Below are 138,861 nucleotides of genomic sequence, written 5' to 3'. Positions count from 1 at the left end.
AAGAACCGAACCGATTTGGGGTTGTGACCTAAACACTTATTCATCAAGGAGAAACTGATTTAATTTGAAGAGATCGATCATAGAGAGAAAAAGTATTATTCATTTCGATTAAACTTCTTTTCTTTTAATTTACGCTGTATGATGAAGTTAAATTTGACAATCTCCCTCTTTAATGTTCGTCAAAATTAGATACAAGTTAAATAATTTTAAAAAAGTAAATACAAATACTATTCAAATAAAGTATCTCTCATAATAACCTTTGTCTCATCTGATATTTGGATACGTGTTGCCACTTGCCACTTGCCACGTGTTCATGTTAACGATTTTTAAAGAATCGTTAATCATCAGGATTATGTTAATAATCAGCTTACTACTGATTGACCAAGTAATTGATTTGGTAGTTGAGAATAAAATATCAACACACCAAGTAGAAGTAGTGCTCAACTATTCTAGCCTTGCATTTCTTTATGTTTAAAATTGCACTTTGTCTCAAGTAGTTTTCAACAAGCATATCCCATCGTTTTCTTTTGGCAAAATAATGTCAATTGACAATTACTATATTTTTTTAGGACCGATTATGACAGAGCAATAAATAAGAAAGTAAACTGAAAACAAGAAAAAAGACGTGGGCCTTGGCTCTGTAAGATTATGATAATTGTCAATATGAAAATAGTTTTAGAGCCCGTTTGGATGGCTTATAAGTTGATTTGTATTTGACTATCAACTTAACATGTTAAATTTAAGTCATAAAATTTTTAAAATCACCCAAAAAATAAAAAGTTGAAAATCCTAACTTTTTTTTTGGAAGGCTTAAAGCCATTTTCTTTGACTATGGAAATTATTTTTATATCCCTTATATTTTATTTTAATTCCTAAAGTACCCTCTTTAGCCCTAAAATTCACATTTGCCAAATACATCAACAACTTATTTTCAGCATAAGCACTTTTATCCAAACACTCAACTGCTTATTTATAAAAATAACTTTCGGCACTTAAAAGTTCTAAAAACATTTCATACATAAAAATTATTTTTTTAAGCCCACCCAAACGGGCTCTTAAATACGTTATGCTAGGGCTTATTTGACTTTAAAGTGGAATTTTTTAATGTGAATTAAATCAATTAGATTCTAAAATGAATATCAGCGAGCGGTCATATGAAAAGAAAAACCTTATATAATTGTCCAGATCTATAACTAACAGTAGAAACACACGCTTTATAGGCACAATAATATCTCTTAATTTAATTTAATCTACTCATTGATTTAGATCTCAGGTCGAACCCTTACCAACCAACACATGCACCATTACAATTTATAAGAAAATTTTATGTTATATATAATGATATTGTAAAGAATTTTCCTTGGTAGGAGTAAGGTCTGTGTACACTTTACCTTTTCAGACTCACGTTGTGGGATTTTATTGGATCGTTGTTGTACATAATTTATTTTATTAGTACAACAAATTACTTATCATTTCTTTTAGGTTCAGTCCATTCTTATTAGATTGAGTTATTTATAATTATATTTTAAGTGATGATAATTAATATATAAAATAAATGGTTCAATAGGGTGATAGAATCCTCCTGAAGTATGAGTGTGTAGTTGAGCATTCGATAATAGGTTGACAATTCTTACGAAACATACTTTTGAGTGGAGATACTTTATTTGTTTGATTTTAATTTGATAAGAAATCAAATCATACAGCTAATTTGAATTTATTTTTTTGATGATCAAATTTAATAGGACTAGTTTGATTGGATTTCGATCAAAACTCGGCTTGGTAGGGCTTGAATATTGATCAGTGGAAAATATCAGTGCACATTATATGCTATCTTCAAAAAATCTTCACTAGGTTCCACCTTCCATGGTCCTCTAAACAGGAAAAGATATAAAAGGTCACCGAACATAAAGATGTGTAATCAACTAATAATTGATTCAATTGAAAAAGACATACAATATTTATCTCCATCTGCTTTGGTGTGAAATGATATTTTGTTCTTTCTCACTGTGCTGTTGTCTCTAAACTTGTTTTATAATTGCTCAAGATCTATCCATAGCTAGCAGCTGAACCACGTGCTTTTCTTTTTAAATTTTTTTAGGAACTCATGCTTTACATGGACAGTATCTCTTAATTTAATCTACTCATTGATTCCTTACCTACCAACACATGCACCATTACAATTTACAAGTAGATTTAAGTTATAGTACGATAGCAGTGTAAAGAATTTTCATACTATTGCAGTAATTTAATTTAAAGAGTTAACTTATAATTACTTTTTAAGTGATGTAATTGTGTAAATATCTTATTGCGTCGTTAGTGCATAGAACCTCTTAAGCCTCATTAGAATGGAGAGAGTTCTGTCAAACAATTGACTGAATCATTGAGCATCACATCAATGAGATAGAGTCGTTACAATAGAAAAAGTTACCAGCCAAGCTTCCAAATGCTCAAGATTATTTTAGTCACCAGCTGTATATGGGGACAAGCAATATATATTTGAATTAACTGTGAGTAGCTCAGTTCATTGAAATATAATAACCAGAAAATGCTTTTAATTTAAAATATCCCACCTACCGGCTACCGGACTCTTCTTTCTTAAATAATTCTATTAATCTCATTCTGAAGTCTGAACAACAGCTAACTGTTCCCACAATTGTTTCATATCATGTCATGACATTGACTGATTGGGAGCCTCAAAAGGCATCTTCTCCAAAAGAGTACTGCTAGTAAATAAATAAATTGAAGTGCCTCAATATCAGTTCATGGTTGATGTTGCTGAAAAATGAGAAATGTACAAGAAAACTATCTTCTCTTTTTTCTTTTTCTGATCTTAGCTGCTTTATCATCTCAAGTTTATAGTATTTCCAGTGATTTTTCAATATTAGACAGATCAAATGAGTTCATATCAGATGAAAGAGTTTTCCAACTTTTCCAAGAATGGAAACAGAAGCATGGGAAAGTTTACAAGGATGAGAAAGAGGAAGAAATGAGGTTAGAGAAGTTTAGATGGAATGTGAAGTATATAGTGGAAAAGAACTCAGAAAGGAAGTCAGCTTCAGATCATTTTGTTGGTCTGACTAATTTTGCTGATATGAGCAATGAAGAGTTCAGGGAAGTTTATGGTTCAAAGATAAAGATACCCTTTAACAAGAGAAAGATTATTCAGATGAAGAATGTGGAAGAAAAAATAACTTCAATTTCTTGCGATGCTCCTCGTTCGAGGGATTGGAGGAAACTTGGGGCTGTCACTAAGGTCAAGAACCAAGGCCTATGTGGTAAGCTCACTTATGTTCTTTTATCCTTTTCAATTGATCATGTTACCAATAGGTAGATGCTTTCCTTTCTGTTCTATCTGCCAGTCAGTTGTTCTGATTTCTGAACACTTGAATAGTAAGGGTTGCGCGTAGAAATTACCTTGTTGTGAAGTTTACAGCATAGAACTGAGAAACAAATGGTGCTTCTATTTAGTAGATCTCTGGATAGAAAAAAAGGAAGTAGAATGATTTGAAAATTCAATTGACAGGAATTAAAAGGGTAATTCAGTTGATAATTCTGTTTCTTTCTCAGATTATAGCGCATAATGGTGCAGTTGTTTCTTTAATTTGATTTGCTAATGATAGAATTTAAATTCTAACAGTGATGACTAGATTCCACCCGAAAGATGTGCTATTGGATCTCCCTTCTCTTTATTTGTGTAACACAAAAAGGGAAAATGAAGATATGAATACCTTCTTTTAAACGTCAAGCTTGACTACAATCTTGCTCAGGATCCAACCAAAACAAACTATTTCTGCTTTGTTTTAAAGAAATATATCTTCATGTATATGTCCTGGTGCATTTAGCGCTACGTATACCTGTGCTTTGTGGTGGTTTATAAATAGCGTTGGAGGCCACATCGAAGTTGGATTGACTTACATCAGGTACATGTTTTACATCTGGGTAGCTTCTAAGCATTATGTTCCCTGACACAAGCAGAATCAAAGGCAGAATAGGCAATCTGCAAAAATAGTTATTTTTAGTCTAAATGAACCCTCCTTTGGCTTAAGTTGCTGGTCAATAATACTGCTACTATGGGTGTTTCCTTCTTTGCAATTTCACGGCAATTAAGGAGCAATCCAGATGATCCATGGTCTTTAAATCTATATTAGTGGAGTAATGATTTTTACTAAACACTTGCAGGAGCTTGCTGGGCATTTTCAGCATGTGGAGCCATAGAGGGAATAAATGCAATAGTTACTGGTGAACTTATTAGCCTTTCTGTCCAAGAACTTGTTAATTGTGACAATTCAACCAATAATGCTTGTTATGGTGGATATATGGATCCTGCTTTTGAGTGGGTGATCAATAATGGCGGCATTGCTTCAGAACCTGATTACCCATACACGGCCTCTCAAGGCGCATGCAATATCACCAAGGCATATGACAGATCAATTTCATGTCAAATCTTCTATTCATTTTCAAAATACTATCCTTCTTTGAAAGAAAATCTTGATCAACGTTCCTCAACAGGTGAACCATAAGGTTGTAACAATTGATGGATACCAAGATGTTCCAGTAGAGAAAACTGCCCTTCTTTGTGCTGTCGCTCAACAACCTGTCAGTGTTGGCATCGATGGAACAAGTGCTGATTTTCAGCTATATAAAGGGGTACTCTTAATTGTTACTCCTTTTTTCACACAATTATTTGCACTTTCTTCTCTCCAGAATCCCAAAATGACGTGTACTTTGTTCTTTTGTATTATGGAAACATTCAGGGAATCTATGATGGAAGTTGCTCTAGTAGTCCAGATGACTTGAGCCATGGAGTACTAATAGTAGGATATGGTTCCAAAGGAGACGATGACTACTGGATAATCAAGAACTCATGGGGTACATCATGGGGATTGGAGGGGTATGGATATATAAGAAGAAACAGTGATTTGCCATATGGTGTTTGTGCTATTAATTCATTGGCTTCTTATCCAACAAAGGAAATATCTTTTGTACAATCTCCTTATCCGTCTCCTGCCGCTCAACTACCTCCTCCACCATTTCCTCTGCCCTCTCCACCATCTTCAATCGTCCCACCACCTCCTCCATCCCCTTCTCCCCCTCCACCTTCTGCACCATCTCCTTATCTGTATCTGCCCCCTCCACCACCTTTCGAGCCATCTCCTTATCCGTATTTGCCCCCTCCACCACCTTTCGAGCCATCTCCTTATCCGTCTCCAGCTGCTCCACCACCTACTCCACCATCCCCTCTGCCCCCTCCTCCACCTTCTGCACCATTTCCTTATCCGTCTCCGATTGTTCCTCCACCTCCTCCACCATCTCCTTATCCGTCTCCAGCCATTCCATTATTCCCTCCACCACCTCCACTCCCATCCCCTCAGCCACCTTTTGCACCATATCCTTATCCATCTCCAACCGTTTCACCACCTTCTCCTTATCCGTCTCCAGTTGTTCCACCACCTCTTTCACCATACCCTCCATCACCTCCATTACCTTCCCCTCCGCCCCCTACACTACCTCCTCCACCGTCCCCTTTGCTCCCTCCATCACCTCCTCCGCCATCCCGTTCTCCTCCTCCAAACTTCCCACCATCTCCTGCGCCCCCTCCTCCCCCTCCACCATCTCCTCCACCAACCCCTTCGCCCCCTCCACTCCCTCCACCCTCTCCATCACCTCCTCCACCCTCCCTCCCGCCTCCACCACCTCCTTCGCCATCCCCTCCGCCCCCTCCACCACCTTCTCTTCTCCTTTCACCCCCTCCACCATCCCCTCCGCCCCCACCACCTCCTTCACCTCCTCCACCATCCCATCCGCCCCCTCCTCCACCTACTCTGCCATCCCCTTCGCCTTTTTCTCCACCATCCCCTTCGCCCTCACCACCACCTCCTCCACCATCCCCTCCACCACCTCCTCCGCCATCCCCACCACCTCCTCCGCCGTCCCCTCCACCCCCTCCTCCATATTCACCACCGCCTCCTCCTCCATCCCCTCCGCCATCCCCACCACCTCCTCCGTCGTCCCCTCCACCCCCTCCTCCATCCCCTCCGCCATCCCCACCACCTCCTCCTTCGTCCCCTCCGCCCCCTCCTCCATCCCCTCCGCCACCACCACCTCCTCCTCCTCCTCCTTCACCCCCTCCGCCCTCCCCACCACCTCCTCCACCATCCCCTCCGCCACCCCCTCCGCCCTCCCCACCACCTCCTCCACCGTCCCCTCCGCCACCCCCCTCCTCCACCTCCTCCGCCATCCCCTCCGCCCCCTTCACCCCCTCCGCCCTCCCCACCACCTCCTCCACCATCCCCTCCGCCACCCCCTCCGCCCTCCCCACCACCTCCTCCACCGTCCCCTCCGCCACCCCCTCCTCCACCTCCTCCGCCATCCCCTCCGCCCCCTTCACCCCCTCCGCCCTCCCCACCACCTCCTTCACCATCCCCTCCGCCACCTCCGCCCCCTTCACCCCCTCCGCCCTCCCCACCACCTCCTTCACCATCCCCTCCGCCACCTCCTCCGCCACCTCCGCCCTCCCCACCACCTCCTTCACCATCCCCTCCGCCACCTCCTCCGCCACCTCCACCACCTTCTCCAAAACCAAGTGAATGTGGAGGCTGGTATCATTGTCCTGAATATCAAACATGCTGCTGTAAGTTGTATTTCTTTGGCATATGCTTTCGTCATCAGTGTTGTCCTTATGAGAATGGTGTTTGCTGTCATGGATCAGATTATTGTTGCCCAACTGAATATCCCATTTGTGATGTTTATGAAGGCCTCTGCCTCAAGGTACGACTACTTATCTTACGTTTTGTAACATTCAAATTGTAATAAGCAAATTTATTCGTTTTGTTGGAGGAGTCAAAATCATTAGAAAGAAAATTTTAATAATCCTATTGGCTTTTGCTCACTTCACCTATTTCTTCTTATTTTTCTTCTCTTTCAAACCTTTTGTAAAAGTTAGTCATCTCTTATACCCTAGTATTCTGCAGCGACTTAATGCAAATCCTCATCAACATCTAGGACTCGAAATTGCAACATCTAAGCAAGAAAGTAATATTGGTACTTTGGAGAGTGAGAAAATATTGGGAGGAATATGATACTGGAATCTCAAAGGCCTAAATACCTGGAAATTGTTAAGTCCTACACATCATCTGTATACCAAATCTTGCTACAGCATCTGCTATTCCCCTCTCTGCCTGTTTATATCTTTTCATGACCAAAATCTCCTTACGAGAGCCCTTCAATCTTCAATATACCGAGAGGATGCAAATATCTTCTTCGATCTCGTAGTCTTCACTGGTTTTCCTATTTCCGAGTTTCCAAAGGGAGCACATACTAGAGAGAAAGGTACGATGCCACGGGAGTGAAATGCCAAAGAACTCATAGGGTAGATCACTCTTGATAGCTTGCTTGTATCAAAAAGTTGAGAGTTTAATCAACACACAAGGTTAAGTATAAAGTAAATTCTGTTGAATATCTATTATTATTTACTTTCATACTTCTTTTCCTTATTGCAGAGGTTTCATGATACCGTGGGAGTGGCGGCAAAGAAGAGAAGAATGGCCCAATATAAGTTACCATGGAGTACAAATACTAAAGAAACAGAGGAAATGGGCCAAACTCTGAAATGGAAGAGGAAGCATGTTGCTCCAATGTTCTGAGTTAAATAATTGTTATCATGCCTCTCAGCATTCTTAAGAATAAATTCAGTTTTGGTTCTAACACCAAGAATTTTGATGAATCAAACTTTTTAGCTGAAACCACAAACACAATTCCTTAATGAATCTTGCTTGTGCAAAAATATGAATTTCTGGAAATACAGAACTAGAAAGAGAGTTATGTAGCCCGGAAATTCAACCCACCACAAGCATTTCGTCAGCAGCTGCACTATAGCTTTTGGTGAAGGTGGTCTTGGATGTCTTTTAACCATTTTCTTTTTATATACTTGAAAGAAAATGGTGTATGTGGAGGAGGATACACGTGTATGGAGGTGAATCATAATTGTTTCTGGCTTCTGGTAAAGGAAACATAGAATGATTAGATTGCATGATGTATATACATGTTATTGTTTTCAGTATATTTGATGGCTGCCTAGTAGCATGATCTTCAAATCTTGAAAATATTGTTTTCAGTTTTATGTTGTGTACATTCTTGAAAATCCTTGTGAAGAAGAAACTTGCATGGTGATTGCCAAGTACAACTTTTTTCATTTTTTAGTGTGTCTAATTTTATTTTTAAAAGGACTTATCTTTGAAAGTATGGTATCTCATGTAATTGGCTTTACATAATATATAACAAATGAGATACAATCAAACCTCTTTATAATGTTATTTATTTCGATACTGTTTGACTACTATAACAAAATGTTGTTATAGAGACATATAATGTAATATAATATAAATGATGGTTCCACAAATAATATGATTATGATAACGCTTATAGAAACGTCTGATTGTATACTAAAATTAGTTTTAGTATGTGATACAATATTACCAAACTGATCAAATGTAACACTAAATTAAAGTTTGCTAGTTACCTCCAATTGCCTAGCAGAGAGCAATGTAAAATTGGATGATGTTAGCTTTTAAAAAATTATATATTATTAATATGTCAGCGATCAGTATGTTTACCCTTTTTTTCACAATGGATGGTCTAGATCTGATTATGGACTTGAAATAAGCATCATTGGATGCTACATTGGAATTGTAATTTTTTCTGTGCATGTATCTTTACTTATTCATAATTTGGTGTGTGTGATGTGCACAGACAAAGGATTTTTTTTTTCCTAATACACCAAACGGCACTACATTTACTATGTTTAAAGTAGTCATAATTGAAGTGAATTTAGGACTCGTTTGATTTGGGGATGAAGTTATTTTTGATATTATAATTTTAGGATTATAATGTTTATAATAATTTATTCCAATCAAGTTTGAAGTATAAATTGTCTTAAGTAGGATAACAAAGACAATAAAGGGGTGCTAGCAAGGAAGTGAAGAATGACAAAGTCATCTGAAAAAAATGAAAATACAAAAAAATCCACCTTTTACTTCTTCTTGGCTTCTCTCTTTTCTTTACCTTAAAATTGAATAATTCGTGTCAAATTTCTGATTTATCTTACGTAAATTGTCTCCTAAACATCAAAATTCACTAATTAGGCAAAACGAACACTTGTAATAATTAAACCAACAAAATAACCTTTCAATACGAGTGGTAATTTATATGAATATGTTTATTTATTAGTTGCTTACTAAATTTTCCCATTGTCTCAGTTCCTAGTAAAGTCAACAAACTCAAAGTTGGAATATCAAATTATATTTTATTTCCATCCTACAATATCTAAGTGACCTCGAATCACCAAGTCCAGTCAAGCCACTGAACATTATTGGTAGTATTAATTAAGTGCCTCGGAATATTGAATAATATTTTTTAAAAAAAATTGAAACTGCAAACTAATTAATGCATTTTATCCAATTTGATATTTACATCGGCTAGCATTTCAAACTTAGAGATTTCAGCATAAATGAGACCGATTAAATATTACTTTTTGTCAGAAACAAATGAAAATTATAAAATATTAATGATATAAAATGTAAGTGAAAACGAAAAAAAAGAGAGAAGAAAGAGATGCTCACTCTCTATTTCTTTTGTTTAGTAAAAGAGTAAGTATTCTTATCAATAAAAAACGACACTATTAAGTGATGAAGTCAGAAATTTCGTCAAGAATATTCAAGATTTAATATTTACATACGAAAAATAATTTTTGACTTCTATATTTTTATAATTGTTATCTATAATATAATTTTTTGACGATAGATGTTCAACTGATCACCTGTTACTACATAAAACTACACCACCACTATTACTATCTATTTACGGCACAAAAAAATTCAATGTAGTATTATGTACTGGATAACTAAAAGGCATCAAAAGATAATTGCACCAAGCTATTAAGTTATCTCAATTTGCGAAAGAGTGGATAACTAAAAGGCATCAAAAGATAATTGCACCAAGCTGTTAAGTTATCTCAATTTGTGAAAGAGTGGTCTAGAAAAATAAAATATATTATGGGAAATAGCAATAATAAAGAAGTTTAATCGGGCTTTCATAATGCTATTTTAAATACCATATAGAGTAATATTTTCCACAAATAAAAAGAGAAAAAGTATTTTATATTATAAAATAAACTAACTTAACAAAATAAAAAGAAGAGAGTAAGAGAAAAAGAGAGAATTCTTTCAATATCTGTATCTCTTAATATCACGACCTATAGGCTATTTATAGCCAGGAAAGGGGAGGGAGTTAAAATAACAAAACAAGTTGTTGGAAAAAGTAAGGGGACAACAAATGATGGGTAGGAAAGAAAAATGGACAGCCACCACTTGTGTCCACTTGTATAACACCCCCTTGGATGTTCATGTGTAATGTGTTTCATTAAAAATTTTTACAAAAAACAATATACATAGTTATTCTGAACACATATTGATGTTGTGTCTCATTAAAACCTTACTAGGAAAAACCCAGTGGAAAAAAACCTAGTGAAAGAAAAAGAGTATACACATTTGATAATACGCCTTGAGTGTTGCCTTATTAAAAACCTTGGTTAAGGGAAGAAGAGTGCAACGCGTATTTTACTCCCTCCCCCTGATGAAAACTTTATTTGATATCTCGAAGACGACGCATTCCAATTTTGTATCTCATTTTCTCAAAGATTGAAGTCAACAATGTCTTAGTAAACATATCTGCTAAATTGTCACTTGAACAAACTTGTTAGACATCTATTTCACCCTTCTTTTGAAGATCATGAGTAAAAATGAATTTTGGTGAAATATGTTTTGTTCTGTCTCATTTGATGTATCCTCCCTTCAATTGAGTTATACATGAAGCATTGTCTTCATACAATATTGTTGGAACGTTTCTTTTTAAAGAAAGGCCATATATTTTTGAATGTGTTGAGTTATTGATCTTAACCAAAGGCATTCTCGACTTGCTTCATGGATGACTATTATCTCTCCATGATTTGAGGAAATGACAACTATAATTTGCTTTGTTGAACGTCATGATATAGCTGTACCACCACATTTAAATAAATAGCTTGTCTGCAATCGACCTTTATGGGATCAGACAAATATCATGTATTTGCGTAACCAATCAATTGTGACGTGGATTCATTTGAGTAAAACAATCCTATATCAATGGTCCCTCGGAGGTATCTGAATATATGCTTAATTCCATTCCAGTGTCTTCGTATTGGAGAAGAACTAAATCTTGATAACAAGCTTACAAAGAAAGTTATATCTGGTCTAGAATAATTGGCAAGATACATTAATGTACCAATTGCACTAAGATATGATATTTCAGCACCAATAAGCTTTTCATCATTTTCATGAGGTTGAAATGGATCTGTATTAATATCAAGAGATCTCACAACCATTGGGGTACTCAATGGATGTGTTTTATCCATATAAAATCTTTTTAAAAAAATTTCAGTATATGTTGACTGATGTACAAATATCTCATTTGTAAAATGTTTAATTTGTAGACTAAGACAAAATTTTGTCTTTTCGATGTCTTTCATTTCAAACTCCTTTTTCAGATATTTTACTGCCTTTGAAAGTTCTTTCGGAGTTTCAATAATATTCAAATCATCAACATATACTGCTATTATGACAAATTCAGATCCATAGCTTTTCATAAAGACACAAAGGCAAATTGGATCATTTTTATATTAGTTTTTTAGCAAATATTCGCTAAGACGATTGTACCACATGCGCCCTGATTGTTTCAACCCGTATAAGGATTTTTGAAGCTTTATTGAGCAAGTTTCTCGAGAATCCTTGTATGGTTCAGGCACTTTGAATCCTTCAAAAATTTTCATAAAAATGTCGTGGTCCAATGAGCCATATAAATAGGCAATTACCACATCTATTAGGTGCATTTCAAGCTTTTCATGAACTGCCAAATTCATTAGATACCTGAAGGTAATTGCATCCACCATTGGGGAATAGATCTTCATATAGTCAATGCCAAGCCTTTGAGAAAAACCTTAGGCTATAAGTTGTGCTTTATATCTTACGACTTCACCTTTTTTATTTCGTTTACGCACAAAAACCATTTATACCCTACTAGCTTGACACCTTCAGGTGTTCGGATTATTGATTCGAAAACTTCACATTTTTCAAGTGAATTTAACTCTGCTTGAATTGCATCCTTCCATTTTGGCCAATCATTTCTCTGTCTACATTCATCGACAGATTTTGATTCAAGATCCTTATCTTGTTGCATTATTTCAATGGCAACATTATAAGCAAAAATATTATCGACCACAGTATCATTTTGGTTTCACCGTTTTCCTGTCGAGACATAACTTATTGAGATTTCTTCATTCTCATTATTTAAGGCCGCTCTTCTAGAGCTTTCAATCAATTTTGTACTGCCAGATATTGTATTGACATATGCCTTTTTCATAATCAAATGATAGAAATATTTCTTTTCTTTTAATATCGTATGAGTTGTGGCACTATCCAAAAAGCACATATCTCCATTACTCATCTTGGATCCAATTGAATACTAAAAAATTTATTTATCTTCATAAAATAAAAATACATTATAAGAGATAAAATAAGTAACAATATTGCTAGAAAAACATAAGTTCTTTTTTTTTTAAATAGATAAACGTAAAAACATAATAATCAAATGTACATAAAAACGATAATATATTGTAAATCATATAATAAAATTAAACATCAATTATAATCCCTAAAGAAATCTTCAACCTCCAAATGAGTAATATCAGTGAGGTCATTAAAATCGTTATCCTTCAAAGCCAGATTTGCTTCAATATTATCATTATGCGAAGGTCTTGCCTCAACATTATTTTCAAACGCCAAGTATGACTCTATCCGAGCATTAGAAGAAGAGGCACCACCTCTATTTGCCTTTCTTTTGAAGAAATTTTGATAAAGCCTTACAAAATGCTCAGGCGTCCGACATTCATTTTTTTAGTGGCCTTTCATGCCACAACGATGTCAGTTAGTCAGTTACTTCTTGAAGGGTCACTTTGAGAACTCATATTGTTCTCCCTTTTATGTTGACCACCACTATGACGATTATTATATCGTCTTCTGCCATTGCCACGTTCACGCACATTATTATGGTCTTGATTTTTATTGTCTTCTTTCAGACTGGCCATATGCTTCTACCACATTTGCTTTCGGTAACGGAGTAGTTCTAGTGAGACGGACTTCATGGTTTTTTATTAAAAGAGCATTATATTGCTCAGCCACCAGAAGGTATGAGATCAATTCAGAGTAACTCTGAAAATCTTTTTTACGATATTGTTGTTGTAATATCACATTGGAGACATGAAAAGTAGTTAGTATCTTTTCTAACATGTCCTCATCATTTATAGTTTTCCCACATAATTTTAATTGAAAAGTTATTCTAAATACAATAGAATTATACTCAAATACAGTTTTAAAATTTTGAAACCGTAAGTGCATCCACTCATAACGAGCCCTTGGCAATACCGTTGCCCTGAGGTGGTCATACCTCCCTTTTAAATCTTTCCACAATTCAAGTGGATCTTTTACTGTCAAGTATTCAACCTTCAGGCTTTCATCTCGATGGTGACGAAGAAAACTCATAGCCTTCACTTTATCCTGACTTGATGCTTTATTTTCTTCGATTATAGCATCACCAATACCCTTAGCGGTAAGGTGGATTTCAGCATCAAATACCCATGACAAATAATTTTTGCCAGAAATATCAAGTGCCACAAACTCCAATTTTGACAAGTTTAACATGATGAATATTAATTTAAAAATAACAAAGACAACTAAAATTAAATTTCTTCAGTAGATATACCTGATATAGAAGTTAATTTTCTGGAAAAAAAATTAAAGTTTCGTGCTGATAACGTATTATAAAATAAACTAATTTAGCAAAATAGGAAGAAGAGAGTAAGAGAAAAGGACAGAATTCTTTCAATATCTGTATCTCTTAATATCACGACCTATAGGCTATTTATAGCTGGGGAAGGAGAGGGAGTTAAAATAATAAAATAAGTTATAGAAAAAAGTAAGTGAACAACAAATGATGGGTAGGAAAAAAAAATGGACAACCACAACTTGTGTACACTTGTATAACATCTTAATAAGCAAAACTATAGTATTTGAAAAAATAAAATAGTAGCCATTCAACAATCATCTAATTTTACCAAATTACCAAGTCGACTCAGTCAAATTAGCCCTAAAGCTAATGATAATAATATTTTAAAAAATTTAATTAGTTAATTATTCTTAGAATAAATAATTAAAGTAAAAAAAAAGGAATATCTCATTACTAGGGTTTTTGTCAAAAGCTCAAGCACTATCACTGGTCTTGCTCCTCCCACCATTGAAATTTATGTCTCTCTTCCCCTTTGCCCTATCAATTTGCCAAGAATTTTAGCTGATTTTGGTTGAGCCATAACTGAAACTCTGAAAGGTATTCACTTGCTATAAAAAATGTATCTTTTTATTTTATGCTGAAAATTTGTGTAGAAAGATTGAATTTTTATTTCAAGTCTTGATTTTTAGCATGCAAAACTGGTGTGCACGCCATTTTAGCTTAATTTTTTATGCTAAAGAAACATCTGGGTGTATTTTTTTTTTTTGAAAAAGAGCCAAAAACTGGGTTAAAGGCAACTCCTTTGTAGCAAAAAGTGTTCTTGAGTGGGGTATTTAATTTGAAGTTTTCTTGGGTTTTTGTGTTTTTTCTTTAGCTTATGTGTATTCTGTTAATTTGTGAGAAGTTGAGATTGTTTCTGAGCCCAAAAATGTATCTCGCTGATTGTTTCTTGTTTCCTTTTGATTGCTATTGTAGACTCTGGTATTTTGTTTATCTGAAAGATAATTTATCTCCTGCAGCAGGTTTCGGCAATGGCTACATCTGCTTGGGACATAACTGCAACAGAATTCTTACAAGTATAATCATTAGTGATTATTTTTTTAAGAATATGTTCTGTCAATGATGTTGAGAAAATTGTTAACTCTGATTTATTTTGGATTGTAGGGTTTTCATAGACAAAAGCTAGCATTGCCTAGACATTCTAGTAGGCAGACAAATCTTTTGCTTTGGGGTACACTTCCAAGACAGAGCTCTGTTAGGTGTTCACATAAAAAATTGAGACTCAGGTCCCATATTCCGGCGAAGATTAGAGCTGTGGTTTCAGGGAATGTCAGTAGCTTGGTGGATGAAGATTCAGGCAAAGTTCAGGAGGTTGCTGAAAAGGTGATACATTTATATCGTGTTCCGTTTCTACAAGACAGTGCCACAGTTGAGCTTCTCAAGTTGGTTCAGACAAAGATCTCTAATCAAATAATTGGCTTGAAAACTGAACAATGCTTCAACATTGGACTCAAATCAGATCTTTCAAGTGATAAATTTTCTGTGCTTAACTGGCTTTTAGGAGAAACTTATGAACCTGATAGCTTGGAAAGTGAGAGTTTCCTTGACAGGGAGCAGAGGAAACTTCCAGATGCATATATCATTGAAGTTGGTCCACGGTTATCTTTCACTACAGCATGGTCTGCTAATGCAGTGTCGATTTGCCAAGCATGCGGGCTAACAGAGATAAACAGAATGGAGCGCTCTAGGAGGTACTTATTATATGTCAATGGGTCACTTCTAGATAGTCAAATTAACGAGTTTGCTTCAATGGTTCATGATCGAATGACCGAGTGTATTTATGTTGAGAAGCTTACTTCTTTCAAGACAAGCATAGTTCTGGAGGAGGTTCGATATATACCCGTCATGGAAAGGGGTCGCAAGGCATTGGAGGAAATTAATGAGGAAATGGGTTTGGCCTTTGATGAGCAAGACTTACAGTACTACACCAAACTTTTCAAGGACGACATTAAGCGAAACCCGACGAATGTAGAACTGTTTGATATTGCTCAATCTAATAGTGAACATAGTAGGCACTGGTTCTTTACAGGAAAGCTTGTTATAGATGGTCAACCTGTGGATAAGACTCTTATGCAGATCGTCAAAAGCACTTTGCTTGCAAATCCAAACAATTCAGTTATTGGATTCAAAGATAATTCCAGTGCTATCAAGGGGTTTCCAGTGAAGCAATTGCGACCTATTCAGCCTGGTTCGACATGCCCTTTGGACACGGTTACCACTGACCTTGATGTCTTGTTTACAGCAGAAACCCATAATTTCCCTTGCGCCGTGGCACCTTATCCTGGTGCCGAGACAGGTGCAGGAGGCCGTATCCGGGATACCCATGCTACTGGAAGGGGTTCGTTTGTTGTTGCATCTACAGCTGGATATTGTGTTGGAAATCTTAACATTGAAGGGTCATATGCTCCCTGGGAAGATCCCTCTTTCACATACCCAGCAAACTTGGCATCACCATTACAGATTCTTATTGATGCTAGTAATGGAGCATCAGACTATGGGAATAAGTTTGGGGAGCCCTTGATCCAGGGTTATACTCGAACTTTTGGAATGAGACTACCAAGTGGTGAGAGGAGGGAATGGTTGAAGCCAATCATGTTTAGTGCTGGCATTGGGCAAATAGATCACCGTCACATATCAAAGGGAGAACCCGAAATTGGTATGTTGGTAGTTAAGATCGGAGGACCTGCATATCGTATTGGAATGGGAGGTGGTGCTGCATCCAGCATGGTCAGTGGACAGAATGATGCTGAGCTTGACTTCAATGCCGTGCAGCGTGGAGATGCTGAGATGGCACAAAAGTTATATCGGGTTGTCCGTGCTTGCATCGAAATGGGTGACAGCAACCCGATCATAAGCATCCATGATCAGGGTGCCGGTGGAAACTGTAATGTCGTGAAGGAGATAATACACCCACAGGGTGCCAAAATTGATATAAGGGCAATTGTAGTTGGTGATCACACAATGTCTGTTCTGGAAATTTGGGGTGCAGAATATCAGGAGCAAGATGCCATACTGGTGAAGCCTGAAAGCCGCGGTCTCTTGCAAGCTATCTGTTCAAGGGAAAGACTTTCAATGGCTGTTATTGGAACAATTAATGGTGAGGGCCGTATTGTTCTGGTTGATAGTGTGGCAACTGAAAAATGTAACTCTAGTGGACTGCCTCCTCCTCCACCTGCAGTGGATCTTGAGCTTGAGAAGGTGCTTGGTGATATGCCTAAAAAGACATTTGAATTCAATCGCATGAATAATCTGCGTGAACCACTTGATATTGCTCCTGCAACAACAGTTTTAGATTCATTGAAGAGGGTCCTGAGGCTTCCTTCTGTTTGTTCGAAAAGATTCTTGACCACTAAAGTTGACAGGTGTGTCACTGGTCTTGTGGCACAGCAGCAAACTGTGGGTCCCTTGCAGATTACACTTGCTGATGTGGCTGTTATAGCTCAAGCTTATACAGACTTGACTGGAGGTGCATGCTCAATTGGAGAACAACCAATTAAAGGTCTCTTGGATCCAAAAGCAATGGCAAGGCTGGCTGTCGGAGAAGCACTCACAAATCTTGTTTGGGCGAAAGTTACATCTCTTTCTGATGTTAAAGCAAGTGGGAATTGGATGTATGCTGCAAAACTAGATGGTGAAGGAGCTGCAATGTATGATGCTGCTGTTGCTCTTTCTGAAGCTATGATTGAACTTGGGATTGCAATCGATGGGGGGAAAGATAGTCTTTCCATGGCAGCCCACTCATCGGGGGAAGTTGTTAAAGCTCCGGGGAATCTAGTCATCAGTACCTATGTGACGTGTCCTGATATAACAAAGACAGTTACTCCAGACTTGAAGCTTGGAGATGATGGTGTGCTGCTTCATATTGACTTGGCCAGAGGAAAACGACGACTCGGTGGATCTGCTCTTGCCCAGGTGTTTGATCAAATTGGGGATGAAAGTCCTGATTTGGATGATGTCTCTTATCTTAAAACTGTTTTTAATGAGGTTCAGAATCTAATTTCTGATGAGCTGATCTCTGCGGGTCATGATATCAGTGATGGGGGACTCATAGTGAATGCCCTTGAAATGGCATTCGCAGGGAACTGTGGCCTTCGTTTGGATTTAACCTCTTCTGGGAGTACTATACCCCAAACACTTTTTGCAGAGGAACTTGGCCTTCTCATTGAAGTTAGCAGGGAAAATGCGGATTTAGTTCTGGAAAAGCTCCGCGGTGGTAATGTTTCTGCTGATATCATTGGTCAAGTCACTTCATCTCCAATAGTTGAATTGAAGGTTGATGGGGTTACACATTTGAATGAGGAAACTTCTGTGCTCAGGGATATGTGGGAAGAGACTAGCTTTCAACTTGAAAAGTTCCAAAGACTGGATTCATGTGTAGAATTAGAAAAAGAAGGATTAAAAAATCGTCATGAACCATCCTGGAAACTATCTTTCATGCCATCATTTACTGATGATAAGTATATGACTGCCATTTCAAAGCCAAAGGTTGCTGTTATCCGGGAGGAAGGCAGCAATGGAGATAGAGAAATGTCTGCAGCTTTTTATGCTGCTGGATTTGAACCATGGGATGTTGCAATGTCAGACCTTCTCAATGGATTCGTCACTCTGGATGAATTTAGAGGAATTGTGTTTGTTGGAGGTTTTAGTTATGCTGATGTACTTGATTCTGCGAAAGGCTGGGGCGCATCCATTCGCTTTAATCAGCCTCTTTTAAACCAATTTCAGGCATTTTATAACCGTCCAGACACTTTCAGCCTCGGAGTTTGCAATGGGTGCCAACTTATGGCTCTATTGGGTTGGGTGCCAGGGCCTCAAGTGGGAGGTGTTTTTGGTGCCGGAGGGGACCCATCACAGCCGAGGTTTATACATAATGAGTCTGGAAGGTTTGAATGCCGCTTCACGAATGTGACAATAGAAGAAACACCAGCCATAATGTTCAAAGGTATGGAAGGTAGTACATTGGGTGTTTGGGCTGCTCATGGTGAAGGAAGAGCTTATTTCCCTGATGATAGTATTTTCAATCATATTCTTGGCTCCAACTTGGCGCCAGTGAAGTATTGCGATGATGATGGCACACCAACAGATGTATATCCTTTCAATCCTAATGGTTCTCCCTTGGGTGTAGCTGCGATTTGTTCTCCAGATGGGAGACATCTCGCGATGATGCCTCATCCAGAACGCTGTTTCTTGATGTGGCAGTACCCATGGTATCCTAATAATTGGGATGTGGAAAAGAAAGGGCCGAGCCCCTGGTTGCGCATGTTTCAAAATGCCAGAGAATGGTGCTCATAAGGTATAACTCTTTAACTAACTTTATTATAATTTACCCTCTCTCATCTATCTATGCGTTGGAACATAAATTCACGCTCTTATCAAATGTGCAGATCTTCCAAAAATTCCGAAGGTGTGATATTTCTGTTTGACAAACAACATAAAAGTTAGAAGGCAAAGATTGGACCGAAGCGACACAGTTTAAATGTCAGCACTGAAGGTGCAGAGACTGAGATTTCTGCAATTTGGTTGTAGAGATACCATGGGATCGACATTCGTATCATGCCTTTCAGCATTCTTAACAATATATTTGGTTCTGGTTATAATGCCAAGTGTTTTGATGAATCAAATGCTTAACTGAAATGGCACGTCTTTTTAACTTGTTTGGTTAATCTATATAGCGATCAGAATCACATGGCTCCATTGTCACTATTATGGCTCAGCCATTAAAATTTGCCCATCTTTTTGATTCGCACAGACTCGCTCAATTTTAATCACTTGTTTTTATCCTTTGGTTTAAAATTCAGCGCACTTGTCCTTTCAGACTGTCGATTGATTGATTAAATTCAGTACCTACCAAGATATAGCTCAAAGTGAATTTTTTTTTTTCGAGTTTACCATACAAAACTCTACCCTCACAGCCTTTCTGGACAAACGTATTGAAGTAATTTTCGAAAGGAAAAAAAAATACAAAGCTAATGTGTAATAAGTCAATTTTCTGCTTTAATCAGTTGCAAATAGTACTAGTCAATTTTCCAGTCTTGATCTATAGCTGCAAACACTACTTGTTCCAATACACCAGAAGACTTTGTTTTGAGAAATTATTTCTTTACTGGTGATTTATTCCCAGCTTGATTGGCCCAATTGAGTTAAAAGGAAAAAAACAAGGGAAACTTACATAAAATCTCTGTTTTCCGGCCCATACATAATCCTTGATAATAACAAATGTTACATACCACAAAATGTGTCTTACACATCCACACTTACCACTCTACTCTTCCTCATTCATCATTTTAAACCATAGCTGAAAAATAAAACTTTCACAGTTTTTCATGTGTCATCTCACGTGTTGAGGTTTTAGGAATCTATAGGTAGGTCTCCTTAGAATGTGTAATGTGAAATCTTGACAATAAGATGTATTTATGTGTTACAACAAACAGAGCTGTATTCACGATTTTGAAAGAATGAATACACTACTACGAATCTAAAATATAAATTTGATCGATTTGATTTTTAGGTTCTTATCATTGAACACGTTAATTTTTTAAAATTATAGATCCAAAATTAATTTCTATCCATTCAAATAGTAATTTATATATAACTATATTTCGAGAGGTGCATCCAATCATCATCACATTATGTGATAATTCGAGTGTGAGTTTACACATTTGTATTTAAATATTTTTTAAAAAATATAACATTCAAAGAAAAACATGAACAACCCCTTAGATACGCCTCTGACAATAGAGAAATATGACCTGACAGTGAAAAAAATTATTTACAATATCCGTATGTGAAACTTAAAATCATTTGCTAAAGTCAGTAACTGGTTAATGTTACTGAAAAATTGAAAGCAAACAGAGTCCTCCTCTCTTCCTTTTCCTTTTCCCAATTTTCTTGATCTTTGCTGCATTATCATCTCAAGTTTCTTCTTTTACCACTGATTTTACAATATTAGACAGACCAACTGAGCCTCTTTCAGAAGAAAGAGTGTTCCAACTTTTCCAAGAATGGAAATAGAAGCATGGGAAAATTTACAAGAATGAGAAAGAGGAAGAAATGAGGTTGGAGAATTTTAAAAGGAATGTGAAGTATATAGTGGAAAAGAACTCAAAGAGGAAATCAGATTCAGACCATTCGGTTGGTTTGATCAAATTTGCCGATATGAGCAATGAGGAGTTCAGACAAGTTCATACCTCCAAGATAAAGATACCCTTTAACAAGAAAAAGACTATTCAGATGAAGAAGGTGGAAAAAAAACCTACCCCATTTTCTTGTGATGCTCCTCCTTCAAGAGATTGGAGGAAACATGGGGCTGTCACTGAGGTCAAGGACCAAGGACAATGTGGTAACTTTACTTGTCTTCTCTTACCATTGTCAGTTCATGTTGCAATAGCTTGAGCCCGTTTGGACGGGCTGAAAAAAAGTAACTTTTTCGTATGAAGTGTTTTTAGAACTTAGAAAAAAAAGTTAGGAATCTTAACTTTTTATTTTTGACTGACTTTAAAAATTTTATGACTTAAAGTTAGCATTAGGCAAACACGTCCAAAAGCTAAAAAGGGGATTTAAGTTGATTTTGACCAACTTAAAGCCCATCCAAACGGGCTCCTTGTTTATAATAGATTTTTTTTTTTGGAACGGAGGAAAAAGGAGAGGAAGATAAACAAATTGAAATGGATAGAGTGCTTATTTAATCTTTAAGCATGACTCTGTTCTGTGGATGAGTATCTTCACTTACATATTGCTAGATGTTGTATTTAGGCATATTTCATTGTGTTTTAAATATTTATAGTATTGGTTTACACTAAATACCTGTTTTACTTCTAGGTAGCTTATTGGCACTATGTTTCCTTGCATCAAGCAGTAAGAAATCCAAATAAAAGAAATGAAATGAGTTGAATCTGCAAATTGGTCTAACTTAAAGTCTTACTAGGACTTTTTGTTGGCTCAAATCACAAGTCAATAGTACTAAAAGGTCCAGAACTCTGAATATTTTCCTTCTTTGACCAAGGGAGCAATAAGATGTCATATGCACTTATGTACATCATTGGAGTAATATATTTGATCAATGAAAAACTTTTGCAGGAGCTTGCTGGGCATTCTCGGCATGTGGAGCCATGGAGGGAATAAATGCAATAGTCTGGTGAACTTATTAGCCTTTCTGAACAAGAACTTATCGATTGTGATAATTCACACAATAGTGGTTGTGAAGGTGGACTTATGGACCCTGCTTTTGAATGGGTGATAAACAACGGCGACATTGATTCAGCAGCTGATTATCCATACACTGCCCATTCTCAAGGCTATTGCAATTACAACAAGGCATGTGATGATCAATTTCACATCAAGTCTTTTATCCAGTTTCCAAATACTTTCCTTTTTCAAAACTTGATCATTCTTCAAATATTTTCCTCAACAGGTGAACCATAAGGTTGTAACAATTGATGGATACCAAGATGTTCCACAGGAGGAAAGTACCCTTCTTTGTGCTGCTGCTCAACAACCCGTTAGTGTGGCCATCGATGGAAGCGGCCCTGATTTTCAACTGTACAGAGGGGTAACTATTTTCTATTACTACATTTTACATGTAAGTAATCCCAAAATGATGTGATTTTTTATTTCTATTCTGTTTTGGGGTTAATACAGGGAATCTATGATGGAGAATGCTCTAATGATCCAGCTAACGTATCCCATGGAGTACTAAATCTTTAGAAATTTAAATATATTATGATTTGTTTAATAATTTCTTTCCCTTTTTTGCAGGATTATGGAGACAAAATTGGAGTGGAAGCAAGGAAAGAGAAGAATGGCCAAGTACAAGTTACCATATAGAACTAACACTGAAGCAACAGAGGAGATGAGCCAAACTCTGAAATGGAATAGAAATCATGTTGCTGCAATGCATTGAGCCAAACATTTCTTAATAAAAAAGCAGAGACTTTGCGAGACAAGGGAATCTTAGTATCAATTGATTGACTATATGAACAGAGTTCGTTTCCCCCACCTTATAAATCCCCTCCCCATTTTCCTTCCCCACATTTTTCTTACAAAAAATAATCCTATTATCCTTCTTTTTCCAAGTGGGAAAGATAGATCTTTGAGTGATAATTGACACAAAAAGCATGCTCACTCTTTTAGAGGCGTGCAAAAGACCAAGTTGAATAATACTCTTTATTTTATTTTATGTGTCGTAATTTGAATGGGTATAAATTTATGAATGTAATTTTTTTTTTGAAACTTGTGATCTTAAATTAGATGTGTGTATAAAATGCTAAGGTTATCCTATGAATCTTTCTGAGTTTTAAACATACCGTGTTTAAAGTATTTGAAAACATTTTTGCTCCATCTCCTAGTTCCAAAAATTCCATCCTTTCTATATGATCTGTGCGTGAATTATATATTTATATACTCATGCTCTATGCGTGTGGATTATAGTTAAAGAATTTAAGATATCAAAATTGGAATTTAGACAGAAGTTTTAGGATGGAGGGAGTACTTTTATCAGGCTCTAGTGTGAACCTTCTACAAATTATGAGGATTGCAGTTTATTTCCCTTTTTTTTCCTTCCAATTTACGTTCTCTTTTATGATAATAAAAAGAAATCCACTTATTGCTAATTAATTTCTCAAAAGTTTTGTTCAAAAAGAATGGAATCGTTGCATCATTTTATAAAATAACGGTGGCAATCGAAAGGACACCTGACCTGCCAAAGTAATGAGAAGGTTACAACTTACAACAATGACTATACCAATACTGTAGTCCCAAAAGTAAATTCTCCAAACTTGAATTTAAGCCTAGCACAAAGAATATACATATATCCAGCCCAAAAGAATTTATTTGAACTTAGGATTTGCAAACAATATCAGTGTATGATTTGAAAGTTAATTAAGAGTTCAATCTTTCAAGAAAAGAGAACAAGAAGCTTTCATAGAAGTGCAATTCTGAAGATAATAATATATTTGAATGGCAGGTTTAAATAGAGGAAGCACAATAATCCAGCAAAATCTGAAGATAACACAGTTAGGGAAAAGGGGACAAATAGATGAAGCCGTCAAACTGTTCAACAGAATCACACACCCTAATACTGTCACCTACAATTCTATGATTTCTGCTTATGCCAAGAATGGTAGAATCATCAATGCACGCAAACTGTTCGACAAAATGCACTTCAAAAATTTAATCTCTTGGAATACAATGATCAATGGGTATTTGTTTAATTGTCAAGTTGATAAAGCATGTGAACTGTTCGATAAAATGCCTCAAAGAGACCATTTTACTTATGCATTAATGATAACTTGTTATGCGCACAGTGGGGAGCTTGAAAAGGCTAGAGATGTGTTTGAGTCGCTTCCTGATAAAAGTAATATAGCTTGCTGGAATGCAATGATTACAGGGTATGCAAAAGCTGGAAGGTTAGATGATGCGAGGAAAATGTTTGATGGCATGCCAGCAAAGAATTTGGTTTCATGGAATTCAATGCTTTCGGGATATACCCAGAACGGGGAGATGCAATTTGGATTGAAATTTTTTGAGGATATGGAAGTGAAGGACGTCATTTCTTGGAATTTATTATTGGGTGGGTTTATTGAGGTTGGGGATTTGGATTCTGCTAAAGAGGTTTTTGCTAAGATTCCTAGTCCAAATGCTGTTTCATGGGTGACAATGCTGAGTGGATTGGCAAGATATGGGATGATATTGGAGGCTGAAATGATTTTTGACCAAATGCCAGAGAAAAATGAGGTTGCTTGGAATGCCATGTTAGCTGCATATGTCCAGAATGGCAAAATTGACATGGCTGCTTCATTATTTAATAGAATGTCTCAGAGAAGTGCCGTGGCTTATACAACCATGATTGATGGTTATTGTCGTGCTGGAAAGCTCAAAGAAGCAAGGGATTTGTTGGATCAAATGCCATACAAAAATGTTGGTGCACGAACAGCGATGATTTCAGGGTACATCCAAAACAATAGGGTGGATGAAGCTCGTCGGGTATTTGATCGAACTGCTACTCGTGATGTTGTTTGTTGGAATACAATGATTGCAGGCTATGCTCAATGTGGACGGATTGATGAAGCTTTTGATCTGTTTGAAAAGATGGAACCAAAGAGCATAGTTGTTTGGAATACAATGATAGCAGGTTATGCTCAAGTGGGACGAATGGAAAAAGCACTTGAGATCTTTGAGAATTTGGGAGAAAGAAATGTAATTTCTTGGAATTCTCTAATTTCAGGTTATACCCAAAATGGTTTTTATGTAGATGCACTTAAATATTTTAGCATGATGACACGTGATGGCAAGAAACCCGATCATTCTACGTTTGCTTCAGCATTAAGTTCCTGTTCCAATCTTGCAGCTGAGCATATCGGTAAGCAACTTCACCAAGCGACTATAAAAACCGGTTATGTGAAAAATTTAGCAGTTTGTAACGCTTTAATCATTACGTATGCAAAGTGTGGAAAGATCTTTGATGCAGAAAAGATGTTTGAGGATGTTGACAATGCTGATGTCATATCCTGGAATTCCTTGCTTGCCGGGTATGCTTTAAATGGATACGGGAAGGAGGCTGTCAAACTTTTTCAAGAGATGGAAGATAAAGAAATTGTTCCTGATGAAGTCACATTTGTTAGTGTTTTATCTGCGTGTAAGCATGCTGGCTTGAGTGATACTGGTGCAAATTTGTTTGAGCACATGACCAGAAGGTATTCTATCACTCCTTCGCCTGAGCATTATGCTTGCATGGTTGACTTACTTGGGAGAGCAGGGAGGTTAGAAGAAGCTATCCTTTTTATAAAGGAAATGAAAACAAATGTCACTGCAGAAATGTGGGGTGCCCTATTTGGGGCTTGTCACATGCATAACAATATAAAGATTGCTGGATGTGCTATTGAAAAGCTTCTTGATCTTGAACCTCATACATCTACTAATCTGGTTCTCTTATCAAACATGTATGCTGAACTAGGAAGATGGGGTGATGTGGAGAGAGTTAGGGAAACAATAAAAAAGAGTGGAGCAGGCAGATTACCAGGATGCAGCTGGGTTGAGGATAGGAATCAGTTGCTTGTTTTTCTTTGTGGTGATGATACTTCACAGAAGGCAGTGGAGAACTTTAACGTGTTATTCACTTTAACTGCACAGATGATGGATATGGGCCATCTGCCTTCCATGACATCATTTTGTCTTGACTAATTGAGCCATAAGCATGTATTTTTAAGTGCCAAACATGCATTCACAAATCACTTCTGGTTTAAGGCTGCAAGGTGGCCTTGCCTGACTCTATGGCAGATAGGAAAATCACCTCCAATGTCTGGAAAATCCTTTGCATCTGCAACAGAATGCATACAGAGCTGGAATGGAATTCTGTAAGATGTAACCAGGAGAGTGAAGCGAAAACTTGCTTATGAGGTAACTGCTATTGTCTGGATATACGGTTAGTGCAGATCTTTGCAGTGATTATATGTTAAAGCAGCTGATAACCATGAAAGGTACATTGGTATTGACAGGTAGGTGAATCCAAGTTGGTCCTTCATAATGTGCATATAATAATACTTGTAGTATCTATTGTCTTATCATCAATCTTTTTCTTCTATCCTTGTACTGTCTTCCATTTTTTTATTGTCTATTTTTTTTTTCTGATCTTAGAGAACATTGAAACTGCACATAATTTTTTTTCACCGTCTCTCTTTTTGCACTTCTATAACAGTTCATGCATTGTAGGGTTATGTCAGGGAAAGAAAACTCAGTCAGATAGGTCACCGTGTGTCAATTTCCAGTGACTTACTAGGGTTGTTTTGTGTCAACCCCATACCCGTCAGCGTTTATGTAACACCGTGCCATCTTTCTGGTGATTACTTTTCTTATATCTAATTTATGTAGCATCGTGCCATCTTTACGGTGACTACTTTTTCCATATTTAATTTGTGTAGCACCATGCCATCTTTCCGGTGACTATTTTTTCATATTTGATTTGTGTAGCATTGTGCCATCTTTACGGTGACTACTTTCTCATATCCAATTTGCGTAGCACCGTGCATCTATCAGGTGATACTTTCTCATATCTGATTTGCGTAACTCCGTGCATTTCTCGGACTATTTCTCATATTTAATTTGCGTAGTACCGTGGATTTGTCATAACTACTTTCTCATATATGAGTTGCATATCATCGTGTGCCTTTTTGGTGACTCCTCATAATTTGATTTGCATAGTTTCATGTGTCTTTACGGCGACTCCTCAAATCTAATTTGTGTAGGGTTATGTCATGCCATCATTCCCACCCTACCCATATAATTTCTCTTTTTCAGTAGAGTCGTGCCGTCAATCCGACCTTACCCATATAGTTCTCTTTTTCAGTAGGGTCCTGCCATCATTCCGACCCTACCTATATAATTTTATTGATTAAATTGTGATCACTTTCAGCTAGTTTTACTGTGACTTTCTTGTTTAAGATCTACTCGTCCCTTGATTTTGAGACAATCCATATATTTTATATCAGATGTCAAGCACTTCCTGTTTCTTATTTACTTTTGCCAAAACAAAAAAGAAGGTATAGTCAGATATTTGGACTAGATTGCAATGATATTTTCTCTCCCGTGGCTAAAATAGCATATGTCCGCCTTTTCCTATCTATGGTTGTCGTTCGTCATTGGCTTTTTAATCGGTTGGACATTAAGAATATTTTTCTCCACGTTGATCTCGAGGAAGAAGTCTATATGGAGCAACCACCTGTTTTTGTTGCTTAGGGGGAGTCCGGTAGCCTTGTATGTCAATTGTGTAAGTCACTCTATGGTCTGAAACAGTCTTCTCAAGCATGGTTTGGTAAGTTCAACACTGCAATTCAAGAATTTATCACTCTGTGTTTTATTAACATTATTCATCAAATCTAGTATTTCATCAGAAGACCAAGCACATTGAGATTGACTGGCATTATGCATCAAATCCAGTATTTCATGAGAAGACTGAGCACATTAAGATTGATTGTCAATTTTGTGAACTCGAGCGATCAACTTGCAGATATTTCACCAAGCCCCTCATCTGTCCTCGTATTAATTACATTTGTAACAATCTAGGTACCTATGACTTGTATGCACTAGCTTGAGGGAGAGTATTAGAATAAGAATAGGTATATACAATCCTACTTAGAATAGGAATAGGAATAATAAATAGTATCTTACTTGGTAAAGGATTATATTGTAGTGTCTATAAATAGGGTCTATGTGTAATAATGTAGAGACACAATTCAATAATATTTTTCTCCAATATTCCTCACACCATTGAAGGAATTTCTTATTTTGACTGGTTTTTCTGCTCCGTATCTATGTGGATAATCAACTGTGTAATAGTCACAAGGATGTGCACTGCTTGTAACTTCAATTTCTAGAGTTTGATATTTTTTCAATTAAAACAGATAGATAATAATATTAGTTTGATATTGAATTTGCTGCTTTCTTATTAGTTGTTATATATTCTTCACTGCCCTTTTTTTCCTTTCCATTACTATGATTTGCTTCGCTTGAGTCGAGAGTCTTTCGGAAAAAACCTCTCTACCTCCACAAGGTAGACGTAAGGTTTGCATACACTCTACCCTCCCCAGACCCCACTTTGTGTGATTTCAATCGATATGTTGTTATTGACATTGAATTTTGCAATCATCCTAGTTCCACGAAGCTAAGACAATCAAATGTGGTGTTTTAATTGATCCCTTTCTTCTTTAACCCTGTTTTGGTTTCTATTCTCTATTTCAATGTGTATTCAAAGCTACTGGTGTGTACTGTCCAAGCTGCAGATAATGCCCGGGTGAAGTTGCAAGGGAAGTTTCTTGAAATGTGTAAATGATGGAACATTGTTGAAATGTGTTTGATTTCTATTAAACATCTGAATGAGCTTGTTGGGCATTTTCAGCATGTGCAGCCATGGAGGGAACAAATGCAATAGTCATTGGTGAACTTAGTAGCCTTTCTGCACAAGAACTTATCGATTGTGATTTCATACAATAATGGCTGTGAAGGTGGACTCATGAACCCTGATTTTGAATGGGTGATCAACAATGGCGGCATTGATTCAGCTGCTGATTATCCATACACTGCCTCTCAAGGCACTTGCAATTACAACAAGGCATGTGATGATCAAGTCTGCTATCTATTTTTCAAATGGTTTCCTTTTACCACGTGATCATTGTTAAATTTTTTCCTCAACAGGTGAACCACAAGGTTGTAACCATTTATGGATACCAAGATGTTGCAGAAGAGGAAAGTGCTCTTCTTTGTGCTGTTGCTCAACCAGGGGCGGACCTAGAATTTTACACGAGTGGGTTCAATAAAACTAAAACTTTAACTTAACTACCTAATAGATGAATGAAAACATGCGCAAAAGTTTTTCTCTAAATTTAAATTAAAAGTGTCTAATTGAACATTTTATTAGGAATTGAGGCATTCAATTAAAACATTACTTAATTTGAATGTCTAAACTGAATGTTAATAGGCTGACTGTGTATTAATCTTTTAAACATAAAAGCTTATTCTTCATCTTTCTTGTCTCCATCGACCCCAGGTAGTAGAATTTTATTCTTGTAGTCTCAACAGGATAGTATGCTATTCATTTTCTAGTGGTAATGGCCCCCAAAAATCTGGCACCCACTACCTTCACCACCTTCCTCTTCTAAACTTGCAAATACTCCAAAATTCCAAATTGGGATCCAGTGAATTCATATATCAATATTGGAATTTAGACACAAGTTAGATGGTTTTATCAGGTTGGCTAATTATCCTAGCCAGTTGCTGATAATTGGAAAATAAGGGGTGGACGAGAAATGTTTTGGGGTACAGATAAAAATATCTATCAGTCTCTTAGAAACAAATATCCAACAAACTTTTTAGGAGCAAGTGCACTCAAAATATCCACACTAGCCTTTTCAAAAATTTCGTCCCATAATTGTTCAATAAAACAATTAATAGATAAAAGTTTGTACGCTTGTTTCTCTTGCTAACTGATTCATGACCATAAGGGTCATCTTTTGAAAAGCTATATATATAACAGAAGAATCTCAAAGTCATTTATTGGATTCTGTTACTAAAAATATGGGAAATACACAAAAATCTCACCTTTTTCTTCTTCTTAATTTCCCATTTTTCTTGATCTTAGCTGCATTATCATCTCAAGTTTCTTCTTTTACTACTGATTTTCCAATACAAGACAGACCAACTGAGCCTCTTTCAGAAGAAAGAGTGTTCCAGCTTTTCCAAGAATGGAAACAGAAGCATGGGAAAATTTACAATAATGAGAAAAAGGAAGAAAGGAAGTTGGAGAATTTTAAAAGGAATGTGAAGTATATAGTGGAGAAAAACTCAAAGAGGAAATCAGATTCAGATCATTTAGTTGGTTTGAACAATTTTGCCGATATGAGCAATGAAGAGTTCAGGCAAGTTCATACTTCAAAGATTAAGATGCCTTTCAACCAGAAGAATAAGATCATTTCTGCAAATTCTTGTGATGCTCCTCCTTCTAAGGATTGGAGGAAACATGGGTTTGTCACTGAGGTTAAGAACCAAGGAGCATGTGGTAAGCTGTGGTAATCTCTTCTGCATGTTAAATTCAGTCATTTCACAATTTTCCATTTTTACCGGATTACGGTTTAAGGCTTATCCCAGACCTTTACTTGTAATTACCTTATAAGTGCATGATTGTCTAAATATTTTTTACATCGTCACTTCATAGAGTTTAAACTTGACATTAAACATGGCAGTCTTGTTTTGAACAAAAGAGAGACATAACAGTAGCTTCATTAATGTTCATAGATCCTTAATCCCATTTTCTTGATGCCTATTTAATGGGAAAAAAGGAGTAAAAATCAGGAGTACAACCTTCAACATTTTACTACTGCACTTCCATTTTAAGCACTTTGTTGATCTAGTGATTCTCAAGTAGAAGGTTGATATAGTACCAAAGCTTCCACGAGTACTATCCCGAATTAGGCAGCTTAGCATCAATGATGTTTTAGGGATATCAGTGAGCCTGAAAATATGCACCATTTGTAAAATACAGGATGTTGCTGGGAATTTTCGGTGTGTGGAGACATAGAAGCAGTGGCGGAATCAGAATTTTTAATAAGGGGGTTCAAAATCTGAAAAAGTAGACACGAACTAGCCGAAGGGGGTTCGACATCTACTATTTATACATAAAAGAAAAAATTAACCATGCATAAATAGTATAATTTTTCGCCGAAGGGCATGCTGGGTCCGCCACTGCATAGAAGGAATAAATGCATTACATTGGTGAACTTATTAGCCTTTCAACTCAAAAACTTGTCAACTGTGACACCTCCAATAAAGGGTGTGAAGGTAGACTTATGGACCCTGCTTTTGAATTTGTGATCAACAATGGGGGCTTTGATTCAGCAGCTGATTATCCATACACTGAGTACCAAAGAACTTGCAGTTACAAGAAGGCATGTGATGGCTGCCATTTTGCTATAACATCTTCGTTTCTTTCAGCTTTTTCATTTTTAGGAGAAAGTGTTGATCATTTTTGCTCAACAGTTGAACAAGAAGGCTGTATTAATTGATGGATACCAAGATGTTGCACAAGAAGAAAGTGCCCTACTTTGTGCTGTTGCTACACAACCTGTTAGTGTAGGCATAGATGGAAAAAACCTTGATTTTCAGCTATATCAGGGGTAACACATATAAATTGTGTCATTTTTATTGTTACTTGTATATTCTTTCAACTAATCCCAATATTTTTGGGGGTTTCATGCAGGGAATCTATGATGGAGAATGCTCTAGTAATCCGGATGAGTTATCCCATGCAGTACTAATTGTAGGATACGGTTCTGAAGGATGGGTTGACTATTGGATCATCAAGAATTCATGGGGAAAATCTTGGGGCATGGAGGGGTATGCATATATAAAGAGGAACACTAGTTTGCCATTTGGGGTTTGTGCTATTAATTCATTGGCTTCTTATCCCACGAAAGAATTGTATTCCACTCACCATCCCCTCTGGTTCCTCCACTGCCTTCTCCAAAACCAAATATATGTGAAGACGGCTTATATTACTGTCCAGAAGGTCAAACATGCTGCTGAGGCTTAGATTTCTTTGGCATGTGCTTAGTTCACGGATGCTGTCCTATTGAAAATGGTGTTTGCTGTGAGAATTCAAAATTAAGCTGGCCACAAGACTTCCCATATTGTGATGTTTTACAAGGCCTATGCCACAAGGTATGACTTAGTCTTTAATATCTTGTTGATTACCACCAAACTTTTGAATTTTCAATAGCTTCTTCATACCATCGAGACTTATTGTCTAGTGGTACTCGTGAGGTCTTTCACACACACACACACGCTAGGTGTGAGTCGGATTCTCACACCCCTTCTCCTTCCTCTTTCTCCCAATGTAATAAGATAAAATTTTGTTTCCTTTTTGCAGGATTATGGAGACAAAATTGGAGTTGCTGCAAGGAAGAGAACAATGGCCAAGTTCAAGCTACCATGGAGTAGTGGTACTAAGGAAATAGAAGAAATGGACCGAACTCTACAATGGAAGAGGAATCAGTTTGCTGCGATGCACTGAAAGAACTTATTTAAGTTATTATAACTTTTTATCATCCCAAGGCACTCTTAGTGTCATTCTGGTTCTTGTTGACAAGTATATATTATAGAAAAAATGTACAAAAATCCTTTTGATTATCTATGAATAATAATTTATGAATCACAATCGACAAGTTCTTGAGCTGAAAGGCTTTTTAGTTCACTAGTAACTATTACATTTATTCCCTCCATAGATCCACACGCTGAAAATGCCCCAGATCCTGGAGATGTTATGCAGAAATCAAATACAATACACTTTTACAAATGATGCAGAGAAGGAAACTCTCATATAGAGTTTTATTATTATATACAGATCAACATGGGACAAGTAATACGAAACAGAGGGAGTATAAACTTCCGTGAACTTTTCATTACTCAAATTAGCAAAGAACCAATTGCTCGGAATATGGTTTTCTCTTTGAATTCTTCTCCATTATATACTTCACACTACTTTTAAGAAACTCCAATCTCATCTTTTCTTCTTTTTCATGATTGTAACTTTTCCCATGCTTCTGTTTCCAATCCTGGAAAAATTTGAAAATCTATTGCAACTGGAAAAAAACTCATTTGTACTGTAAAATAGGATATCACTCATAAAACAAGAAACTTGACATGATAATGCGAGAGATCTTAGTAGCTCAGTTGGTTGACTACTTTCACATGTTTGTGAGCGTTGATTTTCCACCTTGTAATCCCCTCCCCTATTTAAAAAAAAATAAAAAATAAAAAAATTGACATGATAATGCAACTATGATCGAGAAAATTAGTGGGGAAAGAAGAAAGAACTGTTTTTTTTTTTGGATTCCCCAATTTATTTGGAAATATTAAACAATTTGAGATATTTCTGTTCCTAATCTTACATTGTTGTATAACTAGTTTAATTAGGAGAAGATGAGCCTTATTGATTCCACTGAACAGTCAAGCAAATTAGAAGCTTTTAGTTGTATAAGCAAGAGCAGGATTGGTAGTTTAGAGCTCCTTGTGTCACTTTTCCAGAGTTACTTAAAACCACCAAATTAATTCAACTCAAAAATAAATGAGAAAATGAGAAGAAATTATTAAGCAAGAGAAGGATTGGTAATCTCGATTTAAAAAATACGTACTTACGTATTTGAGTATGAGTATTGAAATTGATAATAAACATATGTTGGTAAAAGATTGTTGATAAGCATTTTTCTTATATTAATAAGTATTTTTGGTCTACTAAAAACAAAATAAACTAAAATTTTACTTTTAAACTAGTTTAATCAATTTATAAGTTTATCAAAACACCTTCTTATTACACAAGTTCTATCATCCTATCTCATCCCACGAACCAAATATGCAAAGACTTGAGAAATGGATCAAGAGAAATTAAGATGGGCTAAAGGTGTGCTATCACTTCAGTTTGATCCCAACTCATTTTGGTTACAATTTTACGACAAAGCAATAATAATAGGCAAACTTACGTAAATCACCTAGTATAAAGGGCTAATTACTAGTATTATTTTTTATTACCATTTTTTAATTTACAGAAATTCCTTAAAAATATGGTAATACGGATACATTAAATAGGGTTTTATGTATCAGCAGGTAATATTTAAAACATGATACATTGAACATAGAGATAATTTATGAATCGAAATTAATGTATCCGGATTACTTGAATTAATGTATCCAGATGGAAAGAAGGGATTTTTGATTATTTTTTTTAAATGGATGGAAGTAATGAAAATCTCAAGAACATCATAAAATTTTGAGTAAGTAATTATCTGCTTTAGGCCCATAATATTATGGAAAAATTAATGTATCCGAATTACTTGAATTAATGTATCCAGATGGAAAGAAGGGATTTTTGAAAAAAAATTTAATGGATGAAAGTAATGAAAAATATAATAAATAAAAGAGTATAATTAGATAATTTTTTTCATAATATTATGGGCCTTAAGCAGATAATTACTTACTCAAAATTTTATGATGTTCTTGAGATTCAAACTCAGTGACATTACGATTTGAATTATAGTATTATAGTTGTTTTCTCGGAGCCAATCGGAGAAACTATTACAATATATCTTTTAAGTAGTAACAAAAGATTAGAAAAACCAAAGAGGTAAATTATGCCCTCCGAAGAGTCTTAATTAAGTCAAATAAAATGGAATTTGGAAGGATAATACTAAATTGCCAGTGTTATATTTTGTTAACAGTGTCGATAAGGCATGGGTTGATCCATGCCACTTTTTTCATGGGAATATGAGTCAAATCACAACATGTGTATAATCCAGTTAGCACATGTAATGTTGTCTCTACTCTCTACTCTTCAAACTTACAAAAATTGACACGAGTGAACATTTCATCCATACATTCTCCTAACATCACGACAAGTATTTCCTGCATGATCTCTAAATTTTTTTCTAATGCTCCCACCATCTTTCTCAAAATACTTTTTTGTTTATCTCATATATATCGAGAGTGTATTTTTGATTTAATAGGTAAAAAAAAGATATTTTTTAGATTAATTCAATAGGTCAGGATTATTTTTGTTCCTTCTTACTTCCTTGTGGATGAATTTTTAGATTTATAAATGAGTATAAACGAGTAAATATTTTAATCCGCTTAGATAATTATGAGGAAAAAACTTATTTTAGATTGGCATACCTACAAATTACGCTCAAATCAAACGATTAGGAGGTGTGTTATTTCTAATAATGGCTCCAAAGGAAGATTGAATTTTTAAACATTTTGACACAAATAATTACAAGATGTGACATAACATGGGTGAGGTTTTGATCTTTTCCCATTTTCATAGGCGGTTGAAAAATTAGATAAGGAGAATAGGGTAGCTGCCTAACTTTTGGGGCCCAATTTTAATGCTTGAATAATTCAAGAGGGAGTAGTAATGAGAAGATTGCTTGAGAGGTGAAAGAAGTAAAAGAAAAAAAAAAGGCTAATAAATGGCCATCATATTTCACTAGGAATATTGATTGTGAAGTCCTTAAATTACAAGACAACATCACATGGCATATATTCAATTATTGTTATGCATTTCATTAACCAAAAATTGATTATGGTAGGGGGACCTCCTCCAATTCATTTGCAATCTAAAATTAGAGCCTTTATTATGCTTTATAAGGCAATGGCATTAATTTATTGTAGCTAGCTTGCTCTTTTCTTCTTCCTTTTTTTTTTTTTTGGGGGGGGGGGGGGGGGATAGGATAGGGATGTAGAAAAATTATTCTATTAAGGTGGACAAATAATGTAAACAAGGATACACAAATTATTTTTGAGATATAAACAGGGCGGAAATAATTTCTTTTCTTGTTTTGTTTCAAAAAAGGAAGTCGTTGGAGTACTTTTATTTCTTCCTAATTCTCTTTGTCTTCCTTGCTTCCAAAAGTACATTGTATTTATTAAAGCAAAGAGAAACCTAAGAGGAAAGAGCAATTTTTATGAAAATTTGGGGTTTAAGGTTATTAAATTCCGAAAAGTAAGTTCCAAAATGATTTTCTTTCACAAAGTTATTAGGAGAAAATGGAACAAAAAAGCAATTAGGTTTAAATTCAGACACTATAACATATTTACATTCCAACTTTTGCAACACAATTAAGAATTGTAATAAGATGAATAAGATTTTTTTATAAAAAATAATTCGATATTTACATAAAAAATAATAACATGACATACGTTTTTTGTATACTTTTTTGTCACTTAATTATGTGCATTTTACCTAATTTATTATTCAACTCTAATAAAATACATTGATTTTATGTAAATATTGAATGGAATAGGGCTTTATCAGATGTTTCTATCCTTAATCAGAGATTTCAAATTTAAATATTACGTATAGAAAAAAAATCTTTATAAAGAACACAATAACTCTAACTACAAAAGTAACAGAGAAAATGATCCTTAATATAGGAGGTTTGAAGTGTTATGGTGCTTGATATACGCTACTTAACTGAAATATTATTATGCAAAAAAGTTAATTCACCCAATGTTTTCATGCGTGTGAATCATTCCCCAGATACTATTTTGATTTCATAATAATAAAGAAAATACAAGAATAAATGATTTCTGAATACTGAAGTAACCAACAAAAAAAATTGGCGCCAATCTAGGACAAATTTCACAAGTTTAGCTACCAGATACTGTGCTTTCTATATCTCCTTGTTCTTTATCGTGTCATTTTCTCAAATATTAAAAGAAACAAGTCTCTTGGGGAGGGCGGGATGGGGGGGACCTATCTAAGAGCGAGACATTATCAAATAAAGAGTTTTGCGATAGTTATTTAATCGTAATAATATAATATAAATATTTATATTTAGTAATTATCACTAAATATTTTTGAAGTAATATTTAAAAATAATAATTTATTATCACTAAATATTTGTCGGAATCAATATAATCCAAATTATGAAAGCAAAATCCAAACAAATCACTAAACATACTGAAAATTCGGCGCTTATGTCTCTGCAACTAAAATAATTATGTCTTTTCTTGAAAGATGCCATCCGTTTATTTAGGTGAGATTTTTTTTTGTCTTCTATCTTTATGTTTATTTAATTTTCCTAAGCTGGCCAGCAGACAAACCTTTCTTAATTAACCCAAAAAAGATAACTCTCCAATAAACAAATATACTCCTCTTGGATTGATGACACAGTCAATTATAGCAGACAACAAAAGTCATCAAATTAAAAAAAGTATTTCATGAAAAAATTAGTTTGAAGAATTTACATTTCTTTAGGGCCCGATTGGCAGTTTCTTAAAAGCTTTTCACGAAGTTGTTGGAAATTTAGACCAAGAAATTATTTTTATATACAACTACTAGCTGAGTCTAAAAGCATTACTTAATGCACAAATTAAGTGGGAGGGACTACCAATTTATTTATTTTCGGACTTTTTTCATTCACACTACTCACAAGACGATAAAGTGAGTCATATTCAATGTGTTACATGAGGAATTGTTTGAAATTTACAAACTTTAGCAAGAGATTTTCCGATATGAATAGTTTAGTTTCAAGACTAAGGAAATCGCACAAAAAATGTAGGGTCATGCGTGGTTTATTATTTAATTTCTTGTTGTGGTGGGGCATAAAAAGAAAGCAAATAATTAAAAGAAATCGATGCCCTTGTTTAAATAGTTTCTCCTTTTTGTCAATGATATCTTTATTAAGAAATTTCAAATTTAAGCTTTATAAATTGAGTAGTGATACTTTTTGATTTAATGATTTTTTTGAAATATAAATTTAAATTAATCGAATTAGTGAATTGCGGATAATTATAAAGAAAAATATCTTGACTTAGAGGAGGTTTATGACTTGATTCAATTTTATTTATCCTTATAATCTGTATGTTGACAACATTTTTATTATTATTTATTCATTTATCTCGACAACATATTGTAGCACTTGTCCCAAAAAAAGAAAGGGCTTCCGAAGGACGGTTTTTACTGCTATTAAAAGAAGCTAAGAGAGAAGTTCCAAATATTTACCTTCAAAACTATTACTCTCTCCGTCTCATATAATATGAGCATCTTATTAAAAATATTTATCTCATATTACTTGATTATTTACTAAAATTAAAATAGAATTAATTAAATTTTTTCTATTTTACCCCTACAATAAATATGACCTTTTGAATGTAAACAATTCTCAATACTAGTTATTTCTATACTCTATGTATATTGCATTGATATAAATAAAATGTAAAATGATAAAATCTTTCAATGTATTAATGATTTCTTAATCATCGTATAAAATTGAAAATGTCCATTTAATATGGATAGAGGAGTAACACAATTATTTAATAAAAGTACAATATAAGCTCCTATCAATGTCCACAATTGGCATTTCAAGATCACATGCATGAATAGACATTACGAAATTTAATGTGCTGTTTCCACTACAAAAGTTTAATCTTTTAAAAAATTAATTATTTTTGTGATAAATTTAATTATTAAAAATAGAAATGAAATTAATATAAGATATATTAAACACTATGCCCATGAGTTTGAATCCCAGCCACTGTTAACTAGTTGGGTCTCCATCTCCGTGTTGATAATATGGATTTATACTTGATCTCAAAATATTATAGTATTATCTTAAGTAGTCAGATATATAATGTAAAAATGACATCACTGTAGAAGCTGGAAAGTACATATATGATTTTGTATAATAATAGAATTTATTTTTTTTGTACTTCCTCCGATCCCAGCTATTAATTTTTCTATAAAATGAATTTGTTTCAAAATATTTAACGTTTTAGACAAACAAGGAGCATTTCTTTACCTCTTTTTTTTTTGGTTTCAAATTTACACTTACTGATCTATTTAAGAGTGAGAAAGAGGTGAGGGTATTTTTGACAAATACTTTTATAAACTAAGCCTATTAAATATGTTTCTTAAAATATGTATAGAATTTTTAATTTTTTTTAACTTATAGGATAGAATGTATGTAGTACCATCTTTTATCAAATTAATGGACCAAAATATTAAGGACTAAAAGATAAAGGTAATTTTTGAGTTATGGTGGAATAATTAAGATTTCTTTATTCTTTTAGTTAGAGATTAAATGTTGAGTTTTTGAGAATTAAAAATATTAATTGAAAATGCTATTTTAGAAATAGATTATGCGTAAATTTGAATTTAATTAAATTCTGATGTGGATATCGAATATGAGTGGACTTGGGTGATTAAGTTAATGGATCAAAGAAGTAGGTTCTGAAATAGAGGTGAGGAGCCGAAATAATTTAAGGCTGTTAGGCTATTAACTGTCAATTTGATCCCCTCTTTCCATCTTTATTTATGTGAACCATTGAGCAATATCACTTTGGACCCCTCCATCCCCACCCCACGCCAACCCCTACCCCCCTCCAGTTTACTACAGTCATCACTAAAAAAGCAAAAAAGCACCGAGCAAAAGCTGACCATTCTTGCGTTTTTCTCTCTCCAATTTGTGCCCTTTTTTTCTCTCCACAACTCGCGCCATCATTCAAGGACACATTTCACTCAACATTCACTCCTTAACACCCCCTCTTCAACTTCAAGGTATGAACCATCAACATTGTCTTCTTGGGTTCTCTTTTTCTTGAATTTTTTTGGTAAAGTTTACATAATTTTCCCACTCTGTATAGGTATGAACTCATTTTCTTGATTATTATCTTTACTGTTTGATGCATTCTCTTGGTTCTTGGAAAATGATAATGGTATTTTTTTGTTGTGGGTGCCCATATCTGGAATGGACAAGTGATGTTAGGTTTTATCTTGTAGTTGGGATGATGGACATTGGGTTATGGTTCTGTTTTGGCTACTTAGTGACTGACAAGATCTTATCTTTTGGAGTATTAAGTTAGGAATTAACAAGGAAATAAGATTTTCAATTTCAAGTGTTCTTGTTTATGATTTCTCTCTTTTTCTCTCTTCTTTTGATTTTTAATCGTTAATTAGCAGCCCCTCTTCGTAGTTTACTTTTATAATTATCCAATTGATTCCCTGAAACAATATTTGTTTTGTAGTTTCACTTAATTCTGATTAGTGCAATTCTGAATCTGAGGCGTTCAATGTAGTACTCTCCTTCCTCTGTTGTACTTAAAATTCTGTCTGGATATAGGTTGTTAAGCAGTTTTCTTTCTTGAAACTGTATTTTGATTTCTTGATTTCTCTTTTTTGTAGTGATTGCTTAAAGATTTGGAAGGGATATACACCATTGTTGATTGCTAATTTTGTTTCGGAGGGAAGGGAATAGAAAATTTGTTTGTAGCACAGGCAAATGGCGAAAAAGCAGCTGGATTTCAATGCACCTCTTCTATCTGTGAGGAAAATAGCATCATCTTTAACTACCAATGAGAGAGCAAATAAAAAGATCGTAGATAAGGTGCCACCAAATAGACAACAATCACTACCTGTCAAAAAATCAGATTTTGAATTGAGTGAGGTGACGAAACCAGTAGCTGTTCCATTTGTGTGGGAACAGATCCCTGGAAGACCAAAAGATGACAATGAAGTTCGAATTAACCTTCGTGTGGAGCGTTCAAGTAGTCCTAGGCTTCCCCCAGGAAGATTACCAGAGACTGTTCGGTTCTATTCAGGTGAAAGGCCTCGTACTCATAACATTTATAGGTCTCCAGCTGAAGGACTTCCTTGGATGGATCATGCAGCTTTACTGGATAGCCTGGTGGAAAGTATATACACAAGAGGAGATAGAGAAAGTGAGGATGATGCCTATTCTGATGCTCCTGAAACAATGTCACCTACCGAATCCTTATCCTTGAACTGCAGTGTCAGTGGTCTGAGCGGACATCAAACTTCAGATTTGCAACCATCCGGAACCTTTTCCATTGACTCCCAAACTAGAGACTTTATGATGAGTCGATTCTTATCTGCTGCTAAAGCTGTTGTGTTGGAGACGCCTCAATATGTTCACAAAAAACCAGTCTCTGCAGAACAACCAATGCCAGTCAAAAAGCTAGTCCCCTTGGAACGAAAGCCTCTGGGGAAGCCATTGGAGTCTAACCCTGTCTCATGTTATAGCAGCCATCCAGCTGATATAGGAAGTGAAACTGAAGATGATGTGCCTGAGAATCCGCACAAAAAGCCAAGTAAAGGGTGGAAATTTTTCCCTCGGATTTGTGTGAAGAATTCTTTGTGCTTATTAAATCCACTGCCAGGACTGAAAGTGAAGACGCGTGCTCCCACACCCTCGCCTCAAGCAGTAAAGAGAGTTTCAGGAATGAGACCAAAGATGGCTCAGAGTCCCACATCTTATACTCATGAAGTCAAGAAATTAGCTAGAAAAGCTTATAGTGGACCTCTTGAGAAGGTAATAATCATAGTCACAACTTCTTTTACTGTCCTAAGATTAATAAGATTTATGTTTGTTTCTAACGATCAGGTTCTTTGCAGAATGCTTGTGATACCATAAATAAGCAAAGATTTCATTCTGGAGTACTCTCTCGTGAGCTATACAAAGCTGATAATAGAAGTTTGTCAGGGCAGCTGTCCAACCCTAACGATTCATGTAAGCTAGTTGGAATCTCTCCTGGCAGGCATTCAAGAAGTGGGGCTATATCTCCCTATCGAAATGTAGCACCCCCATCTCCATTCAATGAGGGTACAAGGTTTCTTGGTGTGCCAAAGGAAATGGAGAGTCTTTGGGCTAGTCGCTTTGATTCATTCCGCAAAGGTTGCTACACTGTCAAGGACAAAGCAATACCACAGCGAATGGGCACAGGAAAGTTTTTTGATTCGCCAAGTGAAGTAGTTGAGAAAACCTTGTACATAGATTCTGCAGATAATGTGCAAATTCCAGCCCCTAAAGCTGCTGCTTCAAAACCTAAGGGATTAGTGAACTCCTCAGATAAGAATATGAAAATACTGGTTGAAAACCGCAAAGTGCTTGAAACCATGGCTGTCATGGCTCCTATTCAAGGTGCCAGGCGCTCAGATGTTTCAGAGAAAAATAGCAAACAGAATGCTGAAAAGGAGTCTTCCGTTGATTTGGTGGAAGATTCTTCCATGTCCATATCAACACACAAAGGTCCTGCTGATCAGGAGTCTTTGAAACTAAAGCAAAATCTTGATGCAGTATCTGGAGCCTTGGAGTCTTCAAAAGTGCATCCTTGTGGAAATCTAGGTACAGAAAATGAAGTTAACCAAAATGCAATAGATTCTAACCTTACCTCCTTGGAATCTACTTTACCACCACCATTACCTAAATCTCCCTCTGAGTCTTGGCTTTGGCGCACGCTGCCTTCCATTCCTTTGAGAACCCCATTCTTAAGTTTTAACTCTAAGAAGCAGAATCAGAAGTCTCACACTGATGGTACCAAGTGGGAGACAATCGTGAAAACTTCTAATTTGCATAAGGATCATGTCCGTTACTCTGAGGTAACCTCTTTTCTCTTTTTTGAGTTTTTCTGTATCAAATTTTGATGTTTGAAAAAATGAAATTTACTTCTGCTCCATTTTGTTTGAACAGGAACTATATACTCTTGGTTCTTGTCAGCAGAGCAAATCTTGAAGATGGATCATTCATTGATATGAAACATCTTGTTTCTATCGGTATAGCTTCAATGTTATCCTGAAACTTTATTTCATTTCTCCTGGAATTTCCTTGTCACCATTTTAGTATATAGGTATACGAGGAATTTTTTTCCTATTCCACTTCAAAAGATTACATGGTTTTGGTAGTGGTGATTGTTGTAATTTTCAATTGACATAGTAGGGGCATGAGAATTGCTGAGTTTTTTGTGTTCCTGAAAACCAGCCCTTGCCTTGAGATACGAATGAATGACATATGATTCTATATGAGATATTCTGGCATAGTATTGTTTTTTTATAATGTGGCCTTGAAGTAAACATCTTTAGCTTTTCTGGTAATATTTGATTCAATTCTTCCCCTTTCTCACTTCATATTTTGGTCCATTGAATGAGCTAGCTCACCAATATTTAACATTTTGACAAGAAATATCTCACCAGTAGTCCAGTCTTTTATCTGTAACAGGCTCGAGTAATGGAGTTATTTGGTGGAAGAATAGCTTCATGCTTATTCATAGTCAAGGTCTTAAAAACGAATTCAAGATTTAGAGTTGGGGAGTATGTGAATTTGAGGATGCAAATATTTTCTTAGAAAAATTTCATATATCTATATTATCCATGTCGAAAGCCAAGAGTAAATTTGAGGATGCAAATATTTTCTTAGAAAAATTTCATAAATCTAATCCCAAGCTTAATTGTGGGATATTCCATTCAACTTGGGATTATTTTATTCCACTTGGGAGGTAGGATAAATTACTTCAGGGATTATAATTAATCTCATGATTATAATTCCGAGATAATTTAGTCCGCATACCAAACGACCCCTCTTGAGTTTTGTGTGGCTTCACAAAGGAAAGGGAACTGTTGTGGCCTAACATGAGGCTAGGCCCAGTCATCACTCTACCTATGCTAGCCAAGGTGGGATTGGATCTTATTCAATCCCAACTCCATTGGACACTTCAAATTCCCTTCATCATTTCCTTTGTATTCAAGAAACGAAAATATTAATTGTCAGCTATCTCACAGAATAAGGTAGAATTTGAACTGAAATTATCACTTAAATAAAAAAAAAATACATTACTCAACTTCACGATTTACCAATACCTTCTTAGATTGAAAGAAAGAAAGAAAGAGAGAAGATAAAATAGACTATAAAATAACTACTCTTCAGTGTCAAATAAGTTGGTAGTGTCAAATAAGTTGGGATCGATTATATGAATCATCATTTAAGCTAAGAGAAAGAAAATTAGTTCCATTAATAGGGGAACTCTTAGCCATTCCCAATACTTTTGGAAGACAATAAACTAAAACATTCGGTTCATGACTTTGTTAATATTTAGTTTATCAAGATTAATTTTGTTCATGACTTTAACCTTCAATTTGATCTAATCGGGGTAGGACTCACTGCTCAGTTGGGCTAGCGTGAGATGTACACAAACTTTTCATGGGCTTTATTATATATGATCCACACTTTTACTACTCTTCTCTTGTATTCTGTCTAGCCCAATAACACTGTCAGACTGCTGCAGAGTGCTACTTATATTACTACATATTTTTTTTTCAAGAAGCAAGTCAAGAAACTAAAAAATTATGAAATACTTACTGCTTATGTCCTAACATTTCTCTTATTTTTGTACATCAAACTTTCGATTTTTAAAGCTTTTAATGATCTTTATATTCTCAATTTGTCTTAATTATGACATGATTTGTTCTGGTAAAAATTAAATAGCAATAACATATAATCTTGGTCTTACTTTCTGAAGAAAAGAGAATATCCCCACTAATATTAAATACATATAAGCAAGGTAATTAATCCATCGTAAATATATAGTTTCACTTCCAAGAGACAAACCTAAAAATTGATTTCGTGAAACAAAGAAAAATAAGTGTGGCAACTGAAAGTAGTGTATGGGCCTATAAAGCAAGTACTTAGGAGATCTGACTCCAATTAATTAATGCTAATTGCTTGGTCAGATGTCAAGTACTCACCCTCCTACCTAGGCTGCTAGGTCTGAACAATAATTAACAAGCTAATTAATACAGTAATAAAACTTTTTTATGTTCTTAAAACTCTAATTAATCTCCCTCCTAATTTGGTGAATAAGTAGGAAGAGAAAGAGAAAGCATTGTGTTTATATCTGAAGGCTGATCCCTCCTCTTGCTATCATTCTTGTCCTCTCTGTTTCTGCTTAATCTTAGTTGCAAATCAGATAACCATTCTTTTTCCTCCTTGTCTTCTTTCGTCTGCAAAGTCAAAATTACCATTAAACTACATATATATCCTAATTAACTCACAATAATGACTCCATTTAGTACTTAATTAGTAGCCTATATTAGTCAAAAGGAAGATTACATTAATTTTCAGTACTGATCACTGATATTCTATAGAAATAGGTTGAATAAATAAGTAGGCCGGTCATTTACTTGGGTTGGTATACGACGCCCAATGGGCTTATAAATAACACATTTTTTTTATTTTTTTATTTTATTATTATTATTATTATTATTATTATTATTATTATTATTATTATTATTATTATTATTATTATTATAAATAACACATCATAACCCAATTCGTCCAATTTTTATCAAGTTAGTTTCTTTGTTTGTGTTAATTTGATTAATTACCATACAAACTAACTTTAGACACCACATGTCTGAAGTTGTTTCAAAGTCGTAAATATTTGCAAAAAAAAATTAAAAAATATTTTCTCAGTCCATCTTTACTTTTTCACTATACTATTTTGGGATATCCAATAATACTTAATCATTTTATAAAATCAATGAATAATTTATTATAATGTGTCTATTTTATCTTTGCTATTAAATACTGTTCATTTTTTAATATTTAGATGACTTGTACTTAATAAGGGTGATTTGATAAAATTATCCTTATCATTTTCTGCTTCTTAATTCCTGTGAAAGTCAATAGTGGACGATTATTGTTTGATACGCTTATATATTTACCTCAATCCTGCAAGGTGTCACAAGATTTTGGTCAAGGGCATTGTTTCTGCAGTTCCACTTGGAATGTGGTAGTCCCAAATTTTGTTGAAGCAGAAATTGAGAGTTTTCAGCTGAAGAAATATCAGCCCTTTTGATCTCCTCCCACTGATTGGGGATGAATGGACACCACTTTTTCTGTTCCAGAAATTGGGTTGACCTAATTGGGACAATTCCATTTTCTTCAAGTACTACTTCTCTTGGTGTCTGCCAGCTCTTCATTCTCAACAAATCTTCACCTTTCCGAGACTTGGCATTAAGTAAGCTTCCTTGATTATCGGAAGACCACTGCAAGTACCTATACAAAAATTAAATTACTACTTATTAAGTTTAATTTCTGTGGATGTACTATTTTCTTTTTTGACTCTATCAAGTCCTAAAGATAACGATATATAAAAAAGTGGGATTAGTGGTTATAAATAATATAGGTATAGTATCTGAGTATATAAGTTAAATTCTAAATTATCGATCAATTTTTTATACAGGTGAATTGTATTGTACCTGAAAGAGGTACTTTTGGCCTGATATGGGGGTCTCGAAAAGGAATTTAGAACATGGGCTTTATCATCATAGTTAAAATTCCTTGCTAACACAATGGCACCATTCTTCATCTTGAAATCTTGTATAGGATTATATCTTTGTCCATAGAAATAGCTTCTTCCATGCATTACTCTATTATTACCTCGGCCTAACACTACAAAAAAATAAAATGAAACACCATCAAGATTTATTAGTATTATTGCACGGAAGGAAAATGGGCGCTCCCTCAAATCTCAATTTATTTATTTGTTAATTTGATTTGTCACAAAGTTTAAGAAAATAAATAAAGTTTTTGAATTTTGTGATATTAGACTAAAGATATATAAACTGTACCAAAATGTCGTTTAATATTGTGATTTTAAGCATGACACGTAGAAAGTTGGAACTAAAGAGTTACCAAAAAAGGAAAAAAAAAATCTATTTAAAACATATTAAAAATAAAAGTAAGATGCCTAGATGGGCATCTTACTAAAAATATTTTTCCCGTATTACTTGATACTTAATAAATTAAGATATAGTTAATTATTTTTTTCTCATTTTATCCCTACAATTAATATGCTTTGGAAGTTTAAACTAATTTTGAAGATCCAAAAACTTTTTTTTTCAAAAGGCTAATTAATATGAGCAAAGGGCAAAATAGTAAAGTTAAGCAATCTATTAATGATTTCTTAATTAATGTGTAAAATGCAAATTGCACATTTAATATGGGACGGAGGGATGGAATGGAGGGAGTAATTTTTTTCTAATTTGAAGATAAATTGTACCTTGCCCAGATTCATCAAGTTTCTTGCTTCGGTACATCTGGATCAAAATACAAAATGAGTAACTTATAACATTTATAAGAGCCAATTACTTAAACATACTTGAAAATATATGTAAGTAGTTCAACTTATCACAATGTAAATGACTACCTGCAGATGACTTTTTACATGGGCGATACTTAGACCTCTCACATTCATCATCTGGAGAACCAACTTGGGTGTGGCTCCTGTAAAAAAAAAAACAAAGTTGACCTATGTAAACATTAAATAAATATTTCTCGTAATACGGAGAATCTTGTGTGAATTTAACAAATGTGGCAACAATAATAATTTTAATAATAAGAGTAACAAACAAGCAGGTAATACCACGTACTATTAATTATTTTTTCCTTTTTCGTTTACGAATTTTATAACTAATAAAGTTTGGCATCTATAGAGTGTTATAGACCTTTTGATTTGACAAGATACACGTTGATCATAAAAAAGGAACACTTGCAACAATATTATCTAACATTATTGTTGACATGCATGTTGATAGCGTGTAGCTAATTATATAGAAGAAGTTAAAGTGATAGAATACATGATGAGTGAGTGAGTGTCATCTTACTTTCTTGACCACCTAGTCTTTCAATGGCATGAACAAAAGAGCGATGAAGTTCAGGAGTCCAACGAAGCCTTGGCAATTTTGATCGAACATATTGCCTTACGTTTTTCTTTTCAACATCACTACTAGTACTATTATAATTTCTTTCTGTTTCTTTCTCACTACTGTCTTCCACCTCAATCACTTCTTCTTCTTCTTCGCTTTCCTCTTTGTTCTCTTCGTTCAAATCAATGGATGAGGATGATGCTTTTTCCATAATGTATTCCGCTGAATTTTCTGCCATGACTAATTGTACGTCTTAGTAATGCAAAGAGGTTTGTTTTTGTCTTCAGTGTAATAGATCAGAAACAAGCCTGCATTGTGTATATAAATTAATAAGTTTATAAGAATCCGACTTGAAGAACATAGCACTAATTAAATAAGGAGGACATTAATGTAATACTAAAATAGAATTTAACCTAGCTACCATGGAAAATTCTCGTGAACCATCGAATCTTTGGACACAAGTTGAAACTAAAGCCATTAGGCTAAGGACACAACGTCCTTCAGGAAGTCACAGCATTTCTCTAGTGGTAACTGATGCCACGGTAGTGTTCTATAATATATATTGAATAATAAATAGCAGTAACGACTATAGAATCAGCATATTTAATTTTACCTTGTTATGTACTTGGTTACAGTCTGTTTTTTTTTCTCTTTGCCAGTGGTACTAAATAATTCTGACAGTATCAACTGCTAGTTGGAAAATTTGAAGATTTGTAAGCGGCACAAATCTGCTACTAGAATTTGATGGTAATTATATTCCTAGTGTTTTATACTATTATTTTCCTATGGAAGTAGATACATGACATAAAGAAATGTTCATTCAAATAAAGACTGTTGAAGCTGGCAGGTTTCTTTCTAGTAAAGATGGGTCCTGGTGGGTTTACAAAATTAAAAAGTCCAGAGTTTTTCATGATGGTATTAAAATCCAGCAACATTTATTCCTGTTTTATATCCTCAATATTAGGAAACTTTACTGTTAGTAACTTCATTCTTCTTCAGAACCGCCCAAAAATAATATTGATTAGTTACATAGAGAAATATGATCACCATATATCAAAAATAAATAAAATATCTAGAACTGATAGATGATAAAAGTTACTCTAACAACATATATATATATATATGGTACCCGATGCACTAAACTCCCGTTATGTGCAAGATTCGAAGAAAGGTCAGACCACAAGAGTTTATTAAATGCAACTTTATTAGATCATTCATTTATGCAAGTGATTGTTAAACTCGAAACTCCTAGTCACATGACAACAACTTAACCTCTGTTACACCAAAGCTTCCCTTCTCTAACAACATATGTATAAGAGGAAAAAGAAAAAGTCATAGATGTAGTGGCTGGAAAAAGGAGTACATATATAATTAAATTGATTAGCCCTAGTTTCTTTCACATGGAAATATTTCACAATTTTTCATAAAATGCAGAATATGTTTGTGCTGAAACCATATCAGTATCTCTTTGCAACAAGAAGTCTAGCTAATATAATAGTTAAAGTAAAAAATCATCGATATTATTAACTTACTTACTACATAGTAGTACTGCAAGATAACAAAATAGAGAAAAACTCTTCAAAAGAAATTAAGAAGAAATGAAAATGGAAAAGAAGAATTTCTGGAACATGAAAAAAAGAAAAAAAAACAATAAAGGATTCAAGATAGCTGACAACCTTACCTCCAATATTCACCGGAAATTAAATTGAAAAGAATAAAAGAACATGAAGGAGAAGAAACAATTCCAAACAATTAATTAGTACTAGTTTATATTCCTAATTAATCTAGAATATACCTCTTTTTCCATATATACTTCATAGAGGAAATTTAAAAAGGAAGTTTTTCTAAATACAAACCATCAAGCAGGCGACGTGTGCTTAATTACTCTCCCAATATTAAAGCTTCTATAGACGATCGATCACTTGCTGCAGATGGAGTCAAACATAACCTAATTTGACAACGCAACAATATATAACAGATACGTCTCAGTTCCAAATAAGTTGATCAAATCAACTATATATATGAATCGTTACTGTCCCAATTCAGCCTGAAACTATATATATATGATAAGAAAAGAAATTTTCCTTGGTTGTGGTGTAGGGGGATGGAAAACAGGAGGAAAAGGTGCTTATTTTTTCTTTGGGGGTTGGAGGATTTTGTTTCTTCATTCAACAATGGAATTAATTTTCAATGCCAATGTATGTTGATATGACTTTTCTATGTTTTTTTTTTTTTTTACTTAGATTAAATGACAAATGAATCCATTTAATTTAACGAGAAAATTACAAGCTTGGACTTTAGACATGAGTCCACTTGGTGCTCATTATAATGAAATAATTCTGACAATAATATATAGGCCCTTCCTTTTGGTTGAACTTAATATCATGTGTCTTTCCCAAAAAGTCGTTTTTTTAATCTGTAAAATTTCTTTGACAGTTGTACTTCCTATTACATTTTTTTTTCTTTTCTTTAATTTCTCGTAAATATATCTTATAGTTTGACCTTTGTTAAGGACTTTCCCATTGAATGTATAAAATAAATCTTCTTATTTATTTTTTCTAGCCAAAAGTCGTATTCATATGTCCATTGTCCAAACAACTATATAGATCCATTGTTTATACCAGTTTTATAATAAGCATGTTGATAACACATCTTTGTTTGTCTAAGCTAAACTTCTAAATTTTAGTTTAATAAAATAAAATATTTTTTATTCATAAACTCGTACATTTTGATTATTTTTATAAGAGGTAGGGAGGAATTTCATCTTTTTCAGCATAGATACAATTCTATTGGAAGAGTACTAATTATTAGAATAAGAAATCAAAATCTGTAAAAGCAAATTATATTTTACTATTTAAATTTGGTTTCAGAGCGAATTATATTTTGAAGTAATTAAATTTTTATTTTTGAGTAAATTATCTTTCCTTTAGAGAGATACTGGAAAGCAAATATATATCATGAGGACGTTTTCAAATTTATTTTAAATAACATTTTTAATGAGCCTAAAATCTATCAAAAATTAAAAACAATTAATTTTCCTCATAAAAATAGGGAAAATTTTATAGTAGCACATACTTCAATTTCTTCCTATCTCAATTATGAAATTACACTAAATTAATTATGAATATAACATAATGATTTCATCAGGATGATGCTCAAAACTGTTGTTCATTTCTCAACACAATTTTTTATTCATTATTCTAAGATAAATGGTTAATTTCTCTTCCAACAAATTCTGATTTTAAACATGGGGCCGGGTTGTACCTTATATGACATACGAGTTCGTCCTTCACAAACTAGCTAGCTAGCTAGCTGACTAAAAGTATAGGTCGGTCAAAAGTGTAATTAATTTTAGCCATGATTGCTAGGTGATACTAGATATGGTAAATTTATCTCAAAAAATCGTAATCGTAGTTCAAGTTTGAATTGATTATTAATCTGTTTATTTGTTAGCTAACTTATTTTTGTTCAGTTTATTTTATCTCATCAAAATTTAAATTGATATCTAATTTTATTGAGACTTAAGATAAACCTTGTCAAAATATTTTTTAAAAAATATTATAATTTATTTGATATGTTATATATTGTTATAATAACAAAAAATAATATCTTTACAAGTTATTAAAAAATTACAAAAAAATAAATAAAACATTTAAAATTTAATAAGAATTGAACGGATTGAAATATAATATGCATTTTAGCCCATTACAATCCAAACAACTTTTAAACAAATCAATAACTAGCTCATTGACTCATCTCATTTTTACTCACTCAAAATCTATCCAAATCGTTCATTTGTCACCTATAGATGATATATATTGGAGCACATCACCTTTACAATCTCAGAGCACAATTGGAAATCAGTATAATTAAGAAGATAAACAAATTTTATTTAGTAATTTTTAAAGTGGAATGCTCACAAAATCAGTCTTTGACTATTTACAACTAATTGAACTTTTAAGTTTCAGGGAACTTTCATGCTGGAGCAAGAACTAGTATGAAAGTCGATTTATTATGATCAGCACGGTTATTTTTATTTCACGCAAATATTTATAAAGATAATGTGTTTTAAAAATCTTTTTTCTTTTCATTTAATTAAATTTCATATAAAATACATTAGATAAAATAAAACGAATGAAGCAAATATGTATTCCATTGATTCCTCTCTCTCTGTGTTCTCTCTCACGGACCAACAGTCAACAATATATAAGTTTGTATGTTATTTTGAATACGTAGAAAATTCCACATTCGGAATTATTAATTTTGAAATCCATCTTAAAACTCGTACGTACTTAAGAATATTAGATAGTTATATATATATCATAGACTTGTGCACACCAAACCTTCATAGTACTATATACCATAATTTATCTTGGAAAATTAATCTTAGTTTTCACCAAACTATACGGCTAAGTTTCATATTTTCTATACTTGTCTCGATCGTTAAGTCTTTCTTTAATCTCTAGTATAGACATAACAACTTATATGTAGCCTTTTAAGATAGTTTATTTGCTAACATTAATTGGAGGAGGAATTTCAGACTTGTAGGGTACAAGTGGTATGGGTGAAATTATAAGAATTAGTCAATTTTTGGTGGGACAGTTGCATGCAATCAAAGAAGTTTTTAAAAACTTGACTTTTGGCATCCACTAATTATTATTTATTCATATATATGCCGACTGCATCGACGTTACATCACTAGGATAAGACAACGTAAAATGATTAATTTAGAAGAAAAAATTCAAACTAATATGAAGTTAGAAAATTTATCATTCAAATTGACCCACTTAGTATAAACTATAATATAAAGCAGCCGCCAATGCTTGTCTAACTAAAAACACGACATGATAAAGATTTCTAATTATTGTAATTTGATATGTTAAAACCTATATTATTATTTTTGTTATAGACTTATAGTTATACTCTTTTTAATGCTAAAACAGAATTATTCAAGCCTTTTAAACCCCTAACTTTTTTTTGGCTAATAAAATGCAACTAAAATTAAAGTAATTAAATACACAAAAGGATTGATTATAATGACTTAGAGCCTGTTTGAATAGTTGACCGTAAAGAGTTGAAGAGTTACAAGTGTTGAAATTAATATTATAATAAGTAATTTTGTGTTTGAAAAAAAATGTTGAAAGTGCTAATAAATAATGTTTTTGATTAGAAAAAATATTGATAAGTTGTTCTTTTGTCAAAATGACTTAAATATTCTCAATATTTTTCTACCCAAATTAAAAAATTAGAAATATCTTTGCAAATAAAAAGAGGAACTATGGATACAAATTGAAGAAATCCTGGTGTGGTACGATTTCAAATATATATAATAAATTAATTAGTTTACAATAAATATAGTCATATTTTATTTATATAAAAAATAACCAATATAGTAACTATACAATATAGTTTGTCAAAAGTCATAGAAAATATATTCTGACTATACAATATAGATTACTTATACATGAGTTATATACTGAATATAAATTATAATATATTATATACATGAAATATACACTGGGTATGTATAAATATACACCGAATATACATCAAATAATTATTTTTTTTATAATTAAAATGAATGAATGGTCATCTACCGTAATTATTTCTAATTTTTTTATCCCCAAATAATTGACAATGATCAGCGTACGTCCTCTTAATATATTATTATTTAAACTTTCATTTCTAGCTAGAAAATATAATAATTATATTGACAACAAAGAGAACAACTGGAATTTGCGACATTTAAATAGTTTAATACCATATTTATATAATGTTGTAGTATCTCCACTTTCTTAGAGCGTCATTAATGTATAAATAATAAGAAAAGTGAAGGGTTTAAAAATACATCTAAAATAATCCCAACTTTTTTTGTTTTCATACATGAATTATTAGGTTGTAAATTTTTATTTGAATTGTTACTTAATGTTTATTGAACACATTTTAATTATTAGTTGTTTACTTTTTCTATCTGAACGATCAAAAATAATATTTCAAATAAAAAAAGTGAAACCGATAATTAAAATGTATTTCAATAAATATTTAATGATAATTCAAATAAAAAATCCACACATTCAATAGCTTAAATACAAAACTCAAAATCAGAATACTTTAGCTCACTCTCATAAGAATAATGTTTATAGGCGTATGATATCTTCTGTGGAAAAGGGCTTGAGTCAAATATTGATCATTGAACTAGTCAATTATCTCAGAGGAATTTTTGAGAAATAGCAAATGGAAAGCCCTACCCTAATTTAACAGTTTAAACTATACTTGATATTTGTCTTATGCGTGGGAGTTAGGTAGCTTCCCATTGATTATCTATAAGGTTACTTACTTACTAGTAATTTGTAGGTTAGGTTACTAATTATTATTTTTTCAGATTAATAATTCATATATCATAAGTTAAGTAATTGAATTTTACTTAATTTGTACTAATTATAATGTGAAAATTCTTAATTGATGTGTGCTTAATTTGGAAGTCATTGGCTGAGTAGGGGGAGGGGGAGGGGGAGGAGAGATTAATTAAATGAATTTATATAATATTGAGGTCAATCATGCACTCAAGGATGTTGCCTAATGATCATGCAGAAAATGTCAACTTTTGATATAAGAGAAAAGAATTATTCGAAGAAATTTATCACGTCTGAAATACCGTCTCAAAAATATTAAATGAATTGACTATAACAAATTTGAAAAAAAATAATTAAAATTTAAGATCTCTATTTGATTTTAATTTTAGGCCACTAATATATTTAAACCGTTCTTGATGCATTGCGTTTAGAATTATGAGGTTTCAAATTCCAATAAAGGTAAATTCAATGATAGTTCATTTCTACTAATTTGTTTTAGATTGACGGCATTACTCGATATGTGTGAATGACGAACGATAAAAGATATCTCAATTTATTTTATTTTCAAGAGACGCCTAAATTGGTGAACCAGACACTGCAATCATAAAGAAAAAACGTATTTGAGGCCAATAGCTAATGCAAAACTTAAAGAGTGGGAACAACTACAAAATACATATAAGGGTGGTGGCCCTCCCCATCTCCAAAAAAATGTTGATAGTACTGTTTTAGTCAATACACAGAGACCTAACTATTACTAGTAGGTATTACGTAAAGGTTAGCTAGCTGGAAGGAAGAAATTAAAAAGAATTAATGATTACAACTATGTTAATGTTGCTACTATCATTTATACAAATTTAAGATGCCATTATATTCGCATGTGTTTGGTAAACTCAACTAATTAATATAATATTATTGTACTACAATATAAAATAATTTTAATTTTTCATTTACTCTTCACTCTCCTATTCTCGCCCGAAATTGATGAATAGATTCTTTTAACACAATTATTAGGCCAACAAAAATGGTGTAGAAATATTATATTTGGAAACATTATAATGAGGAATAATATGATTTATTTATTTTTGTTTTATTTCCATTACTGAAACAAAGAATAGTCATAAGTTGGGGATTACAAAATCTAATGAAATACATAACTAATTATAAAAGGTAAAATATGGTAGGGGTGTGGGGTGGTGGAATGAGATGTGTTAGAAGGTGGATCGGAGGAGACGATTAATAGATTAATTTGCAATTTGCATTTTGAATAAATGCGCTCTCTCGTGAGTTACATTTTATTCTATCATTTTTAATAATTTACATCCTAATCTCCTCAGTTCTTTACAAATCATAAAAATGTCTTTTTTTCCCTATTATTTACAAGGATAAACTAGGGGATTACATATAAAGAAAAATAAAAAAGAAATTTAAATTAAAAATAAAAGTAATATTAAACACAAGTCATTTGCCGCTTCTTTTTCATTAAAATGAAGAACAACTCATTCGTTTTTGGTATTATTTTTTAATGCTTTGGTCTCAATAAAAAAAATTCCGAAGAAATACCATTAATTTTTTAAGATAAATCTCTTTCATTTAGCCAAACAATTGTTACTTTCAACCCGTTGATATTTGTGGTGTCTAACTAGTGGTGTCCCTACTCCATCAGCCCATTATACCTTTTCTTCTTCTTATGAATTACATAAGTTCTTCGCAAATTCAAAAAAATGTGGATTTCTCTTCTTTCTTTTTTTTTTTTGTTGGGGTGGAGTTTTTTTGTTTGTAAGTCTATGAATATGTTTGTTTCAATCTTTGTTTTTCTTACTTTGTACTGTGTATTAGGAAAGAAATTTCAGAACAATCAATTATGTTGTGGGTAGAAAGTAATTTAATTATTATATTTTTAAATCCTATAATAAATAAAACAACTTGCTAATTTTTCTATTTTATCCTTGAAAAAATGAGATTTTTAATAGTTTTGCAAAAAATTAAGGAGATTAGGGAGAAAATAATTAAAAATGATACGATAAAGTGTAAGTCACCAAATAACGCATACATTAAGGATGCAAATCGTAAATTACTCTGACTAATATGATTAAGAATGTCATTAGTGCAATTTATTTTAACTGGTTTCAATAATAAAGTCATTTTCTTTATTTATAAAGAACATATTAATTTTTTTTTTGAGAAAATAATTTTCAAAATTTTTAACCAACTAAAAATAAGAAAATTGAACCAATACACCCAAAGTTTTGACTGATTTTCTGAATCTCCACCAAAATTACATAATTTAGTATCTACGTCTTCAAGCTTAAGTCAATTTGAATTAAAAGAGAATTATCTCACCCTTTCTTCTAAATTGATCATTAACAAGCTCTATCTATCGGTTCCTACAATTTTAGAGAATCTTGATAACACGAGCATGCTTGGATTAATTTTTGGCTTATGACTTATAAGACAAAAGTCATAAGTTAGAATTTCTAACTTATGACTTTTTGACTTATTTCTATTGTTTTGGGTTAAAAATAAGTGTTTATAAGCACTTTTTAATTTTATTTTGACACTTCAAAATTGCTTAAAAGTTATTTTGGCTTAAAAACATCTAAAATAAGTCAATTCAAACGAGCACTTAGTAGTATTTGACAATCCAAAGAACAATGAAACTCAATGACAATGTGTTTTCTTATAGTAGTGGTAATTGATAAGGAAACTTACATAGATATACTATATTAAGAAAATATTTACCATTTATAACAATAATAATTTTTTCACTGAACGTTTATAATATATTTATAATACAATTTAATACATATTAGCGAGAATAATTTATAATATAATTTTTATTCATGGATAATATATTTATCACATACTTTAATACATTTATAATACATTGTGTCAATTTCTTACGAAACAAGTATAATATATTTTAAAACACTTATAATACATTTATATTGCATGCATAATTCACTTTTAATACATGACAGATATATCATAATATTTTTATGTATTACTATAAATGATAATAAATAAAAAGTATCACTAAAATCAATAATTATTTATTAAAAAGTGTTTTTCCTGATAATTTTTCATAATTGATAATTGAAGATAAAGCCCAATCTTATTCAACCAATTAATAATTTGGGCCTAACTGCGTTTCAGGATGGAGGGCCTGGAATTAGTATTTGAGGATTTTTCATAAATAACACTATTTATGTCCCTAACAATGGAAACATTAGCTAATTAGCTAAATTTTATAATTTATTCATTAAAAATAACTATACTTTAAAAATATTAGTAAAAAAGATAATATTTTAGTCAAGTAGCAAAATAATGATATTCTAAATCCCTTCTTAAATTATCTGATTTTTATCCCACATTTTATGCATCTGATTTTTTTTCTCTCTTTTTCTTTCAATTATCTCATACTTTATCTTTCTAAATTTAGATTAACTAAAATGTGAAATATTTTTCTCTCTCTATTTCCTTTCATTCTCTCTCTTCTGTTCCCTCTTATTTTTTTTCCAGAATTTGTTAGAATATCCACAAAGATTATTCAACAATCCTTTTAATTCAGCTATTCTTTTTTTAAGAGTTATCTTTTTTGATTTTTTTTCATACTTTTATGATTTCGTTTCTTATATTTGGGGGGTTTATATACTTTGGATTACTTTATAAAGACATGTAATGTAGTTTTTTTTTGGTTGGGGGGGGGGGGGATTTCAATCTGCTAAGTAGCTATATAAAAAAGTTAGTATTTCTATTTCCTCGTCAGTTCTTATCATTTTTAGCCTCTTTATTATTTTTGGGCAAATTTGTATCTATTTACTTTTTCATATAAATAGTCAAGTAAATAATAAAGAATTTAGTATCTCTATTTGTATTCATAAGAATATTTATGCTTTTCACAATAAATGGATACAATTTTTTTTCCGAACTCACTTAGAGTTGTATTTCTTTTAAGTGGTTGAATTATGTAACGAATTCCTTAAAATTGTATACTATCCTCTTTGGTTGTATTTATTCCAAAGGAAAAATTTATTTTCTTTGATATGTATTCACTCCAAAGTAATGCCAATTAGAAATGTATTTTCTCTTTAAATGGTTGAATTACATATCGAATTTATTGCCTTTTCCAGAAAATTGTATCCTTTTCTCTTCAATTTATATTCATTCGGAAAAAAATTGTGTACTTGCCTCTTCAGTTTGTATTCATTTCAAAGCGAAATTTTATTTTCTCTTTGGTTTGTATTCATTCCAAAGTAATGCCAATTAGAAATGTATTTTCTCTTTAAATAGTTGAATTACGTATCGAATTTGTTGTCTTTTCCAGAAAATTGTATCCTTTCCTCTTTAGTTTGTATTCATTCGAAAGGAAAAAAATATTTTATTTTTAGTTTGTATTCATTCGAAAGGAAAAAAATATTTTATTTTTAGTTTGTATTCATTCCAAAGTAATGTCAATTAAAATTGTATTTTTTCTTTAAATTGTTTAATTACGTATTCAATTTGTTATCTTTTTCAGAAAATTGTATAATTTCTTTACAGCTGTATTCAGTCTAATACGTATGCCTTTTGCATAGACCATGCATCTTTGATGAATCTTGTATTTCTTTTTTGTTTGCATTCATTCAAAAGTTATGCCAAAAAGTTCACATTTTCAAAAAAAATAACCCCTGTTGCCTGTCTGAATATTGTATCCGTTCTAAAATTATTTTCATTCAAATCAATATGCTTTTTATTTTTGTATCACTTCAAATTTTAATGATGCATCTTTCATTTACATTTTAATTATTTTAAATTTGTATTCATTCCAAATTTATTCAAGCTATAATAGTTTTCTTCAGTTTGTATTCATTCCAAATTTATTCAAGCTATAAAAGTTCTTTTTATTCATCTCGAATTCATCACGCTATTTTTATCACTCAAAAATAATAAGACGGACCAAATTTGGAATCATATAAGATTTAAATACAGAATAGAAAAAACTAGAATAACTCTTTGAATTGATGCATTCAAAAAAATAACATATTCAAATTGATTTTTGAGGTTCAAAACAAATTGAACTCTAAACAAAAAATTGAATTCGAAATACTTGAATGATTTTACCACGAAATCGAATTGCCAGTATTGATCTCCTTTTTCCAGCCACAAACTTAATCAACCGAGTTGCATTATACAAGAATTGCAGTTCGTTAATGGAGGACGAAGAAGAGGGTTGAAGCTCGTTAATGGAGGAAAAGAGAGAAAGATGATTGAAGTCGCATGCTTCCTCTCCTAAAACATAACTATAACTAATTGAATATTTTCAAGGAAATATTACCATATTTGAAAGATTATCTCCCATAAATTTCTCTAATTGGTTATTTATTAGATGTATTCTATTAAATTAAAAAAATTAAAGAATACATAATCAAGCGAATAGCAACTCAAAATATTGTTATTATCAATAAATATTTAAAATGTAGCTAATAAATTCTATTAAATGATAAAATATTGCTGTTTTAAAATTTTTTCATAACAAATTAAGGGTGATATTATTGAATAATCGGAACACAACAATTTTTTTCGGGACAAAACATATCATACATATAGACATATGGGAGCTAGCATACGTACATGGGATCCCTACCTACATACCATCACGATAATTCAAATTCTATTTCGAAATTATTGTTCTTATCCTGTACCAAATGATTTCATGTATTTGAAGTAATACTTTTATGTTTTAAAGCCAGACCAAGCTGATCCATTTTGTGAAGGTTACTTCACAAGACTCTTAGACGTTAAAGACATGCCAATCATTCTTGTTATAATTAGGACAATGAAATATTAATCCACTTTGATTTTTGACTAGAAAATGTCCCAAATATTCCTGACGTAGGAGAAACTCATGAAGAATTTTGTTTAAAGACCTTGGTGACTCAATCTTAATAGAAGTTTTTCCAATTAGATAGGGGAGTAGGGAGTGGAAGAAAGAGGATGTGGATATCGTAATTTTATTGAATTTGAATTCATAAGAAATTTGATTTATATTAAATTCAAGATATATTAGTCGAATTAAATATAATTGGCTAAAATATTTGGATTAATTATTTATGTTCAATAAATATGGATATATATAATTAAAGTTCAATTTTATTACGCTAATCAATTGACTTGGACTTCTAATGATGAGCCCAATTTGTTAAGCTCGAAATGTCATTTTATTTAGAGGTCCAATTTGATATTACGTGTCAAATAATGCGGTATGTCAAGTCATATAAAAGAATCAATATGATCATGTCATATATCAAATGACATAATATGTCTAATCAAATCAAAGGCCAATAAAAATACGCAATGCATATTATTAGTGACTTGTTTTGACGAATCAAATATTGTCATGTCAACTTCAATCTTATTGATCGAAAAGAATTGTCCTCATCACAACTTTTCCAATTTCCATTCCACAATTATAATTCAGAAAAAGGGGCTGGAATTTTAACAAGATCTCAAAGAGAAAACTGTAGATTTTTCTAGAAGTTACAAAAGCATTCAAGTATTTCTTTATAAATTTTAGAGATCAAGACCACCATATTCTAGATTAAGTTTTGGACCCTTAAATTAAAGTACAAATCAAGGTCAAAACCACTAAATTCAAGCACTAGTTTCAAGCCCTTGAATTCAAGTATAAGTTAAGATCAAACTCAAAAGTTCTTGAGTTTATTTCGAATGGGAGAATCAGAGAATTCATAGAGATTGTAACACTCATTATATTTGAAATCAAAAAAATATAATTATTATGATATTTTTTAATCTTATTGTCCGCGAGCAAAAAATATATGAATCCGAGTCCTACTTCTACACATATTATGTTGAAGACTTCGGCCGATATAAGTTCATAATAATGCGAAAAAAGTGAATTTATATGTCAATATTTCTTTACTGCATACCTAAGGTTCGCAGTTATAATTACTTGTTACACAATGGCCCTTCTCCGCATATTTTACATGTCTGGTTATTTAATTGAATATTTTAATTAAAAACTAAATATTTTTTTACTTTATATTTCAACACACAAATAAAATGTATTAGTGGAGGTTATAAAACACAATTATCTTAAGTCATTAGCTAATGTATGTTGTCATTGACAATTACTCAAAACATGTGTAAGGTTTGTGTCACAAAGTATATTCAAATTCGAATATAAGGTAAATACACAGATAATTATGTCCAAACTTCCTTGGATTATTACTGTTTTTTCCAAGTTAGAACAATTATTTACTCACCTAAGAAACTTTCATTACAGGCATTTTGTACCATTATTATCAATAATATTACAATTGGTACAACTACAGTTGTACAAAGATAATATATAGGTTTCCATATAATATATGTGTATAATTCCATTGACAATAATATATAAAAGGAAAAATGGCCAAAAATGTCCTTAAACTATTTAAAATGAACAAAAATGTCATCTGTTTATAATTTGATCCAAAAAAGTCCTAACAGTAATACTTTGGTCTAGAAAGTGCCCTTATTGTTATTTAATGGGTCAAAAATACTCTTTTCAAATAAACATACTATTTATTTTCTTTTTGAACACATTTTTTTCTTAATAATATTTATTTTATTAGAAAATTTTTATTTTACTTCAATTAGAAAAAAATTTAAAATATTTTTTATTTTATTATAATTATTTTTTATCGTTATTTGAATAAAAATTAATGATGAATTTATTATGATCTTAAATATTTGACATATATTATCCGTTAAAACTTAGAGTACATAAAATAATTTTTTTTAATTGATAAAATGAGATTACGAAGAATAAAATAATTTCCTACATTTTTATTACTTAAAGCGGTTTAAAAAGAAAGAAAACAAGAATAGTGTTCCTCAGAAGTAATACTTTTATAAGGAACAAGATTTGTTTTTTTTAAAAAAATATATTTATTCGGAAAAAGGTATTTTGACCCATTTTATAATAATAGGGGCATTTTTGATCCATTAAATAAGAATAAGGGCATTTTGGACCAAAGTCTTGACTATAAAGACATTTTTGAAACAATCTATAAATGAAAGATATTTTTATTCATTTTAAATAGCTTAAAAACATTTTAAACCTTTTTTCCTATATAAAATGATAGAGTAATATATAAAAATTATATTTTGTTTTACACGGTCAAACAAATACCCGCATGAGTTATGACTTATGAGGATTATTATATACTACTAGGAGTTGTTTGGTACGCAAACATATGTTTCTAATTATAATCCTAAACCTTGAGGAATAAGTATTGATTTTACTCTCTGTTTAATTGAAAATTATAAACTTACTTTAAGGTAACTTTATTTTGTATCATTAATCAAATACGATATAAATTAAATCTCAAAATTAATTTTGAGCTATCTTACTTCATCACGTATGTCAACACTAAATTTGTATTTTTAATTCAACAAAATATAATTGATCTCAAACTTAATTCTGAAATATTCCCCTATATAAATAACTCTTGCGTACCAAATATTTCGTTTGATATGCGGATAACTTTAATCAAACAAAACATAAATTTAATCCCAACTCTAATTCTGAATATCTCATCTTATCTTCGTATTCAAGTTGGTGCTGTATTTTCCCACTTCTAAATAATTTATACGTTGAACCAAACGATCCCTAGTATTGCTTTTAAAAAACTTCCAAACCGAAGGAATCCTTAGGAAGCTGAGGATTACAGGATGGCACGTATTATGTGTGGGACCCAGTCAACGGCTGTAACGCGGCCGGCAGTTTACAGTTAACCCACCTGGCTACAGGGCCCCACTCTATCATAATTTTAGATAATCATATTTAATATTTTAAAATCACTAAAAATAAAAATAAAAATTATTATTATTTTTTTTTTTTAAAAAAGAGAAGAACAGGAGACTTTGCTGGCCGGATGGTAGTTTTGTGTGTCAGGGGAAACAAACCCCTCACCCCCCCCCCCAAAAAAAAAAAGAAAAGAGAAAACATCTTGTAGAGAGAGAAACAAGAGAGAGGAAAATCTTTTTTTTCCCACCATTTTCCAATATTTTCCCTTTTGTTCCTCCTCAACCATCTTTCTGAAAAATACTTGAAAAAAGGCCCCTGTTTTTGAAATCATCCTGCAAACTGCAGTCAAGAAAAAATTAGAAAAAAATAGATTTTTTCTTGTGTGATTTCAAATTTCTTCTTCAATCTCTGTTATTTCTATATTTTTTTCAAAAAAGAAAGAAAGAAAGTAAAGATAAAACAATTTTTTTCCGCAAATTTTGTCCATCATCATCATTCATAGTCCCACCACCTGCATTTTCCTATTGCAGTTATTTGATTTTTTTCTTTTTTCAAGAAATGTGACAAATTGGCATTTCCACTTCTGCAATAAAAAGCAGAAAAAAGATTTCATTCTTGTCTCCTACTTTCTGGTAAGTTTTACCCTTTACATTTTACCATCTTTTGGGGTTTTTGGATTTTTAGTTTTCTTTTGATTGCTTGCAAATTCAGTTATTCTCTGATCATTTTTTTTCTTTTTCTTTCTCTGTCTGTCATGTTTTTGGCCAACCCCTTTTCAAGAAACATTTTTTTTTTACTAAATTCTTGTTTTTTCTGCTTATTCATTTTCCAGATAAAAATTGAATCTTGGAGATTCATCAACCGAATTTGTGCAAGTTTTTTGGTGAGGGAGATGTTTTTATAGCCTAAATTTTAGAAATATAGAAAAATGAGAGACCCCAATTTTGTCAATTGTATCAATAGGGTTAGTAGTTTTTCTTTTAACTTGTAATAATATAGGTTATGTACATTGTAAAAATTGAATGATAAGCAAACAGTGGTGTATTTGCTCTCCTTTTTGTTCAACTTGTTTGTGTTTACGAGTAATTTCAATTGCTTGGAGAGTAATTTTGTACAAGAAAGCTGGCGATTTTGTATAGAATCCTGGCTGTTGACAGATATTGTTACTGCCTAAACAACTGATTCATATGGTTCTGCAAGCCATGGGTGGTAGATGGAATACTTGTGGAATCAAGTTGTCGTATCTTGCTCTTTTGATTATCATTTTGGATATTCGCGGTTGTTGTTCTCTTAATTCGGAAGGTAATTCTTATACCTGGACAGTTCTGTCTTGGCTAGATTTAAGTGTTTGATATGTTTTCTTGTTTGCTGACTATTGTTGGTGTGAGGAACAGGATTGGCATTATTGAGATTCCGCATGAAAGTGGATTCTGATCCATATGGCATTCTTGAAAACTGGAATTCAGATCATTGTGACCCGTGCTTGTGGTCTGGTGTCCAGTGTATGGACGGGAAAGTGCAAATGCTGTAAGTCCCTTGTTTAATATACCCAAATTCCCTACTTTGAATCCTTTTCTTGTAAATTTACTGTTATCTAATATAGTAACTATGTGTTACTTTGGTATCGACACACAAGAGTGTTGAAATGATAAATGACACACAAGAGTGCAAACACTAAGTTGTGGGTATGTTTTACTGTTTGTGGTTCTTCGGATATTGTTAAATTATTCGTCTGTTCTTTATTTAGGGAACTTCACGGATATTCGTTGAAAGGAAAACTCACACCAGAACTTGGAAATCTCACTCACTTAAAATCACTGTAAGCTTCAGCTATACTTATAAGTTTCTCCTTTTGTTTTTTCTAGCTCATAATCTTGACCTGACCATCTGAAAAGAGATTGTTCCAATCTTTGATGTTTTTTTTTTTCTATTTAAGAAATGCTTTTGTGATTCTGGTTTTAGTCTAAGAACAATATTTAGCGTGCTATGTCATGGAACTAAATACTTCCCGATCTTGATAGACACTATCTTATCCCTATATAATTTGAATTGCACTAAATTTACAATGTCTGGTCAGCACATGTTTTCATTTTTCATTTCCATTTGTTACTTAGGAGATGTCTCAAGTTATAAAGTCATATACATTGGGATGGAGGGATATTTAGCGTATTTGGTCAGGCAAATTGTGCCAAAGAAAAACTATACCTTTTTTTCCCCAAAGAAAAACTGCATAAAGTGAATAGGGTAGATTTTCTGGTAATCGTACTTCCACCTTCTGTTCTGCATCTATTACTATGTATTAATAAATTTTCGTCCTTTCTGAATGCTTTTCTTCCACAGTGTGCTCTCTGAAAACCGTCTTTTTGGTGCTATTCCTAAAGAATTTGGACGACTCAGAAAGCTGGAAGTGCTTGATCTGAGGGATAACAATTTGAGTGGAAGAATTCCAGCAGTAATAGGAGATTTGCAATCACTTAGAAGCTTGTAAGTTGATCATTTGTTGTGTCTCCGTGCCGTATTATGTTTGTATGTATTTATCCTACATCATTTCTAACAAAATGTTCTTGAATTGTGATTGATACTTTTTTCCCAGGTTGATTTGTGATAATAATTTTGAAGGGAAGATTCCTTTGGAGATCGGGAAGCTTGTGCTCTCAGAATTGCAATTTGATGATTACCTCACCTCTGGTGTTGCTGCTGGAACTGGCTGTATAAATAGAAAGTTTGGGCATTGGTAAGACTCCTTTAGTTGTTTGGTCCTTTAATCTTCATGTTACAGTTGTGCTACAAAGTCGCATACTTTACGTTTCATGCTCCACTCTGAAAATTTGGTGCCTTTTTCTTGCAGCATCTGGCATGGCAGTTTGAGGCCATTTAAGACCATAGGCTCCTTTGTAAGACCAATTAAAGGGATGCTAACATGGTATTTCAGTTTTTTCACACTGTAAGTAACAGAATAGGTTTTTGTCACCTTATGCTTTCTAAATAGGTTTAATGGTTCAGAAGCAATTTTTTTGTTTCCTAAAAGGTTCCCGCGTTTTTTGGATGCTCAGGCAGAATTCTGCTTTGACAACCTACCAAGTGAGTGACAATATTTTATGATACGTCTTTTATTGGAATTTCAAAGAATTATACACAAAAACAAAGATTTTATTTTCTTTTGTTTTGCAGGTTCAACTAGGCCTCACATTATCCACGCTGTAGAGAATCTAGCAAACACTGAACGCCGTAAGTTAGTTGAACAATCCAGTAACTTTGCTGCTGCTCCTGCTAACGGAGGGAAACCATTGGGACCTGTTGATCCTGTGCCAAGCAGCAGAAGTAGTGGTTCATTTCGTGCAGTGCCAAATACTGAAGGAACTCCTCCTCCTCCTCTGACTATACCATCACCGACCACACCTCAACACTATCCGCCTCAAAATCCCGGGGGACACTCTAATGGTGCTGTTAAACAGCCAACTGCTAGTCAAGCCCCACCTGGTAAAAAGTCTGGAAGTACATGGAAGTATATAGGAATTGCCATTGGGGCTTTTCTGGTTGTTATTTTTGTGTGTCTGATATTCATCTGCAAGAGCAAAGCCGCGCAAACAATAGGCCCTTGGAAGACTGGATTGAGTGGACAGTTGCAGAAAGCATTTATTACAGGTACTTTTGATTTAATATTGTGTCAAAGCTGATGACACTGCTGGTGTTCTGTCCAGATCCCTATGTTCTAGTTCAACTGTTGCGTTCATTTTTCTCTGGAGGATATAATTCCAATCTTCAACGCCTACAATAGTTCTTATTTATTTCCTTGATAGATAGTTTACTTTAATACTTCAAGATGATGTTAAAAGCATGTATTATGTCGGTGTTAGTCAAACCCCCTGCGCTCTATCCCGTCCAAACCATGTGATACGCTCCCCCACCCCTCTCCCCCCTTTCCCTAATGTTGCTCATTTATTGTTTCTCATATCTTATGCATGAAATCAATTTTGCAGGGGTCCCAAAACTAAACAGGCCCGAGCTTGAAAATGCATGTGAGGATTTTAGCAACATCGTTTGCAATCAAGATACATTTACAGTCTACAAGGGAACTCTATCCAGTGGAGTAGAGATTTCTGTTGTATCAACTGCTATAAATTCTCTGAAAGATTGGTCCAAGCGTTCTGAATTGGCCTTCAGGAAGAAGGTTAGTTGTCATCTCCTTTACAAATAAAAAGCAGCATCATAATTTATTACCATCTCACTCTTTCTGTAGTGATATGATATCCTAGTTGTCTCACTTTTTTACAATTGCATTTACTTATAAGATTTCTACTTATTGTGCACTTGGGTAGATTGATTCACTCTCAAGGATAAACCACAAGAATTTTGTTAATCTAATTGGATACTGTGAGGAAGATGAACCTTTCACAAGGATGATGGTCTTTGAGTATGCAACAAATGGAACTCTTTTCGAGCATCTGCATGGTAAACTAGTTAGTAGTTCAAGTTTCAGTCTAATCATTTGTCACGGTTGTGTGATTTAGTTTTGATTATTGCAATCTACATATTTTTGGTTGTTTCAGATGAAGAACTTGAACCTCTTGACTGGCCTGCAAGGGTACGAGCTATAATGGGGACAGCATATTGTCTTGAGTACATGCACAATTTGAATCCTCCTCTGTCGCATCCTGATGTGAATTCACACTCCATATTTTTTACGGACGATTATGCTGCTAAGGTGTGCTTCATTGAATTTAGAAACCTTTTACTTTGTGTAATGTCTTGAATTAAAAGAATCCTTATTTATTTTCACAGATTACAGAGCTTGCTTTCTGGTCAGAAATAATGGTCAAGTCAAAATCCGCGAGTGGTGATCTAGAAAACTCTGAGCTGCCACCACTTGCTGATCCCGAAACAAATGTCTATAGTTTTGGGATTTTGTTGCTGGAAGTAATTTCTGGAAAGTCACCTTACTCGGAACGAGAGTCTCTTCTGAGCTGGGTAATTCTCAATCTAACTCTATTTTATACGAGCCCTAATTTTGTTCGGTCTTGATTTAGACTAGTGAAACTTTGTTTCTCTGCTTTGTTTAGGCGGAGCAATGCCTTAACGATAGGCAGAATCTGAGCAGTTTGGTTGATCCAACATTGAAGTCGTTCAAGAATAATGAGCTTATGGTTATGTGTGAGGTAATGAGAGAATGCCTTGGAGAAGATCAAAGGAAGAGACCAACAATAAAAGAAGTGATTAAAAAGCTAAGGGAAGCGATTGATATATCCCCTGATGCTGCAGTTCCAAGGCTGTCTCCGCTCTGGTGGGCTGAACTCGAGATCTTATCCTCTGAGGCAGCCTAAACTGACTTGTGTGTCTGCTTATGTAAGTCGAGCGTTGCTTTGCAATGCATCAATGACCTAAAATATACTTCACTAATGTCAACTGCAAGTCCTGTGTACCCATTTTTCTCCTCAATATATATATTAGTTCATTCTTTTAGTAATTCTTTGCCTTCTTCGCCTCCTTTTGTGGGATGTTTATATGGTGCATCCCCTTTTGTGATCAAAAAGTTGGTTTAGTACAAGAGGATTTGAACAGGGGTATTCAGTGTTGTCAAATGCCTCTCTCTCTCTCTCTCTCTCTCTCTCTCTCTGTCAGCAACTCTTTGAAGTTGTGGTAAGTTTCCAATTTTTCTTGATTTTGCAGGTTTATTTGGATCATGATTGGAGATTCTGTTAGCATTATTTTTTTGGCTTTAATTGCTATATTTTGTATAATGCGAGGGCTGCAATTTAGAGAGCTGCACGCTATTGATTTCTGAAGTCTGCATGTTTTTGAGATGTAACTAGCAATGTGTTTTATCTTCTTCATTATATGATCTGGTGTAATCTTTTTCAATTTAAGCTTGTGAAATATTGTCTGCATTTAGTTCATACATACAAATTCAGTTTTTACACCAAACAGATGAATATAAGACACGGACACATATTTATCACTTAAATAAGTTTGTCTTTTATTCCACTGATATTGAAAGAGAGGTTTTATTTTATAGTCATTATGTGATTTTATTAGTTTTTATGATTTTTTTAAACAGGAGATTTATTAAAAAGTAAAAATAACACGAGATCTGTTACACAGGTCTCCTGTGTGCGTGATTTTCTCCCTCATATATAGATGGTGAGATCATTGTCTCCTGATGTTGTCAGGCTATGTGTGAAGAAAAAAAAAATACTAGGAAAGATGGAAAAGGAGAAAGGTGCGCTTGTATTATGATCCAAAATAGTAAACAAAACTTAACAGAGAATCATGAATAATGATCGGAGAACATGAAAATACAGAAAACAATGGCTGAAGTTTGAACTCCTCCATTCAGATCTGAAACAGAATAAAATATACGTGGCAATGCAACAAAACATAGCACCAAGAACAGCAAAATCATAAAACAAAGTGAAACAATATTTCTGTCTAGTTATATTTGGGAGTGAAAGCTCAAACCTCACAAAACATGAAGTGCGTTTGGCTAGAAAAGAAGAAGATTTTGGTGGTTTGGTGGTTATTGGTTGGTTTTAATGGAGAAATGTGAAGGAGAGCGATCAAGTCCTCAAGAAGAGTTAAAATTGGTGTTATTTATAGTGAGGTTGAGGGAGAGAGTGGAGAAGAAGAATAAATATTATGGGTGTATCTTTTAGGAAGAATTAGAGAGGAGAGAAAAAGAGTTTGAAAATAGTTGTATAGGTGTAGGAAATTGTAGTGTATAGGTGTTGGACTTTTGTTGTAGTTGTTGATGGGTGTGTGTTTTTTAGGAAGAATAAGAGAGAAGAGAGAGAGAGTTTGAAAATGGTTATATAGATGTAGAAAATTGTAGTGTATAGATATTGGTGTCACGATCCGAATTCGGGTGTGATGACACTCATCTCAACCCACCGAGACAAGTCAGCCTAAAACTCAACAGAAAGTAAATGCTAAAGTAATTGAGATAAAGCAAGGTTTAACTTAGTCAGAAATAAATAAATAATCTTAAAATCTCCAAGACTGGTTGTCATGTGTATAAGCCATTAGTACATTACTGAAGTAAGAAAGAAAATATAGTCACAATGTCTTTGTCTCTAGAATAGGACTAAAACATATTAAAGGAGTAAGAGGTATCCACTAGATGGATGTAACAGTTACCTTAACATTCGAAATGATAGCCTCGGATGTGGTATAAAATACTAGGAGATCAAGCAGGTCTGGGTCACAACTTACACAAGTGTAGAAGCAAGGGGTGAGTACCAAACAATACGGTACTCAGCAAGTGGCTAACTAAAAGTAAGCAAAGCTTAATAGATATAAGTACTCCTGTCATCCCAATCGAACCTCCTTAACTACAACCTGCATAAAACCAGCCTAACTCCACACTCTACGCAATAATAATAGTACAGTCCACGAATACTCATCAGTAGTCTCATCAAGTGAATCATATCAAGTCAAGTTCAATATATACAGAGTAATAAGTGATAGACACGAATTCACAAATATCAACAAAATGCGATGCAATGCAATGAGATGATGTATGTCTGTCCTATCGGTACACATCCGCTTAATTACAGTCTGGAACCCATGGGGGACATTTCTGTCAACGAATCATATCAAGTCAAGTTCAAAATATACAGAGAAATAAGTGGTAAACACGAATTCACAAATATCAACAAAATGTGATGCAATGCAATGAGATGATGCATGTCTGTCCTATCGGTACACATCCACTGAATTATAGTTCGAAACCCATGTGGGACATTTCTGTCAATGTTACCTGCCATGGAGCGTGTGGTCTATCCCCTCAATATACATATCCTACCAAGGAGCGTGTGGCCCGACCACTTTATTTCATATCATTTTTCAGTTTCAGCACAATATGTCAGAACCAATGCAATTAATTCATGTTCATATGATTCACGATAATAACATGACAACAACAATACTTTTTAGATCACAACATATCAAATCCACGAATACATGTCATTAGATCACCATTTTATACCCCTCATCTCTATTTTTAAGGTCAATCATACAGTCAATAACCCTTTTCAATTATCATTACTCCCAAGTACACATAACACGAAAATACAAGCATCTACAAGCTTAAACTGAGGTTTAAAAATTTGCTTGTCTCAAATAATCAAGTAATTACTTCGAGACCTGAGCCTTCCCTTTCGCTGGGTTTCCAAATCAATGTAATCAAATAAAATGAATAATCATCATAAGATTTCAAAATTAACAACATTCATATCACTATATGTCTAGTATAGACCCAAAAACTCACCAAAATCTATAATTATTTCCCCAAATCTGAAGCCTAGGGTTAAGTCTCAATTTTCTCCAATATTATAAATTTAATGAAATTCATATAACACAATACACTTATTATTTAATTACCTATCTCAATATATTAAAATTTAATTTATAATGTAAAATAAAATAGTAATAGTTGAAATTGAAGCCACTGGTTACGAAACCAGTGGCAGCAACCACGCCAATTTACAATTCAATTCTTTGTTGCATTCATAATCCCATATGATGCTAATAGCATACTGATAATGTGACCACCAATTAAATTAGTTATCTAAAGTTACCCTCAACTAATTAACTGTATCGAATAGTCCAAATAAACTATTAAAAATTTACGAAAAGTGTCTTTTATAAAAGGAGGAGAACTCGTTCTCAAAAAGACCGCGCGGGTCATTACAGTTGGACTTTTGTGGTAGTTGTTGATGGGTGTATTTTTTTAGCAAGAATAAAAGAGGAGAGAGAGAGTTTGAAAATTATTGTATAGGTGTAGAAAATTGTAGTGTATAGGTGTTGGACTTTTGAACTATTTAACAAAATAAAAATTAGAAGTATTAATTTCTTTCATGTTTCGCAGGAAAAAAGGCCTGATATATTCTTTAACTTTATCATTTAGAGTTGTTGTATCTTTCATTATAAAAGTGGCTTATATATATTCTTGATATTTCCCAACTGGCTCACATATTCTTTAAAGGAAGTGAAAAAAAACTAATTTTACATTAATATTTTATCAAAAAATACTTCATATAGGAGTATATTTGATCCTTCTCATACATATTTTTTTTTAATTTATTTGATTCAACGGCTGATTTGAATTTATTATTTTGATGATAATTTTTTTTTCAATTTGTTGTAAAAATTTATTATAGATACCCCAATTTCTTTTTCTAAAATACAAAAAATAAAATTGAACTGTAGAAGCAAATAATAATTTTATATTACAATAGCCACAAAAAATATTAATAAATAATTTTTTTCTTAACTTGTTCTCTTTTTTCATCTACACTTCTTTGTTTTTATTTCTCATCTTTTTCCACTAAAGAATAAAAAAATAAAAATAAAAAACTCAACTAATTATAATAAAAAATTTTAAAAAATAATTTGCGTGAAAAATATCATTTACCATATACAGATTTTTTTAAAATTGATAAATTCAAAAAATAAATTTAAAATTATTTCTTACTTCCGTTAAAATATAAATGATATATGTGAGCTAGTAAAAATATTAACGGTAAAACTATTTTTATAACAAAAATTGATGAGTCTTATAAATACATTAAATGTGCGGATTTTTCATTTAGTTAATACGTGAACTTCTTACATTCATATATACATATTCCCTTGGTCTATGAACCATTTTGGATAAGTATGTATTCATTAATTTGAGCATTTAATATAGTGACTTTTCAAGTGATTTCTCAACCTATAAATAAGATTGTCATTCACTATTGTATTTGGAGACTTGAAGATATTTGAATAAGATAGTCTCTACATTCTACTCTCCATATCTCTTTTCTATATTTTTTTCCCTATATTACTATCATTTTACAAAAAGTTATCAGCACGAATTGTCTCTGATTTCAATTTTGTTCACTACGTCATTCAAATTGAGTTTTATACCAATGATTTGATGGTGATGATGAGAAGGAGTAAATAGTTGTTGATCAAGTTTATCCAACAAAACAAAGAACAAAGAAAACTAACAAATATGATGCTAACCCATACAATAAATCTGGACATGTGTTATATATGTCACTTTAAGATGCTAGAGCACAAAGGTATGTTATATTTACCTATTAAATTCTATTTTATTCAGTAAGTTAATTCAAGCTTGCAAATGAATCACCGATGAGGAAAAGATCACTGTCCAAGACTAGATACACCCATACTCATGTAGCAAATGGTGGAAGAAGTCAAACTTGTGAAATTCAATAATAGTTTTATTTCATGTCTTATTGAAACTTAATTCACTTATTTATGTAATGATAAATGGTAATATTATTTAAAGGCTTGAGGTTGAGTTCTATTCTGTTTTGGCCTACTATGTTATTGATTGAAGGGTAAGACGATTAATTCAAGTCACATCGCATCAAATGAGTAAGACATTAGGTTAAAGTCCGGATGCACAATAATACAAAATATTTGAGGGTAAAATGATAGATTCAAGTTCTATCGCACCAAGAAAGTAAGACATCAATTTGAATTTTGATGCACCATGATGATAAGATATTAGGTATGGGTCCAATAGAATTATGGCCTAACACGTCTTATATGGATAAGACATTGAGTTTGAGTTTCAATGCACCAAAGTGATGATAAAATGATGACTAAGGACAAAATAATATATTTTTTGATGAAAATTCTTGAAATTCGTGCCATTAAATTTGCTCTATTCCTTGAAGTGAATGTGGTATCAGTACATAATAAATTTGAAATCTGTCCTATTGATTTGCTCCATTCTATCGTATGAATATGATGACAGTGAATAATAAGTCTGAAAGAAACAAGTGATTGAATGTATAAATAAGGGTTTGGCCGGAGAAACAGAATTATAATAGTCATCATTGTAATAATTATAAAAGGAAAAGCACTATGGGTTATCCAAATAGTCCTTCAAAATGTAAAGGTAATTTTTATCATCATAATGGTATGAAAGGTCATTGGACCCGTAGTCGTTGTGCAACCTAATAATTTAATAAATTTATAAATCCTTCATCAAAAAAAAAGAAAGATAAAGTGATGGTACACTTGACCTTTTAAAAATGATGTTGAGGTGGCTCATGCAAAAATGATAAATTTTAAAGGAATGACAATGAGCTTATAATGCAAATTTATGAAGCATATACATATGATTAGTCCATTTCTGAAAAGAATGTGACTTGTGATAAGCATCATGAATGCTCGACCACTCTGAAAGTGAATGAGTCAAGATGTGATAAAAATATTATGGGTTGGATATATGCCACAACTCACCTCTACGGAAGGTTCGAGAGAAACAAATAAAAATATGCCATAAATCACCTCTACGGGAGGTTTGAGAGAAACATATAAAAATATGCCATAAATCACCTTTACGGGAGATTTGAGAGAAATAAATAAATTTTATTTTGACATAAATGGTAATTGATTGTGTACCTATGGTACGACAAAAGTAAAGCAAGAAACATGTCGTGTTTGTAATAATTTTGACCATGATAAATTTTTCTCCTTAAAGGAGATGTTCACCATAAGGATGGTGTCATGAGATAGTACACAAAATTAATTGTAAGCTTCAAAATCGTTATTGTACTCTCAGAGGAATAATATTGTGGTTGTAGTAAGTCTCAAAAGAAATTTTTTAAGTTTCGGAGAAATTTAAAATAAAAAATTATTATAATTGAGATAATAAATTATGGAAAAATTTAATATCTTTAGATTACTACAAGTGAAGCGGGTAATAAATATTTATTATAAAAGGTTACCCGCCTTTTTTCATATTTGTTGTATATAAATATGGGCATGATGATGGAATCAAATGCAAAAGTAAACTAGAAATTTATTGAAATAAAGATCTGTTGGCATGACCGGTGGGCTATTCCTGTTAAAATATGATGCAAAAGTAATTGAGAATTCACGTGATTATATGATAAAGAAATAAAAGATTCTTCAAGAATTCTCTTCTATTGCCTGTTCTCGATAAAATGATTATTGCATCATTGTACCAGCTAAGGTTGGATTGTATTTCCTGAGATTTGGTACTTATAAAAAATTGAATATGGGCCCGTTCACCTGCCATGTAGACCGTTAGAAAGCATCTATGGGCTGGTCAGATGTGCTTTGTTGTCAAATTACAAATTGATTTGTGTAAGGTTGTTTGCTCGAATTGTTAAGTTAAGAGCACAGTTTCAAATTATGAAATTATACTAATAATTTTGATTCTTTTAGCAGAAATTGTATGCCTCCAATTATAGCTAAACCATAGGTATGAAAACAAAACTCCGAAATAAGATTTGGTATGAGATGAGTTTATTTAACATGTAGCAAAATATGTACTCATCAAGTCAACAAGATTTTCCTGTCATAATTGGTTCAGGGTCAGGAACCAAATTATTTTCATGTTAACTTTAAATGTGCGACATCTGATATAATTGCTCTATCAAGCACAAAAATGAATCCCCAAATGAAGTTGGGGTGAATGTTAGATTTTTTAACATTAGGGGGGAGAGATGATGAGCAGCTGAAAATTATGAGTTGAATGAATTATCTAGATCCTCATTAAAAAAAGATAATTCATTTGTAAAATGTTGTAAATTAACTTGCCAGATGAATTTGCCGACCCTATGTTATACTTCAGTTGCATATGCTCCAATGAAAAGTCCTTGAAGGACAGAGTCTATGGTACGTCTAAAGCGTGATAGACCAATCGATTCCAAATGTAAAATTCCTTAAGAAAGAAGACGAGAAATAATCAAAATGGCGAAGCAAGTGCTTTAAAGGAGCCCAAGAACATAACACTTCACAAAATCTTGGCAAATGTTGAGGTACCTGAAATGATGAAATATGAAGAGATCTCGATAAGTTATGTATTGGAATCGAGTCAAATAACCGTTGACAATATCTTTTGTATGAAGTAGAGCTCAATGCTACAGATGGTGAAGAGGATTATGAATTTAGATGTGTCATATAGCGTGGACAGATAAATGATTGGCCATGTTAATGCACTATTCAAGAATATTATATTTCACATAGAAAAGTAATGTGTTTGGACTTATAGTCCATGGATCAAGATATAATATCAGTGGGCTACAAATAAATCATTGTGCAAAAGTATAGCCATAAGATATTAAAAAAATATACGATTTGCCTTGAGGCATAAAAGGGTTTACACAAAAGTCCTGACATTATTAAATGAAGATATACTCTCCTGTGGTGGATGCAATGAGGCTTATTTCAGTCTGTCAATAAATGAAATCTTTGAATATGTGTAATGAATGATTGTCATGTCTAGATAGACGATGAAAGGTTATATGAACATCCTTGAAGGATTTAAAAGAATTCTATTGAGTACCCCAATGATTGTGAGATTGCTTAACATAAAGAAAGATCAATTCCGATCTGATGAAAATAATTAAAAAATATCATGTATTAGTGTAGTTGATGCACATACATATTGTTGGTTCTGCAAATACTAGAAGATTATTGCATAACGAAAGTTATGTGAGAAGATTGTCATATTATCATTCAAGTTATGACAAGATCCTAATAAAGAAAATGACTCAACACATAGAAGATGTGTGATTCTCTTCGAGAAAAAGAGACGAGCTTCAACAAAATTGAAATATTTAATCTCCAAGTTAGAAATTATTGATTATGCAGATGTTGGATTGGCGTCAAGGACATATCTTGGGAGAATCACGAACATGGGTTTATTTTATTCCAATGAATTCAAGGTAGAAGTGATTGGTTAAGCAGATGTAGGATATTCATTCGATCTGCATGAAGCTCAGTCTTAAATGAGTTAATTGTTTGCATAGGGAGTCACAACAATATCTTGGCGTTCAACGAAGCAAACACTACTAGCCACTTCTTCAAATCATGAAGAAATAATAGTCATTCAAGAAGCAAATCAGGAGTGTCTTTAGTTGAAAAATGATATACCAACACCATGTACAAAGATAATGCTGCATGTATAGCTCAATTGAAGGGAGGATATATAGAAGAAGACAGTACAAAGCATATTTCGCCAAAGTTCTTCTTCACACATGATCTTCAACTAATTGGTGAGATAAAAGTTCAACAGATAATCTTGCAAACTTATTCACTAAGGCATAGCCGACATCAACTTTTGAGAAGTTGAGATATAAAATTGAAATGTATAATCTCCGAGATATCATGTAAAGCTTTCATCAGGGAGGGTGAAATACGCGTTGTACTCTTTTCTAAACCATGATTTTGTCCCAATTGAATTTTTCTGGTAAGGTTCTTAATGAAGCAACACTTAAATCGTATTATGAGATGTGTGTACTCTTTTTCTTTTACTAGGCTTATTTTCACTGAGTTTTTTCTAGTACGATTTTAACGAGGGACATTGTCTATGAATATCCAAAGGGGTGTGTTATAAATACATTGAAAGTGTGTATTGTTCATTTAGTTAATACATAAACTTCTTACATTCATGTATACATATTTCCTAGGTTCTATGAACCACTTTGGATAAGTATGTATTCATTAATTTGGCCCCAGTCTGATATTATGGTGTCGGTATAGACCGAAATTCCGTTATGGTCTAATTCTGATCGGTAATAAATACTGAAACTTTGTAATATTTGATTGCATTTAATGTAGTGACTTTTGAAGTAATTTCTCAATTTATAAATAGGGTTGTCATTCACTATTGTATTTGAAGACTTGAAGACATTTAAATAAGTTGATCTCTATATTACTCTCCATATCTCTTTTTTATATTATTTGTCCTATATTATTATTATTTTACAACAATGAATCTATTTTCCGTATTTTGAAATCACTCTCCATCGTTTGTTATAGAGATAGCGGCTATACAACTATTATTTTACAACAATGAATCTATTTTCTGTATTTTGAAATCACTTTCCATCGTTTGTTATAGAGATAGCCGCTATACAACTATTATTTTACAACAATGAATCTATTTTCCGTATTCTGAAATCACTCTTCATCGTTTGTTATAGAGATAGCCGCTCTAGAAACCGACACTACTTTGTAAGACGAGCAAAAGGATTCCAACATTTAGGGTTCCAAGGTGAACTGCTCCACGTGATTATCTGTCGATATTACAACTTTTTCACTTTGTCTCATGTCTCAATATTTATTACTTTAAAAATAAAATATTTTCAAAGAAGTACTATTCTGCAAGTTGCTTTAATTTGTTTGGTAGTGTAATTTCAGGGCATCATTCATTGTATTCGTCTTGTGCATGCCAGATTCTGATCAATGAATATATACAGCTGTTTCACTTCTAGTTCTAGCTACAACGATTATTATGCCCATTTGTTCTAATTTATTCATTCTGTGCTCAAAATTTACTAATTCGAATAAATTAAATGGTGCCTGAGAGCTTATTAAAAAAGAGAATTTAGTATGAGATTTTTAATTAAAAGCAAAAGAAATTCGTACCACTCATCGTGGTGGTAAAAAAATGTACTTAATGTCAATTAAATTAACAGAATTCTATTGCAATTGTTGTTTGTAAAAAAGTTACTAAAGGATTAATATTCCACACAATAATGCTTGTGTTAGGGATAAAGTTTGAGAGTGTGTTGAAGTGCAACCTGCTTCAGTTTCTCAAACATATAGATGGGAACTAAAAGTTTAATTTATCTTATGCCTATGTGGACAAACAAAAACATCTCAAACATTTTTTTTGGTCCTTTTTCGGGTAAATAGAAATATATATTTAGTGGATTGGGATGAAATTGTTTTAAAATTAATTATTTTAAAATCATTGTTTTGTTTTCAATGTGGATAAAAATGGTATTATAATTTTGAAAATAGCTAATTTCAGATTAAGTTAGTTCTTGATTTTATTTCAATTAAATATGCGACAAATTCATTCTAAAATTAATTTCAAAATTAATTATAATATTTTTATTCCTTGTAATAAAATAAACCTAGTTTCTTATATAATTTTTGGTCAAATATATTAATAATTTTTTAACTGGTTTTTAATATCAATTCAGCATTCCATCTCAATCTTATTCCATTTTAATGTTTCAATTCTATTTTTTATATACTATTTAAATATTTACGTAAAATATGTATAACACACAAAAAAGGTACGAAACATCCAATTAAATAGCGTCATTATCTTGTTTATTTTCATATCGTACGGGTCATCTAGGTTTAACGCAAGTATCAATTTTTAATCCAACTTCAATATGAAAAAAAAGAAACTCAACTTCCATACAACAAAAAAAAATATTCTGATTCATTGCTAATAACATTATTAGAAAATGCTAAATTCGATGAATTCCGTCGGTTTGTTAATGACTTTTAAAGGAACCGACGGATTCTAAGGAATCAGCTTATTTTCGTCGGTTATTATCCACGTAAAAATTATAAAAAGGAATTATTATTTTTTCAAAAAATTCAATAGATAATAATTTTTTAAAGTATAAAACTAAAATTGAAAAATATAAATAAAAATAATAAAAACATACAAAATTATACTGTGTTAAAATTGTACAATAAAAACTGAAGTTGAAGAATTTAAAAATGAAACAAAGTTGAGATAGAGTGTAAAAGAAAAAGAATTAAGTTAACGAGATTGTCTATGCATTTGACTTATATTTTTCAACATATGTACATCATCAAAAATTTCAGACATAGCTTCGCGATAATTTTAGATGACTTTTGAAAGAAAAAATAAAAATAAGTAAATTTTAATAATTAATTCAAAATTATTATAAATTGAATGACTAATAAAATATTCAACTCGATTAGTAAGTTGATTAATATATAGAAATTAAAGGTGGATGAGGAAGAAAAGAGAGTTATTTTTCTGGGTAATTATTCACATTTTAAATTATTTAAAAGGCATACAATTAAAAAAAAATGAATTACGGCATATATTACTATTTGCAATTAATGATAGGCATGCAGTTCAAAGTTTATCTCATGCAGGACGTGGACAAACAGAAATATCTCAAATACGTATTCTTTTTTGTCCTTTTTTCATATATGTAAAGTGGGGCTATGTATATATATAAATCCAATTAGGAAACAGAAACAGAATATGGCGAGTAGTTCAATCGGCAACATTAGTACTGGTATTGGTCGTCCAACGGAGGAAGAATGCGTATACGAGAGATGGATGATTTTGCAACGTAAAGAAGTAACTGATCTTGAAGAAGCTGCAGCTGAGGCCAAAAAGGGCCTAAAAACTGAAGATGAACTCACCCAACTAATTGATAAAACGGTACAAAATTTCCAAGACTACGTTAACAAGCGTAGTCAACTCGACGTATTAGCACTCTTTGTGCCAACTTCATGCACCCCGTTGGAGACGTCGGTCCTATGGATCGCTGGCTGCAGACCCTCTTCTTTTATCCGTTTCGAGTACGCACTCTGTGGCATGGACACCGACTCTCATCTCAACGAGTTTCTTCAAGGGAAAAGGGGCGTGTGTAACCTTACAGCTAAACAAATGAACATGATAGACACGTTGCAAGCCAAGACGATTAAACAAGAGAGGATACTTTCTTCAAGATTGGCTAGCTTGCAAGAGGACATTGTGGACCAGAGGTTCGCAAGCAAAATAAAGAATAAGTGTGAGAATGCAGATGAAGATTTAGATGAACATAGCCGATGCATGGCGGGTGTAATGGAAGAAGCTGATGAGCTGAGGATGAAGACGTTGAAGGAAATTGTACTCATCATACTTGAACCGCTTCAGGCCGTCGAATACTTAACCGCTGCCAAAAAGATGAGGCTTTGTTTACAAAAATGGGGCGAGAAGAGGGATCATCAACATACCAACAAATAAGAGCTAGTACTTGAGTTTTCTGTCAATTACCTATGTGTGATCATTAGAGTAGTTTGAGTTTTTCTACAAAATAATTACACATGTGATAGATAATTAGATCGGGTAGTTGAGTTTACATACGTGTGGGCATTATGTAATGTTATTGCGGTTTCAAGTATTGGCCATTTTCTGTTTCCTAATTGGATTTATTCATATGCACATGTACAACAATATAATATACGAAGCTTTCAACCTAATGGAGTTAAAAATTGATTGAAGAATGACATGGATGCATGGAACTCCCACTTTTTCTAGAGCTATATTTTTTGTTCTTGGCAAATGTATTTTCCTCTTTACTGTCTTGGATCCATTAGAATACCTAAATACTAATTTTAATCAACAGCTTAAAAACTATGGTATATTTTTGTATAAGGATGAATTGTTTATCTTTCATGTAACTCAAAGGTGGATTAGACAAATATCCAATCCACCGAATGTGTAATTTTGTTATAATCAATACATAGATTTAGGTAGTGCCTAATCCCCATCATTATGGTGGTTTAAAAAAAGAGATAATTGTTACCAAAATCTGGCCATTTATATCCAGAAGAATGAAGCAAAATATAGTGGGCAACTTGTCCATTTTAAGTGGGCCCACACAAAAAGGAAAAATAATTGCAAGTAGACATCCAACTTTGTTCCACTAATACTACCTCTTGGATGTCCACGTGAAATGTGCCTCATTAAAAATTTACAAGAAATAATATACATAGTTATTCTGAGCATTCATAGATGTTGTGCCCTCATTAAAACCTTACTAGAAAAAACCCAGTGGAAAAAAGCCTAATGAAGGAAAAAGAGTACACACATCTGGTAATACGTCTTGAGTGTTGCCTCATTAAAAATCTTACCAGGAAAACACAGCGGGACAAAACCTTGGCTAATAGAAAAAGAGTATAACGCGTATTTTACTTCCGCTGATGAAAACATCACTTAATATCTCGAAGACGACGCATTCTAATTTTATATCTCATTTTCTCAAAGGTTGAAGTCGGCAATGCCTTGGTAAACATATCTGCTAAATTGTCACTTGAACGAACTTGTTGGACATCTATTTCACCCTTCTTTTGAAGATCATGAGTAAAAAAAAAAATTGGTGAAATATGTTTTGTTCCGTCTCCTTTGATGTATCCTCCCTTCAGTTGAGCTATACATGCAGCATTGTCTTCATACAATATTGTTGGAACGTCTCTTTTCAAAGAAATGTCACATGTTTCTTGAATGTGTTGGGTTATTGATCTTAACCAAAGACATTCTCGACTCGCTTCATAGATGATTATTATCTCTGCATGATATGAAGAAGTAACAATCATAATTTTCTTTGTTGAACGTCATGATATAGCTGTACTACCACATGTAAATAAATAGCCTGTCTGCGATGGATCTTTATGGAGGTTCACATATTTACCAAATTATATTAGACAACTTAAGTAATAAATAGATAAAGTATGGGGAAAATTGAAACTTGGAATATGACACGGCGGAAAAATTGAAACTTGGAATATAAGTAAGCTGCCAAAAGTTAATCTAAAGGGCAAATTGGTCAACATACAATTAAGTTACATCATATATGGGAGCACAATATTTTTCAACAGGCCCACATGGCCATCGATGAAGAAGCCAAAAAAATACTCATTTGAAGCTGCAATATAAAAGTGATGAGCAAGAATTTAATTGGCCCAAAATTAAGTAAAACTAAGCTCCTCTCATTCCCACTTCTAATGTAGAGTAATAACTTTGAATTGGGACCAATATGGGTTGTGGTGTATACAAGTCAAGGATATAATCCTATGCTTACGAAAAAATTGTATACATTTATCAACCTAATAATCGCGTGGAATGTTTGTGTGATCACATAATTTATTATAATTTTAATTGTTAAAGTTATTTATTTTGATCATCTAACTTTACCGAAAAATATATAGGAAGCTAAATATATAACCCAAAGGAACCATTTGATAATTAGATAAGAAATAAGTTATTCATGTATTAATTTTCATATAATTTACATGACGTTTGACAGGTAGATAGAAAATAAATTATTTATGTATAAAATTAATATGATGTTTGGTTAACAATTAAGAAACCCGTGAAAAAATATGTACAAGTTATGAGAGAATCTATGTAGTATTATTTTATGTAGGATAGAAGGTGGAATAACTAATACATATATAATTAATCTCTGCATAACTAATACATAAAATCACTCGTAATTAATCCCTACATTCGTAATACTTGCATAACTCTAACCATCTACCAAACACAGAGGGCTCTTACTCATTGATTGTGGGTTCGACTGAATCCAATAGTTTTGGTCCAAACTCTGTAATAATTATATTTTAAAAAATATTATCGAATATGCACAAATTATAAATTTAGAAGCGAGCAATTTTAAGGAACTAAAATTTAAAATTCATAAACTCTAAATTCTGATTCTATTTCATCATCGAACAACACTTATTTACATGTAAAAAGACAAAAAAATGTTTGAGATCGACTTTATTGTTTCAACTTTGTCAAATTAAAGGGCTGATCCAGATGATGATGCAAAGTAGTGTTTCAACTTTGATTGAGGTATTTTCGGGTCTTTATTTACTTGAAGATCTTGTATTATATGTTTGAAAAAAGGGAGAAGTTTAAAATGCCCCTTAATTATTCGAATTGGTATATAAAATTATCCTTCATCTACCTTTCAGTTCCTAAATATCTGTGACATCAACTTTTTGGCTCAAAAATACCCTCAATATTAATTATTTGACTCATATTTGCTCTTATTTATAACAACTCCACTACCTAAAATTATTAAATATTTATTTATTATGTTGCCTAATCTGATTGATCCAAATTTAAACTATTCTCAAATAATTAACAACAATCACATATAATTCATATTTTGACTTAATACGCTTAAAAATAATATTTAAAAATATATTAATTTCATGATATCTTTCTATTGGCCTATTTTAGATTAATACCCAATTTGTTATAACTCAATTCATAACTGGAGATCCATCTAAAATCTGCACATGAATATCCATTTTAAAAATATTATTATATTTTATTAACCTAAATTTTTTTATTAATTATCCAATTGTCTTGTTCCTTCCTTCTTTTAATTCTTTTTCAATCTCTTATTCTTAGTTAGGATATCAGAGACTCAAACTTGAAATGAATCTAGATATTCATATTCTTTTAATTTATATTATTATCATAGTGGGATAAAGGTATGTAGGAGAGAGAGGAAGTGAAGAAGTGGCAATGTGATATTATTATTTAACGGATAAGGGCCTAAAATACCGTTAAACTATAGGATTTGATATAATATTGTCCTCCTATCCACCTAATGAGTGTGGGCCATTTAAAATAAGGTTATTTTTAAGCCAAAAGGTTGACATTAAGGATATTTGGGAGGCAAAAGATGGACGAAAGGTAATTTTATACCAATTCAAATAGCCGAAGGACATTTTCTCCATTGTAATAATGTTAGAGATAGTGGTCTTGCTGTGGAAATACTAAACACAAACTAAGATCGTTGAAGTTCGGGCAAGGAATAAGTTTGGTTGATGTGAGTACTCTTGGAAATAGAGACTCTTATTCGTTGAAAGCATTGGAACCACTATATACCCAGAGACTTCATATCGATTGTATGTGGCCTAGTGTAGTAGTGGAAGAGATTGAAAATCTTAAAGGTGTTTGATTAATGGAGGTGAGGCATCAATATTCAATTCATGCTGATGGATTCGGCCCAGAGCCATCAATAAGGGCTAGGCCCGTTGGGCTAGCACGATTCAATTCATAATTTGATAGGGTTGAACTATGATTTTTAGTGCCCATTTAAGAATAGGATTTTTAAATTCGGTCCGGGTGAGTCTGCCAGTTTGTAGGACTTGAACAATGTGGGTTGGATTGGGTCGGTCCGTGGTTCAAATAAAATAGAATACTAAAAATAACAAGAGGAGTCCAAACTTAAAATCTTAAACCGAATATTACAAATTTCAAAAACCCAAATATAAATATATTTTCTTGTACGGTTATATCCAAAATATTTACACAAAATGACAATGATTTCAGAATGAAGTTATACAACTAAATTTTTACTTGAAACCAAACTTAATTTGTTAACAAATAGTAAACACCATATAATATTGTCTTGTCGGTATAAACTTGGATTTTATCCCCAAGTTTTTAAAATGTTAAACAACTCCATGACCCCAAAATTCTTTTTATCCCCAAGTTTTCAAAATATTAAAGAGGTCCATGACCCCCACAATCCTACCCCACTTTTTCCTTTTCTTATACCCTAACCCTAAAAAATAAATGAAAAAAACATTAAGTGGTTATTGACTACATAAAAAATTTCAAGTGGCTACTTATCCAAATATTCTTCAGTAAGAAGCACTCTCCAGTTCCCTTTTTCTGAGGCCAAACTCTGTTATATTTCCGATCTTTCGCTATTATATTTGAGCCATAAGTGTCAGGCCCCGGGAGGGTACCCTAGGCGTGGCCGACATTCAGAGACTATTACTAGTTTCGAAGCGAACCACTTGGCCAATTTACACAATCATTCAGTCAACTTTCTATCAGCGGAAGACTTAACCCATCAAGATGATCAAATAGATACTTATAGAATAAGGCCAAAGGCCAACAATCTGTCTAATTCAATCAACAAGACTAGTACGAATGAAACTAGCCAAAAGACAATCTCGAATCAACAAGTCAACAATCTAGTCTATGAATCCTCTATCAATTGTCTGAGTGGTGCCAATGACAGGTTCATGGCTACATCAAATAAAATAAAATAAAAGTCTAAAATCTAAAGATAGATGATAAAAGAATGGCATCCTCCAAAAGTAGAGAGGACTTACCAATCAGTTGGAATATGAATGGATCACCTGTTGATGATCTCTAAAACCTATCTCTGCATCATAAAATGATGCAGGTCCAAATGGACGTCAGTACGTGGAATGTACGAGTATGTAATATGGCAGAATGAAACATGCATAAGTTAGAATAGTATCAACTCAGATAACTCAAATAAAGAAGTAAGAAGCTCGATGAAGATGTCATAAGTCTAAAGCAAGAGTAAGATTTAAACAAAGACTAATCATAAACAATCCAATCAAATCAAATCAAAGTACTATCAAGACCTATATGGGAGTTTTTCTTATCCGACAACAATCACTTATGAGCCAATGATCGTACAACAAGCTCGTTATTGTTTTCACAACAGTTCAATATCTTGCCAAGGTAAAGGACAAATCTACCAATCTAGATCCAACAATCAATCAAGTCCTATTTTTCAGGACAATAAAATACGAAAATATCCGACTTTAACGGTTCAATCCTCTCCTACATTTGGCGACGTAGTTATTGAGTTTGAGTTATTACTTATTATTACCCAATTCAGTGCTCTATACTCTTCTCATGACTCAATGCTCATAATATAATCAATCTCAATCTACCAATGAACAAGCCTCATATGGACTTTTATCAATTCATCGGTTCTATCAAATAAGTCCTTCCGGACAATCAATGTTCCAATCAAATCAATCAACAAGTCTCATATGGACTTTTATCAGTTCATCGTATCTATCCAATCCATCCTTTCGGACAATCAATCTTCCAATCATCTCCAAGTTATTCATTTATGAGTAGTTGGGACGATTATTTATGACAACATTTAGTTAAGACCATTCAATTTAGTTCAATAATGAAGATACAAAGACTATCAAGTTTTATCAAAACCATCATCATGCTCATAGCCCAAATCACAATCATACATTTAGTAGTTCAAGGCTCTAGACTCAATTCCTATTAGAGTTTCATCAAGACTATCATCATCCTCACAACACAAATCACAATCATACATTCAACAATTCAAGACTGTAGACTCAATCCCTATTCAAGTTTCATCAAGACTATCATCATATTCACATCCCAAATCATACCTATACACATTCAATATTAGTCAAAATGTCATGAGGGTTTATAGAGTATATAGTCAAAAATCATTTGTTTAAGAACAAGTTCATAGAAAATATCAATAACGCAATATTATATAAAAATATGTTAAGTTTAAAAAAAATTCTCAAGAAACACAATAACAGGGACTCAATTTATTTGCAAATCGATCTATCACAATCATGGGGACTCAATTCATTCACAAATCGACCTATCACAATCACGGGGCATATGGAAGAACAAGGTTCAAGCTTTAGTTTAGCCTTACATACCTGGAATGAAGACAGGACAATTAATTTTGCAAGATATTGCTTGAATCTTTTGAACCCTAGCCTCTTCTCCATTCCTTAGCCCTAGCTCTTAACTTAAATTAGCGTAAAAGACTTAGTAATGCGTTTAGAAATTCTTTTAAGGTCGAAAATGACCTATATCAGTCGTGGGGTAAGCATAGGAGGGGTGGGGAAAAGTATGAAATGTCCCTCTTTAAAAATAACTTCGTGCAAAAAAATTGGCATGTGGGGGACCAAGTCCGCGCCGCGGACTAGTTCCCTCATAGTGCAATTTTTTTTTGAAATTTTGTCGATCGAATTCTAACCCCATAGAAAATAACTAGAATAGAATTAAGTCCAATCTGCGGTAGTTCCGCGATGCGGACCTGTTGCCTCTTCTCTGTTTTTGTCGCTTCACTCTGAAAATTTATCTTTTAATCCGATTGGCCTAAAGTTCATCCAAGATCATTTTTTCATTAAATTTTTCACCTTGATCAATATTCCGACTTTGGATTGACTGAAAAAGTTATGGAAGATGCATTAAACAAGCAATCTCTCATCTACAGGTACTTTGGTAATTTTACCGGGTATAACAATAAGTTGCTTCATTTTTTATACATAATTCTGTAATAAACGTGATATGTAAAATAAATTTGTGACAAATCATTTTTTCCACAAGGAATCGTGATGTCTTTCAGGAATTGTGGGTCTTTTTATTGGCTCTTATTTGTGGTGCACATATCACGCCATTAGAGTGGAGTATTGACACCTCCAAAATTGACACATATTTGAACACAAAGAAAATTCATGGGAATTCATACATAAAAATAATTAAACTAAATAAGGTAGAAGTTTTATTTTTAAGAATGAATAACTAAATCTTTACCAAAAAAATATATATGAAAAGCTAAGTAAAAGGGTATTTTTGTAAATAAACAATTTAGTTTGTGAAATTTTTTAAAATGTCATATTTAATATAAGAAATTTCGAATTGTAACAATAATTTCTAACTTTGAGGTTGTAGCAATAAAATTTTTCAAGTTATAACATATTTGAAAATAATATGCATTAATTAAAGTATTAAAAAAATAAAAAATATATAATTAATAAAAAAAAGAATAAAAAGGGGCATTTTTTTTAGTTACGTACTATAAAAGTTGAGATTACCATCAATCCTCAAAATGAAAAGCCTTAATTTTCTCAATCATTTGATTTGTTGTAACAGTAAAATGAATTTACTATCCTTAAATTATGCGATTAGTTTATGCGGTTAGATATACTCATATCTTATTTTTTAAAAAAAAAATTTGAAACTCTTTAATCTCCTTCTTTCTTATCAATTTAGACGTTTTTTGTGTGGATTTTACAATCGAATACAGTTGGTATTCAAATGGAAAGTGAAAGATTGATGTCGATATTAGTGAAACACAGTGATAGGTGGAATTGTTCAGATTGGTTATCCATTCATTTTTTTCTCTATTTTTTCAGAAACTCTGTCATCTCAATTTTCTTATAGATTCAAACGAGTCATTGTTTAATGTAATTTTTAATAAATAGTTTCGTTTTTATAATGCGATTCTGTGGTCAGGCCCTTCTCTAGACTCTGCGCATAGCGGGAGCTTTATTGCACCGAGCTGCCCTTTTAATGCGATTCTGTGGTAAAACATGTTTTTGATATGAAATTCTTTCGTTTTAAATTATACTGAGATTCCATATTTATTATCGTGTATATAAAATTGGTGTTAAATCTATATAAGTTTCAATACTTAAAAGCAAATTTTAATATATTTTTTTTTGGAAATTTGTCTGTTCAAGTTGGTAAAAGTAAATTCATTTGTGGGTAGATGATCATTTTGAGTCGTATGAATATTGTATAATTTGGCTACATATGACATGTTTTTAATGTGTATTAAATTGGACTGAAAGTAATAAATAGTGTATGAATATTATATGAATTTTGTATAATAATTATGTACGTCATTACAATTGTATGAAATACAGATATGTGATTTTTTTAATATATATTTTTATTTTTTTAAAGTTTTGAAAAATCATAAGTATGAGTACATGATCAGTTAGAGTTGTATGAAATTTATATAATTTGGATGTAATTGATTTTGTGTGAATTTGGAATGAAGTTTGTATAATTGATTTTTTTTGTCCTTTTAAAACTGGTAAGAAAATTTCACGTGTGAGTGCCTGATAATTTAGAGTTGTATTAAATTTGTATTGCTTAGTAATGTGTTGTCACGATCCAACCCCGTAGGCCGTAACGGGTGTCCGAACTGGACATACACGTATACCCCTGCCAACTATACATAACCCGTCTCCTGTTTATACTCAAAATGCATCAACAGGTAAGAAAACATACAAGACGACGAGGTTGTAGTAATGTATAAGGTTGTTCCATAACACGCATATACGCGAGCCGACAAGGCCGCCACGACACAGGGAACGCCCCAAATCATAAGTCACATCAGTACATATTCAATTCATATACCACTCATATACAACTCACGTACACATACAACCCACATACGTACAACCCACATACGTATCCACAGACCTCTCAGAGTAAAAAAAATAGTAACATAAGGCGAGACAGGGCCCCCGCCGTACCCGTGATCAAAACAAATATATACAATAAGGTTTAGTACCCAAAATTAGGCTCCAGCACAATGGAGCACTTCCGGACCACTGAGTGGGACTTCTATGCCGGCGGATCCCCAAACTGTATATCTGTACCTGCGGGCATGAACGCAGCCCCCCGAAGAAAGGGGGTCAGTACGATATATGTACTGAGTATGTAAAACATAATATAGCATAACATAGCTGGAAACATATCTGAAACAGACAAACAGAGAATAAAATGTCATATAAGGAACCTGTACTTGAATCCTGGGAATCATAAACATGCATGCTGAAATTATACAATATAGCCGGCCCTTTCAGGGAACCGGTGAAGCATACCTATAGGACCATCATAGGTTCGGCGTCATCACCACCTTATTACATCACATCATCATATATATACATATGTACACGGCCCTCTAGTGAGGGACTCGGTGAACAATGCAGTGAGATTAAGCACGAATCTGTAGCTGGCCCGGGACTCGGAGAAAGATGTGTTACCATATACACGAGTAGAGTAGTGAGCAATTATATGCAGATTAAATCATTATTGGAGACTCGGCCGTATAAGAAGAATAAGCTAGCGTCTGAGGATCAGAGTAGTAATGTGATCACCTCACGTGTCTTCTAGTTGCCATTCGGGGTTACATCAATTAGAATCTCAGGGATCCTAGACATGTACTAAAGTAATACTAGCCACTTATGAAATCGGAAGCACTTTTCATCCTATAGTCTTTAAGACTAGGAGTCTGTACATTCATTACTTTCTTAACATATAGAAAGTTCTAGGAAAGTAGTTCATCATCCAGAAGTGAATAAGAGACACTTAGAAGTGAAATTATTTCATAGATCATATCACCTTTTACTTGCCTCTAAGACATGCCAAAAGAAGAGTATTAACAACCTAGGTAACACGAAAGCAATACGAATATTAACAACCTTAGACTTTTCAGCGCCTTAGGTTACACACGAGTATTCATAGAACTCATCCACTCGCTCGCATTCTCGACTAGTTCCTTAACTAGTTAAGAAGTTAATGGAAATCAGACAGCACCGCCTCTATAATATGCCCTATCCGAATCTCCAATTACGTCCTTAATACCTACAGCCAACCAACAACATAACCAGCAGCTCATATATATATATATATATATATATATATAATATGGCAACATTACGCAATATAAACTCCAAACGACTCGCTCGAAACTACGATACCAAAATAAGGTTTCTAGTTTTCATTTTGCAAAACCTTTAACCGTACGAAGCGGGGGTCGTGTGGCTGCAACTAGCAGCTCCCCCAACTCTTTTAGAACCCATTTATGCCCTGACACACACAACACAACCAGCAGCCGCCTCCAAACACACAACGCCTCACTTCAGCTATAATTTAACTACGACAACTTCAATTTAGGTTGTTTCTTTCGCTGAGCATATCCACAATTTTTTTATACTTTCAGCAGTATACAAGGTACATAATACACTCAAAAACAACCCCATAAAGTCCAAATTTAAAGAAGAAACCTTACCTTATTCGAAATTGACCAAAACTAGCCAAAATTGTGCTTCGAAAACCTCTTTAGCGTGCTGAAAGTTACGGACTGCTTGCAACTCGTTCTTGCTGCTCCAAAATGGATTTTTATGTTATTAAACACCTCTATACCACCATAGGATACCTTAAATAACTAATTTACGGAGTGAAATCGAAACATACCTACTTTTTTCCTCCCAAATTCGAGCTCTCTCTCTAGCTCAAGGTTTCTTTTTCTTCTTCTCTCTTCTTGAACTCTCTTAAAGAAAATGACCTATGGGATGAGGATGAGGGAAATAAGTCATAAAACATATATGTAGGCCACTTAATTATTGAGCTAACTTTTCAAGACTTAGGCCTTTTCTTGTGTTGGGCCTCAATTCTTCTATTACTATTATTATTATGTCATTTTCATGTCACTTTAAGGCCACTTATGTTCACATAGTACATATTTTATGTCAACTATATGACAACTACAAAATTCATATTAATTTCATGCCAAATTAAAAAAAAATATCAATCTTAATTAAATTTAACCCAATTTGAATTAATATAAAACACAGAAAAAGTACTTTTATGCATAACCACATCAATTTCATACAAGTAAATACAATTTTATGATGATTATGCATCATAGCATATAAATTTCATATCAATTTACATTATAGATCTGATATCTTGCAAAATTATGTCATTTTTATGCCATTTATGTTCATAGAGTACAAATTCAAGCCAACTATATGACAACTACAAAATTCATACCAATTTCATATCAAATGCAAAAAAAATATCAAACTTATTCAAATTTCAACCCAACTATTTATACATTGTACCAATTTTCTGATTTAATCAAAAAATGGATAAATATAAAACACAAAACATGTAAGTGTATGTCAATTTCATTCTTATTATTCATCATAGCATATTAAATTCATATCAAAATAGTACAAAGTGTAAAGAAAATCAAAATCTTATCACATTATATCAATTATAATAACACACTGCATACCAATTTGTTATAACTACAAAATTCATACTAATTTCAATCCAACACACTTATACATTATACCAAAAGTCAGATTTGAACCAAGTTAAGTCCACTACAAAATACATTAACAAAAAGTCTATACATATTTATACACAGGAATATGAAAAATAAAATATCATTTTCATGCCAATAAATACGTTTCAACTAAAAACATACATTATATCAATTATCAAATTCATATCAATTTCATAGTAATTTTATACTAGCTTCGAAACAGGGTGTTCACACAAAAATTAAATTAAACTATGTAAAATTATTTATTGACAAAAATATCTTGATAACAGTCTTGATCTTTATTGATTTGGGGATTTTTGAATCCCCTTTCAGACTTGAACCAGGTCCTCTTTGGAGGGTTTAGAGGTCTCACCCCTAAGAACTGACTGTTGCCTTTGGGGTTGTTTTTCATTAACAAAATCATAATTTGATTCCGAATATCCATTGGAAGGAGATTCTGCCATTTTTTCCTTTCTTTTTTACCTCTTGGCCATGATTTTTTATTTTTTTTGATGAGCTTTGTTTCTTCTTGAGTGTGTGTTTCTTCTTGTTTTTTGTTGGGATTTATTCCTCTTCAAATTACTTACATTCTTCCCCGCGGATGTGACATTCATCTTCACCGGTGTGTTGGTGTTTCGGTTAAATATTAAAATTTGGCAGCTGAACTCTACATCAACTTCATCCTCTAAACACTCAGAGACTCTTTTAAAGTGTATGAGCAGATTTTTGATTTTTCTTCATGGTGCAAAAATTTCTTCTTAAAATCGTGAATGAACAGAAGAAATTGTGGAGAAAAAGATTGAATTTTTGTCTGACTGATGTTGAAAGGAATTAAAGAAAGAGAAAGGAAGGAGAAAGTGACGAGGGTGGGTGTAGAAGAAATGTGAGGGGGGGCAGGGGATGTGGTTGGGTTGCGTGTATCAGTAAAAAAAGTAAAGAAATCCCTAGATTGTAGTTACAGAATAATTAATGCGCCGTAATCCGTTAATTTTTTAATATGTAAAAAATATTATGAAAGTGGATTGTCCACTTATCATAATATTCTATATTAGTGGGGCCCACTCAAAGTGGGCAACTAACCCACTTGTTTTTCTTCATCTTTGATGGCTATAAAATGCCATCAAATTGGCACAAATTGATCATCCGAAAAAAGAAAAAATACATACTGCAATCACTCTCTTCTGTTTTATTTTTCTTACTCTATCCGTCTAATTAATTGTTAAGGTAGTATATTCATAACACGTTATCAGCACGAGGCTCCGGCTAATTTTTCAAGGTAACAAAAAGTGGTAAGAGTTTTATTTAAATTTATTTTCATAAAATGGCAAATATTTCAAAAATTGAATTTGTTGCTTTGGATATCTCTGGAAAAGATTACTCTTCATGGGCACTAGATGCCGAAATTCATCTTGAATCGATGGGTCTGGCAGACACCATCAAAGATGATAACACGGCATCTAGTCAAGACCGTGCAAAAGCTATGATTTTCCTCCGCCACCATCTTGACGAGGGTCTTAAATTACAATATCTTACATTAAAAGATCCCTTGAAATTGTGGAAAAATTTAAAAGAAAGGTATGACCACCTGAAGTTGGTCATGCTTCCACAAGCACGTTATGACTGGTTAAATCTGAGATTGATGGACTTTAAAAATATAACTGAATATAATTCTGCTTTATTTAGAATTATAGCTCAGTTAACTTTATGCGGAGATGAAATCACGGAACAAGATAAACTTGAAAAAACATACTCCACATTTCCACCCGCGAATATGCTCCTGCAGCAGCAATATCGCGAAAAAGGCTTTACAAAATATTCTGAATTATTATCTCACTTACTTATTGCTGAACGCCATAATGAATTATTAATGAAAAATCATGATAGTCGGCCCGTTGGTTCTTTGCCACTCCCTGAAGTGAATCAGGCAAATTATAACCAACGAGAAAGAGGCCATGGCCCCAGTCGTGGTCGTGGTCGTGGCCGTAGTCAAAGAAGAATTTTTAATCATGATGCTCGGCTGGTACCGAGAAATAACCAGCAATATAAAAGGCAGGGTAAAAAGCCAGAAGCTTTACCGAAGAATAATTCAGAAACAATATATCATAGATGTGGAGGTGTGGGGCACTGGTCGCGGATTTGCCGGTCGTCAAAACGCTTGGTTCAGCTATATCAGGCATCGTTAAAAAGGGCAGAAAATAATCCAGAGACAAATTTTATCTCTGAGGACAATATTGAGCCCATGCATCTAGATGTAGCTGATTTCTTTAATTTTCCAGAAGTAAATATGAATGTTGATAAGCCCGATAATATTTAAATAATTCTCTTTGTTGTTGTATGTATTAAATATTATGTTTGTATTTTTCTAGCTCAATGTAATGAAATAAAACTTTGTATAATAAATTATGTATTAATTATAATATTTACTTTCTTTCTTTGTGAAGAAAATATGGAAATGCCTCAAATCTTGTTTGGATCAATGATAAATCACGAAGATATTTGTGTAATTGATAGTGGAACAACCCATACTATATTTAAAGACGAGAAATATTTTTCCAATTTACTTAGAAGAAAAGCTAATGTTACTACAATTTCTGCTAATTCAAAAATGATAGAAGGCTCCGGAAGAGCTACTATAAATTCTACCTAAGGGGACAAAAATTGTTATAGAAGATGCACTATTTTCTTCTAAATCCCCAAGAAACTTGTTAAGTTTTAAAGATATTCGCAGAAATGGATATCATGTTGAGACATTAAATAAAATGAATATTGAATATCTTGGTATAACCAAGAGTGTCTCAGGCCAGAAATATATTTTGGAAAAATTACCAATTCTGTCATCTGGCCTATATTATGCAAAAATTAGTGCAATTGAAGCAAATATGATCGTAAACCAGAAGTTTACTGATCCAAATATATTTGTGCTATGGCATGATCGAATAGGTCATCCTGGATCAATAATGATGAGACGAATTCTTGAAAATTCAACTGGACATCCGTTAAAAAACCAGAAGATTCTTACAAATGATGAATTTTCATGTGCTGCTTGTTATCAAGGCAAATTAATTGCCAGGCCATCGACCCTGAAGGTTGGCATCGAATCTCCTGGATTTTTAGAGCGTATACATGGAGATATATGTGGACCTATTCATCCACCAAGTGGATTGTTTAGATATTTTATGGTTCTAATAGATGCATCATCTAGATGGTCTCATGTGTGCCTGTTATCATCTCGCAACCTGGCGTTTGCGAAGTTGTTAGCACAAATAATAAGATTGAGAGCGCAATTCCCAGATTATCCAATTAAGGCCATTCGCCTTGATAATGCTGGAGAATTTACATCCCAAGCATTTAATGATTATTGCTTATCAATTGGGATAAAAATTGAACATCCTGTTGCACATGTTCATACTCAAAATGGCCTTGCAGAGTCATTTATAAAGCGCCTACAATTGATAGCAAGACCTCTACTAATGAAAACAAAATTGCCAATTACTGTTTGGGGTCATGCTATTTTACATGCAGCAGCACTTGTACGTCTAAGACCGACACATTATAATAAATACTCTCCGTCACAATTAGTATTTGGTCATGAACCAAATATAGCCCATTTAAGAATTTTTGGTTGTGCAGTATACGTGCCTGTAGCACCACCACAACGTACAAAAATGGGCCCTCAACGAAGGTTGGGCATATATGTTGGGTTTGACTCACCCTCCATAATTCGATACCTTGAACCGTTGATTGGAGATTTATTCACTGCACGATTTGCAGATTATCGGTTTGATGAAACAATTTTCCCGCCATTAGGGGGAGAGAAAAAGGAACCCGAAAAAGAAAAAGAAATTGCGTGGAAAGTTTCATCACTATCACATTTTGATCCACGCACCCGCACATGTGAGCAGGAGGTCCAGAAGATCATCCACTTACAGAAAATAGCAAATCAAATGCCAGATGCATTTACTGATTTGAAACGGATAACTAAGTCACATATCCCTGCAGTGAATGTACCTATCCGAATTGATGTCCCAAAAGGACCATCTACAAGTATCATAGCTTCTGAATCTCAAACACGCCAGAAGCGTGGTAGACCGTTGGGTTCAAAGGATAAAAATCCTAGAAAAAGAAGCGTAAGAAATAATAAAGATGATACTACAATAGAACCTCCTAAAGAAGGCCAAGATTTGAGTAATCTTGATATTCCTGAAGAAATCAGTGAACCCGAGACTCAAGTGAATGAAGAAATTTCAATAAGTTCTTTCGGTGATGAGATAAAGTTAGATCGATCTAAAATTACGGTTGATAATGTTTTTGCATATAATATTGCAATTAACCTTATGCAAGATAGTGAAAGTCTTGAACCTAAATCTGTCGAAGATTGTCGACGTAGATGTGATTGGCCAGAATGGCAAAAGGCAATTCAATCAGAATTAGACTCACTTGCTAAACGTGAGGTTTTTGGACCTGTAGTCCAAACCCCTGAAGGTGTAAAACCAGTTGGCTATAAATGGGTTTTTGTTAGAAAACGAAATGAGAGAAATGAAATTGTAAGATATAAGGCACGCCTTGTTGCACAAGGATTCTCTCAAAGACCCGGAGTCAACTATGAAGAAACATATTCACCGGTTATGAATGGAATAACATTTCGATATCTCATCAGTTTAGCTGTACATAAAAATCTTGAAATACACCTAATGGATGTGGTTGCAGCTTACCTTTATGGTTCACTTGATAATGAAATTTACATGAAAATCCCAGAAGGATTAAAATTGCCTGAAACATGCAAAAAGTCTCGGGAAGTATACTCAATAAAACTCCAAATATCATTATATGGTCTAAAACAATCAGGGCGTATGTGGTATAATCGCCTCAGTGAGTACTTGATAAATGAAGGCTATATAAATGATTTCATTTGTCCATGTGTTTTTATTAAGAAAATGGAATCAGAGTTTGTTATACTCGCCGTTTATGTTGATGACATAAATCTCATTGGAACCCCTGAAGAGGTCCAAAAGGCAATTGAATATCTAAAGAAAGAATTTGAAATGAAAGACCTTGGAAAGACAAAACTTTGTCTAGGTCTGCAAATTGAACATTTAGCAGACGGAGTTTTTGTCCATCAATCTGCCTACACTGAGAAAATCTTAAAAAGATTTTACATGGACAAAGCACATCCATTAAGTACTCCAATGATTGTTCGATCACTTGAAGTGGAAAAAGATCAATTTCGACCTCCAGAAAAGGATGAAGAAATTCTTGGTCCTGAAGTACCATATCTCAGTGCTATTGGTGCACTTATGTATCTTGCTAATGCAACTAGACCTGACATAACATTTTCTGTTAATTTGCTAGCAAGGTATAGTTCATCCCCAACGCGAAGGCATTGGAACGGTATCAAACATATTTTGCGATACCTGAAGGGTACTATTGATATGGGTTTGTTTTATACTAACAAAGGTTACGCAGACCTTATTGGTTATGCAGATGCAGGTTATTTATCAGACCCACATAAAGCTCGATCTCAGACAGGTTATCTGTTTACACACGGAGGGACTGCTATATCATGGCGATCTACAAAACAGTCCATTGTTGCTACTTCTTCAAATCATGCTGAAATAATAGCAATTCATGAAGCAAGTAGAGAATGTGTGTGGTTGAGATCGATGATACAGTTCATCAAAGAAAGATGTGGTCTGGAAAATAATGTTAAAGTACCCACAATTATATTCGAAGACAATGCCGCGTGTATAGCTCAATTGAAAGGTGGCTTCATAAAAGGAGACAGAACGAAACACATTTCACCAAAATTATTCTTCACACATGATCTTCAGAAGAACGGTGAAATTGATGTACAACAAGTTCGTTCAAGTGATAATCTTGCAGATTTATTCACAAAGGCATTACCAACATCAACTTTTGAGAAGCTAAGGCATAAGGTTGGAATGCGCCGTCTCCAAAATATCAAATGAAGTTTTCATCAGGGGGAGTAAAATACGCGCTGCACTCTTTTTCCCTTAACCAAGGTTTTGTCCCACTGGGTTTTCCTGGTAAGGTTTTTAATGAGGCAGCAATCAAGGCGTATTACCAGATATGTAGACACAAGCTTTATGGATATTCATGATAAATATGTATATTATGTTTTGTAAAATTTTATTTTACACGTGGACATCCAAGGGGGAGTATTATGAAAGTGGATTGTCCACTTATCATAATATTCTATATTAGTGGGGCCCACTCAAAGTGGGCAACTAACCCACTTGTTTTTCTTCATCTTTGATGGCTATAAAATGCCATCAAATTGGCACAAATTGATCATCCGAAGAAAGAAAAAATACATACTGCAATCACTCTCTTCTGTTTTATTTTTCTTACTCTATCCGTCTAATTAATTGTTAAGGTAGTATATTCATAACAAAAAACAATTAATTTAAAGAAATTAAATAGGGATTCATTTAAACTAATTTTAAATAAATATAAATATGTTAAGATTGGTAAATAAAATGTTATAAGTGGTAAATATAAATATATATATATATGGTGTGATTTTTTCTTTATTTTTAGAAAGTATATAAAGGATATTGTTTTTAGTACAACATATCAAATAATTAATAAAAAATAATGTCAGAATAACTAATTTCAGCATAACTTGCATTCCCACCAAACGACTCCTAAGAGTTTATAATTTAAACTTTAAAAAAAGTCTAATTTATTAAGTTATATTTTTTAAAAGAAATATTAAATAAGTTATATATTTTTTTAAAAAAATCAGTTATAAACAATCAAGTTTTAATTTAATTAAAATTATTAAAAATTAAAAGAACTTGAGATTTCGGTCCGATATCAGTCCAGTACATACCGAACCAGGACGGCCGTTCCTACAATTACCGATAAGTCCAATTGGTTGACGGTCCCGATCCGATTGTATTGATTTTGATGCCGCTGCCAGACTTAGTACCACTTGTCTTGCAGAGAAGCACATAGACTAATTAACTACGTTGACACATTTATTTTGGTGGAGAAAAAAAAAATCCTTTGGAAGACGACAAGTCTTTTGACTATTCTCTGTATCTGTATCTTTACTAAAATTGATATACAGAAGTACATAGACTAATTAACTACTTTGACACATTTATTTTGGAGTTGCGAAAAAAAATAATTCCTTTGGAAGACGATCAGTCTTTTCACTATTCTCTGTATCTGTATCTTTACTAAAATTGATATACAGAGTACATAGACTAATTAACTACTTTGACACATTTATTTTGGAGTTGAGAAAAAAAATAATTCCTTTGGAAGACGATCAGTCTTTTCACTATTCTCTGTATCTGTATCTTTACTAAAATTGATATACAGAAGTACATAGACTAATTAACTACTTTGACACATTTATTTTGGAGTTGAGAAAAAAAATAATTCCTTTGGAAGACGACCAGTCTTTTGACTATTCTCTGTATCTGTATCTTTACAAAAAAATATTAACGTGGGTTGTGGTGTAGTGGTGAAATAACTTCACTTTTAACTAGAGATTTTGATTTTGAGTTCTGAGAATAGAAAAAATCATGTTGGAAGCGTCACCCTCGAATTGACCATATAGTGTGTGATTCAGATTTAATCGAAGCTCCACGGACTATTAACATCGAATGAAAAAAAAATCTTTACTAAAATGGATTTCAGCGGCAAAATCTTCATCATGTGTGTTGTCTTTTTCGAATAATCAATTCTGAAATAAATTCAAGTGTTGATTTTAATTTTTTACATATTTTTATTTAAAATGTAATGTTATCATGTTGTTAAAAAAATACCGAAAGTTATATTTCTTTCTTAATTAAAACGATTATGAAGTTTGACTAATCAAAATTAGATGACTTTTGATAATACAAAACAAAAACAAATGAGTTTAATGATCAAAATAATTATATTATAGGTTGTATGTGTGAGTGCTGAGATATTCAAACTGAATTACTGATTTGATACCCTGTACAGTAAAAGATGCTCTTTCCATAAGACTGGCACATCTTTTGTAAATAATTTCGATGTTGTTACCTAAGGTTTTGATTGATATTCCACTCAATATATTATTTGTCAATCAACATACATGGAGGGGTCAAAACCAAACCCCTGCGTAGCAGAAACAAAATGTTGATTATAGTATTAGACATATTTGTCCCTATAAGCATAGGATGATAACCCGATAATTTAAAGATAGATGAGATGGGAACGAAAGTTAAATTTATCTTGTGTTGCATGTGGACAAACAAATTAAACCATCTCAAACATTCTCATTTCGTCCTTTTTTTTTTTGCATGTAAATGGGGCTATATATTTAGCGTGTTTTTTCTACTTAAGCATATATATATATATATCGACTATAAATTGAATAAATTAAAATGGCAAGTAGTTCAAGCCGCAGCACTAGTAGTGATCGAACGGAGGAAGAATGGATGGCTCTGCAACGTGAAGAAGTAGCGGAGCTTGAACAAGCTGCAACTCAGGCAAGAAACGGCCAAAAAGATGATCGACAGCTCACCCAACTCATTCAAAAAACCGTACAAAATTTTCAAGATTATGCTAACCAACGTAGCCGCCAAGCCCGTATCCACGTGTCACCGTTCTTTGGGCCCACGTCAGCTACCCCGTTGGAGAACTCGGTTAAATGGATCGGTGGCTGCAGACCCGGTGCTTACATACGTTTCTTGTACGCGCTCTCCGGCTTAGATATCGAATCTCATTTAACCGAGTTTCTTCAAGGGAAAAAGGTCGGTGACCTCGGTGAGCTGACATCGAAACAAATGAACATGATCGATGCGTTGCAAGCCAGGACGATTAAGGAAGAGGATAAACTTTCATCAAAATTGGCTAGCTTGCAAGAGAACATAGTGGACCAGCCGATCGCCAGCAAAATCAAGAATGAGTGTGGGAATGTAGATGAAGCTTTAGATGAACATAGCCGATGCATGGCGGGTGTAATGGAAGAAGCTGATGAGCTGAGGATCAAAACATTGAAGGAAGTTGTACAGACTATACTTAAACCGCTTCAAGCCGTCGAATACTTAGCCGCTGCCAAGAGGATGAAGCATTGTTTTAAAATATGGGGCAAGAATTGGGGAGAAAGACCATTAAACTAAAATGTTCCTATTTGAGAGTAGCTTCAGGTAATAAATAGGGGAGACACGAAGGTTTAAAGTGTTAAATATTTTATTTTTGATTTTTTTTTTAATCAATTGGGCAATGTAGAAAATGAATTTTGCCCTAAATGGTGTAAGGTGGTGTTTATACTCATTACTTCATCAATAAAATAATAAAATTTATCAAAAAAAAGGCTGATTAGTTGACTAGTTGAGTTTCTTTAATTTTTCTGACGTGTTAAAGTTTTAGTAAATATTCGTTATCAAAGTTATGTATCTTTCTTTTATCTTTTAAAAATCATCTAATTTACCTTATTAATTTTCATGGTCATTTGAATCAAAAAAATAAATCGATATTTATTTATTAATAACATCGTGCCGATTGTAATTTATTTATTTTTTTAAAAAAAAATATGCTTAAAAATTAAAATTAATACGTAAATTTATTTAGAACTCAACTAATCCTAAATATATATTTTTCCTGAGGATGCACGATTGAATAGACGTAGCCTCTTAAATTTCTAGTTTGTCGTAGAAAGTCACATGAACAAAATAAGTTACGACTTCTGAAAGGAAAAATAAGATAAAAGTGAATTTGATATTCAACTATGACAAATTAAATTGAGTGATCATTTCAACAAATAACTTCAATTATTACCATAACATTCCTCAAAAATGTCTTCCTTACGATCTCGACACTAAAGTAGTTCCTTCTAGGTACACCATAGGAAAATAAGTAGAACTGGAGAATTCTAGAAGAACCTAAAAGTTAGAAACTTATATTAACAAATTTAAAAGAAAAAATTAGAAATATCTAGCTTTTATTTGATGAATTAGTTAGTTTTTTTTATCGGAAAATTAAAAACATATGTAGAATTGTGAAAACAGAATATTCACTAAATTTTACATAATCAAATTTAAATTGCGAAGCCATTTAAATTTATATAAAATAGAATAAATAAACACATACTCGTATATTTCTAAGTGTATTGTATCACATAAAATATGTACATCTACTAATTCAATTTTATATAAAATGTGCGCACTCAAAATTAAAATTCATAATCACCTGTTGAAATCAAGTTAAATTATCAGATTTATATATTCAGCCAAAAAGAAAATGAGGGAAGAGAAGGAAAGGAAGAAAATGAAAGTAGAAAAAGGAGTGAGTAACTAAGTTGTATAATATATAACCCTTAGACACTGAAGAATACCCCATGTAAACTGCAGGCACAGCTCTTGCTTCAAACTTATCACCTGAAGTCAACCTCTTAGCATAGCACAAACATCACAAAGTTCGAAGATGATTAATAGAACCTCTGTGACCATGAAATACCTCAAATGGTGTTTTGCCTTTTAAGGCAACTAAAGGTAATCTATTCATCATGTAAACAGCCCCAAAAACAAAATGTCCCCAGAAATTCAAAGGAAGAGCTCCTTGAAATTTGATTGCCCTGGCCAACTCCAAAATGTATCTATGCTTTCTCTCAACAACTCTATTCTGTTGAGAAGTGTAAACACAATTTTTTTGATGCACTATACCATTATCCAAAAATAATTGTGCACATTCGAAATTAACAAACTCAGATCCATTATCTGACCTGAATATCTTAATGGTCCTATTGAACTGAGTTTGGATCAGCTATATAAAATTTCGAAGCACTACTATAACATCACTTTTAAGTTTGAGCATGTATATCCAGGTCATAAGTGAATGATCATCAACAACAGTCAAAAACAATTTATATCCATCAATAGTTTAAACATGAAAAGGACCCCATACATCTAAATGCATCAAATCAAAAACAGTAGAAGACTTGATGTCACTAACAGGAAAAGACATTCTAGTATGTTTAGCAAGAGGACACAATTCACACTTATCTAAAACTTATTTGCAATATGATCAATATGTAGTAGTTTCTACATTGCACCAATAGAGGCATGGCCCATCCTTCTGTGCCACAACATAACATCTATTGTATTCTTTGTAGCAATCAATCCTCTGATCGGCTACTGCTTATCTTGTTGTCCTTTTGTTCTGTGCTTCAACAAATAAAGACCTTTCTTTTCTCTACCAATCTCCAATACCTTCCCACTTGAGAGGTCCTGGAATATGCAAAACTCAGAAAAATAATTGACTGAACAACACAACTCCCTGGTTATCTTGGCTATTGACAATAGGTTATACCTAAAGTCAGGTATATATAACACATTACTTATATTCTGGTCATCAATTATTTTTCAACTACCAGTGTGAGTTACATTTACTCCTTCACCATTAGGTAGATGAACCTGTTTATCACTAACAACAGTATGTTCTTCTTGCAACAATTATTAGATGTCATATGATTTGTAGCTCCACAGTCTACTATCCAATCCTCTCTTTTATCTTTTACACAAGATGTCGAAACAATACCTGATTCCTCATTTACAGTCACATTGGATCCAAGAATGTTACCTTCCATACTTGGAGGTGATTCTGCAATTGTCAATTTTCCCATGCTTGCTGAGGAGGTTTCCCCTTGTTGCTCTTTGTCCAAAAATTATATCAATCGATTGCAGTAATAAGGATCTTCTATCAACTTCATCAACTGATTGTAATTACCCGAGATTTGTGAGGTTAAGCTACTCCTTTGTAAACCTCATTGTCAAGTGTTTTGCCTCTGGTTCCTTCTGACAATTTAGAAACCTCTTCCTTCACATTATATGCTCTTCCTCTAGGTTTTTCTTTTTTTACTTGGTATCCATTGTTTCTAGGATCTCCATCACGTGTATAAGGAGTGTCAGTATTACCTAATTTCCTTTTAAATTTGTAATCTAAAGGATAACCATGCAACCTATAGGAATCTATCTTTAAATGATCTTTCAACTTGCAATAATCACATTGCACATCCATGTTCTTCTTGAATCTATTGAAATTTCCTTTTCGATTTGTCATGAGAGCTGTTATTTTCTCAGTCATAGATGGTCCAGTCACATTGGCTATAACTCTTTGACTTTCTCGTTCAATCATCATAGAATAAACTTGATTAATAGATAAAAGTAGAACTAACATCAAAATCTGATCCTGAGACTGTTCATATGATTCATTCAATCTCATTAAAAATTGTAGTAACTTTTGTCTCTTCATAAACTCCTCGAAATCACGTGATTTCTCGCAATTACATTCAGGAAAAGAGGCTAAGCTATCAAATTCAGCCCACAGCAAATGTAGCTTTGTAAAATACTCAAAAATGTTACTCGTACCTTGAGTTGTGATTGCAATTTCTCTGTACAGCTGGAAGATTCTTGAGTCGTCAACCTTATCAAAACGCTCTTTCAGATCATTTCATACAGAGCTTGCATCAGAAGAATACACAATTCCACTTAGTAACTCTTTTGATACGCAATTCATTATCCATGATAGGACTATCGTATTGCATCGTTCTAATAGATCTGTCAAGTTTGTACCAAAATTAGCCTTCTTTCATGTTCCATTGATGAATCCCAACTTGTTGCGTCCAAGTATGACGATTCGCATCGAATGACTCAAGAATGAGTAATTCTCAGATCCGGTTAATTGAATAGAAATTAGTACCACTCCGAAAGAGTCTGTCGTATTCAGATACAATTGATGATTATGATTAAGCTTCTCTGGCAGCTCATTATCTAGAATATCCTCCATTGCTCCTCTCACTGGTTTCGATAATTTCGATCTTCGAATAGCTCAATCTAGACCATATCAATGACCACAAGCTCTGATACCATAAAGAAAACAGAATCTGACAACGATGAACAAAACAGAAAAGGAGAAGAGGAACTAGCTATAGGAGACAATGAGCTTCTGCCATTAGAGAGAAGGTTTAGTAACTGCAATTGTAAAGATAGAGCTAGAATGTTCCTATCCTTCATTATATATACATGAGCTAATTTGTGCCTAACTTGCAAGTTGTACACTAGATATTTAACTAATTGACTAACCACTAATTAGTTACAACTAATCATTAGTTACAATAAACAAATAACAACCTTCTAACTAACTAGTCATGACACAACTCCTACTTCATCAATCCACAAGAACAAAACATAGAAAAGGAATTATTTTCTTCTTTGCATTGTCAAGATAAAAGAATAGGCTAATGTTAGTAATTTATATATTTTATGGACTCCACATATTAATATATTTGTACATAGATATGCTGTCATTAAAGAAATTCGATCTAATTAAGTATTAAAGTTTTAAGCCTTAAAAGTAAATATCTATTAATGTGGGTTTATTTTAAATAACTTAAAAAACTCATGAATCTTTTCTTAAATCTGATGAAAACTTATTGAAAAGGTACCATGTGAAAAAACACATCATAATCTTTAAATAGATATGATCTCTAAATAAAAAGGACGATGGTTTTTTCTCTTCGCTCTCCATCTCAGAAAAGAACAATTAAAGAAATCAGTATTCAAGACTTAGAAGATCTTGTCTTCTTCAATCAAGTTATTGTGATGGAATAAGGTTAGTTCCATTTTCATTATTACAGATTTATATCTCTGTTTAATAAATTACTTGTGATCTTGGGTGATTCAATAAAGTTTTCTAACAATTAATTCCAGCAGTTAAAGACTTTTTTCCGAATTGAAAGTATTATAGAAGTAGTACAAATAAACAATAATACTCTGGTCGACATATTCAAGGAGTTCAATATAATCCTAATTTTATGTAATATCAACTATAGCCAAGGTTGTCACTGTCTCTCGAGATTCGATAACTTAATCACATAGTATTAGATAAAGGGACTTGAATTTTTTTTCAAATAAGCACATTGCTTATAGAATAAGGTTAAAAATTCCTAAAAAGTTGTCTCAGTGAAAGAGTTTTTCAAAATTAAAATTTATAAAATCTTGTTTAAAATCAACAATGTTCCCGAAACATTGAATGGGTTATCTATAATAATAAATGAAAAATGAATTATTGAAAAACTCTGATTGTAAAATGATTATTCATAACTTTATGTCTAAAAAAGCTAGAAAATATTAAATCTCAAATTATTCAGATTTTTTTTTTAAAACTCAGTATATGATTTCTTGATTTTGTGTAAATTCACTTATCTAAATAAGGATAAATTTGAAAAAAAATAATTAATTAATACCTTCTTAATTATATATGTGAAAATCATTTATTTTGGATTAAATATAAAAGCTAAAGCTATCATAAAATATGAATGGAAGGAAATTAAGCATTCAATAAAATTTTATTGCTCTCTTTGTTATATTTTATGAGACACATTTCTCTTTTTCAGTGAGTGTATAAAAGAAGTTGTCTCTCTCTTCTTTTTTTTAAAATGATTTAATATTTTTTTTGTGTTTTTTTAATTGTCATGTTGTGCTTTTTGAGAGTTAACTTGATTAATTTTCAAAGCTATATTAGATTATATTAATTTGATATTTTAAAATAAAAATGTAGATATTCAAAAGCTGTATGTGAATTACTATTAATTGCAATTCTTGTCATATCAATATGATGAAAAAATACATTTTAAAATATCAATCAAAGTTTATATCATCTGACTTTAAAAAAAAAGAAATTGTGACAAATAAAAAGAAACAGAATGCGTACTCCATTTGTTCACTTTTAATTGTCCATTATTTTAAAATTTGATTTTTATTTTTACTTGTCACTTTTGAAATATCAAGAAAAGAAATTTTTTTAAATATATTTTACCATTTCTCTTTTCAGTGAGTGTATAAAAGAAATTGTCTCTCTCTCTCTTTTAAAAAATTATTTGATACTCTCTTGTTCCTTTTTAATTATTATGTTGTGCTTTTTGAAAGTCAACTTGACTAATTTTTAAAGATATATTAGATTACATTAATTTGATATTTTAAAATAAAAATATAGATATTCAAAAGTTATATGTGAAGTACTATGAATTGCAATTCTTGTCATATCAATATGATGAAAAAATACATTTTAAAATGTCAATCAAAGTTTATATCATCTGACTTTAAAAACAATATGACAAGTAAAAAGAAACAAATTATAAATTCCACAAATAATTTTAGAATTTTAGCTTTTTAAAAAAAAAAATAACGTGAACGAATTATAAATTATCACGTGTAAAATATGATTTTATAAATTGAATTAAAAAAATAGTGAATTTGTTTTTGGGCGAATCACGAAAGGAAAATTTTTAATTGGAATGAATTAGTTTAGGAAGCATATATCATGTGCCAAATTCTCTAGCTCTTTAATAGTCCAAAATTATTAAATTAAAAAACAATAGGTTCATTGCTTTAGCGCCTTTATCATATATTAAATTAATATGCAATCTACGTTATTTTCATAGTGTGAATAGCTAATTACATTATTTATTATTTTTTTTGAATTATTAAAATTTTTGAATTTAGATACATCACTAAACTTCTGAATATAACATTATTATTTATGGTATAAAGCGAGAAGCATGAGTACGCGTGAATCCATACCCCTCCACTCGGATACACTCCTGGCCAAAATGCAACCCAAACCTAAACATACGAAAAAACCAACCCAAACCCCAACATATAGTTGAAATCTTGGATTGGGAATTATGTAAATTAAATTTCAGATGAACATAAGCTACGAGTTTATGAGAAGTACATTAGCTTTAATTACATTTTTCTAATTAAAAACAATCAATATAAAAAAAGGATGGATTAGATCATCGTGATTATTATTAATTAATTAACTTAAAAGGATTAAAAATGTCCTTAAATTATGTGAAATGAACAAAAATGTCTCTCGTTTATAGTTTGGTCCAAAAATGTATTTGCCGACAATACTTTGGTCCCAAAATGTTGTTGTTAATAGTTTGATTCAAAAATACCCTTATTGTTACTAAATAGGTCGAATTTCTTTTTAAACACATCTTATTCCTAATAAGAATATTATTTTTAAGAAACTCTATTCTTATTTTCTTTTAAAATTACTAACTTTAACTAATAAAAATATAAAAAATAATTTTTTTCTTCTCAATATCTTTTTATCAATTAAAATAAAATGACTTTATATACCCTTTTAATGGATAATATATGTCATATATATAAGATCATAATTCATAGTAAACTCATCATTAATTTTCATTTAGATAATAAAAAAAATAATTATAATAAAATAAGAAGTATTTTAATAATTTATTTTTTTCCAAATTAATATAGGATAAATATTTGCTAATAAAAAAAATTATTCGAAAAAAAATGTGTTCAAAAATTAAATAAATAATATATATATTTGGAAAAAAAGGTATTTTTGACCCATTAAGTAACAATAAGAGTATTTTGGGATAAAAGTATTGACAACAGAGATATTTTTGAATCAAACTATAAATGAAAGACATTTTTATTCATTTAATATAGTTTAAGGGCCTTTTTACCCTTTTCCTATTAATTAATTTGACGCATCTTAAGCTGTTAAATTTGATTTGTTGCACCTATATATTTGGCACCTTTGGAAGTGGACTAAAAAACAGTAATGTCGAGCAGGTTTAGTAGAATGAGTCAAGCAGCTTGTCATGAGTATATCCATTATTGCCTGAATAAATAAATCTATAACAAGACTGCAGATTTATTGAACTTATTAATACTAACAAAAGAAGGAAAAGGACAAACCTAAACGCATTTCAAGTTCTGGATGCGCATATCAGTTTTAGTTTGTGTTTTTTCGATAATTCATGTTTTCTAACCAAGTTTAGGACACACATGACCTTTGCTGCGGCAGAAAACATGATGGAGCAACTTGTTTCTTGTTTTGACAACACATTTTGTAGACTTTTTCTCCAAGTGGTCAATATTGGCTTAAAAACAAAGATTATATATTACTTCTTTCTTCACTTTATTTGTTGTAGTTTGCTTTTGTACAAAATTTGATAAATAAAGTGAGGTTCTTGAAATTTGATCCGGTGTGAAAAGAAAGATACCGTCAAAATTTAAATATAAGTCCTATAGTAATGATTAGATTGATTATGTTCTATAGTAAGGGTTTGGAGGTGGCCGATTAGGATAAATATTTAATTGGTAGTTAAAATGATAATTAGTTTGGTGGTCAAATTTGAAACTTTTTCCTTATCAGTGGTATTAGAACTATTTTCGTGAAATAAAAGGGAATTGACATGTGAAATAAAAAATTAGCTATTTATGATAAAAATTTAAAATATATATATATATATATATATATATATTATTTTATTCCCGTTAACTTCATTCGAATAGAAGAAATCGAGAAAATACTGTTTTGTCTTCTTAAATTCTCTTTGCTAACATTCACATTATTTGTCTTTTTAAAAAAAGAAAAATCCTTTTGCACTCTCTTTCGTCAAATCTTGGGAATGTTTGATAAGTTAGAGTACTACACTGTCAAAAATATGAATCAATAGTCGAAAAGTGTTGCAAAAAGTGAATTCCAATTATTATTTTTATTTCTTCTTAGGTTTTCAAGCATTACAATTTACAACAAACATATTACAACAGGATATACCAAGTCATTAACTTCTTGAATCAAATTCTATGGTTCTAACTTTTATCTTCGTTTAAAATTTGTCAACTTATTACTTATAGAATTATATTAACAATTCATATAATAATTGCCCCAGGAACAAATTAAAAAATGCTTTTCAACATTGAATTGATAAAATCTTATGAATAAATACATATGAAGTTTATTTAGATTTTAGGCCTCGAACTAAAATTTTACTTTAGGCCTTCAATTATACATGATGAGCTAGCTTCCAGATATACGTATTGTAAGGATGGAATAAAACTTAAAATTAACTATGATAGATATATAAATTAATTTAGATGAATTAATCTGAATAGCCGTTCAATTAATAAAAATACCCAAGAATATATAATATATACGTATGATCATAAAATGATTAAACTATATATCTGTTATGTTCTTAAGGACCAAACATCAAAAATATTATTTGCAAAGTAACTTAGGTACTTATAAGTTACTTGAAAAAGCTACAAATTCGTAAGCTGTTCTTATCTTTACATTGACATGCATCCACTTGTGTATTCATAGCAGTTTCTGCTCTGCAGAGGAATCAATTCCCTGAGTTCGGTGATTTTTTATTATTATTTCTTTTTTTGTCTGTGTTAGACAGATATGTTTCTTCACTTTGGATTGTTTATCGTTTTCATAAAGTCTAATTTATTGAGCATTTAGTCTCTCTAAAAATTGAATGTTTGTCCCACTATTCAAAATTGAACTCATGGGCTTGTCATAAAAATGTGTCAGACTATTTGCTACTCCATCCATCCATCCATCCAATAATACTCCTATATATTTCGTTTGTCCAAACTCAATTTAATCAATCTTTAAAATTAAAACTTAAATAATAAAAAATTAGATAAAAAAGTATTACATAAATCTCAATTTTTTTTAATAATAGTATAATTAAATATTAACCATATGATTATAACAAAGTAAAAGAAGACGAGTAAAAATAAGAGAGTCCAATCAAGCAGTTCAACATTAATTGAAATGGAGAGCGGTTGTTCTTTGTCCTTCCGTTTAGGATCGGATTTATATGGAATTCCGATTTACAGGACCCTACCCCTCTGAGCCCTTATATATGAAGGAAAATTATGGAATTAGGTAAAATTCTCAACATATTTATGAAAAACAATTATAGTTTAAAAAATATTTTATGTTGTTTTTATAGCAATTTCTCTTTGTTCCTTGCCTCTCCTCGTTTTCTCTCGCTCTTTCTATATCCCTCTCTCACTGATTCATTACCTCTCTCCAAAAAAAATAAAAAGAAACAATCAGATCTGGATCCAGTCCAAAAAACGAGAAAAATAATAATAATAATAATAATAAAAAAAACTTGATCTCGCCACCTCTCTCTATATATATATCTAAACCCCCCCCCCCCCCCAAAAAAAAAAAACAACCCGATCCAATAAGCTGGATCCAGTCCCAAAACGACAGAAAAATAAAAATTTAAAAATTTAAAATTAAAAAAAAACAAACAAATAAAATAAAACTACCAGATAAACTATAAAACAATTAAAGGGAAGTAGCAATTGTATTCAATCAAATATATGTGAGATTTTTGTATTTTATATTAATTGTATTTGAAAAATTATATTTGTATTTTTTTTATATCTCTGTCAAACATATTATATATCAATTGTATCCAATCAAAGAGAGGATGAGTACAGGTGTATCCATTGTATTTCGAATACAATTATACATAATACAAAATAATTATGAATCAAATTAATATAAAATACAATGTACAATAAATACAAAATACAATCCTCTCTCCTCCCTCTCTTGATCTCGCTCATCTCTCTCCTCCTAATATTTATTCATTTTGATACAAATTAGTTAATTTTGTATTTTTTCTCTGAAATCTACGAAAAAAATACAAAAATACAAATGCGTAGAAAATTAAAATATAGCTATTTATGATAAATAGTGAAAATATAGCTAAGGAGACCTAATTAATTAACGTGCTCTGTTTGCTGTTTATGAAAATTCCCTATCTATATTTCTGTTAGGCTATTAAGATTTCAGCATCGTAGAACTTAATGATTTTCACATACAATTCTATAACAATAAGCCAGTCAAGAAACATGCCTGAATTCTCCATAGTTTAGAGAAGAGTAGTGTTAATGTAACCCGCAATATTCATTTGCATGAACATTAGGCCTAATCTGTTAAATTGATTTCAATGCTTATAATAAGACCTTTCTTCATTAATGCTGATTTCAATAATAGCAGTTGGCTGTAAAGCGCAACATCAAGATCTAAAACTCCGAAATGAAATCTAATCTGTTCGCATCAGTGTAAAAAATTCAGAAAGTTAAAAATCGTAACAGATTTAGAGTGTAAATAAGGGCAAATGTTGCAAGTAAAACATGTTCATTTGTTAATACTTTGAGTTATGACTTTAAATATACTATTAGATTCATAAATGGTTTATGTATTTTAATGTATATTGATGTCCTCCTTTGGGAGAAACATTAGCATGCCATTTTAAACATAATGATGCTTAAAAATAAAATTTTATTATTCAATAATTTTTAAGATATTAATTAATAATATTTATTATCTTTGAATAAATAAATAAATTAACGATTCATCTAAATCATCTCATCAATGTTAGATGATTATATAAACAAATAATCAACCTTTGGCGATTTATAAATGTCTTATAACCAAAAACTTCAATTTATCCATAAATTTTATATCGGTTATAAGCATAAAAAAATTGAATAATTGAATTTAAGTTTAATCATTATTTTAAAATTAATTCTTCAAAGATTAGACCACTTTGGTGATTAATTAATCTCACATATAATTCCAAGAAGGATACGAAAACTGTAATTTTTTTAAAATTTTGTAGTCACAGCATATTGTGGGTGTAGTAGACTAAATTCAAGGTATTTAAATGCATTGTGAGTTCATCAAGTACAATCAGGAAAAACTCCAAATAATACTACTTTCATGAAAAGCATAGACATGTAATTCAAATATGATTCTAATAAATCACATATTCACTGTAAATCCAAATCCATTATCTTTTCTAATTTATCCATTTATTTCTTTTACATGGATTCATATACGGAATCATACATCTATTTCACATACTCTTATACATGTTATCATTAAACAAGCCATAGTCATATACCAAACAGAATGCAATTTGAAGTTGCCATCTAATGGTATATTAATTCGACAATAGTAAACAGGTACACAAGATCGCTTTCAATTCAAATAAGCGGAAACAATAATATTTGATGGCACTTAACAGTATGTCAAATTCTCGAAACACATAATTAGGGTTCATAAATTGGAAAATCATTAGTTCTTAAACCCTTCTCTGATACCACATGTTAGGCTATTAAGATTTCAGAATCGTAGACCTTAATGATTTTCACATACAATTCTATAACAATAAGCCAATCAAGAAATATACCTGAATTCTCCATAGTTTTCTTCTTGACCGATATCAGCGGCGGAAATACTTGATTGTCTTCTGTTCTTAAACAAAGAACTAAGTTTTGTTTCTTGCTGGAACTTACTCTATGTTTTGGTAGAGAGAGGACTCCTTTTATAATACGGAGAATAGAACAGTTATTTCTCACGCTCCATCAATGTGAGTTGTGGATAATAGGTGGTAGTTTTAACCCTAAATAGCTGATCAGCAGCATAATGAGTAGTAATTTATCACTTTGGTACCAATTAATGGCAACGCCAAGAAAAAAAAATAAACAGGTATGCGTGAATTATTTCTGTTGCTTTCTATCTAGTAGCACTAGTTTTTGATATTTTTTCTGGTTTAATGCTTCATTAATTTGTTTTGCTTCTACCTGCTTTAATTTATAAGACGAATCTTTTGACAATATATTTCTATTCAATTGCAAAAGTTTTTTTTTTTGTTTTTTTACATCACTATGATCAGTCTAAAAGATCGATCTTTTCTCAAGCAAACTGATTTATTTTTTTTAAAAAAAACACATTATATTTGGATAAATTTTAAAAATAAGAACAAAATATAAGTAGTGAATCTCAAAAATGGTATTGGGGATAAAGACTAACCATAGTCTTTTGACTTCTTCTGCCAATAAAAGTTTTCACCCCATCGTCTTTTTTTCAGATAGTTACTACTATTTAGTAAATAATTTTTTAGATCTCAGTCTAATAGAATTTTTTTCAAGCAAATTAAAAATTTTATGGAAAAATAATAGATAAAAAAATTAAAATTTTAGAACGATAGATGATAGTATTATACTTTGTCAATCCAAAAGACGATAGATGATAGTATTATATTTTGTCAATCCAAAAGACTATATTTTGATAACTTTTAAAAAAATAAAAATAAAATATACATAGTGACCTAAAATAATGACATTTGCGTAATTTTAACATATATCAGTCTGCTTTTTGTTTCTTCTATCTGTAGTAGAAGTCGCTGTATCTAAGTTGTGTAACTAAAAGCCTAAAGCTATAGTCTTTTGACAACTTTTGTTCATTAAAATGTTACATACTGAGCTGCTTTCACTTCGTATTTAACAAAATATAAAGCCACCGAAATGAACGACTCAATTCATCTAGAAGAGAAAGGAGAGAGAAAGAACAATTAATTCTATAAAACAATGAGAGAAAGAACAATTAATTCTATAAAACAATACTCCTTCCCTTCCTTTCATATTAAGTGAATTTTTGAGAAATTTTTCATTGTTCAAAATAATTGAATTGTTCAAAGTTCAAGATAGATGTTTGAAACTTTTTTCATATTTGCCCTATTATTTATTGAAGTTTTATATTTTCTAGGAAATAAATCACACTACTTGCAAAACTATATTTATGATTTTACAAAGGGCAATAGTGGAAAGCATAATTCAAATTATGTCCTTAAATATTTTTCTTAATATGTGTGTATTGCCTCACAAATTCACTTAATATGAAATAGAAGGAGTAGTATCTTAATTACTAGAATCAGTAATCGTAACTACGTATTCATACTTTTAAAAAGAAAATAACCATCTATACAGAGCGTGTTATTTGTCTACTTATTGCATTTTTGTGATATATTAAGTACAGTAAGATGAAAAGAAATGGAGAAGATCAAATACCACTCGGCCCATGAACTGATCCTACGAATAAGTTCGTCTCCATTTTGTGAGGGACAATTTTAAATATATACCATAAACTAATTAGTTTGTTACAAATATAATCATGTTTTATTTACATAAAAAGTAGTCAAAATCATAGGAAATTTACAGTGACTATACAATATAGCTTGTCAAAAGTCATAGAAAATATACACTGACTATATAATATAGATTACTTATATATGAGTTATACACTGAATATACATTATGCTACACTCAAAACTGAATATAGCTTGACTATACATAAAATATACACTGACTATACATGTCTATACAATGAATGACTATTTTTTTGATAATTAATTTGTGCAATGGCCACCGGATGTAATTTGCCCTTTTGTCTTCTTTGTGGCCCATAAGCCATTTAAACACACAAGGTTAGGCGGCTAACCTTTGTAGGTACAATTATGACAGAGAGGCCCATTATTTATTGATTACCCACCAATAATTTTGCTTTCTTTTGGGTCCAAAAGATCATAAGCAAACACTTATCATTATTGATAATCCATATAACACAACTTATATATTGCCTACTCTACTAATTATCAAATTAAGTAGGGACGATTTTCTCTTTCTCCCTAATTTGAGCATCATGTCGATCGCAAGCTAGTAATCTAAGCGTTTTTCCTCGTCTGAAGTAGCCTTATAAATGCAATACAACTTTAGGCAGGGGTGGAAAATTTACCAATGAAAACATGAATAGTTTGACCTGTCAATCTATTGGCTTAGTCTATTTTAGCTCATTTAAAAATGAGGTTGATTGTTGATATGTTAGCTCAAATTAATTCATAAAAAGCTTTGTAAATTTTTATATAAAAAAAAGATCAATATTTTTTATTTGATATGTTAATATAGTCATAATAAGGGAAATAAATAATTTTATGAACTACTTAAATAAACAAAAAAATTAAACTCAATAAAAATTAATTGGACGGGTTGAATCATAACTCGCCTTTTAGCTCATTTGAATTCAACTCAATTAACTTTTAGAAACTCGTTTATTTGACACAACTAGGCACATATGCAAGTGGGGACTTTGTTTTTTCAATACTTATAATGTTATAGCAATATGTGGAGAAATTTGAAGGGTTCTCAGTCCCCCCCTCTCTCTATATATATAGTACTGTATTATATATTGAAGCAATATAAAGACACAACTTGAACGATCTAGCTAGCAAATTTTACTCGACCATAACATATATTAACCAAATGCACTTCACCCGATGTCCGAATCTTGCATTGAAATCCCGATTAAATTCGAAAAGGCTCATTTAGGGAGGCGCTCTTAACGAAATGCACTCAATGATCGAGATCGATGACATTGTTCGATCGATCGAATCAAGATCGATCGAATCAACAAAAGCAAAACTCACTAATTATTGATCACAGTCTCAAATAAATTGTGGCGTAACGTAATATTGTGAGTTGTGAGATGCTCAATCAGCATTAGTAGTGACAAAGATATATCATTCACTAGCATTACACACTAGTGACTAGTCTACGTACTTCATTTTCCTTCAGCCACATATATAACCGATATATGTATCTAAAAGTTCTATGGCATCGATCGATGGATATGATCATGCATATTGCTCAACATTATTGATGAGTCACGTGTAAAGGTGGGCTCACCAGATGCTGACACTTTAACATACCTATTCTCCAATTAGTTTCTACCAATGTATGTGTACATATTGTATTGGTCTAGAAATAATATTGATGTGACTCCAATCCCAACGACCTGTCTACTTGCTGGATGTGCAAACAAAATGATAATACCTCAGGTCCATATTATATGTTCGTTCAATGTGATTTTGACTCATTAAGAAATTTAAGAAAGTAAAAAAAAAAAAATCTGAATCTTATAATTTTAAATTGAAGATATACTATTTTTTTTTTTAAAAAAAAAAAAAAACTTAAGCCATCACTAGGGTTGTGAGCCTTAGTGTGGGGGTTAGGCTTGACCCCAACCATGTCTATTCATCCACCAAAAAAAAAGGCATAAAGTTAGAGGGGACATGGACCTAACCTCTAACAAGAAACCAATCATTTAAAATTTATTAAATATAAATTTATAAAATAATTCAGATTATATTAAATTCATAAATATATTAATTTAAATAAATATTATGAATTAATATAATTGGGTTAATTATTTAAGTCCAATAAATATGAATTTACTTAAAGTCCAAATTAATTGATGGAAAATTTACACAAATGTACTACATTAAGAAAATATTTACCATTTATAACAATAATATTTTTTTCACTGAACACTTATAATACAATTTTAATACATATTAGCAAGAATAATTTATAAAAACTCATATAATACAAGTTTTATTCATTGATAATATATTTATCACATACTTTAATACACTTATAATATATTGTGTCAATTTCTTACCAAACAAGTATAATGTATTTTAAAACGCTTATAATACATTTATATTGCATGCAAGATTCACTTTTAATATATGACAAATATATCATAATATTGCTATAAATAGTAATAAATAAAAAATATCGCTAAAATCAGTAATTATTTATTAAAATGTGTTTTTCCTAATAATTTTTCCATAATAGATTTGGGCGACAAATGATGAGCCCACTTTATTAAAGTCCAATATTATTTCATCCTAGAGATCCATTTTGGTGCCACATGTCAAGTAACGTGTCGTGTCAAGTCAAACAAATAAGCCAATAGGAGCATGCCATTAGTCAAAATGACAAGTCCATTCGCTAAAGCCCAGTATGTCATGTCACTTAAATTTGATTGGCCATAGAAAAACCTATTTTCATCACAAGAAGCTAGAGAAAGCTCATAGATCAAACGCCGCAAATTTCTCTACAAGTTCAAGAATTTAAGAACAACTCAAGATCAAGACCACTAGATTCAAAAACAAGCCTAAAAGCCCCTTGTATTCAATTACAAGTCAAGGTCAAGTTCAAGAACAAGTGAAGATCAAGATTGTTAAGTTCAAGAACAAGTGAAGTTCAAGATCATCAAATCAACAAATCAAAATCAAAACCACAAGATTCAAGATCAAGCCTAAAAGCCCTTGAATTGAAGTAACATGTCAAGATCAAATCCATCAAGTTCAACCAGATTCAAGATCAAACTTATAAAGCCCTTGAATTTATATTTGAAAAGGCGAATCAGAGGATACATAGAGATTGTAACACTCATATTCAAAAATCAAATTCTACGATTGTTGCGATATTTTTCGTTCTTGATTATTATTTTCTCGACGTAACAAATAAAGGATTAGCCTATGCAATATTCTTTCTTATAAAATTGAAGATACGTGGAATGTACAAAAAAATTAATCTTATGGTCTTAAACATGCAAGATAAAAAGATAAAATTAAAATATTGCCAAAAAAATTAGATATATTTTATTTTTTATATTTTGACTTCAATTATTATAGAGACTTACGTTTGTCGTGCAACATTTCTAAATTACTTTAAAGCAACATCGTTAATGTGATCACATTTATGAAGGATGCGAACGATATGTGGGATAGGACAGCTAGTTATATTAGGGCTGTAGCAAGGGAAGTGCTAGGAGTCTCGACGGGTAGTCGTAGTCGGCATCGAGGGGACTGGTGGTGGAATGGAGAAGTGCAAGGGAAAGTGGAAGCAAAGAAGGTGGCGTATGCTAAGTTGATGGAGAGCAAGGATGAGGTGGAGAAGTGGACGAATGGAGAACTGTATAAGATAGCGAGGAAGGAGGCGAAGTCGGCGGTTGCAACGGCAAAAATGGCAGCTTTTGAACATCTTTATGCTGAACTGGAAGAGAAAGGTGGGGACAGAAAATTATTCAGGCTAGCCAGGGCCCGGGAGAGAAGGGCACGCGATGTGGATCAAGTGAAGTGCATTAAAGACGAAGACGGAAAAGTATTGGTAGAGGAGACCCTTATCAAACAAAGATGACAGTCATACTTCCATAAACTTTTGAATGACAAAGGGGACAGAGAAATTGTGTCGGGAGATTTGGAACATACAGGAAAGAGTCACGATTTTGGGGGTTGTAGGAGTATTACGGTCGATGAGGTTAAGGATGTTGTTCGTAGGATGCACTGGGGAAGAGCGACCGGACCTGACGAGATCCTTGGAGAATTTTGGAAGAGTGCGGGCTCGGTAGGTTTGGAATGGCTGACTAGGTTATTTAATGTCATCTTTATGATGGCAACGATGCCCGTAGAATGGAGATCGAGCATCATAATCCCACTTTACAAAAACAAAGGGGATAGCCAGAGCTGTGACAACTATAGAGGTATTAAGCTTCTAAGCCATACTATGAAAGTGTGGGAAAGAGTGGTAGAGATGAGGGTAAGGAGAGGCATGTCTATTTCAGATAACCAGTTCGGATTTATGTCGGGACGCTCAACTACAGAAGCCATCCACCTTATGAGGAGACTAATGGAGCAATATAGGGAGAGGAAGAGAGACTTGCATATGGTGTTCATCGACTTGGAAAAGGCTTACGATAAAGTCCCATGAGAGATATTATGGAGATGTTTGGAGGCTAAAGGTGTACCTGTAGCGTACATAAGGGTGATCAAGGACATGTACGAGGGTGCCAAAACCAGGGTAAGGACAGTAGGAGGGGACTCAGAACATTTCCCAGTTATGATGGGGTTGCATCAAGGATCAGCTCTTAGCCCATTCCTATTTGCCTTGGTGATGGATGGATTGACGCGACAAATTCAAGGTAAGGTGCCATTATGTATGCTTTTTACGGACGACATAGTCCTCATCGATGAGACTCGTAGCGGAGTTAACGCTAAGCTGGAAGATTGGAGATGCACCTTGGAGTCTAAGGGGTTTAAGCTGAGTAGGACCAAGACAGAGTACCTAGAGTGCAAGTTCAGTGAGACACCTCAAGAGGTTGGCGCGGAAGTTAGGTTCGGGGACCAAGCCATCCAAAAGAGAAGTAGTTTTAAGTACCTTGGTTCTATCATGCAAGACAGCGGAGAGATCGACGAGGATGTCACACACCGTATTGGGGCAGGATGGATGAAATGGAGGCTCGCCTCCGGTGTGTTATGTGACAAGAAGGTGCCACCACAACTTAAGGGCAAGTTCTACAAAGTGGTCGTTAGACCAGCTATGTTATATGGGGCGGAGTGTTGGCCAGTTAAGGTCTCCCACGTGCAAAAGATGAAGGTTGCCGAGATGAGAATGTTGAGATGGATGTGTGGGCATACCAGGAGTGATAAGATTAGAAATGAGGCTATTCGAGAAAAGGTAGGAGTGGCCTCGATGGAAGACAAGATGCGGAAAATGCGACTGAGATGGTTTAGACATGTGAAGAGGAGAGTCTCAGATGCACCAGTGCGGAGATGTGAGAGATTGGCCATGGATGGTTTCAGAAGAGGTAGGGGTACGCCGAAGAAATATTGGGGAGAGGTGATCAGACAGGACATGGCGCATTTACGACTTACCAAGGACATGACCCTAGATAGGAGGGTGTGGAGGACACACATTAGGGTAGAAGGTTAGTACATAGTGGTTTTATTCTCCCTTATTCGTAGGCGTATTAACGCACTATGATTTCTTGTACTCTAATGTATGTTATTTATGGTATTTATGTTATTATCCAATAATAATATCTACTGTTTTTTTGTGCTTTGATTATACTATTGTTTGGACCGTTTTCGTCATCTACTTATTTACTCTAATATTCTTGTCTGACCTTTTTCTATGCTTTTATTGAGCCGAGGGTCTTTCGGAAACAGTCGTCCTACATTGGTAGGAGTCAGGTCTGCGTACACTCTACCCTCCCCAGACCCCACGATGTGGGATTTCACTGGGTTGTTGTTGTTGTTGTATTTATGAAGGGAGTGTTGGAGTAACTGGTAAAGTTATTGTAATGTGAGCATGGGCAAGGTAAGGCTGCGTACAATAGACCCTTGTGGTCATACCCTTCTCCGGATCCTGCGAGCTTTAGTGCACCGGACTGCCCTTTAATGTGATCACATTTATATTGGTTGTGCTTAAAAAGGATGATGAGGTTACTACAATTATAGGTATTTCTTTCTTTTTTAATGAAATGGGCAAACTGATAAATCACATTATGATAAAATTATTACTCCATATTTTGACGTGGAGGGTTAAGTATTTTCTAAAATTAATTTATGATGGGTAGTTGAGGCATGGGAGAAGAAAAAGGGAAATGAGAGGTCAAAAGTGAATCGTGCATGTTAGGATATGGTCATATCTTAACTTTCACCAATTACCCCCTATGCATCAAACACAATGAGATTAGTGCATTTATTGCCATACGTTTTCTCCATTCTAATTGAGACTTTCTCCTATAGGCATTTCCTCTAACCCTGCCATAAATAAGGCAAGGTTTTTGGCCTCCTTTTCCCTTTAATTTGTCTCCTCCATATCAATGTTCCAAATCTTTCAAGAAAACAAAAACGGCTCCTTAATCCATACAATAACAACTACTCTATTCCAAACATATTGGGATTGGGTATATAAATCCTCATTGATCCCGAGGAGATCTTTTTAAGCCACAATGGCGATGATTCCCCAACAATATTGAAAAAAAGTCTTAATAGTATTGCCAAATTCTAGTTCTCCATGATGACTACGAAGAACGAGAAGAAAGGCAATATTTTGATGCAAAGGTATGAGATTGGGAAATTGCTTGGCCAAGGGACATTTGCCAAGGTGTACCATGCTAGAAATCTCAAGACAGGACAAAGTGTTGCTATTAAGGTGATTGACAAAGAGAAGGTGATGAAGGTTGGCCTAATTGATCAAACCAAACGTGAAATATCCGTCATGAGGCTAGTCAAACACCCAAATGTTGTCCAGCTCTATGAGGTTATGGCTAGCAAAAGTAAAATCTATTTTGCCATGGAATATGTCAGAGGTGGTGAACTTTTCAACAAGGTTGCTAAAGGAAGGCTTAAAGAAGATGCTGCAAGAAAATACTTCCAACATTTAATCGCTGCAGTCGATTTTTGCCATAGCCGTGATGTCTACCACCGTGATCTAAAGCCTGAAAATCTCCTTCTCGACGAAGGTGGTGTTAAATTTTTGTTACCATTTCCCCTAAAAACTTTAAGAGTCGTGAGAGAAGCACATTCTTTATCATGTTCTCAATACACATTTTTATTTACTTATCGTGCATGTCTTCAGCACGTGCTTTTATTTACTTAATTATGTCTTCATGAAACAGACGGCAACTTGAAGGTGTCTGATTTCGGCCTGAGTGCATTGTTAGATTCCAAAAGGCAAGATGGTCTCCTCCACACAACCTGTGGAACACCGGCCTATGTAGCTCCTGAGGTGATCAACAAGAGAGGTTATGATGGTAAAAAGGCTGATATTTGGTCATGTGGTGTCGTTTTATTTGTCCTGTTAGCAGGCTATTTGCCATTCCATGACCAAAACCTTATGGAAATGTACAAAAAGATAAGCAAAGGGGAATTCAAATGTCCACAATGGTTCCATCCAGAGGTAAGAAAGCTCCTCTCAAGGATTCTTGATCCAAATCCAGGCTCAAGAATCACCTTAATTAAGCTCATGGATAATTATTGGTTCAAGAAAGGATTCAAACAAATTGATAAAACCCCAAATCCAGGGAAAGATCAACGCGAATCCCCCCGTAGTGTTTTTGATATTGAGGACAATAATTCAGATGGAGAAGGACCTTCCAATCCTAAAAAAGATCAAGATTCAACAACAATGAAGCCTAGTTGCTTAAATGCATTTGATATCATTTCTCTTTCCCCTGGTTTCAATCTTTCTGGATTGTTCGAGAAGGAAAAAGAGAGAAGATCAGAGGCGCGATTCACAGCGAAAAAGCCAGCTTCTATAATAGTATCAAAATTGGAAGAAGTGGCTTCAAATGAGAGTTTTAATGTGATGAAAAAAGATGGGACAGTGACAATGCAGAGAATTAAAGAAGGGAGAAAAGGTCAGCTAGCAATTGATGCAGAGATTTTCGAAATTACACCATCTTTTCATGTTGTGGAAGTGAGCAAGAAATCAGGAGACACAATGGAATACAAGAAATTCTTTGATCAGGGATTGAAAACTTCACTTAAAGATATTGTTTGGACATGGCAAGATTGTGAACAACAGCAACACCAAGTTGAAAATCAAGAAAGAAATTGATCATCTTTTTGTTTGTTTTAATAAAAATTTTCATTTCTTTCTTGTCTGTAATTTCTTTTTCTTTTTTGGGGGGAGTGGAGAGGAAAGGGGTAATTGAAATTTTCTTGCATATCTTATATTTTCTTGTTTTTGATTGATTAGAGTATATTGTACAGGTCTAATAGGATGTACAGATCTCAATTGAATGCAAGTAAAAAATATGATGATGAAGCCAATTTTCTTTTATCTCTCTCCCCTTTTTTATTACATTTTCCTCTGTTTTATGATCTCATATTATCCTCTGCTTTATGATCTCATATTATCCTCTGCATACTCATCCATCATCAAATATCAGCGATTCTACTTACAGAAATTTGAAGAGAAATACTTAATAGGATGACATAGATGAGTTTTCCTCAAATTCGATGATATATTTGAGATTTTTCCCCGCGAAAAATAAAAAGAATCAGAGGGGACCAGTCCTCCACTAATTTAATTAAATAAGAAAAACAACTATAGAAATACCTATTTTTAACAGAATTAAGGACCAGAATTCCACTAACTACACATCATATGCAAGAGTAAACATGGGAATTTACAAAGTTCAGTCCTTAAATACCGGATCTTGCCCATCATATCCTTATCATCAAAAGATATTATAGTTAAATCTCGATATTTGTTTAACTACTACAGTGAAGTATGGTTATAGTTAATAGAAAATATATAATATAAAATAACATGAAAGATGATGTGAACAACATTCATATCTACTCTAAGTTGATATTGTAGAAACAAAGAACATATCTAATAGGTTCAACTAAACTTATGTTATTTATTCGATCAATAAAACATAAATATGAGAGATTAATCATCACTAAACAGGGGAATGAGAGTACAAAAGACCATGCTTCTAGATGGAAAATTCAAAACAAATACCCCCCCCCCCCCCCAATCAAATTAGCATAGCAAATAGTACTATAAGAGTATTTAATTTGGAATATTATATTGAGAAATTTTTTGGGGCAATTATATGAGGCAAAATAAAATTTAAAAAATAAACACACGAATGATTTGATGGTAGGAGATACGATTTGCATAGATTAGGCTGGAGATATTTTTGTTAATCGCCATGTAGATCTTTTATGGATGTTCCAAGAAGATGAGACGAAATACTTAAGGTGAAAAATAAACAAATTAATTATTACTTAAATCAACATAGACCAAAGGACAAACTATGATGCTTTTCTCGTACTCCTAAGAGAGTTGTTTGATTCATATGCTAATTATTTGCAAATTATAGTGCAGGAATAGTTTATACGATAAGATCATTTGTCTCTAAATCTTATAGTATTCATATGTTGTTAATATATGCTTTTTTATTTTATAACCTTTCGTATAAAATAATAAGTACATCCGTATTTCTACGTAATACGACTTTTTGATTCCAGTATTGAACTTCACATAATTTATGTGATATTTAATACTGAAAACAAAATAATGTAGTATTAAGCATATGGAGATTATATTTTAATTTAAAATACCAGATTTTATAGTGGAAACCAAATGATGTACCAGCCAAACAAACTTAGATGTCTAGCATATAAATAATTAGTGGTCAGTTGGTTAGAATTATGCAGCTATTAATATATAAGGACAAAGTTGAGTTATTCCACCTTTGTTAATTTAATATCATGAATAACTTATTTCCTAACCAACTACAAAACATGATATATATTACTTATGTAAAATTTAGTACTTTCATAACTCACCTCCAAATCAGCTATCAAACGACCAGTGTTAGTGTAGTTCGAAAACAAGTTATGCAAAGACAAGTAAAAAGAAATTCAAGAGGAAACAAAAACAAAAAAAGAATAGCTTCCCTTTCTCATCTCCCTAGTTCAATAAATGATTTTCCACCACTTTCATATGTATCTCATCCTATTTTCCCCTTCTCTTTAGTTTGCAATTCCTAAAGTAAAAATTGCGCGAATTGACAAACATTATTAATTTATTATTTAATATAATTTTAATTTTATATAATTATAAATCGCAATTACAGTTTAATAAAATTTGCTATTATACAAATATAATGACTCATACAAATCTATAAGCAAATTTAACGGCTCATATACAGATCTTTAAAGCAACTTTGTATTTTCTTTTGTATTTGTATATTTCAGAGCTCATATAAAAATATGTAGGGGCACATATACAAATATTTAAAGGTTTGTATTTGTATACAAAGCGAATTTATGGCTTATATACAAATTACTAAAGCAATTTTGTATTTGTATATACAATCTTTTTGAAAGCTCAATTTGCATAATGCAGCAAAAAATATACAAATAAAAATTGACATAACAACTAAAACTATAACTATGAAACGTAATTAGACAAACCGTAGCTAAAAAATTTAGCTATTTTTGAAAGTTATTAGTAAAGAATTGTAAGGTGCTCCCAAAGATTCGCATATAACAAAACTAGATACCAATAGCTCCCCCACAAAAGTCAAAAAAGGTAACCACAAAATCAAAATCTAACATGCCTTAGAATTTTGGCAAGTTTGATAGCAACGGCTGCCGTCTTACGACAATAAACAAAGCTTTCAATCATTCACTACCACTACCCAGTGGTGGGTCCTCCTTTTTTTTCTATGGTCCAGAAACATTATTACAAAGTTTTTTTTAATTTTATTTTATACTAATTTAAAACCAAACTTTGAATATTCCTGATGCCATTTTCAAATTTCTCTGAATAAGTATTACATCAGCTAACGCGAACCAGAAGGCCTCTTTTTTTTGCTACAACTACCAGTTCCATAGACGGGACGGACTACTATTAATATACAATTAGACTACGAAATCTTGATCGCGAACATCAACTCATGACAAAGTGCTACGCTGAGGGTTCACTGGTGTGGCGCTCCATCAGTCTAGCTTGGCATGTGTTTCTGCTTTTTGGTATTCAGGATTCAAGAATTCTCCGTTCTATTGGAAGCAGCCTCCACCTGTCGCTACAAGTCCACAGTTACCTACCAGACGGAACAAACAGAAAAGTATTATTGAACCGAATAATTAATTAAGAGTATGACTGTCAAGCTAGTTTTGTTTGGCATCCCATTATAGGATACCAAATCATTAGAACCTGCTGGCCAATGCAATCACACAGATCTAGCAATAAGTGAAGATACGAAAGAACATAAAGAAGGATCAAACATAAACATAAACATAAAGAGAGATCTAGCAATTAGAAACCAATGTGCTTAGCTAAGGCAGAACATAAACACTAGACTATCAACGCACAAGTGCTTGTTCAAAGTACTGTACATAAATAGATGAGTCATCAGTTAATTGGTCTATTGCTAGATTATATAAAAATTCACAAGTGGCCAAATTCAGGCAATCAGTTGCAGAATACAAAATGAGCAATTACGTCTTTCAGTACCAACCACTACTAAATATTTAATTAATCATACCAGCATCATAGTGATGAATGACCTGGCCATAATAAGAAAACAATGTTTTATTCTTTAATATGAGAAAGGTTGGTCCACAAATGTTCAAATGGCAGTATTAAGAAAAGAATATTAAAAGGGAAAGGACGAGTCCTTCACTAATTTTAAAACAACCATCAGGATGCTCATTTTTAACATAATAAGGACCGGAAGACCACTATGACACAGCATAACAAAAGACAACATATCCAAGAAGTGACAAAGATATGTTCTTGCCTTAAGAAGAGTATCAATAAGCATGTTTTCAGGAAAGAGTAGCGGACCAATTAGCAAAAAAAAGATGCAAACTAGATATTTTTGGAAACTTGATGATGTACCAATTCCCCTCGCTTTTATTATTCTCGTATTTGATAGAGACAATATGGACTATGTTGCCTAGACTAGTCCCCTTTTGTAATGATCTTGCATCATATTCCAATCAGTAAAAGATAATCAATCCCCTAGTGGTGAAACAATAGGACTATCATTAATGAGAGATCATCAAAAACCACTTTTTTCTTTTTAAGGTAAAATGGAACTTTATTACCACAGCACCCAGAAGGTGCCTCAAAAGGTTAGAACATGCTAGTCAAATTGAAAGCATACTCCTATGAGTGTATTCACTTTCCAGCTATGGTCGCCAGACTCTCTAAAAATGTTGCCGCACGCCGTATCAAATCCTCCAAACATGCACTGTTTCTAGAGTCCCGACGTACACACGTCAATATTTTTGAAAAGTCCGAGCAACATAAGTTTCCAGCACATGGATAAATTCCAAAGGCCCCTTCCTTCAATTAAAATTCCGCATCTCATAAAAGAGGGTTTATACCTACTAAAAGCATAATGGCAGAACCATTCTTTCTGAATATCTAACACCCCATTACACCAAAAATCAAGCAATTTATGTCTATTGAGTATTGACACTATCTCCAGAAATGTCAGTGTACTAAGTGCTTGCCTTTTATGCATTTTATGCAAACGAATTACTCACTAGCGAGCAATTTTTACCCAAAACCATTTTCCAACTAGGATTATATGAGACTTTTTGGTTCTTCCCATTCCACTTCAGTTCTAACTAGAGCCACTCTTACCATCAAAGCACAAGTTATCCTACCTTTTCTCTAATTAATTTGTTCCGTGTATGGTCTTTTATCTCTGCACTATTGAATTTTTACTACAGATTTAGGCATTCTATACAGACATCATTCAGCATAAAGCACTTCCCATCTAGTGGAAAAGCAAAAGGCAGTGTGAACTATCAAAAGAAGCAAAATGTGTGCTTCAGGTCTTAGTAAAAAAGTTATACTCTAGGCTGCAAGGTATGGAAAAGATTGAGGAAAACAATTTGAGCACGATATATACCAATTTCATCACCGACCAAGGATGATCAAAGAGCTGGTTTTCGTAAATCTAAAACATTCATCTTCACAGATACAGTGTCCTAAAACATGCAAACAAATAAAACCTATCTGGCTTCACAGATACAGTGATTGCCTGGCTAGTTTGTACTTTGGTAGCTATCAAAAAAAGAGTTCTTCTTTTTCCTTTTTCATTGAAGAAGATCTACTAATGCAAGTAAAATGAACTGAAAGGGAAAACTCCAGATTGACCAAGCAAATAGGAGGCAAAAAAGTGAACAGTTAATGACAAGCATTAATCATCCAGCAAGGTTTTTCCGATTAAGCTTGGCAGGTAACATCTTCAAGAAAATCTATAAGAGCCTTAATCCAAATTCCAATCATCAAGGTGATAGTGGCCTTGATCAACTTGGCAATACTTTTCCGAGAAGAAGCATATTACAGTTCATGAATGATTCCCCTTTCTACAAGACCAATCCAGACATGACAACCAAAACAAAATAAAACAAAAAAAGAAAAAACTTACATTCTCTTTATTTTCTCAATATATTGTGAAGCCCATATGTGTGGAGGGAAGAATTGGACAAACTTTTGAATAGTTAATAAAAAAAGAGTGGTCTGAAGCGCGAGGCATCCTGCATTCACGCAAGTTTTGAGGAAGGACCGCACCCCAAGGAGGATGTGATGTAAGCAGCCTATTCAAACGCAAGTATCAAAAATTGATTCCATGAGAAGTTAATCAAATATTTGTGAAATTATTGTGCAGATGTTATTAGCAAAAGTTGCTGTTTATTCAATAAATGTTTCATGCGGTACAACCAATGGCAAATGCCTGATGGTGATAGCTACGCCTTAAGTTGCTCCGACTCTTCACTTTTGGTGCCGCGCCCATGTCGACACGACATGGGTGTGAGTAGGGAATCTGTACCCAACCTGGTCAACCGATTTTGGATACTATGACCAAAATCGACAGATTGAATGATTTCTGTAATCAAAACAAAACCTAAGGTGAAACTGAAAAAAATTAAATACCTTGTATATAGAAATTTCTATGCTACTCCTTTTCCTTTTATCTCCTTTCAAGATTCTCCTCTTATCAATTTCTCATCATGTTTTCCACGTAATATCATATAATTTAGGTTTTATAACTCTATTTGTAGATATTTGAATTATTTTTAACTGAATCCTAGCACTCGTATCAATGCCTGGATCCATATCCCCAAATATTAAAATTTAGATCATGAAGCATTCGACCTCTAGATCAGCACCAGTATTGGACATCCGTTCCCCCAAGTCCAAGCAACTTAGACAACACCTGCTTCTTGTCCGTACTGACTAAAGAAAGTTGCACAAAACAAGAGCACTCAAGCATATTGCATTCACAACCTATGGGACATCATCGCTGGCCTTACAATATTGAGAAGCTCAATCTGTAATACAGCGCTTCCTACAGAGAAGTTGAGAAGCTCAGTCTATAACATTGCACTTCCACAAGCTACAGACTACTACAACCAAGCATTTGCTCATAGGAATAGCGTGCCAAATTCTATAGTTAGTATTAGATTATTACTAGAAACAGAAAACAAAAGGAAATTGAGAAACGAGTCAATTTTGAGACACTGATGTGTTCATTCTTAGATAAATTTATATAACATCCCACAGCAAGAACAGAAATTACAAGATTTGACAACCTTTGAACACGAGCTAATAACAGATGCAAAAGTGCAAAGAATACAAAGTGCTACCTATATAAATGCACCTAAAGATATAAAAAGGAAAGAGAAAAGAGCTTACCCTTTCCCCTTCTCTCTCTCTATTCAGTATCTGATGGCAAATGTGATGAATCAACAGGGTATCCAACTTCATGAGCTAAATTCTGTAATCCTGGCTTCAATTCCCTGTTGTAAAACTCCTCATACTCCATGCTATCACCTCCTTTCTTCTTCACCTCAACAACTCTCAACGATGGCGTCAACTCAAATATCTCAGCTGCAACTGTCAACGGCCCCTTTGCACCCTCCTTAGATCCCTCCATACTCACTTTACAATCCTTCTTCCTTACTGCAAAGCTCACAACTTTAGCAATTTCCTCCAACTTATTGATGATCTTGGGCACAGGAGCCCCAGATACAAACCTTGCCCCATCTCCTCCCTCCTCAAACAAACCTGACAAATCAAAGCCACGGGAAAATGAAATGATATCAAATGCATTCAAGCTAGCTGGCCTAGGCAAACTAGCCGACCTCCTTCTGATCTCTATTTCAGATTCAGACTCTGATCTATCAGACGAATAATCAATCCCACCATACTCATCATCATTTATACTACACAGCTTATCACCCTCAATATAAAATTTGACATGTTTAAAACCCTTCTTGAACCACCTATTATTCATAATCTCCTGAACGGTGATCCTGGTTTCGGGATTTATATCAAGAAGGTGCTTTAGAAACCGAGTTAATTCAGGTGAAAACCACCTGGGACATCTAAATTCACCCCTATATATTTTCTTGTACATAGCCATAATATTCTGATCATGAAATGGTAAATACCCTGCCATTAGCACAAAGAGTATCACCCCACATGACCAAATGTCAACTTTAGCTGCATCATAACCCTTTCTACCTAACACCTCCGGCGCCACATAAGCCGGGGTACCACAGAAAGTATGAAAGAGCCCATCTTGCTTTATCTGCTCTGAAATGGCACTCAGGCCAAAATCAGAAACTTTGACGTTCCCATCTTCATCTAACAGTATATTTTCTGGCTTTAGGTCCCTATGGTAAACACCACGGGCGTGACAAAAAGCGACAGCAGAGATTAACTGCTGGAAATATTTCCGAGCAACTTCTTCCTTAAGCCTGCCTTTGGCAACCTTATTGAAGAGCTCACCGCCTTTGACATACTCCATGACAAAGTAGATTTTGGCTTTGGTAGCCATAACTTCGTACAATTCAACTATATTTGGGTGTCTAACTCTCTTGAGAATTGAGATCTCACGTTTTATGTGATCAATAAGACCCACTTTCAAGATCTTCTCTTTATCAATCACCTTAATTGCTACGCTCTCATTCGTCTTCACATTCCTAGCGTGATACACCTTAGCAAAAGTACCATGCCCTAGTAATTTCCCAATTTCGTACCTGCCCAACAGAAGCCCCTGATTTTCCTTCTTTCCCAGACTTCTCGTCGGCGCTAGGTTGCTGCTGGTGCTGGTTTCGCCGGCGGTAGCGATGCCGGCCATGGATTCTGCAAACTTTAACCAAATATATGAAAAAGAACCGAACTTTATCAAAAGGGTGATTCCAAATTGCGATCAAAAAGCCAAAACATCAGATGGTAATTCAAAATTTGCAAAAAATCAAACCAAAAAAAAGGCTAAAATATCGTTTGAAGATTTGCGAAAAAAGAGGTAAAGGGAAGGCCAAAAAAATCAATAGGATTAGTTGAAAGTCAGCCTTAATAATGGTTTTTTTGAGGAGAAATTTGCCATTGAAATGGTGGGCTCTGGTGTAGTTGGAGATGTTGATGTTATTGAGCTATTTTTAGGTTTCAAGAAAAATGGTTGTGTGCAGATGATGTGTCTCCTTTATGTATACTCTCTCTATATTTATGTGAGTGGTGTAGGGCTAACGGCAGGTCCGGGTAATGCGTATGAGGATTTATACTAAATATAAAATTTGTGGGGGAATCCACAGCTGGAAAAATTGTCAAGTTAATTGTCAATTGAAAAAAGGTTTTTTTTCTTTTTAAAAAAATAATAAGAAGAAAATGATGCTTGAGTCACGTGATATACATGTGATTGGTTTTTACGTGGATAGAATTTATTGGCTTTTGAAAATGTATGGTGTGTGCTTATTTGAATGGAAATTTCCCGACGGAATATCCTATTTTTGGTGGCAAATTAGGTGAAACAACAAATTAACGCCTAATATTTACGTAAAATAACGATGATTTAAATATAAAAAAAAGCTTAATATTACTCGAAATAATGGTAATTTAAAAAAAAACGCCTAATATTTACTCAAAATATCGATAATTTAAAAAAGATACTTAGTTTAGTATTTCATCCATAGATACATTTATTAAATATGTAAATATTATTATTGTGTATGCGATATGGTATATTCCGTTACAAAAATATTATATATGCATGGATCGATGCATTTGTTATGCTTGTAAATGCAATTTATTTCACTATTATTATTACTTTTTTGACAAGGAAGCACAGTCACTATTCTTTCAATGTGCGACATAACCACACAGGATAAACTTTGTTCCACTATAATAAACCGCAAATCATATAAGAAAAATAAAATGCCTAAGGTGTATATTATTATTATTATGCGCATTCAAATTGTTGCTACGTACGTCTCATAAATATAGGAATTATAGCTACGTTTCATAATTAGAAGCAAAACTAGGGCAATATACAAAAAAATATCTTTCTTTTTCTCGAAAAGGAGTTTTATTCGTATTGTTCAAGGCTTTACAGCCGCTAAGATATGTACGATCACGAGATAATGGTGAAATATTGAGGTATTTTTTTTGGCTATGAAAAAATATTTATAAATACTGAAAATTTTGTACTTGCAATTATTTCTTGTTAATGTTTCAATTATAAATGCGTACTAAAATGCGTAACCATAATCTCAATACACTCTTTTTTTTTCTTTTTTTTTTTACAAAAAACTGGGATTCTTGAAAATAGGAGAGAGGTTTACTAGGTGTAAATCGATTCCTCATCAATAATTTGAAAATTTAGATAGTCAATTAATTGAGCTAGTATTAAAATTCTCTATGAATGCTCTCCTTCAACTTCAAATACCATTTTTCACAATTTCAATCAAATACTATTTGATCCTCTATTTAAGTATTTTTCAATTTTATAAACATGGATTTTATTTTGCTCATAAAAATTATATCTCTCATGATTAACGTGATTTTGTGGATTGTGTATCTTCACTTTCTCAAGTCTAATTGAATCATGCTAGTTTTACAGCTAATGTCAACGTAACTTTGTTGAAATTGAGAGAAAAATGAGAAAATTTAATAGAACTAGAATTTGTCTATTGAGAGTTTGTGTGTCTCTCACATTTAATACTATACTATATTTTTTTTGTTAAGTCTGATTAAATATGAATTTCCACATTATAAGACACATCGAAGAAATTTCAACCATCTCACCACAATCCATGTTGATACTACACATATTATCTAAAATTGAATTACTACAATTGCTTTGTTTTCATTTTAGGAGGTAAAGAATGAGTTTTGTTAAGTTGAATCATTGGTACTCTTCGACTTATAACTTACATTTACCAAATTTATCGATTTCTTATGTTGGTAGACTTAGAAATATGTACCAACCTAAGTCAGATATGTAGATTAAAATATCACCTTTAGACCATAAAGATGGTAATGTCTTATCTTGAATTCTATTCACATCTATTCCTTTCTTGAAAATTTGACATCTTATCTCTTCTTTATTTAGGTAAAGATATGTTTGCTAATTTTCTGGTCCTCTTTCTTTTTTTGTTTTTGTTTTGTATGAAAACATAAATATCTCAAGGAAAAGTAAAATATACTCATCAAGATGTAGACTTTTCTTTTTCTGTAATATTAATGATTATAGTGTAGTCATCATTGCTTCTTTTCTCCTACTAATAACAAAACTTTGACAAGTTTGCTTGTGTAATTCCTAAAATTACTTCTACACCTGACGTGCACATATATCTTTTTCTTAGGAGTAATAATGAAGGTTAATGAAAAAATAGCTTTCTTCTTTTTCCCATCATTCATTTTAGGAGCCGAGCCCGGTGTCATGACCCGCCACTTGATCATGAAGATGGGGGAAAGATCTAGAGTCTTGGAGAGGTTAATAGAAGACTCTAGAATGTCCAAGAGAATTCTTGAAGAAGGTAGAAGAACCTAGAGTCTTGGAGAGATTAGTGGAAGACTCTAGATTCTTATAGAAGCTTGTAGAGAAGTCATGAAAGACTTGGAATTCTCTAGAGTGTGTGGAGAGTTCTAGAGTAGGGACTTCTTTGTAAATATGGAAGGACTTGTATAGCAATTTTTATTTATAATTGAGCCCCTTAGGAGTAGTATAAATAGAGGGGGCATTCATTTGTAGAAAATCATCAAGCAATCAAGCATTCTTCCAAAGCAATACAAAAGCCTTCTTCATAAAAGCTCTTTTGTCTTTCTTGCAATCTAACATTCCCTTAGCGATCTAGTCTTAAAGGCTTACTTGAGCTTACAAGATCGTGAAAGATTCGTGAGTAAGTTGTCAAGTGCCGCACGGAAGTCTTAGTGGAAGTCTAAGTCCGTGACACCAGGCTTTAAGTTGGTCAAAATCAACTTAAAATTCCTTTTTAACTTTTGGACGTGTTTGTCTAATGCTAACTTTAAGCCATAAAGTTCTTAAAGTCAGTTAAAAATGAAAAGTTAGGATTCCTAACTTTTTTTTTTAAGTGCTTAAAGTCATTTTCTTTTACCATGGAAATTACTTTTATATCTCTTATATTTTAACTAAAATTCCCAAACTACCCTTTTTATTCTTTTAACCCTAAAATTCACATCATTTTCCTCATTTAAGCACTTTTATCCAAACATTCAACTGCTTATTTATAAAAATAACTTTCAGCACGTCATAAATAAAAGTTACTTTTTTTTAAGCTCATACAAACCGACTCTAGATTTACAAAAATAATGATCATGCAAGCAAAACATTATTTTATCCTTCAGTAGCAAACCAAATGCAAATTGGGTACCTTTAATGATGATTGCAAATTTGAGCTTCAACGGCTTGGAGTAAGTCCGGGAAAATGAAGATTCAACGCAAAAAGAACAACCTTTAATAAAAGCTTAAAGTCACTAAAATAATATTTCCTCCGTTTAATATGTTTTCTTATTATAATTTGACATAGAGTTTAAGAAAGTAATAAGAATTTTCAAATCGTGTGATCTTAAACTAAAAATATGTGTAATGTATTAAAATATCTTTTAATCTTGTGGTGTTAGACCAATCATGTAAAAAATCAAAATTAAGACAACTAAATCGAATAGGAGTAATAGGACATAATTAAGAACGTATAAAGGCAAAATGAAAAAGTATTGAAGACACTATAGAGTAAGAATTCAAATAACGAAACCTCTAATTTTCTTTTTAATCCTTTAGATTTCCCTTTCCCTTAGTGGTCTTCTTTCGCTGATCATGGACTTCAATGTCTAGATAAAAAAAATATTAAGGAAACCAAGTCATCAACGTATATATATTGCACACTTAGCTTCTTATAATTTATGGATAGATAAATTATTATACCATAAATTATAGTAGCAAGTCAACTTAATGGTCGGTTTGGAAACACTATTTATTGTTACAACACTTTCAACGATTACAAAGGTACGGTGTTAGGTGGGAAGGAAAAACGTTTTTCATTTTGTTGAAAATTAAGTAAGTAAGAAAGAAATATTGTCTCGAAATATTTCTATAATATTATAAATATGAGAGGTTGGAGATGGAGTAGTGGGGTGGGGGTGAACGTCTAGGCGGTGGGAGGAAACAATTATCGTGGAATATTTCTTATAGATTTTGTTTTCTATGTTTTTACTAGGAAATTATTTTCTTGATTTTTGAAAAACTTGTAAATATATTTACCAACCAAACAAGTTGTTTGGACAATATTAATTAATGGAGTAACAGTTTTCTGAACTTTTTTAACAAACAATTAATGTTATAAAGTTTTTTTTTTCTTTATTTTATTTGTGAATAATGTGAATGAAAGTAGAGTTTTCTGAATAAAATTCTACCTAAGATAATTGTTGGAATAGTCAAAAACCATTTGAATGTCTTCGTGAATCCTTTTGCCTAATTTAACACATCAACCTGTAGGAAATAATCTCATATTTCCAAATGTAATAACTCGACTTTGGCTTTCATATGATGATGACTTGATTATTGTGATTCTTGAGTTGTTAAGGAGCGTGCCAATTTGAAAATGATCAAGTCTTAGAATAGTAGGTGATAAATGTATTTTTGTAATAAGTGTAGATACATATTTCCAAAAATAATAATAAATGAAAACAGTAAAATAATCTTACAGTATATGCACAAAAATTTTTAGTTGTATACTTTCTTTCCTCTTTCTCTTTCACTCTCGGGAAAGAAGATAAAAGAAAGGATTTAAAGAAGGGGCGGAGCTTGAAGAAGCGAAGCGAGCCTAGAGTGTATGTCTCTATGGATGTTAGTTGATTTTCAAATTAACCCGATTTTCATGACCCAACCAAGAGTCGTAGTCCCAGCTTTTTTTCTCCTTCGATAGAGTTGAATTGGAAGAGTCAGCCTGCGGGGTAAGCCTCCTTCACTTGCTGATTGTTCGCGAGTCGAACTCACTCTCTTGCCACGCCTTTCACTTGCTGGCTAGCTCGTGCAATCAAGGAAAAATTCTTTCGCCTTCTACGCACCAGCTGAAAAGGCCATTTTTCTTTTTAATAATAATAAATAAGGTAGCATGTTATATGTATTACCGGTACGCTATTTTTGATACTTTCTTTCATGTTATATGTATTACTGGTACGCTATTTCAAAAATAGATTTTAGTTTTAATTGACATTTTTAATATATCAAGAAAAGACAATTATTTTCTTTTCATGTTTCACTCACAATATTTAATTATTTATATCCCAAATCATTTTTCAAAATCTAATACTCCCTTCATTCACTTTTACTACATTTGATCTTGACACATTCATTAAGAAAATAATAATTGACGTGATTATTTCATCACACTATTCCTATTAATTAATGTTTAGTATTAGGACTTGAAAAATAATTTGGGAATAAATAATTAATGTTAAGGATAAAACATGAAAAAAAAATATTTTTTCTTGATATGTTATAAGTGACAAGTAAAAAATGAAAATCTATTTTTGAAATTGTAACGACCCATTATGTCGTTTTGAGAAATAGAGCTTTTTATTTCATAAAAAACTCATTCCGTATTTTTTTTTATGAATATTTTGGACTATTCGATAACCATAGTTATTTAGTTGAGTGGTAAATTTAAATAACTAATTTAATTAGTAGGTTAAGTTGATAATTTATTTAACTTCTATATCAATTATTAAAGGAAAAGGATAGGGTTTATTAATTTTGATACATAATTGAGTAGAAAAGAAAAAGAAGAAAATAAATAAAAATAAAAGAAAAAAAAAGGAAAAAGAAAAATAAAGGAGAAGAGAAAAATAGGAATTTTCATTCCAAAGCGTCAAGGTAATTATTCTCATCCTTTCCATTAAATTTTTATGTGATTATGAATATATTTTTAGGATATATTGGTTGTAAAATAACGCTGAAAAAAATTTTGACATGTGAGTTTATTTTATCATGAGTGAACATAATCGAAAAGAAAATTTCAGATTTGACTTCAATGACTCGGGATGACTTTTTGACCCAATTTTTTATCCGAAAATAAATATAGCTATATGGGTGTCATTGGATTCGTATTCTTATGAAGATTATGTATTTGAATAGATTTTGATCGTTCGGAAGCGTTACGAAAGGCTCAAGTTTTAAAGTGATTATTTAATTTAATTGAGGTTTAACCCTAATTTTGAAATTCAGAAAATATGGGAGTTGACATGTTAAGTGGCATCAAGATTAGGAGCGTGTTTATAGAATTGGGTGAGTTATTGGATCTAGGTTAAATATATATATAATATTGGTGTTTACGAATTAGTTTACTTATAAATATTATATATTTGATAGATTGAAATTGGTCTGAGGCATTGAAGAAAGGAAAGACATTGGTGGATTAGTTTGTTTTACTTCGGTTCTTCGATTGAGGTAGGTTATGGTTTTATTCTATATCATAGATAGACTCTTAATAGTGATTGATAGTCACTGAGTAATGCGTGAAGTTTACTATGCATTTAATTGTTGTAGTTTGGATGGTTGGTATGTTCTTGTGATTTGTCTGAAATTCCAAGACCGTGAAATTCATAATCTTAAACTTGCCCTACCAAAAAATGGTGGCTTGAATAAACAAGGCTTGATGAAATATTGTTAATGAAGTGGAATGTAATCATAAAGAATGATAAATTAATTATATTTGGATCGGGTGTCACGTTTCGGCACGGTAATATTAAGGGAAAACAAATTAAAATGACTTAATACTACCCAATATCCAATAACTCATTTTCCAAAAGAGTGTGATGTGGAGACTTGAGTCCTCATGTGTGATCTTGATATTGTTGACTGGTTATGTAATTGTTCATTGGTTGCCACCTGTTAAGTGTTATTGCTGATTTCCCGCTATTACTTTATGCATGTTGATTTCTATTTTGAGTCGGCCGATGATACCTACTCAGTACATGTTGTCCTGTACTGACCCTACTTGCATCTTTTCTTGTTTTATTTTGTGGAGTGTAACGAGTGTTACACCGACTTCGACTCGACCTCAGCTCTAGACAGTCTTCAGTTCATCGTATTGCAGGGTAAGCTATCCATCTAGCTGGCGATGAAATCTCTTGTCATAGTATGGTGTCCTTAGTTTTCGGACACGTTATGTTATTTATTTATTTGGTGTTTAATAATTTGAGACTTAGTTTTAGAATTTAGATGTTCTTCATGTGATGACTTTCGGATTTTGGGAAAATATATGTAATTGAGCTTCCGTGTTATTGTCATATTTATTAGTTGGGTTTGTATCATTGGTTCTCCCACCTAGGAGGTTGAGTGTGGGTACCACTCATGGCCCAGTTTGGATCGTGACAAACTATAATGCACAAATAAAAATGAACAGATGGAGTACTAAACATCAATTAATATGGATATATATTATGATAAAATAATATACATATTAATTATTATTTTTTAAACATGTAAAATTCAAAATGAATAAGTAAAAGTGGACGAAAGAATATATATAATATGAGATCTTAAATTCATCCTATGAACCGAACAATTGCTATTAATAAAATGACAAGAATAAATATTAGTTAAAATGTCGGTAGAAATAAATTTATTAATTTCCACATCAAAGTTCATTGCGTAATACTATTTTAGTGTCAATTGTCGGTTTAATTTGTGGGTCACCTACGTGCAAAGGTGTCACATCTATTCATTTATGCCTAAGTATGCTGTGTATTGAATTGAATTTTTATAAGAATTGATAGCAAAGTTTTCGAAAAATAATCACTTATGATTATTTATAAATTAATTAGAAAAAGTAGTCTTTTCATATATTTTACG

General features: G+C 32.7%; 9 protein-coding genes, 1 long non-coding RNA gene and 3 pseudogenes across 23 annotated transcripts; 10 read left to right on the top strand and 3 right to left on the bottom strand.

Moving 5' to 3' along the window:
• The first annotated feature begins 2,487 nt into the window (after positions 1-2,487).
• LOC129875012 (uncharacterized) lies at positions 2,488-8,085 on the top strand (annotated as a pseudogene). The gene is made up of 5 exons (XR_008763045.1): positions 2,488-3,275; positions 4,180-4,415; positions 4,510-4,647; positions 4,755-6,768; positions 7,500-8,085. The product of XR_008763045.1 is annotated as an uncharacterized LOC129875012 (transcript).
• Positions 8,086-14,314: 6,229 nt separating this feature from the next.
• Positions 14,315-19,678, top strand: LOC129875011 (probable phosphoribosylformylglycinamidine synthase, chloroplastic/mitochondrial). 4 transcript variants are annotated; one of them, XM_055950439.1, is made up of 4 exons: positions 14,315-14,460; positions 14,894-14,948; positions 15,037-19,225; positions 19,317-19,678. In XM_055950439.1, the coding sequence occupies exons 2-3, from the start codon at positions 14,904-14,906 to the stop codon at positions 19,222-19,224; spliced, it is 4,233 nt and encodes a 1,410-aa protein (XP_055806414.1). In that variant the 5' UTR covers positions 14,315-14,460; positions 14,894-14,903; the 3' UTR covers position 19,225; positions 19,317-19,678. The 4 variants fall into 4 exon arrangements, with proteins under 4 accessions (XP_055806414.1, XP_055806411.1, XP_055806413.1 ...); XM_055950436.1 differs by having other exon boundaries at positions 14,891-14,948; XM_055950438.1 differs by having other exon boundaries at positions 14,315-14,469; positions 14,895-14,948.
• LOC129872641 (cysteine protease XCP2-like) lies at positions 19,409-23,121 on the top strand (annotated as a pseudogene).
• A 351-nt stretch (positions 23,122-23,472) lies between these two features.
• Positions 23,473-28,936, top strand: LOC129872977 (pentatricopeptide repeat-containing protein At4g02750-like). 4 transcript variants are annotated; one of them, XM_055947949.1, is made up of 2 exons: positions 23,473-26,325; positions 28,820-28,936. In XM_055947949.1, the coding sequence occupies exon 1, from the start codon at positions 23,887-23,889 to the stop codon at positions 26,107-26,109; it is 2,223 nt and encodes a 740-aa protein (XP_055803924.1). In that variant the 5' UTR covers positions 23,473-23,886; the 3' UTR covers positions 26,110-26,325; positions 28,820-28,936. The 4 variants fall into 4 exon arrangements, with proteins under 4 accessions (XP_055803924.1, XP_055803922.1, XP_055803921.1 ...); XM_055947947.1 differs by having other exon boundaries at positions 23,473-26,423; XM_055947946.1 differs by having other exon boundaries at positions 23,473-26,423; positions 28,676-28,936.
• A 187-nt stretch (positions 28,937-29,123) lies between these two features.
• Positions 29,124-32,644, top strand: LOC129872978 (low-temperature-induced cysteine proteinase-like; annotated as a pseudogene).
• A 6,573-nt stretch (positions 32,645-39,217) lies between these two features.
• On the top strand, positions 39,218-42,876 carry LOC129873133 (uncharacterized). 2 transcript variants are annotated; one of them, XM_055948158.1, is made up of 4 exons: positions 39,218-39,523; positions 40,148-41,294; positions 41,378-42,361; positions 42,453-42,876. In XM_055948158.1, exons 2-4 carry the CDS (start codon positions 40,245-40,247, stop codon positions 42,492-42,494), a joined length of 2,076 nt encoding a protein of 691 aa, XP_055804133.1. In that variant the 5' UTR covers positions 39,218-39,523; positions 40,148-40,244; the 3' UTR covers positions 42,495-42,876. The 2 variants fall into 2 exon arrangements, with proteins under 2 accessions (XP_055804133.1, XP_055804134.1); XM_055948159.1 differs by lacking the exon at positions 39,218-39,523 and adding an exon at positions 39,530-39,609.
• A 1,400-nt stretch (positions 42,877-44,276) lies between these two features.
• Positions 44,277-49,748, bottom strand: LOC129873134 (uncharacterized). 3 transcript variants are annotated; one of them, XM_055948160.1, is made up of 7 exons: positions 49,321-49,748; positions 47,423-47,772; positions 46,966-47,042; positions 46,819-46,855; positions 46,016-46,208; positions 45,479-45,812; positions 44,277-44,755 (listed from the first exon to the last, which is right to left on the bottom strand). In XM_055948160.1, the coding sequence occupies exons 2-7, from the start codon at positions 47,700-47,702 to the stop codon at positions 44,600-44,602; spliced, it is 1,077 nt and encodes a 358-aa protein (XP_055804135.1). In that variant the 5' UTR covers positions 47,703-47,772; positions 49,321-49,748; the 3' UTR covers positions 44,277-44,599. The 3 variants fall into 3 exon arrangements, with proteins under 3 accessions (XP_055804135.1, XP_055804137.1, XP_055804136.1); XM_055948162.1 differs by lacking the exon at positions 49,321-49,748 and adding an exon at positions 47,886-47,985; XM_055948161.1 differs by lacking the exon at positions 49,321-49,748 and adding an exon at positions 47,878-47,982.
• Positions 49,749-62,793: 13,045 nt separating this feature from the next.
• LOC129874656 (protein MALE DISCOVERER 2-like) lies at positions 62,794-68,493 on the top strand. 2 transcript variants are annotated; one of them, XM_055949975.1, is made up of 15 exons: positions 62,794-63,240; positions 63,441-63,910; positions 64,003-64,135; positions 64,356-64,427; positions 64,949-65,092; positions 65,202-65,342; positions 65,457-65,552; positions 65,637-65,689; positions 65,780-66,253; positions 66,589-66,779; positions 66,928-67,060; positions 67,159-67,313; positions 67,391-67,576; positions 67,669-67,951; positions 68,276-68,493. In XM_055949975.1, the coding sequence occupies exons 2-14, from the start codon at positions 63,796-63,798 to the stop codon at positions 67,927-67,929; spliced, it is 2,154 nt and encodes a 717-aa protein (XP_055805950.1). In that variant the 5' UTR covers positions 62,794-63,240; positions 63,441-63,795; the 3' UTR covers positions 67,930-67,951; positions 68,276-68,493. The 2 variants fall into 2 exon arrangements, with proteins under 2 accessions (XP_055805950.1, XP_055805949.1); XM_055949974.1 differs by lacking the exon at positions 68,276-68,493 and having other exon boundaries at positions 67,669-68,066.
• An 11,169-nt stretch (positions 68,494-79,662) lies between these two features.
• LOC129874695 (protein DOG1-like 3) lies at positions 79,663-80,605 on the top strand. The gene has a single exon (XM_055950018.1). The coding sequence runs from the start codon at positions 79,725-79,727 to the stop codon at positions 80,394-80,396; it is 672 nt and encodes a 223-aa protein (XP_055805993.1). The 5' UTR covers positions 79,663-79,724; the 3' UTR covers positions 80,397-80,605.
• An 8,502-nt stretch (positions 80,606-89,107) lies between these two features.
• LOC129874840 (uncharacterized) lies at positions 89,108-91,098 on the bottom strand. Its single transcript, XR_008762969.1, has 3 exons — positions 91,011-91,098; positions 90,826-90,917; positions 89,108-89,410 (listed from the first exon to the last, which is right to left on the bottom strand). It is a non-coding gene; the product is annotated as an uncharacterized LOC129874840 (long non-coding RNA).
• Positions 91,099-100,253: 9,155 nt separating this feature from the next.
• LOC129872640 (protein DOG1-like 3) lies at positions 100,254-100,991 on the top strand. The gene has a single exon (XM_055947573.1). The coding sequence runs from the start codon at positions 100,254-100,256 to the stop codon at positions 100,989-100,991; it is 738 nt and encodes a 245-aa protein (XP_055803548.1).
• Positions 100,992-120,881: 19,890 nt separating this feature from the next.
• Positions 120,882-122,999, top strand: LOC129874533 (CBL-interacting protein kinase 5). The gene is made up of 2 exons (XM_055949828.1): positions 120,882-121,677; positions 121,834-122,999. Exons 1-2 carry the CDS (start codon positions 121,230-121,232, stop codon positions 122,772-122,774), a joined length of 1,389 nt encoding a protein of 462 aa, XP_055805803.1. The 5' UTR covers positions 120,882-121,229; the 3' UTR covers positions 122,775-122,999.
• A 2,296-nt stretch (positions 123,000-125,295) lies between these two features.
• LOC129872027 (CBL-interacting serine/threonine-protein kinase 12-like) lies at positions 125,296-131,254 on the bottom strand. Of its 3 annotated transcripts, XR_008762378.1 has the most exons (3): positions 129,399-131,254; positions 128,131-128,299; positions 125,296-125,784 (listed from the first exon to the last, which is right to left on the bottom strand). XR_008762378.1 is itself a non-coding variant. In XM_055946863.1 (2 exons), exon 1 carries the CDS (start codon positions 130,846-130,848, stop codon positions 129,418-129,420), a length of 1,431 nt encoding a protein of 476 aa, XP_055802838.1. In that variant the 5' UTR covers positions 130,849-131,253; the 3' UTR covers positions 125,296-125,784; positions 129,399-129,417. The 3 variants fall into 3 exon arrangements, 2 of the variants coding, with proteins under 2 accessions (XP_055802838.1, XP_055802839.1); XM_055946863.1 differs by lacking the exon at positions 128,131-128,299 and having other exon boundaries at positions 129,399-131,253; XM_055946864.1 differs by lacking the exons at positions 125,296-125,784; positions 128,131-128,299 and adding an exon at positions 128,310-129,051.
• Between the last annotated feature and the right edge of the window lie 7,607 nt (positions 131,255-138,861).

Source organism: Solanum dulcamara, chromosome 11, assembly GCF_947179165.1.
Source record: "Solanum dulcamara chromosome 11, daSolDulc1.2, whole genome shotgun sequence".
In the NCBI taxonomy this organism is placed as follows: Eukaryota; Viridiplantae; Streptophyta; class Magnoliopsida; order Solanales; family Solanaceae; genus Solanum; species Solanum dulcamara.
The sequence above is the reverse complement of the archived record's forward strand: the minus strand, read 5'-3'. Positions and strand labels throughout refer to the sequence as shown.

Bases quoted from the DNA above. Each gene is read 5' to 3' on its own strand.
- LOC129875011 (XM_055950439.1), top strand. From the start codon at position 14,904: ATGGCTACATCTGCTTGGGACATAACTGCAACAGAATTCTTACAA. The intron at 14,949-15,036 runs GTATAATCATTA...TTTGGATTGTAG, and splicing joins CTGCAACAGAATTCTTACAA to GGTTTTCATAGACAAAAGCT.
- LOC129872977 (XM_055947949.1), top strand. From the start codon at position 23,887: ATGGCAGGTTTAAATAGAGGAAGCACAATAATCCAGCAAAATCTGAAG.
- LOC129873133 (XM_055948158.1), top strand. From the start codon at position 40,245: ATGGCGAAAAAGCAGCTGGATTTCAATGCACCTCTTCTATCTGTGAGG. The intron at 41,295-41,377 runs GTAATAATCATA...GGTTCTTTGCAG, and splicing joins ATAGTGGACCTCTTGAGAAG to AATGCTTGTGATACCATAAA. The intron at 42,362-42,452 runs GTAACCTCTTTT...TTGTTTGAACAG, and splicing joins ATCATGTCCGTTACTCTGAG to GAACTATATACTCTTGGTTC.
- LOC129873134 (XM_055948160.1), bottom strand. From the start codon at position 47,702: ATGGCAGAAAATTCAGCGGAATACATTATGGAAAAAGCATCATCCTCA. The intron at 47,043-47,422 runs GTAAGATGACAC...TTTTTTTTACAG, and splicing joins AAGACTAGGTGGTCAAGAAA to GAGCCACACCCAAGTTGGTT. The intron at 44,756-45,478 runs GTAAATATATAA...TTGACTTTGCAG, and splicing joins TGACACCTTGCAGGATTGAG to ACGAAAGAAGACAAGGAGGA.
- LOC129874656 (XM_055949975.1), top strand. From the start codon at position 63,796: ATGGTTCTGCAAGCCATGGGTGGTAGATGGAATACTTGTGGAATCAAG. The intron at 64,136-64,355 runs GTAAGTCCCTTG...TTCTTTATTTAG, and splicing joins GACGGGAAAGTGCAAATGCT to GGAACTTCACGGATATTCGT. The intron at 67,577-67,668 runs GTAATTCTCAAT...TGCTTTGTTTAG, and splicing joins GAGAGTCTCTTCTGAGCTGG to GCGGAGCAATGCCTTAACGA.
- LOC129874695 (XM_055950018.1), top strand. From the start codon at position 79,725: ATGATTTTGCAACGTAAAGAAGTAACTGATCTTGAAGAAGCTGCAGCT.
- LOC129872640 (XM_055947573.1), top strand. From the start codon at position 100,254: ATGGCAAGTAGTTCAAGCCGCAGCACTAGTAGTGATCGAACGGAGGAA.
- LOC129874533 (XM_055949828.1), top strand. From the start codon at position 121,230: ATGATGACTACGAAGAACGAGAAGAAAGGCAATATTTTGATGCAAAGG. The intron at 121,678-121,833 runs GTGGTGTTAAAT...TTCATGAAACAG, and splicing joins AAATCTCCTTCTCGACGAAG to ACGGCAACTTGAAGGTGTCT.
- LOC129872027 (XM_055946864.1), bottom strand. From the start codon at position 130,848: ATGGCCGGCATCGCTACCGCCGGCGAAACCAGCACCAGCAGCAACCTA.